The sequence below is a fragment of the Panthera leo genome, chromosome B2, assembly GCF_018350215.1.
Source record: "Panthera leo isolate Ple1 chromosome B2, P.leo_Ple1_pat1.1, whole genome shotgun sequence".
In the NCBI taxonomy this organism is placed as follows: Eukaryota; Metazoa; Chordata; class Mammalia; order Carnivora; family Felidae; genus Panthera; species Panthera leo.
The window spans coordinates 110,135,543-110,279,721 of record NC_056683.1 but is presented as its reverse complement, the minus strand read 5'-3'; the positions used below and the strand labels follow the sequence as shown (position 1 = coordinate 110,279,721).

The window sequence follows — 144,179 nt, the reverse complement described above, 5'->3', positions numbered from 1 at the left end:
CCTGCAAACATATTTATTTGTTCTGCGTAGTATTTGTCTGCAGAGTGTCTTTATTATTTGAGTTAATTAGTAATACTTATAAATCAGAAGATTTCATACTCAGGCAGACATACACATGCTGGAAGCCGAGCTATCCCAGCCTGAGTGGCAGGACCCGGGCTGTGGACGTATTGGTGACTGCAGGGCGGCCTGCCGACAGTGAAGCTTCTTGTACTCCAGCTTTTAGGTAATTTGGCCTTATTAAATTTGGTATCGCCTGTTGGGGAATTGCCCTCGGCAGGCCCCCTGAGAAAAGAACCATTAGAGAAGAAAATAAGGTTCCGCAAGAAATTGTGCAGCCTGGCCTTATGTTTAGCCCTTGCCATTCCCTAAGGAGACTCCTCTACTTACAGGAAGGATAGCCTCATACATTTGCCAGCAAAGAGGGCCTGTAAAGGAGAGACATATGGATTTGAAAGTCCCACTCTGGCAACTAAGGAGTGTATCTCTGGGCCCAGGTGACTTCAATCCCTAGACCCACCTGGCCCCTGGAGGCATTCCAGGTGATGACTGAACCTAGTTGGTTAAGGTACAGAATGGTTCATTGGTTCCTAGGTGCATTGTCTCTCTGAGAATGTGTGAGGCATGGGGGTTTCTAAGGCTTTTTCGGCCCCTTCCTGGCACCTCAGACCTAGGCAAACACATTGTTCTTCTGGCCTCACGTGGTTAGGAGGTCATGTCCCTGTAACTGTTCCACTTGAGGTGTTGAGAAACAGAGGGCCTTTCACGAGAACAGCAAAGCAAATGCTTTGTAGATTATGGATCTACAAACGCAGGTACATAATGGAATAATGTAAGGAATTAATCAATAATCAAAGGGTATGCGGGAACTTTACGAGAAAATAGCCATGTTATTTCTTAAAGGTTGATTACACATAAGAACATTTTCAAAATTAGGTAATGTTAGAAAAACATAGATGACGTACATTACAAGGAAATCACTAGCATATATAATGCCACGTTTACTACAATAAATTGGCCAGTTCAACACACTGCTGTGTCTGTGTCCTTTTTTATTTTAGTTTTAGTTTCTTATTTTAGTTTTGTTTTATTTTCACCGACGCCTTTCTTCCTTCGGGAACCCCTGGACCTGCTGGAGCTGGACTCGGGCATACACATACGAACACATAAATCTGGATTTCTGGCTGATCTGAAAAACTCAGATGTGACTCACTGGGCTGGAATTGCCTGCAAGGCAATGATTGGCTAAAGCTGAGGAGATATGTGTTTTTTAGATGGCAAGAGGCTCTCTAATACACCACACGCTCTATGGCTTCTTCTTATCACTTCATTCATTAACAAAACCTGCCAGCCATTGTAGGCATTTGAGCTTATAATCCTTGATTTGATTAGAATTTTGGTGAGTGTTCAGATAAGGAAAGAATGCCCAAATGAAATTACATATCCAAGTGAGGTAGGCAGAATTCTAAGATGACCTCCAAAAAGTTACGCCCTTGGAAACCCCTTCTCTTGAGTGTAAAGCCTGTGAAAGAATCGGATGTTAGGCTATATGGCAAAGGTAAAGAGATTTTGCAGATATAATTTAAGCCCTGAGTCAGTTGACCTTAAGTAAAAGGGAGTTTTGTCTGGGTGGGCCTGTACTAATCTGGTCAGCATTTTCAGAGAGGGACCAGGTTTCAGAGACTCCAAGCAACAGGGAAACTCTCCTGCTCACCTTGAACAAACTGTCATCCTGTGGGGTGAGCAATGCTGCAGGAAACAGCAGGCTACTTAAAGGAGCTGAGGGTCTCAGTCCTATGGCCACCAGGAACTGAATTTGGCCAGCAACCAGTGAGCTTGGAAGTGCATTTGACCTTAGATGAAATCGTATTCCAGGTTTAAACCTTCATTGCAACCTTGTGAGATCCTAAGCAGAGGACTCAGCTAAACGGTGCCCAGACTCTTGCCCCATGGAAACTGTGTCATAAGCTGCTCAATTTATGGCAATTTGCTGCACAGCAATAGAAAACTCATAGATATTTTCTAAGTACACAGGTTAAGAGAGCATTGAGAATGAGAGGAAGCAGTTTATGCAAAGGCTCTATGATAGAGATATGGGGGGGAGGGCTTGTAGTAAAGGTGTGTGTACATGTGGAGGAGAGTGGACGGGAGCTGCTGGTGTGCAGAACATGCAGGGACTCATGGCCAACATTTTATGTCTAATCCCAACATTTTAAGAAAACTTCTTTGGAAGGGTTTTAATTTACAGTATGATACACTCACTTTTGTACTTTAAAAGAATAAGTTAAATATAGGAAACCAAGTAAAAAATTATTGAAGCAGACTATGTAGCTAGGATTAAGAAAGAGGATATAGAAAGGTGAATGGATCTGAGAATTATTTAGGAGGCAAAACCATTATGACTTGGTGATTAGATGCAAGAGTGTTACAGAGTGGGGTCTAAGAGCTAAAATCTAGGTACCTCTGTTCCTAACTTAAATCCAAGTCAGTTTCTGTTTCTGAATGACTTGTCCCTTTGTCAGTTTAATTTACCTGAAAGCCTGTTCACTGTTAAAATTCCACCATTTTCTGTATGGAGTAACCATTGCTTAGTTAAGGTTTTGAAGACAAAGGAAGAATATGGAGTAACAGTGACATTTAGCTTAGGTTCTTAATACCTAAACTTTAAAGATTTTCCTTTCTTGGAGGCTTTAGGATGGTGGAACAGTAAGGGGACCTGGGCTGGTCTCATCCCTTGAACACAGCTGGATCAACATCAAACCATTTTGAACATCTAGGAAATTGTTCAGAGTATTAACAGAACAATCTGCATAATTTGAGGAAGAGAACACAGCAGCTTGTCTTAACAAACAGACCAAACACACTTAGGATCTAGCTTCCTTTATTTGATTTTTTTCAATTTTTCAATTTTTATTTCATTCTATTATTGTTGTTGTTGTTTTTCCTTCTTCCAAAATGACAAGAGGGAGGAATTCACCTCAAAAGAAAGAACAGGAAGGAATGATGGCCAGGGATTTACAATGCAGATATAAGTAAGATGTCTGAACTAGAATTTAAAACAATGCTTACAAGGATACTAACTGGTCTTGAAAACAGCATAGAAGACACCAGAGAATCCCTTTCTGTAGAGATAAAAGAACTAAAATCTAGTCGGGCCAAAATTAAAAATGCTATAACCAAGATACAAACCCAAATGGAGGTCATAAAAATAAGAATGAACAAGGCAGAGGAGCAAATTAGTAATACAGAAGATAAAATTATAGAAAATAATGAAGCTGAAAAGAAGAGAGAAACAAAGGTCAGGGATCACGAAGGCAGAATCAGGGAACTCAGCAATTCATTAAAATGTAATAACATTCATATCAAAGGAGTCCCAGAAGATGAAGAGAGAGAAAAAGGGGCAGAAGGTATATGTGAGCAAATTATAGCTGAAAACTTCCCTAATCAGGGGGAGGACACAGATATCAAAATCCAAGAAGCACAGAGAACTCCCATTAAATTCAACAAAAGCTGGTCATCACCAAGACATATCATAGTCAGTTTAACAAAATATACAGACAAGGAAAGAATTATGAAAGCCGCAAGGGGAAAAAAGTCCTTAACCTATAAACAAAGACAGATCAGGTTTGCAGCAGATCTGTCTACAGAAAGTTGGCAAGCCAGAAAGGAATGGTAAAATATATTCAATGTGCTGAATGGAAAAAATATGCAGCCAAGAGTACTCTATCCAGCAAGGCTGTCATTCAAAATAAAAGGAGAGATAAAGAGTTTCCCAAACAAAAGCTAAAGGAGTTTATGATCACTGAAACAGCCCTACAAGAACATTCTACTAAAGAATGAATGGGTTAACCAGGATTAAAGAAGAAATTTAAAAAAAAAAAACACATGGAAGCAAATAAAAATGAAAACATGACAGTCCAAAACCTTTGGGATGCAGGAAGGTCAGTCCTAAGAGGAAGTATATTGTAATTCAGGCCTTTCTCAAGAAGCAACAAAGGTTCCAAATGCACAGCCTAACTTCACACCTGAAGGAGCTAGAAAAGGAACAGCAAATAAAGCCTAAAGCCAGCAGAATAAGGGAAATAATAAATATTAGAGCACACACACAAAAAAAAAGATATAGAAACAAACAAAGAAAAACCAGTAGAACAGATCAATGAAACTAAGAGCTGGTTTTTTGAAATAATTAACAAAACTGATAAACCCTAGCTAGACTTCTCAAAAAGAAAAGAGAAAGGAGACAGATAAAATTATGAATGAAAGGGGAGAAATCAACCAACACCACAGAAATATAAACAATTATAAGAGAATCCTATGAAAAGTTATATGACAACAAACTGGGCAATCTGGAAGAAATGCACAAATTCCTAGAAACTTCAAACTACCAAAACTGAAACAGAATGAAATAAAAAAAATAAAAAAAAAAAAAACAAAAAACAATGACCAGCAAAGAAATTGAATCAGTTATCAAAAATCTCCCAACATACAAGAGTCCTGGGCCAGGTGACTTCCCAGAGGAATTCTATCAGAAATTTAAGGAAGAATTAATACCTATTTTTCTCAAACTGTACCAAAAAAAAATAGCAGTGGAAAGAAAAGTTCTACACTCATTCTACAAAGCCAGCATTACCTTAATTCCAAAACCAGACAAAGATCACACTAAAAAGGAGAATTACAGGCCAATATCCCTGATTAACATGGATGCAAAAATTCTCAACAAGATATTAGCAAATCAAATTCAACCATAGATTAAAAGAATTATTCACCACCATCAAGTGGAATGTTTTCCTGGGCTATAGGGCTGGTTCAATATTTACAAGTTGATCAACATGACACACCACAATTGAAAAGAAAAAGGGTAAGGACTATCTGATTGTGTCAATAGATGCAGAAAAAGCATTTGATAAAATACAGCATCCATTCTTGATAAAACCTTTCAACAAAGTAGGGATAGATGGAACATACCTCAACATCATAAAGGCTGTATACAAAAGACCCACAGCTAATATCATCCTCAGTGGGGGATAACTGAGTCTATCCCTTAAGGTCAGGAACAAGACAAGATGTCCACTCTCACCATTACTATTTAACATAGTATTGGAAATCTTACCTTCAGCAGACAACAGAAAGAAATAAAAGGCATCCAAATCAACAAGGAAGAAGTCAAACTTTCGCTCTTTGCAGACAACATAATACTCCATGTAGAAATCCTGAAACGTTCCACCAAAAAATTGCTAGAACTAATATATGAATTTAGCAAAGTCGCGGTATATAAAACTAACCTTACAGAAATATGTTGCATTTCTATACACCAATAACAAAGTAGCAGAAAAAGAAATCAAGAAATCATTTCATTTGCAATTGTACCAAAACCAATAAGATACCCAGGAATACATCTAATTAATGAGGTAAAAGATCTATACTCTGAAAACTATAGAATACTTATGAAAGAAACTGAAGAAGACCCAAAGAAATGGAAAAGCATTCCATGCTCAAGGATTGGAAAAACAAACATTGTCAAAATGTCTATACTATCCAAAGCAATCTACACATTTAATGCAATCCCTATCAAAATACCGCCAACATTTTTCACGGAACTAGAACAAAGAATCCTAAAATTTGTATGAAAAGACTCTGAATAGTCATAGCAATTCTGAAAAAAGAAAAGCAAAACTGGAGGCATCATGATTCTGGATCTGAAGATATATTACAAAGCTGTAGGCTTCAAGACAGTATGGTTTTGGCACAAAAATAGACACTTGGATCAACGGAACAGAATAGAAAACTCGGAAATGGACCCGCAACCATATGGTCAGCTCATCTTTGACAAAGCAGGAAAGAATATCTAATGGAAAGAAGCCTCTTCAACAAATGGTGTTAGGAAAACTGGATGGCAACATGCAGAAGAATGAAACTGGACCACTTTCTTACACCATACACAAAAATAAATTCAAAATTGATGAAAGAATGGGGCACCTGGGTGGCTCAGTCAATCAAGACATCTGACTCTTGATTTTGGCTCAGAATTATCTCATGGGTCTCATGTGGGTTTGAGCCCCAAGTCAGGCTCTGTGCTGACAGTACAGACAGTGCTTGGGATTCTCTCTCACCCTCTCTGTGCTCCTCTCTCACTCTTACTTGCTCTCTCTCTTTCATAAACTTAAAAAAAATGACAAGACAGGAAACCATCAAAATTCAGGAGGAGAACACAGGCAGAAACCTCTTTGACCTCAGCCAGAGCAACTTCTTACTAGACACATCGCCAAGGGCAAGGGAAACAAAAGCAAACATGAACTATTGGTACTTCATCGAGATAAAAACTTCTGCACAGCAAAGAACAATCAACAAAACCAAAAGGCAGCCTACAGAATGGGGGAAGATATTTGCAAATGACATATCTGATAAAGAGTTAGTATACAAAATCTGTAAAGAACTTATCAAACTCAACACCCAAAAAAACAAATAACCCAGTTAAGAAATGGGTAGAAGACAGCAATAGACACTTTTCCAAAGAAAACATCCACATGGCTAACAGACACATGAAAAGATACTCAACATCACTCATCATCAGGAAAATACAAATCAAAACCACAATGGGATACCACCCCACACCTGCCAGAATGGCTAAAATTAACAACACAAGAAACAACAGGTGCTGATGAAGATGCAGAGAAAGGAGAACCCTCTTGCACTATTGGTGGGAGTGCAAACTGGTACAACCACTCTGGAGAACAGAGTACGGAAATTCCTCAAGAAACTAAAAATAGAAATACTCTATGATCCAGCAATTGCACTGCTAGGTATTTACCCAAAGGATGCAAAAATACAGATTGGAAAGAATACCTGCACTCCAGTGTTTATAGCAGCACTATCAACAACAGCCAAACTATGGATACAGCCAACAGATGAATAGATAAAGAAGACTATATATATATACATGTGAATATTATATATATGAATATTATTCAGCCATAAAAAAGAATGAAATACTGCCATTTTCAATGACTTGGATAGAGCTAGAATATATTATGCTAAGCAAAATAAGTCAATCAGAGAAGGAAAAATACGATATGATTTCACTTATATGTGAAATTTAAGAGACAAAACAAATGAACATATGGGAAGGCGGGGGGAAGAGAAGAGAGGGAAACAAACCATACTAGACTATTAATGGTAGAGAACAAACTATGGGCTGATGGAGGGAGGTGGGTGGAAGATGGGCTAAATGGGTGACGGGTATTAAGGAGGACACTTGTTGTGATGAGCACTGGGTGTTGTATATAAGTGATGAATCACTGAATTCTACGACTGAAACCAATATCACACAGTAACTAAAATTTAAATTAAAAAAAAAAAAGGAAGAGCACCTGGGTGGCTCAGTTAGTTAAGCACCTGACTCTTGATTTCAGCTCAGGTCATAATTTCATACTTCGTGAGATTAAGCCTCACATGTGCTGTAAGCACAGAACCTGCTTGGGAGTCTCTCTCTTTCTCGCTCTCTCTCTGCCCCTCTCCCTCTCACACTTTCTCTCTCTCTCCCCTTCTCTCAAAATAAGTAAATAAACATTATTTAAAAAAATAAGTAAAATTTTAAAAAGGAAAAAATAATTTAAAAAAGGAAAAAAAAGTAAAAGAAAATAAAATAATATTCTCCCTCTTTCTTGGAAACAAAGAGTGGGTCACTGATAGGATTTATCCTTCCAACTGACCCCTTTTTCCAAGCACATATAAACTTCGTTATGTGTTATGGACATTTTCATTTACTCCTTCATATACTGGCCCCTCTCTTTATCTATTTAATTTATCTGCCATGATGAAAAAAGGAAAATGTCATTACCACAACAACAAAAGATAAGAGCAATACCCAGAATCTGGTTGTGTCAGTGGTGGATACTATCCTTCCCCACATCTCATAAAGTTAGCATTGCTCGTTCATGAAACAATGGGATGAAGTAATGAGGTGTTCTGCATTGAGATTTGATTTGGAGGTTGGAATCAAACATTCAAAAGCCTCAAAGGATAAACTCAATGACACTTTTAAGAAGAAGTTTATTCAAGAGAATATATGTGTAACAGGAAAAGAATTTGAAATTTCAGAGAGTGAAATTGCAAGCCCCAGGAATCATGGACTTGGCATGGCAGCAACTAAGATGGGAAATGTGGAGGCATACATCATAACCTGAGTGCTCAGTCCCTCAGAAAGTCGCAGGTACCCAAATTTGGCATGTGAACGTAGTCAGTAAGACTGCCAGTTTGAAGAAACCAATCAGAGAGAAGACAAATGGAGCCTTCCCAAATGCGTGGAAGAACTAAACATACCCAAACTTGCCAAGAACCTGACAACCTCCTCTCATATCCTTTCCTCTTCAGTTTGTTCCTCTTCAGCTAAGTACCAGTGTATAAACCTACTCTTTTATCTCAGCCCCAAATAGAACAATTCTTGCCCAGTAACTCCTGTCTTAACTAGAAAGAAAAATAGCATCCTCTTATGTCTTCCATCTATACTCCCTCTCTGGAAGATTTCATCTAAGCTCCATAGCATGAAAAATCTATGTCCCACCATTTCCGAATCTTTATTTTCATACCTTGGTTTCTCTTGTGAGCTCACTTCTACCTATCTGCTTATTTCTGCTTACATGTCTAATAACTATCATAAACTCAACATGTCAAAAGAAAACTACTGATTCCATATCACTGCCAAAGTCATTTTCTTCCATTCTTTCCATCTTAATTGACGGCAATGCCATCTCCGTGGGTCCCAACCTAGACCTCAACTGTGATGATTTTCACCTCATTCTCAATTGAACAGTAAAAGTTCTATTGATTATTCATCTGAAATATATTCCAAACACTACCTACCATTCCACCGTCTCTACTGCTACTTGCTAATGTAAGATAAGATTATCCCACCTAGACCTCATTAGTGGCCTCTAGGAGGTCTCTAATTCTATGCTAATGCCTTATAGTCCATTCTCCTTATGTTTTTAAACATAATCTTAAAACCCTTCAATGGTATCTGATTGCAAAAGACCAAAATCCAAATCCTGTCATTTCCTGATTTTATCATTTACTATTCTCCCCCCCCCCCCCCCCCCCCCCCCCGCCTCACTAATTCCTCTCCAGAAATACTGGACTTCTTTCTGATCTCTTAATAGACCAGAATCTTCTCCTGGATCATGACCTTAGCACTCACTATTCCATGTGCCTAGAACTCTCTCCCCACTCCTCTCTTTTCCCAGATTGTTACGTTTTTCCCTCCGAGGATTAGCTCAGTTGTCACCTCTTCAGAAAGCTCTTCCCTAACCATCCTCACTGAAGTGACCCTTCCTTCCACCAAGTCATTCTCTTTGCTATTGCCACCCTTATTCTATTTTCTCTACAGCACTTAGAAGTTATCACACTTACTTGTTTACATGATTATAGACTATTTTCACATTAAAATGTAAACCTCATAAAAACAGAAATGTTGTTTATTCCCTGAACCTAGAACATTGCCCAGGGTGGATAAATCTTTGTTGAATGGCATAGACAGAGTCTGACCTCAAAATCATTCATCAAAGCTTCATGTGATTTGACATATACATCCTGAGAAAAACTTTGAGGAACTTTGTTGCTTCTGGATTATGATGAGATGTTACTTAGTCCCCTGGATTATTTAACCAGATAATAACATCTACCTCAAATTTAATAGGACATCAGAGTAATGGTAAAAGTCAATATGAATTAATAAGGAAAACTGTTTCAAATATAATTCCCTGAAGAGTTATTATCTCTTAGAGTTCCAAGAAAAAAAATTCTTACCCTACTTCAAAAATAAGACCTAAAGTTACTATATTTATTTATAAATTGGCTCAAAATTAAGTACTGAATTATAATTTTTATCTTGTGATCCAGGATAATGAGTAATAATTTTTATATGAGAATATTTGATGAAGCATAGTAAATATACATTTAAGTGTTTATTTTTCCTAAAAGGATATTATTAAGTTATACATCCCCAAAATAACTAAGCTTCTATTTATTTCATAAAATGGTGCTAATTGCTTTTGGATTGAGATTCAGTTTCCCTATGTCCCTAAACTGATTAATAAAAGAGAAAGAAAAATCAACTTTTTGATGTACCTTACCTAGATAAACTCCAAATAATGTATTAGCTAGATGCATATCGATCTGAATTGTCATAAAGCTGAGATCCAGTCTCTGGTTTAAAAGCCTTTACTTGGGCACCTGGGTGGCTCAGTCTGTTAAGCAACTGGATTTTGGTTCAGGTCATGATCTCACAGTTCAAGGGATGGAGCCTTATGTCCAGCTCTGTGCTGACAGTTTGGAGGCTGCTTGGGATTTCCTCTCTCCCTCTCTCTCTCTCTTTTTCCCCATCCGCCCATCCCCCACTTGCACACATACATACTCTCTCTCTCTCTCTCAAAATAAATAAATAAACTTAAAAAAAAAAAAAAAGCTTCTGCTTGCTTTACACCTTCCATAGCAGGAAGGGCAACACCACACTCCTTACTTGCCAGCCCCATCCACTACCTGCCCCACTTACCCCATGACCTGGTCACAGTTTGCCTTTTCAGTCTTGCTTCTACACTGTCCCCACAAAACCTCATTTTATAGCCATTGCTGGTGGGTCATTTTCACTAAAATATTTCACACACAGGCCTCCTGTTCAGACATTGACCATGGTTTTCCCTAGAGCTAGAATGTCTTTCTCCACTAGTTAACCTGAAAAATGGTTTTCTCAGGCCTGAAGAACAAGCACAAACATTACCTCAGCTTTTGGTAATTCTGTTTTTACTCCCAACTATCTAATCTTATTCAGAAAAAAAATTGTTTCCTCATCAGGAAACATTTTATGTTATAGCTCTACCACTTTTCTGCATAGCACTGGTGCTTAACACATACTTGTGCTTATACGTTTATCTCACGTACTGGGCCTTACGACCCTCAAGACACAAACTATTTCTTACTCATATTCCTATCATGGCAACTAGATGAAGCCCACCAAATATTAGATGTCCATGACATATTTGCTAAGTTGAATGGGAATAAAAGTTTGTCATAGAGGAAATGGAGCCCATAGGTTTTATTTATCTAGGTAACCTACAGAGCAATCAATCTTGCAACAATTTGTAAGAATCGTAAAGGAGTCTAAAGAAGTCCAGACTTCAGTAGTCTTGTCATTTGACAGAAGTGAGAGCAAGAGTTGATATGCAAGTTACCTAGATTGGTTTCATTGTACATATTTACTATTGTAAATTTCCCCATAATTTGGATAAAATAATTTTTAAAGGGTATTCACTTAATAAATATTTGTTGAGTACAGATTTACAAGAGCTGAGGCATACACAGCCTTGCTCTCTTTAATTTCTCATGGACTAAATAATTTAAATCACAGCAATAAATTATTTTAAGTAACCTGACAGATATCAGCAAAGAATCAATTTTATTATAATGCCTTATGCAAAATTTTTTAGAATTATCATTTCAAATAAAAATGATTTCAATCAAAATTTAAAGTGGCATTCTAGATGCCAGAAAAAAAAAACTTTCTTAGACTGGGAGGTGGAAACAAAAATTTCCTATATTACAAGGTCAAGGATCATGAACCCTAAAGATTCATATACAGAGGGATAAATCAACATATCTCCCTATGGCATTCCTGACAAATAGCTACCTGAACAATATAAATGAAAATTATGTTCTCATTAAATAATGCCCTGGATAAATCTTAACAAATTTTTAACAAAGTCTGGCTTGAAACTCTTTCAAAGCCTTCTAATATCTCCAGGGATGATACATGTTGTTTTCATACCTCAAACTTCTATGGAGAATCAATTATTTACCTAAGTCTAAATCTTACCTTTGAATTAAATTATCTTTTAAAAAAAATTTTTTTTTTAAATCTTTATTTATTTTTGAGAGAGTGAGAGAGAGACAGAGTGAGAGCAGGGGAGGAACAGAGAGAGAAGGAGACACAGAATCTGAAGCAGGCTCCAGGCTCTGAGCTATTAGCACAGAGCCCGATGCAGGGCTCGAACCCACGAACCATGAGATCATGACCTGAGCCTAAGTCAGACACTTAACTGACTGAGCCACCCTGACACCCCTGAATTAAATTTTCTATGCACTTTTCCATGGGTGAGATAGAGTTTGGGGCAAATGAAAGACCTAATTTTTCTTTTAATTTGTTAAATTCCTTATTTTAATATATAACAAATACAACATAACACAATAAAATTTGAATTTTTTTTTTTCAACGTTTTTTTTTTTTTTTTTTTTTTTTTTTTTTATTTATTTTTGGGACAGAGAGAGACAGAGCATGAACGGGGGAGGGGCAGAGAGAGAGAGGGAGACACAGAATCGGAAACAGGCTCCAGGCTCTGAGCCATCAGCCCAGAGCCTGACGCGGGGCTCGAACTCACGGACCGCGAGATCGTGACCTGGCTGAAGTCGGACGCTTAACCGACTGCGCCACCCAGGCGCCCCTAAAATTTGAATTTTGAGTAAGGACCATCTATCTGCTCACCTCATTTCTTCCCAGTTTAATAATATAGTAGTTTGACAGACCCAATATTCAAATACTGAGTAGCTCATCAAAAAAAAGTTAACTTGTTATAAACTGAAATAAGCATATTTAAAAAAAAAAAGATCTTAGGATATTAAATGTTATCACCTCCTCAAAATATTGACCTCTCCAAAGAAGACATCACAGAGCCGTTGCTTTTAATCATTTGTTTTAGGTAATTAATTCTAGCTTGTTAGTAGAAGGTGAAGTACTATTTCTTCACTTATAAAGACTAGTTTAAAAAGTACTCTTTAAATACTACTATAGCATGCATTTGAAATAATGGCCCTCATTTTGAGTAGAGGAAGCTGCCTCTTGCATTTTATGTCATTACTAATTCATAGTAATGAATGAGAACCCAGATCATTTTGAGTAAAGTCACAAGACCATGTGGCCATGAGAGAATACACTGCTGTCTGCTGCTCTTGCTATTTCAATGTACTTAGTGTCACAACCAATACTCATCATGATATGCTTCCACACCACAAACTGGCCAATATGCGTTCTTATTGGTCAGGAAGCCCCTTTCCCTCTGCCTCACTAATTATTAAATAATTTAGATATTACCTCTGAATAACATCCTATTAAAATAAGACTTATATTTGTCCCATTTATCACAAGCTGTGCAAGGCTATACATACCTATATGTGTGTAGGTACATTTATGTACACACACACAGAAATGTATATATTTCTTTTATCATCCTTATAGGTTAATTTTTTTTCTCATTTTAAGATAGCATGAACCTGAGAAAAGATAGTAACTTTCTCCATATCATTTTCTAAATAAGTGATGCCAGCTACATTAGTTTGATTTAAAATTCAAACAAAATATGACCCGGGTATTAAACAAAATTATCTCTCCAATTGCTCGCAGTATGTGACAAAAAATCATATTTTGCAGTATATAAAATTAAAGGTATATTTTGTCATAGTGCTAAGCCTGTGTTCATTGACACAAGCTGTTGGAAATGCCAGGAAACAATCACGACAACTAGATGAGGTGGGAACGAACCCTCAGGCTGTCGCAGGGAGTATTTCGCCCCTGTCATTTGAAAGCCATGGAAAATTCCGACCAATCCTTGAGGATGTCCACACAATGCAGAAATGTAGCTGGACCCACCTAGCACTGCTGCCAACATGTAACCCCGAGACTTTCCCCAGTGAGGTATCACTTGACTTCAGCATCATTGCTCGCTGTTGCCAGCATTGATATCCCACTGCACTGACAAAAGCCACCACTAGCAACCCTGATGCTAAATGGCAACTATAAGGCCTTGCTTCCAGACTGCAGCTAAGTCCCTCAGTTCATAAGATCACAATCAGGACCAAGCGTACGATATCTCTCTTCCCCGTTTATAGTAGCCATTGCCCAGAGTCCATACCTCTCAGATTAGTCAATCATTTCCTCCATTCTCATTGCCACAATGCTGGCAACATATTTTCTCCTAGCCCAATTTCTCATTCTAACATTGTTTCCTAAACCTTTCACAGGGACCACTGATATTCCCTAAATTATCTGTTATATAAACTACTTTAACCAAAACCTAGGTATTCCCAGAAAACGTAATTTCCTTTTTATCCTTCTCAGGCCAGGTATTTTTGTTTGGTTTTTGTTTGTTTCCCTCCCACACCCTCAATGCCTAAGTGTGGGGCTAAGAAGTGGCATTAGGGTCCTCAAGGTTTTTATCAGGAAACATCCAAATGCAAAGTTCCAGAACGTTATGACTTAATTCACCCAGCTTCACCACTCTCCCCGATTCCAAATTCCAGGTCCTTCTTAAAGACTTCAGCACCTGTGCACAATCTCCATCTTTACCTTGGTTGCTATAATCATCCAAATGAGTATATCAGCCTCACGGATGAACCAGCCAAAAGTCTTGAGTCTGTGTTCCCTGGGCTTCCGAAGGATTTCCTCTACTCTACCTAAGCCACGTACTCCTTCAATCACAACCTGAACTCTGTCGTCTCAAGAAACTCAAATTACTCCCTGGGGCACCTCGGTGACTCAGTCAGTTAAGCATCTGGCTCTTGGTTTCAGCTTATGTCATGATCTCGCAGTTCGTGAACTTGAGCCCCACCTCCAGCTCTGTGCTGACACAGAGCCTACTTGGGATTCTCTCTCTCCCTCTCTCTGGCCCTCCCCTGCTCTGTCTCTCTCTGTCTCAAAATAAATCAATGAACTTAAAAAAATTAAGAAAGTCAAATTACTCCCAAAGTACCCATTTCAGATATTCCACGCTGACCCAACTCCTGTTCTTCCAGTCACTTGCTAAGCACGCCCTGTACCCCCTGAAGAAGTTGTCCATAGAACTCTGAGATTGCCAACTCACCACTTGGTAGTGACCCTACCATTTTTTACCACATCTAGCAGCCTTTCTGTCTTACCGTCTTTGCCTACACATCTCCAGTTTGGAATCATCAGTTTGGAAGCTACTCACTCACACTGTTACAGATGCTGCGAATCCCGCTGTCCTGCCCTTGATCATCACACCCAGATGAGAAAACCACACCTCCAGACGAATCTAACTATAAATCTAACTATAAAACAACTCTAAAAAAAGCTTTCTGCAAATGTTTCTTTAGTTCTTCACTTTCACTGCACTCTTCAGTTTAGTCTGGCTTCTGGCCCTAGCGCTTGGGGAAAAAAAAATGCTCTTGTAAAGGAAACTAATACCACCAAATGGCTAAATCACAGGAAAACCTATTTGACTTTCCTAGGATTCAACAAGCCAAGCACCAACTTCTTTTGGCTTTGAAAAAAAAAAAAAAAAAAGATTTCTTTTCTTCTTTAACAAGACATTCTCCTAGTTTTCCTCTTATTTCTCTGACAGCCCCTTCTAGTGACACTCGTGCATGCCTTCTCTGCCTCCAGACTTTTAAATGTTGGAATTTTGTAGGCTCAGATCTAGGCTATGCACATATTTGAATTTACCCTCATTCTTTAAGTGTTTATATCCCTTGCTATTTTTAAAATCATCAATATAAAACACATTTATATCTTGACTTCTCTTCTAAGCCTTAGACCTATAGTCAAATGCCTAAATGATATACCACTTGGATATTTCACAATTAACTTGTTTATTTAATTAACAATTTCCCTCGATCTGCCTGTCACAGTGGCATAATGAAAAGGCAGTTAGTTTCTGTATAATTGACAGATTTTTATGTCACAAATTCAAAAGTTAAAAACTCCATTTAACAAAATAACCTTAATATTTGTTTTATTTTCCTGAATCACCATCAGGCCCCCTGTAGAGTTCTTCAAAGTATATTACACTTGGTTCTTCTGAAAAATACTGTTTTTCATTATTTTTCAAATGTAATTGATCTCCTTTCAAATGCATATTGTCAGCATTCCCTTTCAAAGAGACTTTGGAAGTTAGTTTACTTGTGAGCACAAAGTTCTTTCTTGCCTATGAATTACAAAGTAATTCTTGAAAGCCTGGGGTGGTAGTGGTTGCCCTACACATAAATGAGAACCTGTGATCTTGATGTGTTAATGACTGAGGGGTGGTAGCTTCCCTATGTCTACCTGGTGGCTGTGTGCCTAATTTTTTGTGTATCTGTAGATCATGAGTAAACAATGCCAGCCATATTTTCAAATTCTGGGTCTGTGGTCCTTTTTTTTTTCTGAGAATTAGGAATATATTGATGGCCATGTCAGTGAGCCAATGAATATTTCCTGCATGCCTACTATCGGTGTAAGCCCCAAATATGACACCGGAGCTGGGTCACTATATGAACTACAGGAAAAGTGAGTCTGAGGATCCAATTCAAACTATGCTTTGATAAATAACCTGCTAGAGTTCCTCGTGTGTGTGTTTCATTGAAAAGAAAAACTGTGCCCCTAGCACCGATCCATCTCCAACCCGGTGGAGGCCTGGCAGAGTGGCTTCTCTCTGCAAACCTCTCCGTAATGAAGGCCTTCTAGCAGGAAACTGCATCCTGTCTGTCTGCCTCTCACTTTGGAAAACATGTTTATCAACTCAGAGATGAATCATTGCAGCATTTATGCTAAATGGACAATTCAGGGCCACATAGTGATTTTCCACTGCTTCAGCAGACTTTCTCTTCTATTTACATCTGACTCTCAGCCTACTCCTATTGAATAGAGAGCCTGGCCTCCTTCCAGACTTCCCAAATCTGATTCTGGAGTTCCCTGAGGATAGGTCTGATTGGTGTATACTACCTTGAGGGGCTGCTTCAGCTGGCGAGAGGCGTGCTGCTCTGCTCTAATTTGTGTGTTATGGAGATGTCAGCCACTCTGAGTCATCAGCAAACATAAGTTGGAGTACAAAGTGTCCTGAAATGATGTAGAGCAAAACAGAGTCAGTCTTCAGCTTCGTTCTCCCCTGACTGCTGACAATGCACAAGACACTTAGGATAGAGAGTTTCACATTGACTTTTATAATTCCTTAAACGTAATATCTGTCCTTTGTAAAGCAGTGTTTCGTGGTGATTAAACACCTAGGTTTATGAATGAGACAGAACTGGATTCAGATCCTGACACTTACCAGCTAAGTGTCCTTGGGCACATTAATTGATGTCACTAAATGAGTTTCCTTCTGAGAATTTTGTCTAAGTATCCACACTATAGAGTGGTTTTAAGGATTAAGGTTTTAAGGATTTAAATGGAATACAGTATATAAAAGGCAGAACATAGAACCAGGTACAAGAGGAGAGTTCAAAAACTAGTAATACTATTAAGGGCATTCTATTCATTGTCTGTTTCCATAATAATCCAATGTTCTTCCAGCTGCTACTAACATCATTTATTTCTTTTTATTTAGTCATTCCTTTGGCTTAACTCACCACAGCACAACTCTTTAAATCTTACCTTCCCTTTCACCTCAGAACAATCCATTCATCTAAAGGAATAAAGACAGAAAACTATTCACGTCTAAGAAGAGACAGGAAATGAAAAATACTGATATTACTTTAAAACTCAAACACTAACTTTTTGACATTAACTGGACCCAGGGCCTACCAAAAACCTGGGTGTGGTGTTTGCTTTATTTGTTTGTCTTTTGCTCTTGTTTGTGATTTCTAAAATATGAATGGGCTTCAGAATAGGCCATTGAGCACTAAACCATAGAATATTTATTAATATGCCAACATTCATGGGATGTTACATTAGAAATAATATAAATATAGGGCAAAACTCAAAGAAAGCCCCCATTCATACAATAGCTGAAACAAAATCTATTTCTACCTGTAGATGGGATTTACACTTGGGTTTTCAGCCACATTGGCAATCACTTGATATTTGAATAAGGCAATGGCCCACTTTGATGCCACTGTGGATCTCTCTCTTAGCCAATCCCATACTGCTAAAGACTTTGCTGAGGTAGCTACTTGATGTTCTCTTGGCCTTTTCAGTTTCTTAGATTAACTGACGTTCCTACCTCTGGTCTTCAATCAGTTTCTGGGTTTACAATCTCATATATCCCCAAGTTTGAACAGTTGTATTAGTTTGCTAAAGCTACCATAACAAAATACCACAGACTGGATGACTTAAGCAACAGAAATTAATGACCTCACAGTCCTGGAGGCTGGATGTCCAAGATAAAGGTGTTGGTACATTTAGTTGCCCCTAAAGCCTCTCTTCTTGGTTTGCAAACAGGCTCCTTCTTGCTATGTCTTCACATGGCCTCTTCTTTGGCATTCTTTCCTCTTCTTTTAAGGACACCAGTCCTAAAAAGGCCCATACTTACAACCTTATTTATTAACCTTAATTACCTATTTAAAGACATATTTAAAGACCCCCTTAATTACCTATCCAAATACAGTTATATTAGTGGTTAGGGCTTCAACATAAGAAATTTGGAAGAATACATTCCAGTCCTTAACACCCTTGCAGATTATTCATTTGATAAAGATCAACCTCCTTGACCTTGTCTAGTGGTACCTGACATAGCTGGACATTATTCTATAGGTAGCTTCCAAGAAGCATGGAAGCATGACATTCGCCCCAAGGGTAGATCTGGAACTAATGCAATCAAATTACACAGGGCCTGGAAAAGGCTGAGACACGTCAGTTAATTAGGAGACCAATATTTATTTAGTGAGTTGGATTTAAAAATTTTTTTCTTCTTTATACTGAAATATTTCAAACATATAGGAAAATGTAAAGAATAATAAAATGAAACTTAGGCACTCATCCAACTTAATCAAAACTTAAGAGAAAATATTTTTTTTAATTTTTTTAACGTTTATTTATTTTTGAGACAGAGAGAGACAGAGCATGAATGGGGGAGGGCCAGAGAGAGAGGGAGACACAGAATCTGAAACAGGCTCCAGGTTCTGAGCTGTCAGCACAGAGCCCGATACGGGGCTCGAACTCAGGGACCGCGAGATCATGACCTGAGCCGAAGTCGGCCGCTTAACCAACTGAGCCACCCAGGCGCCCCAACTTAAGAGAAAATTTAAGACAATTATTTTAAAAGAAATATAATTATTTTCAAAGAATGTATTTGAAGTCCCTGTGATTTTTACTTTATCATACTTCCTTCTTTTCTTCTTACAGGCAATCATTGTTTTGAATTTGGTGATTTTTACCATCAGGTATGATATTCTTATACTTTTGCTTCATTGAATAGACCGTTGTTTTTGCCATTATTAAATTTCATATAAATGGCATCAGAAGATACATGTAGCTAGAGCTATTTTGTTGTATGTCCTTCCAGGGTAGAATATATCACAATGTAACTATTTATTCTTCTCCGGATGGACATTTACATTGTTTCCAATTTGCTGGTTGTTACAAATAACACTTGAAGAATTTTTGAATCCAGCCTCCTTTCCCAGCGTGTTCAAAAGATCCTCTAGAAACTGGAGGAGAGGAAAAAGTGTTCCCAGGTTTCCAGGTTCCCAGGTTTCTTCTTTTTCTCTTCAATCTTTTGCTCAATTTTCTATGGTATTGACTGCCTTTTCTTATTGATTTTCAGGGGTTTATATATTCTAGATTCAAATCCTTTGTTGGATATATTCATTGCAAATAGGTTTTGCTGGCCTCTAGCTCATCAGAAATAAATTTGTTTATGGTTTATAATTAAGTTTATCTTTTTTATGGAGAGAATTTTAATTTTAATATAATCAAATATATGTTTTCCTTTAAAAGTTTGGGGGGAGGGAGTTGAGAAATCCTTCCCTACCCTAGCTTCAAGATATTCATCTATATTTTTCTTCTAAAATTGTAAAGTTTTATTTTCACATTTAAAATCTTAATCCATTGAATAAATAAAGGTGTGTGAATCTATTAAGAATACTCAATAATTAAATTGGTAGGCATGCATACTTATAATTCTAATAGTTGAAAATTTAAGGATGGTGATATCCTTGCTGCTGTTTGTTATATCTCATTGATTCTTGTTCATAGTAAATTTGTTCCTCGTGGATTTTAAATTTTGTACTATGAACTTATTTTCAAGATTCCTTTGTATGTGGAAGTCCTGTGAAACAGGTTTAGTGTCTTCCTCCAGAGTGGTTCTGCTTTTGGTTTTCTGGACCACTCATGTAGTGTAAATTGGAACCCTAATTCCATATGGTTACCAATTTTCAGTGGAGACACTTATTTTCCACCTGGGCCCAGAGTAATGCTTGTAAGTTTCCTCATGGGGATAAATTTACCTGCTAAAGTAACTATGTTACTCCTTTAAGGAGGGTATATCACTTTGCAGGGTTTAGCTAACTGTAGGATCTCATTTCTGATTTACTATCTCTTTCTTGGACCCAAAACCTCATTCTACTTTTATAACCAGAGCAAAATAGAGTAGAAACCTCTTCCACCTATTTCTAATGGCACCCTCCCCTATTCCACAAACCCACCACCCAATGTGATTCTAGAGCTTCAATACTTTTACTTTATGATCTTGGATATCTCCCTTATTTTCTTGCTTGCTCAGCTATGCATTTAAAAGGACTAAAAAAACATTGTGATCATTCTAGTTATCTTGTTGCTATTAAGTGTTGCTGTAAGTTGATGTTCTGCTTTTCTATTTATAAATGTTGTATATCACATAGATTCACTTAGTGATTCACTTTAATTGGGCAAAGCAGGATTTATATCCTAAAATAAATAAATAAATAAATAAATAAATGTTCTATAGTTTCTATTTTCTGCATTTTTATACATTTTTTTTCCTATTCAGAAGTCACTTGGGAGGTATAGCAAAGGGTTTAAAATTCAGGTTAATTTCCCATAAACAGTACGATATCATGAATTATTTATTTTCAGAATTTCAGCTGACTGCCTAGCTGCCAAATTTCTGCTGTCATGCAAATTGTAAAATAAATACAGTAAGTAAAGCCCAATATTGCATAACAAGAAATGTTTCTCAACTCTACCACTTGAAACTGAGAGCAGGGGCAATTCAAATTTTTCCAATTTATGTCAATAATGTTTTGGTGTCCCACACAGAACATCTCAAGGCACTTTCCCAGCTGATCTGTTCCCAATAGCACTTACCTAGCTATACCCAGAATCAAAGGATTCAGTCTATGTAACTTTTCATATCTCATTCTAGAGAGACCATCCAGGAAAAAAAGTAAAAATCAACCAAAAGTTATTTTATGTATCTCATCTATCTTTGCTGCTTTTTTTCTTCAAACCCCCAATTCTTGTTTGCCCTTGGGAGACTAGTAAATGCCATATGAATAATATAATTAACCAAGTAAAGATCTGCTTCAATTGTTAGTATTCCCAGAAATCTGTTAAACACCTTTTTTTTTTTTTTTACTATGTCATCTCAAGGATTGGATGAGTAGAGACAATATAACAGATTTTCCAAAATTAAAAAAAGATAAAAGTAAGCATTTAAGTGCTTGTCATTTATGCCTTTCTTTTAACTCCACAAACCTGTCCTGTGAAGGAAGAGAGCAAGAGACCCTTCCAGTGTCTCCAGTCCCCACTCAGTGGAGTTCGTAATGTATCTTAAGCAAATGCACTTGTTCATGAAGGTAAGTCATCAGAAAGTAGGTTTTTCACATTTTTCTTCTCTTATAAAATGCTTTTGATTAAAAATAAGTCTGTAAAAAGCTCCAACACATACCTGTCACATTTTTTCTCAGTTGTCAGGAACATTAGAAATCATTTCTGATGGTCATCCAAGTAGCTTCAGATAATATATGTTTCCAGCATAAATCTCTTTTCTGAGAACGTCCATTCTTATTTTCAACTCATATTTTTATTTTAGTTTTGCCTTGACATAAAAATAGTGACATTTGCCCTCCAGAACATTCACACCATCAGTCACTACACAGAACTGAAAGCACTTCAATACATGTAGATACATTGTTGTTTTAGGAGATCTTCTGTGTCTTAAATCTGTTTATTGACACATTTTGCAAATGTGCCAATAGTGAAAACTACATTGTGCTAAATAAATATGAAATTGTTTTATTACTATAAAATGACAAAAATCAATTTCAATAGCAATTAAACAATTTAATTGTTTGGATTATATAATACGTGCTATATATAATATGCCTGATATGCTGCATTTTATAACACATGTTATGATACAAAATTTCCATTAATTAGAACTCTTCAAAAAACAGAATATCCTGATCTGATATCTTTAAGTAGCAGAAAATTGTAGTAGAAATAACTTCAGCATTAGATAAGCAGGTTTTAGAATCCTGCTCCTTCTACTTACTACTCTGAACTTGTCTTCACAAAATCTTTACTTCCATCAAAGTGAAGCATGAGTTAAAAATACCTTCTTTCCACAAAAACAAAACAAAACAAAACAAAACAAAACTACTTGGCACATGTGTTCTCTCTTTTTCCATGTTTATTAAGAACATTTAAAAAATAGAATAAGCTATGTATTAAGTAATAATTAAGGTAAAGTAATATAATTCTCTCTCTTCAGTCTAATTTCATTTTCTGTACTGGTTATAATATTGAAAATAAAAATAAGCTATTGGGACTAAATCAAAATAAAAAGCTTCTGCACAGTGAAGGAAACAACAAAACTAAAAGGCAACCCTTGGAATAGGAGAAGATATTTGCAAATGACATATCTGATAAAGGGTTAGTATCCAAAATATATAAAGAACTTATAAAACTCAACACCCAAAAAATGAGTATTTCAATTAAAAATTAGCAGAAGTCATGAATAGACATTTTTTTTTCCAAAGAAGACTTGCAGATGGCCAACAGACACATGAAAAGATGTTCAACATCACTTATCATCAGGGAATACAAATCAAAACTGCAATGCGATATCACCTCACACCTGTCAGAATGGCTAACATTGACAACTCAGGCAACAACAGGATAAGGAGAAAGGGGATCCCTCTTGCAGTGCTGGTGGGAATGCAAACTGGTGCAGCCATTCTGGAAAACTGTGTGGAGGTTCCTCAAAATTTAAAAATAGAAATACCCTATGATCCAGCAATTTTACTTCTAGGAATTTACTCCACCCCCCCCCCCAAAAAAATACTAATTCAAAGGAATACATACATTCCCATATTTATAGCAGTATTATCTACAATAGTCAAATTATGGAAACAACCCAGTATCCATCTATTGATGAATAGATAAAGATAAATAGATATATACAATAGAATATTACACAGCCATAAGAAAGAGTGAAATCTTGCCATTTGCAACAACATAGATGGAGTTACAGAGTATTATAGGAAATGAAATAAGTCAGTCAGAGAAAGACAAATATACCATATGATTTTACTGATATATGGAATTTAAGAAACAAAACCAAAGAGCAAAGGGGAAAGAGAGAGAGAGAGAGAGAGAGAGGCAAACCAAAAAACAGACTCTTAACTACAGAGAACAAAGTGATAGTTACCAGAAGGGAGATGGATCGGGGATGGGTTAAATAGGTGATGGGGATTAAGGAGTACACTTGTGATCAGCACCAGGGGATATAGATGTATGGAAGTGTTGAATCACTGTATTATACGCCTGAAACTAATATCACACTGCATGCTAATGAACTGGAATTTAAATACAAACTTAAAAAATGATATTGATAGTGAACATAATAACCAATATTATTTAACATTCATCAGTATTTTAAGACTTTGTCAGAATTTTCAATGTTGCTTATAATACTCATCTCAACAAGGAAAGCCTTGGTCCTCTCTGGCTTCTAGTGTCATGACACTGTTGCTATTTCCCAAGTCCCCGTTTGCCCTCAGTAAGTTGCATTCTCCATTGATGGGGCATGAGTTGTTTAGTGGTAAGAACACATAAGGATAGTTGGTCTATGAGGCAGAAGACATTGGTCAAAAGCACTGTAGCAGTTTCCTCTTTCTTCAGATGGGCTTCTGAGGCTTGGAAAAGGATTAACACACATGAAAATATAAAAGATAAAAGAAAATATCTGGAGCAAAAGAGACCTCCTCTTATAGATGTTCTCCTTTATACTAAGATCAGTTTACAATGACAAAAGGGTCAATCCTTCAAGAAGACATACCAGTTATAAGTCTTTAAGTACATAAGAGTAGAGTCCCAAAATACATGAAGTAAAAAACTGACAGAATTGAAGGAAGAAATAAACAATTCAACAATAATAGTTGGAGTCTCCAATATTGAATTTTCAAAATAGATACAACCTCTAAGATCAATAAGGGAAGAGAATACATGAACACTACAAGCCCACTATCTTCAGAACATTTCATATTTTATGTTTTGTTTATGTAAATGTAAAAACAGAGAGCTTCCATTATAGAATAATTAACACTAATAGTTAACATTTGCTAGGTACCAGGTGCTATCCTAAGTGTTTTGCATGTTTCTTATTTTTTTAATAGTCACAACAATCTTAAGAAGTACAAGGATTTATCTCACAGCTGGGAAATGATAAGCAAGGATGTTATAGTATGCATTATGTCCCCCCACTCCCAAATTCTTGTATTGAAATCCTAATCCCCAGTACCTAAGAATGGGACTACATTTGGACATAGTGCCTTTAAAGTGGTAACTAAATGAAAAATGAGACTCTTAGAGTGGATTCTAATCCAGTCCCACTCCTGTCTTATTAGAAGAAGCTCTTTGAACATGGAGAAATGTCAGGGGAGTTCCTGCACAAGAGGATAGACCATGAGAGGACACAGCAAGAAGGCAGCCAGCCATCTGCAAGTCAAAGAGAAAGGCTTCAAAACAAACAAAATACACCAACATCTTGATCTTGGACTTCTGCCTCCAGAATGGCAAGAAAATAAATTGGTTGTTCAAGCTACCCAAGCTCTGCTTTTTCGTAAGGCAGCCTTAGAAAACTAATACAAAGGACTTAAACTCAAGAGTCTGATCTGAGAGACCACAGTTCTAAATACTACTCTAGAATGACATGGCTTACATGATTATTTTTCTTTGTTCTCAATTTCTAAATATGTATGTGTTATTCTAATCCATCTATATTACTAATTCTTACTTTGAACCTTTTTATCCAAACAACTGTAGAGAGTTATTTAAGAATAAAAGTTACCTTAGGTTCTGAGTAAACTTAGCAACCTCAGGTTTTGTGATGGTTCAAAAATGTTGAATCCTATAAGAGACCACCCCTGATTCTGGACCACCCATTCTGAAAGGCATAAAATGATTTTGTTAAAAATTGTTTTAAAGGCAACCTGGAGGTTTCTGAACACTAAAGAATTTAGAGATAGAAAGAATCCCACTTGAATATTTTGGTTACTATAACATTTCCTCCTATAATCCTGCAATGATTTTATCTTTGTTATATGATTATTTGAAGAGAAGAAATCAGGGGCACCTGGGTGGCTCAGTCAATGAAGCCACCAGCTCTTGATTTCGGCTCCAGTCATGATCTCACCATCATGGGATCAAGCCCCATGTCAGGCTCTGTGCTGAGCATGGACTCTGCTTAGGATTCTCTCTCTCTCTCCCTCCCTCTCTCTCTCTCTCTCTGCCCCATGCCCCCATCTCAAAATAAATAAATAAACTTTAAAAAAAAAATAAAGAGAAGAAATCCAAGGGAAATTACTGCCAGTTGAATACTTCCTGTGTATCCATGACCTCAGAAAATCCTGACTAACATTATGAAAGAGTGCATAGAGTGCAAATAAAATCTGAGAGCTTTTTGCCTAGGCTAATACATAAATTATCTGCAAGGGAAAAATAAGTGACAAGGCAATTGTTATTCCAAGAAAACTTACTGTCCATCCCAACAGATGTGGACTGCCTCGCTTAATGTGCACCAACAATGTCTATGACATTTATTATTAAATCAGTAGGTATTTAGCTTGCTACACCCATAATATCTTTTTTTTTTTTAATTTGCAATATTGGAACACATTACATTGAGGTACATGTCAAAAATGTTAGTAATAAAAAACACATCACAAAGGGAACTCCCAAACCATGAGATCATGACCTGAGCCAAAAATCAGAGGCTTAACCGATTGAGCCACCCAGGAGTCCCAAATTTCAAAGTTCTTAAAATGGCAATTAATTTAAAAGACTTTTGCACTATTGATATATAAATACTCTGGCAATACCTTCCTCTACAGAACAAGTAGAAATGCTATATTTAAAAAAAACTATTTAAATGCTGCTAAACTGTCAATAAAATAAGGGAAATCCTCAGAGGATAAATATAAGGCAGGTGTGAGAATCCAAAGAAGGATACCAAAGACTGATGATAGCCATTGACTTGGGATTTTTTACAAATACTGTTTCACCAGAAGTTTTGGTTTGAATAGTTACTGAAGGTATAGGAGATAAAGGAGGAGGCCCTTACAAGCCTGGAGCATTGGAAACACAGAACAATGAATGAATTCAGGACTGCCTAAGACTGTTAGACACTTGATGGGGGGAAAACAATATTTGATTTCCATCATTCACTACATAGAAACATCAATTCCACTGAGGTTGTCAAAGGCAGAGGTAAAATATTATGAAAAAAAAGAGAAAAAAATCATTTCCTACAAGAAAATCCATAGCTTTAACGATGTTTATTAAAAATAAGAAAGACTAATAGTTCAAAACCCAAATTAGAAATTTATATTAAAAAGACAAGATTCACAAAATTTAACATTAAGAGGCAAATTAAAAAAAGAATATAGTGAAATTAATGAAATAGGAAGCAAAGCTGTAATAGAGTTTCAACTAAGCTACATAAATTTATAAAGCTATATAAAGAAGGTCTAAGACAATACTAATAAAGACACATGTGAATAATCTGAGGAGTAGGAAAAGGAGATGAATACAAACAAGGCATATCTATGTTAAAAGGTAGAGATTATTATAAAATTTCTGCAAATCAATTTGAAAACCTCATTGAAAATGGTCACATTCCTAGAAAAAGAAAACAGTAACTGAAACTAACTTAACTACAAACTGGAAATTTCAATTGTCCTAAAATCATTGAGGATATAGGATTAAGAGTTTAAATATTTACATAAGGAAAATGCCAGTCCCAGATCATCTTAACTGAGTTCTGCCAGACATTCAAAGAAGAGATAACCCAATTTTACATGAACTAGCTGCAAAACTATGTTTTCTAGCGATATATACATAAGTAGTAAACTAGAAAGTAAAATTAAAAGTCAACATAATTTGAGATAGTTACCTTTAAACAGGAATCAGAGGGCATTATGTAGAGACATAAAGGAGGATTTAAACTATTGGTAATGTTCTGTATTTTAGGCTGAGTGGTGGATACATGGTGCTCCTTCTGTTTTCTATATGTATACTGTACTACAAACTTTTTAAATATTAGCAATGTCAAAATGCTTTAAGACAGTAAAAAATTCTTAAGCTTTTTAAATTTGATTTTCAATAAATAATACATTCACAAAGTTCAACAATAAAAAAATGTGGAAAGGTGAAAAATGAAAATTTCCTTCTCACCCTTACCTTAATCCATCCAATTTCCAACTCCCCCAACAAACAACAAATGTTATTAATCCTTTATATTTTTCTGCATTTCCTTAATATACAAGCAAATATGAATTTTTTATTTCCCACCCCAGTTTTTTACATTAAGCATAATATATTCTCTACAATACTCTGTCCCTTGCTGCTTTTCTCAGCAACATATTTAGAGAGCTATTTCAGCACACACAAAAAATGTTTCCTCATTTTTTAAGATTTGTATGGTATTCTCATTTATTTAAACAGATTATATCAGATCTACATAGTATCCTTTCCATGGATATATCATATATTTTTGTTTTTTCTTCCAAATTTTTGGTTCTTGGAAACCATTATCCTATAAATATCTTTGGAAATATTTATTCTTGGAAACACATTTGAATATATCTTATGAAATATTTCTCATGTGTGCAAGTATGCCTGAAGGATAAATTCCCCAAAGAGTAGGTGGATCGAAGTACAGTCTCATTTGTAATTTTGATAGATTATGCCAAATTGTCATCCTTCTTAAAAGCAATATAAGGAGAGCTTATGTCCTCATAGCTTCCTTGAAAAAGAGTAGGTTATTAAACTAGTCCATAGTTTCAATTTCTATTTCTCTCATTTTGAGTATGGCATAGCAGTTTTTCATATTTTTAAAGACACTATATTTTCTGGGAACCATCTGTTCATATCAACTGCCTATTTTTCTACTAGGGTTTTCCTTTTCTTATCAATTTCTAGAAACCTTTTAATATATTAGAAAACTTGACTCTATGTCTGTGATATAAGTTGAAAATTTTCCCCAGCTTTTCATTTGCCTTTTGTTTTGATTTTGCTTATGTTTATTCCATGCAAAAATTGTTGAATTTCATTTTTTAATTTAGTCAAATGTACCCTTTTTTAAAACTTTTTGGAATTTAAATCATAGTATAAGGCCTCTATTCTAAGATTATAAAGGCATTCTTTCATGCTTTCTACCAATACTTCTGTGGTTCCCTTTTTTTAATTTGAAATTTTTAATATATTTGAAATTTATCATAATATATGATGTGATGTATGGAGCTATGCAGTTCCTTTCCTGAAGAGAAATCATATCTAAGGTAGATCACTGTCCATTTAGAATATAATAGTATCATAAGTGCATTTTTAAAAATGCATTATTTTAAGAGAGCACGACTCTGTGTATTATTTATATTTTCAGTATCCGTCTAATACAAGGTCTTCACACAGTATTTTAAAAGCCATAAAAAAGCAGTTAAAAAGTCGCATAAATTGATTGTGCCAAGTGATTCCAAAGCCACTGTCTTCCAAAGTCAGCAATAGCAATGCTAAAACAATCTCAAGTAAAATCTGATGCAGAGCCTTTTTTACTCCCTTTTAGTGAACTGAACTAAAGATTTTTTATGTTTAGATTAGCCAATTTATTAAGACCCGCATTTCTCTCCATTTTTTTTAAGATTTCAGAAAATCTAATCTGTTCAAAAGTCTATTCCACAAAATTCCTGTAGGATATCCTATGAGAACTGCCCATCATAAATCAATACAGTAGGGAAAACACCTGAATAAACTTATGGGAAGCTCCCAAACAGTACCTCAGCTCTCCTATACATCTGCATGGTTGCTTGACAGGCATCATGGTAGTAACATCCTGTCCCACCTGCCCTAACTTACCAACAAAATATAGAGAAGGTGCTCAAGAGCTAAGTGGAGCACCTGTGTTGAGATGTTCCCGATCCCATTTTCTTCTTGAAATCAAGGAACACATGCTTCTAAACACAGTAGTTGGCTTTGTTGAATGACTATTTCTTTTAGAGATAAGCCGGATAAAGTTTCATCTTCCTTTAGGACTGGGCTCATCCTGAAGCTATTGATTGCTAAGATCCTGAATGGTTGGGAATAATGGATATGTCCAATCATCCGCCTCTGATTTGAAAATCCCTGAGTCCTGCCCTCTTTGCATGAGTAGATGTTTACCAAATGTAATGCCGGTGGAGAATTCCAAGCACAGTAAACAGTATGGAGAAAATGAAACAGGTTCATTATGCAGGCAGAACAGAGTTACATAGAAAAAGGGTTAGGGGAACAAGGGAAAGTTATTAAAAGGAACAACAATATCACTGGAATGGTTGAGTCTTGGTTCTACCCTTAATTTGTCGTATGACTTCCAGCAAGACAGAGTATTTATAGGCCTCCGTTAATATGCTAATAAAATTGGCAGCTTGGATTAATCTCTAAAGGATCTTCCAGTAGTGGCATCTATTATTTTCAGAGAATGCAAGAACAGAGGTAGTTTTTGGTTGAGGTGAGGGTGCCATAGCTGAGGGATAATAATAAACTTCTTTTCCTTTTTTACTGAAGTGTTCATAATAATCTGTCAGTCTCCATTAATCAAATATATTTGTAATTGGTAAATATTCTCATAATTATTCCAATTAAAATTATGTATACTTACATATCTTTAGTTTTTTTTAAGTCTTGAATTATACATAGTTTCTTTTACTACTCTCGAGAATAGATTGTTAAAACATGTTTACAATGCCCATTAAATGACATAAGAGCAGTTGTGGCAAAATAAGATTTGAAATTCTTTTCTATAGAAAAATGTTTTCAATCACCCTTTAGTAATAAAGTTGTGTAAAAATCACTATTTTTTTCTGGGACTGGCTAAAATCCCCAGTATATATAATCAATGAGGGAAATAAATTTATAGAGATTTCATAAACAAATAAGTTCACAAAAGTAGGCAATCTGAATGGTGTCCATAACTTCCTGCTTCTAGAAACAAGATGCTTTATTATGACCATACTAAATTATGTTTTTTTCCTTCATAAATGTAATGAGTCAATTGTTGATGTTCTTAAATATCTCTTTATAAAAGTCAGTATGTGAAATAACTCAATTTTTCTGTTTATTGATTAACATAGAATCAGCCTGCCCTAACACAAGCGCTCACCTTTAGTGATTTTCTATATGAATGAAAATAGAGAAGCTCCGTTTCCTTAAGACGAAAGTCAATTTTTGGGTTTTTTTTTCTTATATTTCAAAAAGGGAAACTTTTATTTATTCACAGCTCCTTCTAGCTAAGTTATAATCAATATTCCTGATACCCTTATTTTGAGACTTGCACATGGTGAGTTTTTAAGGTATTTTATAATACGACCACTTTATAAAGGCAAAGATTCTCGTTTCACATACCAAGCAGGAAATAATCCTTTTAATGCTACCTACATTAGCGCCTCTGGAGCTACAATGGTCAGAGTTTCCCCTAACAGTGGGACATAGAATACATCCAAACATGTCCAGGAAAATAGTGGCTTTGTGGTTCAGATTAAATGGAAAGATTAAATTGAACAGTCTATCGGAATTTGTTTATCTTTGGTTCCTCTTTGTCTTCTTTTCTGATGAAAATCAGTGTTCATTTTTCAGTTATAATGAGTTAAAGCAGTAGGAAATTGCCCGAAAAGGGGCAAAACTGGGCAAGAGCTGACACCTCTGGGTCACCCCGAGAGGCAGATTGTGAGATGTTATACCCCTGAGTGTCGATGGCCTTGAACTACTACCAGTGCAGAGCAGAAAGGAAGGAACCAAAAACCGTAATAGTCTTCCCCAAAACAGCATGGATATGAGAAGATGATACTGCATTTTTCCATGAAAAGGAAGGGGCCAGGTTATCAAAAATTAGCTCCTGATTCTGTGCTGACAGCTCAGAGCCTGGAGCCTGCTTCAGATTCTCTGTCTCCCTCTCTTTCTCTGCCCCTCCCCCATTCGTTCTCCCTCTCGCATGAGCTCTCTCTCGCTCTCTCTCAGAAATAAATAAACATCAAAATTTTGTTTAAAAAATTAGCTCATATTGTTGAAACAATAATTGCCCCATTTCACAGATGAGGAAATAGGGCCAGAGGTCACACAAATTAAATTAGGTGTGTTCATCACGCTTAACACACTATCTGAACACACTTTCCAGAAGGGCAGGAGCTTTGTTTCACTGCCATGTCCCTGGAACTTAGAACAGTGTCTGGGGCAGAGCAAACACTCAATAAACATCTGTTAATGTTAAAATTAAATAAACTGAAATCATTCAACCCACTCCACTGCTTCGGGGCTGGACTTTATAACTCATGCTGGTTTGTATCTCCATTCCATCATTCTAGAAATCAAGATGTGACTTTACAGTGATTTGGAGTTTATATCAAATTTTATCAAAGATATTGGATCGAGTCAACAATAAATTCAAAATAACATTAAAATATGCCCATACATGTTTAAAATCCATTTGAAAGCATTATATATTCCCATATGCTAACATCAATGCCATATCTCCATATTTTAATAACAAATTTATTCATAGCTATTTAATATGATAGGTTTTCTAAATTTACAGGAGTTTAGTTTATGATAAAAAGATTGAAAGAAATATATACACATTCACATTTCTGAATCTGAAATTTCATTTAGTGACATTTTATTTAGCAGAACTTCATTCATCTTCAGAGATCCAAAGGGACATGAAATAACCTTGACATGAAGTGAAACATTAATACTATGGTTTTAAGAATATAATAGAGGAACTGTAAAATTTCTAAATCCATTTGAAAGCAGATAGAATTAATAAAATTTACCAATCAATATATTCCCAGGATTCAATCATAAAAATGACACATTAAAAAAACAACAAAATTCAGTATAAGATGATATGAACAACAGCATCTTCCATGCACTGTGTATACTTGAACTTGAACCCTTTATTTCTGATGTAATGCTAAACACATTCTTGGAAACTGGCAAAAAAGGATGTCACAGAGGCAAATACCTCCCACTGTCCAGAGAATTCACACAAGAGAATTCTGCCTTTTCCCAAGCACAGGCCATTTAGTCTCTTCTCTATAGAAGGTTTTCCACATTCCTCATTAACCCTGTCATATATTTGGGTAATCGGCAAGAAATATGATCTACACTGATTACCTATATGCTACATCATGCCTATTACAAAGCAACTGAAAGACTGGTTGTCTTCCGAAACATTTTCAAACATCTATTCTCATTTTTCACATTATAGTTCCTTCTTCAATTTCACATTCAACGCCATACTTATTCTCAGTGTCTTGTTAAGAGAAGACCTGGTAGCAGATTGTAAAACTGGAGGCTTGAATTATTACAATGTAGAGAAAGGCACACAGTGCAGTGGAGTAAAGGGAATAACATAGGTTTGGCGAGAAAGAGAAGATAAACTGCAAAGGATAAAAATCAGAAACCTATCACACCAAGAACCAGTATTGAAGATATTTAGTTACTAGATTATGCCGAAGTCAGTCCAAATTGTAGGGATACAAAGTTTGGGGATAGTTAGGGGTAACAAATGTGATTATGAATTTCAGAAAATGATAGCTGCAATTGTACAGAGGAGAAGGGAGTAAACCAGTTAGAATATATGAACAATTCCTGTCATGTGGTGTTAGAACTAAAATTTCCAAATTAAAAAATATACAAAGGTATCAAATATAAAACCCGACTGATATGACTTCTGTTAAAGTGTTGCCAGACTAAATAGTTATAATACCTATTTCTAAGATCATGAAAAGATTATTTAGAAACACCATACAACTTCATTTATCTTGTAATTGTTTCAGAGAAGGAGTGATCATAATTTCTTTTCCCCCTTCTCTTCTCCTCTTTCTCCTTTCCAGTTAAACTAACTATCTTGGTGTTTTCTCTTAATCTAGTTTCCAATATTGGAAGAGTTATGATCCTTTAACTTGCAAATTTTAAATTGGAACTAAGATAATCAACAAAGAACAATTTACTATGGTTTTGACCTCAAAATGACTTTTCATCTGAGCTATCTTATAGTCTTTCCAAAACTGAGTGTAAGCTATGCATATTATAGGTCAAGAATCAAATGATCTTAGAGTAACTTCCAAAGACAAAGCTCAAACAGTCATGTAAAACTGAAGTTCTGGGGTAGAGACCAGATCTGAGGGAGAGGGGAATTTAATTATTGGTTCATGTTTCCATCATCATCAGAGAGGGAAAAATTCCCCTTTTGAAGATGAATAACAAAAAGAGGTTTCTTATTAAGAAAAAAAAAAACTTTTCCTTGGGGTGCGTGGATGGCTCAGTTGGTTAAGTGCCCAACTCATGATTTCAGCTCAGGTCATGATCTCATGGTTTGTGAGTTCGAGCCCTGAATTGGCATGGAACCTGCTTGAAATTCTCTCTCTGTCTCTCTCTGTCTCTCTCAAAAATAAATAAATAAATAAATAAATAAATAAATAAATAAATAGAAAAAAACTCTCCTTAAAAGCATAACATAGCATGCTGAAACAAATTAAGATCTTCATGCAGTCTTTTTGGATTTGCTGCTAAGTCCAGGCACTATTCAAGGTACCAGTAATGAAAGGACAGGCAAAAACCCCTGCTTGTGTGGAGTTCATATTCTGTTAGAAAAAGATGTAAAATAAACAAAATAAATAAGCTATTTGGTGTATTAGAAGGTGATAAAAGTTATGGGGAAGCAATAGACCAGAAAAAGGAAGTATGAAGAACCATAGGGCCATATAATCTTAAATAGGGAAATTTAGAGAGTTCTAAGAAGGTGACTTTTGAGCAAAGATGAAGGAAATGAGGGAATAAGCCACATGGATTTTGGGGAGTTGGGGGAGAGGCAGAAAGAACAGAAGGGCAAAGGTTCTGAGCTGGAGGAATGTTTAGCAAAGTCTTGGCACTTTGCTTAGCAAGGATGACACTTAGCAAGGATGACAATTTGGCCAGAGTATAAAGAGTAGAAGAAATATTCTTAAGAAATCTCTAGAAAAGCCAAAGTCATGGGTGAGAGGGTATATTGCGTAGAACTTTAGAAGCAAGAAATTAAAGTATTTAACAATTACTTTTGCATTACACAGGTGACAAGATGCAACCCAACCAGAAAATCTGCTATTCTGCTCTTCTGGTGCTTACAAACTTCTTACCAACTCTCCTCATTCTCCATCATAAGGACATTGGTTTTTAGTCTTGCGGGTTTTGAGAAAGTGAAATGATCTGAGCTCACTCTCGCTAATGTGTTATAAATCCACTCTAGGCGCCAAGGGCAGAAGCAAAGAGACCAGTTTTCAGATTATTAAAATATTCCAGGTGGAAAATGTTGAAGTCTTGGGACAGGGTAGTGATGTCCTGGTTAGAGAAGTGGTCAGCATGGATATTACATTTTGAAGGAGAGCCCACAGTGTTAGTGAGCTGATTGGATGTGATTTCGAGACAGAGACAGGGAAGAGAGGATGATTGGAAAGTTTTGAGTCCTGGAACCCAGAAGGTTGAGTTGACACTTGGGGAGATGGGAAGGCCAAAGGGGAAGCAGGCTCAGAGTGAGAGAAGAGAAGTTTGTTTTTTTGTAAATGTTAAACGTGACATGTTCATTAGACATCCAAATAAAAACGTTTAGATAAATTAATTCAAAAGAAAGAATATTACTGGTCTTCTCTGTGGATCGAAGATCCAAAAAACATTTCATAATTTTCTATCATGAAAATCTTATATATTTTTGAAAAACATTTACTTAAGCATTTACAAATCAGTAGGCAAATACCCAATCCTATACAACTGACTGATTTATGTTTTTATGTGTATAATGGCACATTTTTTCTTAAAACATAGCAAAGTGTTTATGGTTTCTGATACTTTTATGATTCCAGTTAGAAAAAAAAAGGGGCAGAAGAGAGCATACTCATTTTTATTTTTAGAGAGAAGTGATATTCAGAGACAAGGGTTTTTGATGTTGTTGCTGTGTAAAGACAGACTACACATCAGAGCCTTGACCATCATGTCCCCATGGACTCTTTTATTGGCCAAGTATTTAAGCCTTGATATCAGAAATCCTTGACATTTTGGAAACGTTTTCTGTATGTACACTTTAATACACTTTAATGTACTTTTTAGTGCGGAAAGAATTCCATATCTCTGGTTTTTCTTGCATTCTTTGGTTGTCCTGAATTCATTCCCACTTGTGATGCTTCTTCAGTTGCTGCTAGAAACATGGCCCCTTCCTGACATGGCTTTACAAAGAGGCAGCAATAATGATCCTTAATAATCTCAAAAGCTGTGTACAGGAAAATCATCTGCATCTGAGCCAGAGAAAGTCATAAAGATTATTACAGAGGGTTCTAGCTAAATGTCTCTTTCCCTCATTAGATAACTTTTCATCTATAGGTAAGTTAAATGAGGGAAACTCACATAAGACACAAATGTGTATTTATTAAGCATTTTTTCCAAGTCAGGCTGAATAGTTTTATTTTATAGTTTGAAATGGAGTTATGTTTAATAGAATTTATTTAAATCAATGCTTCTTTATAATTTTGAATGTATGTCTAATCTCATAACTTTACGTCAAAAGTGAAAATATCAGCTATTTAATGGTCATCCGCATTGCTATATGCAACTTAAAAGTTAATTCACTTCTTCATTCAAACTATCCTTTGAAATCTTGTCTAAAACTTACAGAATACTAAAAATGACGTTTTAATTAAATGAAATATGTTTTCTCCTTTAAGCTCCAATCATGTAAATGTCAGAAGATCTCAGATATCCTAACATAAATAGCTAACTAAAATTTCTCTAAAAAGAAAGTTATTGTCCATTTTTAGATGATATTTTAGAAATTTACATTTCACAGGTGCAACAGATCCAATACTACCAAATTCAACATTCACCATATGCAAAATTATTTTTTAAAGCAGAAATGTATTTATTCAAAAATTATATTATACCATTTATAATGTTGGATTGGAATAAATCACTCCCTCAAAAGGTCATAGGTATTTAAACCAAATAGTAAACAGTGTGCTTGTATTCTTATGTAGGACTTTTATAAATTACCTCTTAGACATCTTGTTTTGTTTTCTTTCTGGACAGTTTGGGAAAAAAAAGTATGTGGTTTTGAAATTTTATTTATCTTCTAAATAAGTCTGAAAGCTGAAAACTAGATTAGAAATAAGACAATGCTTGAAACTCTATTATACGTAAACCTTTATAGTCCATTGCAATTTTTCAAAATAGTTGGGGATTGATGAACTCTTGAAAGTTCTATTAACATTTATTTCAATTTTCACTGAGGTCTCTCTCATTCACCACAAAAATAATTTTGACAGAATAAATGAATTGATATCATTAAAGATACAAATATTTGCATTGAAACTTGAAACTAAGCCAAATACTGACCAACACCTTCTGAATTGTAACATGTCCACTATCTACTAGAAAAGTGCATTCATTGTATTTAAATCTATGCATATTTGGTTTTTTTCTTAATTTAAAAAGTATCATTTGCACCCTCCACCTTTGAAAAACAGTAAAATTTGGCTGTTTCAATCCACAGAATTGCTACTTTATATTTTTTCCCACAATGCAAAGGAATAAATTCCCACACTTATCACAGAATAGACTCCATAATAGTATCTCCATGTGTGGGGTTAACCTATGGATGTTTACAAAATAAAAACTTGAACTTGTGAAAACTTACATTCTTTAAGCCACTAAGATCAAGATACAATAATGTTTCAAAGTCAAGTCTCCTTTTGTAGTCTTACTTATTTGCCCCCTTTCAACTAGCAAATAGTGTTAAATAATTCCAATTGCACATTGCAATCAGTTTTCTTTCAACTAAAATGAACACAAAAAAACAAATCCTTTTTACTACTGAAGATAATTACACATCCTGGATATTTAGCCAATCTTGTACTTTTGTGCCAATACATTTTATGTAACTTGCTGATTCTTAAATGATCTAATGGTATCATAAATTTAAAATGCACCACTATTTTTTAGGCTATATATCTATATAGCATACTTAAAAAAGAATATATGCCTATGAGCTTATTGATGTAAAAATGTAAATACTATATCTGAAAGTTCAAATATCATGCCAGACCTTTGCTCCTTTTATTTTGTGTGTTGAAAATCACTCTAAAATGTCCTGATGGCTGATGGCAGCTTTTCAAGTAATCATTAATAAATACACACAAAATAAGAATCAAAAAAGTTATTAACTAACCAGATCAGTTAGACATTTAGATACAACCACAGAATACATAGCTTCTCAGCAGGTTGTCTTCATATAATTTCTCTAAGGGGTCACAGACACATCCATAAACCTTTAGGTTGTTTGTAGAAGGAAAGGAAATCTGTTTCTGAAGATACACTCTGCCATGGCTCTAAGGGTTTCTTTTTGTGAGTGATAAACATGTTCCCCGAGGTCTAAAACAATGCTCTATTTTCTTGATGCATTAGAGGGACCTCTGCTCCCTCGGGAATAGTACAGAAACTTCAAATGTTTACTTTAACAATGTGACCTAGTTAACAATATTAGAGAGAACCTAGCTGCTTGGCTTTCCTGCTTATGAATGTATGAATTTCAGTATGGTAAAATAAACAAGCATTTTTCTGTGAAAAGACTCAAGCAATGTCTGCCTACACTAAGCAAACTATTACCAAAATAAAAGAAATCATGCATGCCCACTTCAAAAACTTCCTTGAACAAATACTTGTATATTGTTTTAGCATAATGCCAGACTTGTCAATAACGTGTTCAAGTTACGGTATTGAACTTACACAATAAAGACTTATACTCTATGGGAATGTTCAAAGCAAGGCCTCGATATCTTTCTTCAAATGACATTTATATTTCACCCTTATGACATAGATGCATGTATTTACTTTTCCAAAGAGAATATAAATAGAATCCATATTCTAGTATCACTGCTTTATCTCATTTTTAAAGAGGCACTTCTTCATATTTCTTAGAGTGTATTTTCACGATAATCTCTTCCTTTAAAAATATCAGGCAAAAATGTGTATAAATATCACTGACAATAAAAGGAAAGTTATTTATTTTTAAACTAGCTTTGGAAGCAGCCGCCCCTGAAACAATGGGAGGAAGAAAGGATATAAGAACTAGCTGGCAGAACAGGCAGGGTGAGAGAAGTATGAACAACTGGCCTATTCCAAATGAAATGTGGTAATTCTTTGAGGTCTACTATTTTCAATAACGACGGCTACAAAAGTAAAGCATAGATCTCAAAATAGGCAAATCCATGAGGGCAAACAGCTGTGTGTGTGTGTGTGTGTGTGTGTGTGTGTGTGTGTTGTGTGTATGTATGTGGGTGTGTGTGAGACAGAGAGAGAGAGCGAGACAGAGAGAGAGAGAGAGGACTATCACAATTAAATTGAAAGAATATGGGGGTGCTTATTTACGAAGTTATGTGACAATAGATATAACACAGAATATCGCATCAGGGAAAAGCATCCCTAAACGGTGCAAGTTAGCTGGTGCTGAAGGGAAAATTTATAGAGTTGACCAAATATCCCTTGACCAAGCAGCTCCAAAAACATTCCTGGAAAACGAGTCTACTCACAGATTGAACTAGATAAAGCAATTTCAAAAGGCATCATTGTTGTAATTTTTTCATTCATTTAAAAATATTTTACACAATGCAGCCAACTCTGAATTGCTCATTTGAAGAAGAACAGACACACAGCAATGGGAAATGAAGTTTCCAGATGTTGGGCAAGGGAGATAGTGGGAATCATACTTAGATAGGTATGTATACACATAAAATATGCCTTTCTGGTTATTTTTATATATGACACTAGCCTTATGAGAGGGGAAAGAAGCTGGCTATACTGGTTGACATCTGAAGCCGGTAGAATCCTAAAAAATGCCAATAAATAGTGTATTTCAAGAGAAACACATGAGACTGAAAAGTTGACAATCCTTCTGTACTTTGTTTCTCTTTTATCCTAATGCATCCTATTGCCTAACACTTGCTTCTGTAGTATATGAAGTCCAAGACTATAAAATGTACATCAGGTAGGCAAAAACGTAAGAATCTCATGGGTAGGGTTCTAACAAAGATAAGAGTTGCTGTGGCTTTTTATCCCCAGGTCATTCTAATCTCTATCATATTTATGGGCAGGGCAGAGTACCTGACAGTTGTTATTCTTCTGCACTTCCTTGAGGTTGGCATTTCTAAGATGTATTTCAATCATATTATTTATGTATAGATTATGTATTTTTACAAATTTTAGATAGGCCATCAGTGAGACTGCAGATTGGTGTCCTGATCTTGATTTTAAGCCTTTTGGCTATAGAATTGTCACTGCAATTTTTGAAGCTTTTGGCCAAAAATATATAAAAGCAGCTACATGCCTTTATTTCTGTTGGTTTCCAAGAGCTCCTTGAGATATGTTTCTTTCAAAAGAATATTTTAGTGGTAAATTTTCGATCTCAAAAATTGTCACTCTGAGAGGTGGTAAAAATCTTGCTTTTTCACACTGGGATTTGAAATTTAAAGTAAGATTTTAAAAATGTGCTATAATTGTACAATTTCTATGAAATAAAAACTAAATAACATAAGGATTCCACATCTAGATTTGAATTATAATATGCTATCTCAGATGCCCTCAGAAGCTTTCATTATGTCTTATGGATGCAATATGTTCCTTCAGTCTTTTCTGAAAAGAAAATCTGTACTTACAGAGTCATTAAGATAATTACTTGGATTTTTGAGAAAAATTGTATTACTCTTGGTCACCTAAAACCTATGTTACGTTGAGACCTGTTGTTTTTTAAAGGAAAATTTTTTTTCACTAAAATGGCACAGATTCAAGATTGCATTACAAATTAAACTGGAATTCCCTTAAACAGGTTCACTGAAAGTCTATTTCACTAAACATCATTTTCATTAACTTTAGCAGAAGTAGTTTTCCAGAGTTAGTATCTCACATAATCATTTATAACATCTCTAAGACCATTGAATATTTATGATTTATTTTATAAGCCTGTCACATCAAGAATTTATTAGAGCTCAATAAAAATATATATGTGCATGTGAATATATATGTTTATGTTTCCAACCAGTGCACAAGAATTAGAAATTAGCCCCTTATCCGTACATGGCAACTTTTATGCCCAAAATTAGCTGTCAAAACACTATTCACATATGAGTTCTCTTTCTCTTGGTCAAAGAGTTTTGTGGGGGGAAATGTTCTTAAAGTACATTAGACAGGGATACAATGGGGTCTTAAATACTACATTTGACCTTAGCCAAAAGGCCGAGAAACGATACAATGGGGTCTTAAATAAAAGACACATTGTGAAGACAGCAGTTTAAAAAAAATCCACTCTCTTTCAGAATTCGACATCTTAATATGGGGAACATATCTTTTCACAAGACTCCAGGAATTAAACAACATGGAAGAGTTCAAGTGTTTAGTTTACCAGCTCCTCTGCCATTCCTTGTCTCCAAAATTCAAGGCCAGTGATAGTCACTAAGACACATTTTGTGTGAAATGAAAATCACTAGACAGGAAATACACTTATCATACTAATTTCCTAGAATCATCTAGTTACCTGTGTCCATTAAAAGTACATTGGAATATGACAATTTCAGAGAAAAACAATGAAACAATCACTATGATAGCTGAAATATGGCTTCATAGGAAACAGGGCTACATTTAATTAGCTTCCATTGCGTATGTGTCTTTTCTGGTTTTTGTTATAATTCATATCACTGGTATGGTCTCATGAGCCAATCTTTTCCAATTTAAGTTACTACCAAAGTTTACAAACTTGACATGAAGATTACATTATATTTACAAAGAACTTGGCACTTACAGAATAAATTATTGACTTTTTTCTTTAACTCCAGACCAGGGCACCCATGGTTCAGGCAAATGGGAAAGCCCAATGCCTTATTATATATTATGCTACATTAACATGAATAAATAAGTTTCCAGCTGGTCATTCTTCCACAGTGCTGTCCCTGTTGCTGAAAACAAGTACCTTCCATTTCTAATCCATGGAGAGTGTAGAGAATTTATCAGTCCAGAGAGAGCAAAGGTTGCATGTTTTCTTCTTCATTTTTATCCATGCGTTTTAGTACTGTAGGATCCACTACTGACTGGGATCTGGAAATGATAAGGCCAATGTCAGAGAGTTATTACCAAATAATCATGTTCCCTTCTCTGTCTTTTCTCCATTATTACTGCTCTCATGGATGCGGATTATCTTCCCTACATCAAAGGCTTTATGAACTGAGAATGCTGCACGTTTACAGAAAGACATGCTTACCATGGGTTTTGCATCAGAGGGAGAAAAAAATCCCCTCTGAGCTCTAAATAAAATAATGAGCAGCAAAGAATTCTAAATGTACCATAATAGGCTTAAGTTCTACTCTTCCCAATCGATCAAGAGTCTTTTCTTTGAGAGTGAGAATTTATAGCGTAGGACAGATGGATGATAATAGCACATCCCCAAGTGGAAAATTATTACAGTGAAACTATTGTTATGAGAAATGATGTAGAAGTGATAGGAGCCTTGGTTCCTGTTTTAAAGAGCTCTTGGAAACAAATTCAACACTAATGTGCATTTTAACCACCTTTCTAAATGTTTATTTATTTATTTATTTTGAAAGAGAGAGTGAGAGCAGTGGAGGGACAGAGAGAGAGTCCCAAGACAGACTTTGCGGTGTCAGCGTGGAGCCCCATGCAGCACTAGACCTCACCAATCGTAAGATCAGAACCTGAGTGGAAATAGAGTCCATTGCTCAAACATTCAAGCCACCCAAGCATCCCTAACCATCATTTTCTATTTTGGATGACCACAATAGGGAAAGAAAAGGAATCAAAATTTCAATGTGAGCTTTTGTTAAATTTCCCACTAGAGCATCTGAATAAAATCAGTCTTACTCTGGAAAGTTTCATGAAACGATTTAAGGCTTTAAAAGAGTAAAAATCCCTCTTGTTGAGGCAGCAGCACTTTGTGATTACAAGAGCAATCATTCGAACTCCTTATACATGCCTTTGACAGTAGGTAGGGATTATATCTCAATTCATCATTAGGAAACAACTTGAAACTGGGCAGGGGGAAAGTCAATGAAACATACTACTGTTATGGCAGGAAACTGCATTCTTAATAGCTATGGCATTAAAGAAGCAGCTGCCCTTTTAAAATTCTCCTCAGTAATGAAGTTCCCCCCCCCCCCCCCCCCCCGCTGCATTCCAGCCAATTGGCTATTGCTGTGGCAATATGCCTCTTAGCAGACCTCATTAACTCTCAAAAAAAAAAAAAAAGACTGTAAGCTAAAATACAACTGCACATGCTAATGAAAAAGAACAGCAATGGAACTAATTATCAAAGCAAAAATAATTATAGGATTAACTGATTAATTGACTCTTTTATTTAAATAAACCTAAATTCATCTCTAAAGAGGGAGTGCAAAGAAAGGGGAGGACATTAAAATAGGAATGTTTTATTTCCTAAGTCATTTTCACTATTTTATCTCAGTAATAGGTTATACATGTGTATATCAGAAAGGAGACCAACTAAAGTTGAATGAGCAGATGGGTGAGAGAGAGAGAGTGGAGGGAAAAGAGGGAGAGGGACAGGGAGGAGAAGGGGAAATAAAGGAGGAGGAAGGAGAGAAGAAGGAGGAAGAAAAGAAGGAATAAGGGATTGTGTATCATTTTTAAAGGCAATAATAATTTATCTTCAGAAAAATAATTTTTAATGTTTATTATTTTGGAGAGAAAGAGAGACAGAGCATGAGCTGGGAGGGGCGGAGAGAGAGAGGGAGACACAGAATCCGAGCCAGGTTCCAGGCTCTGACCTGTCAGCACACAGTCCAATGCAGGGCTCGAACTCAGGAACCAAGAGATCATGACCTGAGCCAAAGTCAGACCTTTAACCGACTGAGCAACCCAAGCGCCCCATATCTTAGGAAAAATAATTTATTTGATGAATAAAATAACATTTTAACACAGTGGAAAATGGCACAAAACACTTAGGAATTAGACCTTTAACACTGTTTTACTTGGACTCAACTAAAAACAAACAAAAAAATGGTCTCCTAAGAAAAATCCATGTTAAAACAAAAAAAATTCATTTGATGCCCTGCACTAAAGTATTAACGTGACTACTAGTAAATTCCATAAGCAGGGACATGATCAGTTTCTCTCCTTACAGTAAACACAATGTGTATCACAGTCTGTTACACAACAGGATCTTAATATCTTGAATTCTACCCAATAAATAGTTTCCATAACTGAAAGAAGTTTGGTATTAAGCATTTAAAAGCAAGAGTAATAAAGATAAAGCCATTTATCCTATAAAAAAAGAAATTCTTAACAGAAAATCCATTTTAAAATTCTCACAAAGTTAGATTTATTCTATAAATGTTGAAGCATAACCTAATAATATTGAATAAGTACATGCCAAAGCTCTTCAGGCAGCACAAAGTGCACAATTTAAGCATTTGCCAAAAGGTTCTATGAAAACATATATCATACACACACATGTGCACACACACACATACAGTCTTTTAAATCCTTAAGTTCCTTGACTATTTTTAAAGAGTGATTAGAGAATATGGTTATTTTAATATTTTAAATTACAGTGCACTATTCAACCTGGGATTAAATTCTTAGTTTGCTTTTATCATGAACTACCAGTATCAGAATTGTTGGATGATGAACGCTGGCTCCATATGTAGAACAATTCCTCAACAAAACAAGCCAGGCAGAAACGATTTCTGATTAAGATTTTTTGGTATTTAATTGTCCCAAGTGTACCATTATTTTAGTCCAGATTTTTTTTTTTTGCTGTGTTATACAAAAACAGCAGGGCATTTTTTTTTTCAGTTCATTTATTTTTGACAGAGAGAAAGAGCATGAACAGGGGTGGGGCAGAGAAAGAGGGAGACACAGGATCTGAAGTGGGCTCTGCACTGAGAGCAGAGAGCCAGATGTGGGGCTGGAACTCACAAACCGTGAGATCATGACCTGAGCTGAAGTTGGATGCTTAACCAACTGAGCCACTCAGGTACCTCACAACAGGGCTATTTGTGCAGGATCATAATTGTGCGGGATCATAAGTGAATGTGTCTGTTTCAGCTACAATAGAAGGAGTTGTTTATCATTAACTCATAGTATATGGGAACCTTCTCCACATAGCCTCTACTATCTTTGCAATGAATAACCTCTATTTTTTTTTTGCATGAAACCCAATAACTTAAATTTAATCACTCAGTTGTCATTTATTCATTTATTATGCACCCACAATGTTGCGTTATACCTTTGTGTTTAAGAGGACAGATTTTGGACAGAAGTGGATTCCAATTCCAGGTCTGCTATTTGCTAGCTCTGTGACCATGAGAAGGCTATTTAAACTTCCTAGATTTTGTTCTCTTAACTGTAAGAGGGAGAATACAACACCTACATCATACAGATGTACTAAGGATCAAACTCAATAATGCATGCATAAAGTCCAGCACAAACTTTGGCAGGTCACAAATGGTAGCAGTTAAGGAAACGACTGATGGAATTGGATTGTTGGTTTTCCAATATTAGCAGTGCTACTTTGTGTCTATGTGGCATGTGGGAGTTACTTATCTTCTCTTTATCTGGATCTCCTCACCAATGAGAGAGGAATAGTTCTAACCTATTAGTTGTTTATAGAAGCAAACAAGTCAACGTATACAAAGCATTAGATGGAGTTTGACATGTAGTAACAACAGATGTGGAATATTATTCAATAAAATCAGAGCTCATATTACCATGGCAATATTAATATTGCTACTCGCTCAACTGTTACGTGCCTACCCTGGGCACTATCCTAGGTACTAGAGATATAAGGCAAAAGACATTCCTCCACTTTGAAACACCCACAATCTTTTGAACTTTGTATCTTTTCATGGACTATGGTATTCCTCCACAAATTGACACAGAGGCAGAAAGTCTTCTTCCTACACCTCTAGCTAAATGCCCCCAAAGGAGGAAATATCTACAAGTCTTTGGCAAAGGAATGATTTTTTTCCCTCTCAATCTAATGATAATATAAAACTGGGGGGGGGGGGGGGGGGATAGAGAAGAGGAGACAATTTTCTCCCATTCTTAACAGGGAACTGCCATTCCCTGACTTAGAGAAGATGAGACTCAAGTGAAATAACTTTCTTAGGCTCATTCTTCACAAGTTTTCAGATAGCACCCTAAGAACTTCACATAATACAAAACCTACCCCAAACAAAGGATGTCTGAAATTCTAATCAATCCATGTCAGAAGCAAGAAACTCAGGGTTGGGAGGTCAATGTGCTGTGAGCCAAGTCGTCAGAGGACAGAACGGCCTAATTAATTGGAGAAGAAAATCAAGATCCAAAAAGACTTCAAAAGGTGGACAGACTGAGCCAAATCTAACAAGATGGTGTTAATCAATTAAAATTGTCTGCTTGGAGGAAAAAGCTAAACACAGAAAGAGAGAATTATGAGGATATGGATCTGTAAGTAAAGAGCCTTCTAGTGTTAGGGAGCTCAATATGAGTCAGCAATGTGCTTTCGCTGCCTGAACCACAGCAATAGAGTCAAAAACAGAAATCAAAGGAAGCCACTGAGGGCAAAGCTAGGGTTCTGGAACCTAAATGCAAGTAGCGATAGCATCAGATGTCACCTATTCAATTCTGGACATGGCATCTAAAAGGGGCCACTGACAGCAGAGCACTCCTTCATTCACTCCACTGGTACCCAGTGAATACCCTCTCTTTGTGCCAGGCCCTACTTCAGGCACTGGCAATTCAGAGAACAGGACAGACAAAGCCACTGAAGTCTTCATGAAGCTTAAATTTGGGGAGAGGAAATAGAATTAAATAAAATCAGTGATTTGACAGACAAAAAAATAAAGGAAGTGACTGATAAGGAGTGACCAGAATGAGGAGGATGTAGAGTTGATTAAGACCAAGTGGTTGAGGGGCACCTGGGTGGCTCATTCAGTTAAGAGCCTTGTTAGAGTCTCTGTGAATATGGAACAAAACTGTGCTGACATTACCTTGTATGACTTTATCTTTGACTTAACTTTCTTAGACATATACTGATGGAGGCATAAAAGGATTTAAAATCCCACCAAATATCTATTCCCCAAAAGTATAAAACCTGGAGTTAACTGGGGGCACCCTCACACTGGCTCCAGCCCACTGCCCAGCCACCTCCAGCATACCTCTTCATGGACTTGGGAGAGAGTTCCTTTTCCACCTCTTTTACAGGCATACTGTAGGAGTCCACATTGTATTCACTGTCATCATCGTACTCGTGATCTAGCAGTGTTCTTGCCCATGTTCCCATATCATAAGGGGGCAGCATTCCTCCAAACTCAGAAGGCAGGATCTCAGGATGAATTAGTTGGTGTAGACTGTTCAGGTTGTTACCATGCAAAAATATCTACAAATGCAACAAGGGTGAGGGGAAACACACACAGGAGAATAAATACAATCCAAAGGCTAGGAGCAGGGATTGAGGCTAGGAAAAGCAAAAATAAGAGTTTTCCATGTCTGTTAAAATATCTAAGTCCTTCATCCACTCTGTAAAACAGACAGGGATGGTATAGTTATACTAATATTTCATATAAAAATCCTGAGGCATAGGAATTTTAAGTAGTTTCTAGAAAGTCAGAGGGTGGTTGGGTTAAAGAGCTGGAACCCAAAATTTATAGTTTGAGGTCATGAGTAGAATCCAATGTGCATATTGATCTGTACATCATCCTGATGTTAGTTGTGCAGAGCTAATGGTGTGCATAATGAATGCTGTTAAAATAGACCATTCTCATAAGGGACTCATCAACTGTAGAGCCCATCCAAGTTATTAAGCCCAAAAGCTGTTACTACTTTGGCTTTTTCTTTATCATCAATAAAAATAAGAACACTGTAACCACTAAATTACTGCTTTGTAATGCAAAGTGTGTAATGTAAATAAAAGTAGATTAGCATTATCATAATGAAAGGTTGAGTGAAGGTTCACATCCCAAAGGACTTAAGTTCTATAATGTTGCCAGCATCTTCTCTACTAGTGGTTTCTATATTTATTGTTCAAATAAAAATAAAATAATGGAGTGAAAATGTAAAGATGTATGTATACATTAATTGTTGGTATTACTGTCTACATCTAGCTTTTTTTTTAACTGGAAAATTATTCAAGCTACAGATGCAAGATTTATTCCTCCATGAATTGCTACCTCTTTCCTCTTCTTTCATTTCAATCTCAAAACTATAGATTGGTCTCTGAAAAAGCATTGTTGTCATCTCAAATAATTTATAGAACATTTGTTTAAGGATTATAGTTTATAAGTAACTTAGAAATAGTCACTTATAGTTTAAAAGTGACTCATATTTCAGGTTCATGATGAACAAACAGGCTAATATATTTATCTTTGCTGTCTGTATTTTTAAAGTCCGCTAAAGTAAATATATGGGAAAACAAAGAAAAACTAGTCTACAGTATTCAAACAAAATGATAGGGATGGGAATGATCAATCAACAAGTAATTTCAACAGATTATGGACCAGTAAAAGCAGGTGAGAGAGGGTCACTGGCCAAAATAGGCAGAGGAAATGGCTGCCTGAAATACTTGATGTGGGGCCAACGGAGGGAGAAGATGCCATCTGCTGCCAAGTACATCAGGCCAATTGCAAACTTCACACACTTCCACTCCTCTTTGCAGAGCACAACAGTCCCCCTACCTACCCCCACCACACACATACACACACACACACTCTTAGGTTCTTCTTAGGAGAAATTAAAATAATTGAGGCCGGTGGTAAGTTAAGTTCTGGCACCTGAAACTCTTATTTTATTAGTTATACAATCTTATTTCATTAGATGTGTTTCTTCACGTAACAAACCTCCTTTCAAGTCACGCATGAGTTATCATCATAAATCCTTAGGGAGGTAAATGGAATCCTAGCACACTACTTCCTCTCTCTTTGCTAACATTCTGCTACCTCCTCCCTCAACATCATTTTCAGCTTTGGCCTTGCTTCCTCTTTCACTGAAAAAATAGGGCAACCAGATGAGACCCACCCACCAGCATCTGTGTCCATATGCTGTGCCTCCGCTTCTAGTACAATGGAAAGATAAACTCTACAAAGGCCAACCTCTCCACCTGTGCACTAGAATCCATCTTCTCTCCTCTACTCAGTTATACTGCTCAAGCAGTTCTTTCCAGTCTCTCTCACATCATCGCACTTCCTCCGTCTGGTGGATCTTTCCCATTAGAGAACAAACCTGCCAACTCTTCTCTTTCCATTCCCTCTCGAAAAGACACACAAAACCTCTCACGGCCAGATTTCTACTTCCAGTTATTCTTCTATTTCTCTCCTTCTCTTTATAACAAAACTCATCAAAGAAGTTGTTTATATTCACTGTCCAAATACTCTAGTCCCATTTTTCCTGAATTCGGTCCAAACAGGCTTTGCCTCCCACGATAACATGGAGATAGTTCTTGTCAGGCTCTTTCTCATTGCTAAATTCAGTGTCCGATTCTCAGCCTTTATTTTTCTTGAACTCTCAACAGCACTGGATATAAATGACTCTCCTCATTGAAACATTCCCAGCATCTCACGATTTTCTCCTACTTTGACAGATGCTTCTTTTCGGTCTCTTTTGCTGATTATTCCTCATCATCCCAACATCTTAATGTCACAGACTTCCAGGCTTCAGTTCTTGGATTTGTTCTCTTCTCTAAGTGTACTTACTTCTTGGTGACCTCATTCAGTCCAGTGGACCTAAATATTGTCCATACACTGAAACATTTATATATCAAATCCAGACCTCTCCTTTGAACTTTATATCACTATTTCTACTCTCTACTTAACATTTCCACTTAAAAGTTCGATGGGCACCTCAAACTTAATATGTCCAAAACTGACTCACAACTTTCTTCTCAAAATCAGCTCCTCCCTGTTTTCAATGTCAGTTAGTGGTATGACTGCTTCTAATTTCTCAGGCTAACACCTTCAACCCATCCTTAATTCCTCTCTAAGTTGTCAGTAAATCCTTTTGGTTCTTTCTTCAAAATATATCATGAATCTGAACATCTGACCAACTCCACCTCTACAACCCTAAATGAAGCTATCATCATCCTTCAAACTGTATTACTGCACTAACCTTCTAATTGTTCTCCCCACTGCAACTCTGGCCACCTGTGCTCTATTCTTAACACAGCGGCCAGAATGACCATGTCAGATGATGTTATTCCACTCACAATTCCCCATTGGCTTCTCCTTTCTCAAGGAGTAAATCCTGTAAGGTCCTCCATAAACCTCTTCTTTGAACACACCTACCCCTTTACTTCCTGGTAAAGCATACCATGCATGCATTTGTCCCAGGACATTTGCAATGGATGTTCTGTCTGAGGATTTTTGCCTTTAGATATTCCTATGGCTTATTCTCCCATCTCCTGCAAGCCTTTTCTTGAAAGTCTCCTTTCAGGAAGACCTCCTCTGGTGAGCCTTTTTAATATCATAACCCTGCCCAACCTGGAAAGTTCTGTCCACTTTCCCCACATCATGTTTCTTTATATCATTTCTCACCATCTAGCATATTATATAGTTTACTTAGTTTTACTGTGCATTTACTGTTTTGACAATTCATAAAATACTGTCATGTCTCCAAACCCAAGGTTTCTTGAAAAATATATACTATATGAAGATTCCAGAACTCTTAAATGTGAATGCACCTCTGGGATGGGCAAAAGGATGCATTGCAATAATCCAACTATTTAATTTTTGCTTTAGATTTTTCTTTGTTTTAACTAGTTGTTGATAGCGGCATGATTTATTAAAGTTTTGCTATTTTTTTTCTCCTTATATTTTTCTCTTCCACCATTTCATTCAGGAAGTCTTGTCTTTGTGGGCTCCCTAGCCTCAGTGTACCTTACAATTCTATGAATTAGCCTAAATAATGCTTCTATTTTATTTCCCTAAACCATGCCATTAAAGAGATTATGGCAAGTGACCTGAGTGGAAGGGAGGAAAGTGAAATACATTTGGGAATTAGCAAGGAATAGCAGAGTCCACCATATGGAGGAACAGGTGGAAATCTGCACCCATCAGTAGGGAAAGCTATATCCTGTCATCTCTTGGTGAGTGGCAAGACCACAGCCCTAGAATAGCTGAAGGGTGCATGAGAGTTGAAGCCTAGCCATTGGTTTCTAGCTTAATTACAGATAACTTGGGAGCAGAAGGAAACCTTTATTCAAGGAACTAGTACTGGCTTCAACAATGAAGATGTCAAGTGGCCATGATGGATGGGAAGTTTGGTTCTGCATGAAAGACTCCAGATATCAATGAGATTTGGGGAAGAAGGGACCCTTCTACCACTTCGGGTTCATATGCCTATCCGTCCAGCATGTTGGAGACTCAAAGTCAGATTTCATTTAATGAAAATAAATAAATAAATAAATAAATAAATAAATAAACAAACAGAAAATCAGGTGTTTCCTTTTTGTGACAAAAGATTCACAATTATTCCTTAAGTTTTCTTTTACCAGTTTTTCACAGCATAGATTTATAACATCTGAGGAAGTGTTTGAGTAATGTGGTGATGCTGAATGCATCACTTGGAATACCTGTAAAGAAATATAATTGCTTTGTACATTACATTAATTATTTAAGTAAAAATTAAAAGTGTTTTAACCTATAACTATTTATAAGTCATATAGTTTTAATTAAAATGGTAAAGCTCAGATACCTCACTTCCATCTGGAATAATGCTACCAAAGAATTTTTCTAGGAATTGTCAAAACTGTTCAGTTCACTCAAATAACCGCAAACCTGGAACTTTCCTCATTTTTCAGACTTGATCCTCTTTAGTCTTTTTACAGAGCAGAACATTGTGCTCAGAACAAGTCACCCCTGTACTCATAGTCTTTCAAAGTATTTCTCATTTCACTCTGACTGAAAGCCCAGACCCTTGCAATGGAATACAAAGCCCCATGTGATCTGCCACGCCATACCCCCTTCTATCCCATCCTCTACTACCCTCCTCAGCGGCTCATTCTGCTCCAGCTTTCTGAGCCTCCTTGCTTTTGCTAAGTGTATATACCAGGCATGTTTCTACCTAAGGGCCTTTGTCTTTGCTATGCCCTCTGTCTGGCACTGTCTTTCCCATAAATCCACATATTCAGCTCTACTACCTCCTAGCTGTGATTTAGAGCAATTTGCTTAACCTTCTGTAACTCATTTTCCCATCTATAGAGGGAGAAAAATAACAATGCTTCCCCTTGAGCCATTGTTGTAAGGATTAAATGAGTTAACATATGTAAAGTACTTAGAACAGCATGTGGCATAGAGTGAATACTACAGAAGCATTCACTAGTATAATACGTACTAAAAGCCCCAGCAGGTGTTTTGGATCACCTGATCATCTCTTCATAAAACAAAGTTTGAAAGTGTTACTTGTGAAGCACATCAATACATTTTTCTGAATTCTAACATGTAAATTAATTTGACTCTCACTGGTAGAAACTATTCCTGATATAAATTATAATTGTTTACAGAATTCTTCCTCCTAAACTACTGAAACATTTTCAACAAATTCATATCCAGAAGACCTTCTGCTCACTAATGCTTGATACAAACACATACTTAACAATTACTTCTCTTTTATGCTCACAAGGAGGCTTCTACAACATGGCATGGAAATACCTGAAGTGCCTTCTCATTCATTGGGAAACATGGAAAATTGCCTTCAATAAAGATTTAGAAGTAAAGCATACTTTACTTTGGAACTAATCGTTTGAAAATTGGTCACAGCACGGTGATAAAAATAGCTCTAAATCTGGAGATGTCTGGATTCCTATACGAGCTTTATAGCTGTGGAACTGAGTAAGCAAGTTACTCCATCTTAAGACTTACTTTCCTTAGCTCCGAGATAGGAGATACTGCTTACTAAATTTACACTTCAGAAACTTTTGGAGGCTAAAATGAAATAATGTGCGTTAAAACACATTTTAAAGTCTGTATTATTAATAATAATGAGAAATGCGTTCAGCATTTATCACGTACCATGCACTGTGCTAAACGCTTTATATAAATCATCTTATTTGCAGAAAAAATGATTATTTTGTTGCATGTACTTTGAATATCCTCATTGTTAAATGAAACCGAGCCTTAGAACTCAAGTAACTTGCAATCTAAACAAATATTAATATTTTTAAACATCAGCATTCTTTCTGAAATGTGTGATCGATCATGATGATCACCACAAAATTATATTAGATTTCACAAAATTCACTATATTCAATATGATACACATTGTGAAATAACTAGCATTCATATATCCACTAATAAAATGATAACTTTTCTCTAGATCTTACTTGAAATTAGGTGTACTAATAACAATCTAGTAACATGGCATAATTTTTTTTTTTTTACTTTAAACTGGGGCTTTATCATGAATGTACTGACATGTTCTCCCAATTTGTGGGAAAATAGACAAGCAGGCTTGCGGGCTTTTGAATATTTCTTTTATATGGTCTTTAAGAATTTTTAAATATCTTGTATGTTGAATATTTACATGCAATATAGAGGTACATTTACCACACCTGATATTATATACACATTATGCATCATAATTCATTGAATGTGGGAGGAGAAAAAAGTATAAAAACAAAGAAACAAACAAATACCCTTTTCCGAGTCTTCTCCTTTAGGAAAGGCCGGATCACGGTATACAGGGCATGGATATACCATGGCTGATTGACAAAATGAATTCCTCCAAATCGTGCTGGGAAACTATCCTAGAGTAACACGAAGCGGGGAGAAAAATCAAAACATGCTTTAATATATTGAGAAGGCTTAAGGAAATCATATGGTATATAAATTTGTTATTCCACACACTTAAATGAGATTATTTGTATAGTTAAGATGAATAAGAAAGACCCTTACCATATTAAACATTATAATGTTCATACCGAAAGTGAAGCAATATGTAATAAAGCAAATCCTTCTCAAGAACAGTTAATTACTAACTTCAGCGCTTTTAAGAGTGCCATATTTTAAGCCTACAAATTGTTAACAGTCATTATAGGCCAAGAAGAAGAAATAAATACTTTTATTTATTTGTCAAATACTGAATCTAGTTAGATAAGTGTTGTATTTAAATCATTTATATTTATATTAAAGTGTACCTAATTTAAAATATTTTATTAAGTTCACTGTAGTCAACAACAATGTGAGCACCATTATATTTCAAAACTCACTTTATCTTATTTTGTCAACTTCATTATAAACATTCTCCTTCCCTTATCTCAGCCATAAAAAAGGGGAAACAGACTTACGCAAAATAAAACCTTAGCGCTGTAGTGTAAGAAATTTGGGGTTGTATTTTGCTAGGTTAAATTAAGTCAAAACCCTTTGAGCTCACCCCACAGGATGAAAACGGGCCTGTCAGAAAGCCACCCTCCTCTTCAACAAGAACTCACCTGTGTAAGGTTCGAATCTGAAGTGACGTAGAGAGGTAGAGAGGGCTTTTCTTCCTATCTGTAACTAAATAGGTGCATCCCATTCACTCTATAATATGAAGGGAATCCTTCAGCTGAATGAATTACAACATCTCACAGTGCACTTGAGGAAGCCACATAAATGGACTGATTCTTGCTACTAGTTGAAAAATTCCACACTGAACTGACTACAAAAGTCTTCTTTAAAAAAAAAAAGGGCTATACCACTAGAAGTCTCTCTCAAGGCGTATCATGATAATTAGCATTCTTCTGGATTCTATTTAGAGCATGAATGGGAACAAATGAAAAGTAAAGGAACTGAAATAATCAGATGCATTTTTTTAATTTAATATTTTCTTAAACAAGATTGTCTAGTCAAAAACACACATGGCATAACCCCATTAAAATATTTTAGTTTTGGGGGGACACTGGAACATTAATAATTAATTCGTGGTTTTGCATATTGATTTTCAGAGCGAATAAGCATTTTTTTTTTTTGCCAAGCGATATCTATCTCTGAGACTAACACATTATAAAAAGACAACGGTACTGGCTGCCTAGGTGGCTCAGTCAGCTAAGCATCCAACTCTTTATCTCGGCTCAGATCATGATCTCATAGTTTGTGAGTCTGAGCCCCACATCGGGCTCTGCACTGACCGTGTGGAGCCTGCTTGGAATTCTCTTTCTCTCTCTCTCTCTCTCTCTCTCTCTTTCTGCCCCTCCTCTACTTCCTTTCTATCTCTCAAAATAAATAAAAATAAACTTAAAAAATAAAAAGAGAACAGTACTAGATAAATAAATAAGAATAACTAAAGATAAAATTTGTCTCCTTTAATGCCAGTGTCTTACTTCTTTTATAAATACATAGTTTTCATTTATCAAGAAATTATTACAATAATAGAAATGAATCAGATAGAAATACAGACATAGTATGTTTTTAAGTTATCACATTTTTATACATAAAAAGAAAATAATGTATATACAATAAAGAGAATGCTAAGATAAACACCCATGTGCCCTCCACTCACCTTAAGAAATAGAACATGGTTAATAACCTTAAAGTTTATTGTATTCCTATTCTTTGATCTTCTACATTTTAAAATTTATATTGTAATTCTTTTGCTTATATTTTATTTTATAAACATTATAAATATATAAATATAATATTTTACTTGCTCTATAGTTTATATCTTATATATTTTCTTTATTTTTATATATTATAGTTTTTGCTGGCATGTATATATAGATTTTAGGGATATATGTGTTTATATATATGTATGTATATATATATGTGTGTGTATATATATATATAGAGAGAGAGAGAGAGGGTTAAGTTTTCTAACTACTTAAACTTTATCAAAATGTTAGTGAATGTATTTTTCTGTTGTCACATAACATTGTTTTTAAGGTTTCCTGTATTTGAGTTTTCTACATGCACAGGTATAGTTCATGGTCACTATTGTATAGTATACCATTGTATGATACCTCACAATTTATTTTGTATTGTCAATGCATGGTGTTTTCCAAATATTTTGTCTGTTTTGCCATTACCAGTACAGCTGCTCTGCAGACTTCATTCTTGGACATGTCTCTTGGGCATGTTCAAGTGTATATGTGGGGTATATATCTGAACTGTTAACACTGAGTCAGAGTGTAGAGACTTCAGCTTTACACAACTGGTAACAGCAAGTATATCAATTTATACCCCTCCTTCCCCCAGCAATGAGGAAAGTTCCAGCTCTTACCCATACCACACTTGGTACTGTCAATCTGTTGAATTTTGCCAATTTATTGGGTATAAAATAGATTTTCATGTAACTTTAATTCCCTAGTTACTTGGTCTTTGCTTATTTTAATTCCATCATTAATAACATTATTTAGTAACATAACCATTTAATTAATACATACTTATTTTGTTTTATAGTCCTTGAGCGTGTGAATTTGCTTACTGTCTCTACTGATCTTGCTTACAGTATCTTGTTTATGGTGAACTTATATTTGGCTAATATTATCCATTGGGAATCCTGAAGGAGCTGGCTTGAGGATGCTTTTCCCCAGATGAGATCTGTATCAGCTCCTACTCAGTGCCATCAGCTTAGTTTGGCTTTAATTTAATTTCCCATCTTGGGGTTTCTGATTGTACAGTGTATATTCAAACCTCAGCCTCATGAGATAATTATGGCCTCAGACTATCACAGAAGATAATTACCATTATTATTAATACCAATATTATCATTATTATTATTTTCCCACCTGCTTATGGGAAAGGCAGAGAGGTTTACTTAAAGGTTTCCTAGCCAGCAGTGATTTTCCTAGCACAAACCTTCCCTAAGGGTGCCACACCTGGAGGAATGCAAAATCTCCCATCTAGTCCCCCATTTACCCTCAACTAGTGCAAATCTAGTCTCTGCTTCTGCCCACCCCACACCTTAGGCAATCATTACACTCTAAATCTGTAGGCTCCTGCAGCCAACATTTGCCTCCAGAACCACCCAGGCTTCACTTAATCCCTGGGTTTTTTTGTTTGTTTTGCTTTGTTTTTTCAGTAGACTTTGTGTTCTTGTCTCAGGGTCCAGAGGCAGGTGAGGGGTAGGTGTGATTCTTTTGCTGTGATTTACCTAACACCTTTGTGCTTCCTGGCAGGAAGATCTTCGAGAAATTTTAACCTATTGCATTACCTGAAGCAGAACTACTTGGAATGCTTTTAAAATACACTCTTGAATGAGCATTTAATCTCTAGAACAAAACTGAATAAACACCAGCTATCAAGTTTTATGCCAAGTGTTTAAGACAGTGATTTTTAAACAAAATCACACAGAGGCCATGCTTCTTCTATTGAAAAATGAATATGCACACATATACACAAAACTTAAGCATGAGTTCATGGGCATTCTTGACTGTATCTTTACATAAAGAATGACTTAATCAGTACCAAATCACATTTAAGACAGGGTGAAAGTGGAGAACACTGACTTTGCAATCAAATTAATCCAGGTTAAAATTCTGATTCAATGCCATCTCTCAGGCATCAAAGTCCAAAACAAGGATGACATAATCCCTGATTCCTTCCTTCTCTTTACTGTGATGCCCTTGTTTCCTTCCTCTCTCTCTTCTACTTGTGGTATTACAATTACACATACGTTATACCTTCTATAGCTGTCCTCCAGTCCCTGGATACTCTATTCCATTTTTCTTTTCAGTGTTCTTTCTCTTTGCTTTTCAGTTTTGGAGGTTTCTATTGATATATTCCCAAACTCAGAGATCCTTTCTTTAGCCATGTCCAGTCTAATAGTAACTCCATCAAAGGCATTCTTCATTTGTTACAACATTTTTTATCTCTAGATTTTTTTTTCTTTTTTAGACTTTCCATTTCTCTGCTTATACTATCCATCTGTTTTTGTGTGTTGTCTACTTTATCCATTAGAGCAGTTTGCTCTGACTCTTCAAGTTGTGTTTTTAGACTTTTTTTAGTATACTTTATAATTTTTTTCTTGATAGCCAGACATTATGTACCAGATAAAAGGAACTGCTGTAAATTGGCCTTCTGTAATGTGGTGGTGAGGTGTCATGGGAGGGAAATGTTCCATAGTCCTATGATTAGGCTTCAGTCTTTTAGTGAGTCTGTGCCTCTGGACTGTGAACTCCCAAGTGTTTCTCAGTTGTTTTTTTTTCTCTTCCCTTAGGTGGGACAGGTAGCCTAGAGTTGTGTATTTCCCTTCTGCCACCGGAAGGCTGGAGTGTGGTATCTCCCCACCCCTAGGTCAGTTAGGTTCTATTAATACCCTTGCAAATTATGCTCTGGTTAACTAGCTTCTCCTGAGGGCAAGCCCTGTTAGGAACAGAGGATGGCAATTGTGATGAGCACCAGGTGTTTTATGTAAGTGCTGAATCACTAAATTCCACACCTGAAACTAATAATACACTAAATGTTAACTAAATGGAATTTAAATAAAAACTTGGAGAAAAAGGCAGTAAAAATAACAGAGTGCTCTGGCATATTTCAAAGGTTTTCTTCTCCTTTCCCCTTGACACAAACACAAGGGGATTTTTACCTAATATTTACTGTGAGAACCTGGTCCAGCTCCTAGAAGTAAATCTCACAAAAGCGTGGATGGCCCCCCAAGACTGGGCCCCCTGGAATTTTTAACTCTCAAGTTCATTCCCAATGAGACTCCAGCAATTTGTCATTCAAATTTCATGATGTCCTGCCTGGACACTGATTCTCACCATGGTTTGTTTCCTGTTAAGAGTCTGCTCCAGTAAGCCAAGACTCCCTGTGTTCACCTGTCTGCCCGTCCAGTCTTGTTGATAGTGGTGTTCCCTGATACCTTACCTCTCTTGTGAATCTAAGAAGAGTTGTTGATTTCTCAGTCTGTTCAGTTGTTTACTTGTTAAGACAAAGTGGCGACTTCCAAGCTTCTCACAAACAGAACTGGAAACCAGAAGTCTGATTCTCTCACTTCCAATCATGCCCGAAGCCCTGCAGTATTTATAGCTTCAGCTCTGTGTAGCTTCATATTTTCATATTCACCCTCATGACCACAATAAAAACCCAAACTCCACTGTGTCCACTCCCCTGTTTGGCACCATGTCACTTCCCTGCAGCCTCTTCATGTCTGTTTACGTTCAAGTGTAGTTTTATAGCATGTTGACTTTGTTCTCTCCCTCATGCCTGACATGGCCTTCCTCCCTCTTTGAACTGTCTTCTTGTGCTGATCTTTTAAGGCCTAGCTCATGCAACACTATCTCAAGGAAGCTCTTTTTGATCTTTTCTCATTTTTCCATGCCCTACTCTCTCCGTGAAAAGTCCATTCTCTGTCATCACGAGCACAGTGTCTAAGTATCTTAGCGTACTTGCCACAAGACCCTTAAATTTTCTCTTTATTTGTCTGCCTCCACTACTAAACTGTGAGCTCTGAGTGTGCGATTGTGTGTTGTATATGGTCTGTTGGTGCTTGGCCTGGCATCCATTTCCACCCACTTCATGCCCCACCCCATAGGGCAGGAGATGGAAGGCTAAAACAAAACAACTTTAGAACTGGGATTCTAAATAACAACGTTCTGTCATTCTGTCGATGAGAAGCCCTTCAGCAAGATTTGAAGAACCAGTCATTACATTTACATACAGAGGCCACCATTACATTGTTGCTGCAGTGGCAGCTGCTAGGCAAGCTCTAGAGGGGCAATTCTTTATCGCAGTGTCTGAACACTACCTTCCACATCCTAGGTGGCACTTTGGAGAGTGAGAGACCCCTGGGATGGGAGTAGTGAGAGGGTGGAGACAGCAGTTTCTTGACCTCTAGATCACATCTGCACGGCTGTGACCTCAAAACCAAGAAAGCGGACATAGTCTGCTAATGACATTGTCATCCCTCCCGTTCTTCCAATGAGGTTTTAAAGCGTGAACTCCCTGTATTTAAATCCATTTGTCTTTGAACTATCCAGAGAGATTTCTGTTTTGTGCATCGAACTCAGTTCCAGACTGTGTGTAATTCATCTTCACATTCCCAACATTTTGAAAACGTGTGTGTATGTGTGCGTGGGTCTGTGTGTTTGTGTATATGTCCTATAGCAAAGCTAGGTGGATGTTTCTTGAAAAGAATAGATTCTGATATTTATTATTTAAGTAAACTATTTAAGTAAACTGAGCCACAATTTCCTTATCTGCAAAATGAAACATTTAATAGGACTGCTAACAGCCAACCATAGCTGTTAGCCATTAAACACACCTCCTAAGTACTGGGTTACCATATTAATAATCTATTTTTTTACTCTACACATATAGAAATGACTATGGAGGCAATTTTATAATGTGGTTTAATGGGTAGTTATTTGGTCCTAAAACACTGCATAGTACAAAATAATAATCAAAATAACAATATACAGCGTGCTGATCATTGACTCTGCTGGCCACAGTGTTATTCACGGGAGACAATGAAATAAGAAGTACATTGCAATTAGTGAGAGTGCAGTCAAGATAGGTGGAAGAAAGTTAACAGAATTTCTACCTTCTGAAAGCTTTTGGCAATTCACCTGCTCCCATTCATTTTCCTCTTGAGTGGTAAACTTTGTTGTGCTGGTTGCACAGATTATCTTGCCTGAATGCTTGAGTTAATGGAAACTTGGCCCACCAAAGCTCCAGTGGAATTCAACATTTCTCCAAGCCTCTGTTGACCATATGCTCAAGTAAATATCTTTCTTTGGGAGAAGATAGATTTGGAAGTACTCCCTTCATGCAATATGTGAGTTTCCTTAAAAGTTGATTGCTATTGCAAACAATTACAAAATGATATCAATCAAAGCAAAACCTCTACCTTCTCCTCATTGGCATATAAACAATATACACATTATAGATATTAGCAGTATGGGCACTATATAGAGAGGTAAATATATGTATATGTATCAAATATACATAAGTAAGTTATTCATATATTTCTAGCAAAAATATGTATGCCTTACATGTCTAGCTATTCAAGAAGAAAAATTAGAAAATGAACCATTAATATATTATTCAATTTTTTAATTGATTCTGATGAAATAAAAAATTACATGTTAGGATAATACTATTACAAGTAAATTGTTAGATCTGAAAACACATAAATCAAAATAATGTCTGGTGTAATCGCAGTACAGTTTGTAGTCATAAACATGAACAAAATGAACTCTTCCGTGAGAATTAAATCCACAACTTTGGTCTTGTTTCACAAGATTGTCTAAGGTTCATAAAACGATCAAGTGTGTTAAGAAGTATCCTCAGTGTGAACATAGGCAAAAATTGTATGTGTAACTCACTCATTCAAAACCAAGTTCATTAGCCTTTTTTAAAAAATATAACTTATTATCAAATTGGCTAACATACAGTGTGTGCAGTGTGCTCTTGGTTTTGGGGGTAGATTCCCATAGTTCATCACTTACATACAACACCCAGTGCTCATCCCAACAAGTTCCCTCCTCAAGGTCCATCACCCATTTTCTCTTCTCCTCCACTCTCCCATCAACCCTTGTTAGCCTTTTTTCAATGCTTGTTTTTCTTTTCTACCTTTACGGTACTTTTCTGAAGCACATAATTTCAACTATTATGTGCACTATGGCAAAGTGCATACAGTGATAAGTCAATACCTAGAAATTACTCTTCTAATTCCATAACTCTCTCTCTAAAATTATACTGAGATTAAAAATATTGCACTATTCTGTTAATGTTTTTAGTACAATTAGAGAACATGATTATTGTAGAAATTCTGAACATCAAATAATGTATAATTTTTTTAAAAAGCTACTCATAACCTTACCAACCAGAGACAAAAGCAATATTTAGGCATCTTGGTGTGTGCTTCTAATTTTTTTTAGTTAAGCTTTATATAGATGACATGAAATTCTATCTAAAAGCCTGGAATTATGAGAATAATTATGAGAATAATTTTTACAATGCCTCATAGGAATACTATATATATATATATATATTATACATATATGTATATATATGTATAATATATATATATATGTATATATATGTATACTCTTTAAAAATATATATATATATATACAATATACATACAGTATATATACAATATATATATATACTCTCTAAAAGTGTGCCCAGGTATAGAAAGAAGAAGGTGGCTATTATAGCAGATGGTACTACTAGTTCCTTAGATCTTATCAATATTTCCTTCAGATATATTTAAACTTATTAAGATTGGTCTGCTTTACAAAGAAGTGTTAGGAAGAGGAGAAATTGGGGAAGGCATCCCTCAGGCAGAAAGATCTAAACGGCAGCCCAGAACATTGAAGAGAATGGAATGAAACTACAAGAGTGACTAGTGAAAGGTTGCCATTGTGAGAATACAGATCTAACATTCTGGATGGTTTTAGGAAAGGCTCAATTAAGAGTTCTGTTAATAGAGAATTCAGAAAATTTTATTAAAAAGTTTTCTTGGCCAATCTAGTAAAGAAAATCAAGACATTGCCAAAAAAAAAAAAAAAAGAAGGAGAAGGAGAAAACTTTGATGTGTCTTGATGTGCTAACCACACCATATTTTCCCAAATATGTCTTTTGAGGGTATTCTTTCTAGCTGGTATAATAGCATTTGTATACTTATATCTACCTTTTTGAATGAATGTTGTGTAAGCTATTTGTATACACACTCTACCTATCTTGTAAAAGGTTAAGATTCCTGAAGAAAGTCACGTTTGCCCTACTTCCAAAGCCTTGCTTCCATTCCCCACCTCTAGTATTCTGTGCAGTGTCTGAAACTAAAGAGAATAGAGCTACCTCTATAATCTTATATTTTTAGTCTCATCAATACTAGACAGGCAAACCTAGGCAAGTCATTCCATTGCTTTCATGAGGTAAATAAGGATTGTTACCAAAATATGCTAACTAGCATATTTTGCCAAATTGAAGGAAAATAATCAGGAAACTATTTAATGACCAGCTAATTGGAATGTCTTTTTCTATGCATGCTTCATAACTGGTAATGAGCCATGTGTAAATGGATGCAAATAACAGATGGAAAACAAAGGCTCTTGACCTGGTACAGAGAGATAGCAGTTTAAACTGGGGAGTACAAATACAGAAGGATGCTTCTCCTCCAATCTCTTAACTTCTAAATGCCCATTAAAACCTCATGCTGCCCAGGTAGCCAGACAATAAAGGAGATGGGTTAGATACAAAGTATTGTGTAAGAAACAAAATTTCACCCAGATAGGTATTGCTCTGACATGTAGGGAAACAATAATTATTAACATTTTCTATAGTTTACTTAACACTTAAAAGGGAAAAATAAATAAATGGTTAAAAAATGAATAGTCAATTCTTGATAGAGGAAACAATCAGCCTTCAAAGATATATCACATTGTATTTCAAAACAAGCACTTAGAAAGCTTTTCTATTTGATGAGCAATCTCTGAAACAAAATGCACACAAATTACATGCTTAAATTCTAATGATTTCTCAGCAAATAGTGTCTTAATTTTAATAAGTGTTTTAAGAAACATGGATTAACTGTGATGGATCATTTAAAAAAGTAATTAATAGTATACATTAACTTTTCATTAATGGTATTTTTATAATTAAATTTTTTTAAGATATGAGGGGCACCTGGGTGGCTCAGTCACTTGAGCATCTGACTTCAGCAGGGGTCATGATCTCACAGTTCATGGGTTCAAGCCCTATGTCAGGCTCTCTGACTGTCAGTGCAGAGCCCGCTTCAGATGCTCTCTCCCCTCTTTCTGCCCCTCCCCCCCAAATAAATAAGTTTTTAAAAAGATTTAAAATTTTATGGGGCGCCTGTGTGGCTCAGTTGGTTAAGCGTCTGACTTTGGCTCAGGTCATGATCTCACAGTTTGTGAGTTTGAGCTCCCCATCAGGCTCTGTGCTGACAGCTCAGAGCCTGGAGCCTGCTTCTGCTTCTATGTCTCCCTCTCTCTCTGCCCCTAACCCACTCGCATTCTGTCTCTGTCTCTCTCAAAAATAAACAAACATTAAAAAAAATAAAAAAATAAAAAAAAATAAATAAAGTAAAATTTTTAAGATATGAGTATATTTTGAAATGATTTTGCCCCCCCAAATGGTAAAATACTAATCTAAATATGCATTAAAACAAAGATACCTTCTTAGATTAAATTTTTTAATTTAAAAATAATGTCCCTATTTGCATTTGCACACTTTACATACATAATATCTGTTTGTTTTAAGACCTTTGGCAAAATGTCAGCTATTGTTTAAATTGTCTATCATGAATACAGATGTGTCAACATGTATATCTCTTAAGGGTGGTCAACAGAATATGCTCTCCCCAAAGGCAAATACATATCATTTATAACATTTTTAATTAAAAAATAGCCATCTCCCCCTATATAAGTAAATATTTAGCTAATGAATATTAGCTTCATGACACTGTGACTCCTAGTAATTCTCTTTTGCTCTGTCATTCTCCTTTTATAAAATCCAATTCCTATTATAGAGATGTGTTAGATTTTCTCTTTTTCAGTTTTGTCTGAGGGTGTCCTCTGGTTTAATTTTTAAGTTAATTAGAAGGGCGCCTGGGTGGCTCAGTTGGTTGAGCGTCCGACTTTGCTCAGGTCATGATCTCACGGTCTGTGAGTTCGAGTCCCACGTCAGGCTCTGTGCTGACAGCTCAGAGCCTGGAGCCTGTTTCAGATTCTGTGTCTCCCTCTCTCTCTGATCTTCCCCGTTCATGCTCTGTCTCTCTCTCTGTCAAAAATAAGTAAACATTAAAAAAATTTAATTTTTTTTTTGGGGGGCGCCTGAGTGGCTCAGTCGGTTAAGCGGCCGACTTCGGCTCAGGTCATGATCTCGCGGTCCGTGAGTTCGAGCCCCGCGTCAGGCTCTGTGCTGACAGCTCAGAGCCTGGAGCCTGCTTCGGATTCTGTGTCTCCCTCTCTCTGACCCTCCCCTGTTCATGCTCTGTCTCTCTCTGTCTCAAAAATAAATAAACGTTAAAAAAAATTAAAAAAAATAATTTTTAAGTTAATTAGAAGTGGTGCCCATGTACAATGATGCTGCCGGATATTCTCCTTTATAGGGTGCATAAAAGAAAGCATGAAGGGACTTACTGAAGGGCTATGTCTTCTCAACGCAAATCACTAGGAAACCTGCCATAGGATTCTAAGGTGTTAAATAATCATGGCTTTTAATTGTGAGTGGACATATGCTGTAGGAAGCTCAGGTCTCACGCGAACATTTTGAATGCAGAGGGATTGGATTGCATTGCTTTCATGATGCTACAATCAGCATCTATTGTTTGGACTGAGAGAGTCTTTTCACTTCGATTCAAGAGGACTAGGAGGAATCTGCTTGGGTCACTCAGAACACAGTGGTGGTCAAGGGCTACTCCAGTTTATAAAACTGAAAGTCTAGAGAAAAGCAAGGAGTTACACTTTCCTCATCCAAGATAGCACATGATTATCATCTGCTCAAAGTGAAAACAATGTAATCTTAATATAGACCATCATTTCTAAATTTTTACTTTTGTTTTAAAAATCTTAAATAATGGTAAATTTGGCTTGTTTAAATCTATAAGCAACCCCAATTCCTCTTCAACCAGTAAATTACCATTTATAAATAACAAATACAACAATCGCTTATAAATAACATTTAAATATATTGTAAATAACAATATAATAACTTGTTTTATCCTGATGCCACAGACAAAACACAATGTTATTCCTTTTTTTTCCTTTTCCTGCTAGTTATGAACACATGTATTGAAGGAATCCATACACTCTTGGCTTCTAGGTTCCAATGATAAATCTACTTACCCACAAGATAAATGAGTCTCTGTCAGCAAAATATCCCTGCCACATATACAGAATTACTAAATAGAACAAAGAGACTATAATGGAGAGAAAGCCTCTTAGAGTACACTATGACTATATGGTCAGGACCTCTGAAATTCGTGGACTAGAACTGACCAATCTATCTCAAAATCTCAAGTATATTCTAATTCTAGACAAATCATTATTTTGTTATTTTTTCCTGTGCCCACCATTAATCAGTTAATGCTGGCTAACAGGGCTTCAAACACAACCCTCCTTACCCTACAGGGGTCCCCGGGACACAAATTCTGGTGTATTCATTTAGATAAATCCCTACACCTAGATAAAATTCTTAAATTACACTGATGACTCACTTTGCATGTGGAGAGGAACATCTGAGTCTTTTGGGTTTTCTTTTTTTCAGTAGGCTCCAAGTGGAGCCCAATGCAGGGCTTGAACTCAAGACCCTGAGATTAAGAACTGAGCTGAGATCAAGAATCACATGCTTAACCAACTGAGCCACCCAGGTGCCCCGATCTGAGTCCTGACTAGGGTAAAATATAGGCAATTTAGTGGGATACTAGATAAAATATTCCTCCTTAAAAGAGTTCTTTCTAGCCAAAACTATTTCTTAAAGTAAAACCAACAAGGAAAACTAATTGCAATACATTTAGCCATCATGTAACTGAATGGGCAGGAAGATCTTTCTTTTGTGAAAAAATTAAGTGTGGTGTTCTGCCCAGCCACTTTTTCTGTCAGAGAAAGTTGATAACAGATTGAAGCAAATCACAGCTATTGAGCCTTAACATGGAGACACAAGCTTATTTAAGTTTGTCGCTGCGGGTGTGTGCCTGGTACAGGCAGAAGTCAAGACAACCTGGAGAACATGACACCAGCCATTGTCACAACTCTTCACAATCCATGAAATACAAGTTTCAATCAAGTATAATAGCAGGAGAGAAACCAAAGTAAAAACTACCAACTTATAAAATTGTCACATCATCATGTTTCTAAGTCAGGTTCTTCTATTAAAAGTGAATGCATAGCAAGAGTAACAAATAATGGTGACATTTCTAATCAAAATAAAATATGTAGTCATTTTCTATGACCTGTATCTTGAGGCCTGTAGCTCCAATCTCTAAGTCAGCTGCAACAGGCCTTACTATCAATAATGGATTAGGTCTCTCACTTGACTTTTAAACTACTTTAGTAACACACATTCAGAAGTGCTGACATTCTCATATTCAAAATTGCCAAAGGGGAGTTAAGCTGCAGAACTTCAGCTAGAGGAATTGAGAAGAGCAAATTATAAAAAGAATTAGGCAGAAGTCCTTAAGTGGATATTTCAAGACACTCCTGCCTACATCAGGCATGTGCAACTAGACCAGATTGTTTTTAATGATGAAACTCAATCCTGCAAGGGTTTGGCAAGATGGGAGCCATCAGATTCTTTTGAGGGGATATAAATTGGTAAAACATTCCTGAAAGAAACCTCAAAATATACTTCTTTTGTTTCCTAATACCAGTATGAGAAACCAATTATAAGGAAATCATCATAAATTGGGGTAAAATTTTATGTACACCAATGTTTCATACATATTTTGTGGTGAGGAAATCACTGGAATCAATTTAAATTTATTTAAAAAGAAATATAAAAGAAAATATTTAGGAAAATATATCAAAATATTAACCTGGTTAATTCTGTGTAATTGAATAATAGATGACTTTTATTTTATGCTTTGTGTATTTTATACTTTTCAAATGTTCTAACATGACCATGTACCGTACACAAACACACACGCTTGTAAATATGTATAATAGTAAAAACATTATCTACTTTAAAAATATCAACACAAGGACAACAACATAGCCCTCTAAGCATCTATTAAATTTAGCAAATATGTACTGCACACTACTCAAGCTTGGGAAATGTAAGGGGAATGTGAATGAAGCAAAGTCCTAACTGAAGAAACTTATATAATACTGGTAAAGAGAGTAAGTAACATAAAGCAAGAAAAAATAATTTCCACAAAATGTGACTGGGTTTGAAGGAGAGAAACAATTCCATACTGAAGAGAAAATTTGGAATGATGATGAAAATACTCTCCAAAGAGGTAGTACATGGAATAGATCATGGGGCACCAATGAGAATCTGGTACTTGTGGATGAGGCAATGGAGTGAGTGTAAGAGTGTCCCAGGGAGAAGGAGCAGTAAAACCAGAGATGGGAAGACTGGGCCACTTTTACAATATAGTTTTCAGGAATGTTTGTCAGGAGTTGAGGGTGAATGTGAGGAAATGGTGGCAGCGTGGCTAAGAAGACAGTTATGGGGTCTACTTGGACCGCCATCCAGGTTGTCTTGCCAAAGGGCTTGTAGTGGGCATTCTTGAGAAAAGAGTGGTATGTTACAGTTGTGCTGTAGGAACATTAGTTGAGTAGGGGTGTGTAGTCTGTTATGGAATTCTGACATTTTAATGTTTATGTTTTAGTGCAACCACTTTGATGTGGAGACATTCTTTCTCAGGTTAAAAATAAAAACCAGGTAGACGTTTAGTTTAATTATTTTTTAAAATGACCAAGTAATGTGTGACCCACCATCTACCAGGTCTTCCATCATGGCCACCTACCACAGGGCAGCAGGGATGAGGTGGTGAGGGTTAGGGATGGATAGGGGTGGAGTTGGACTAGGGAACTGTTAGAGTTAAGGATGAAATAAGGGTTATGGGTGTCTCGGGTGCATATTTCTTGAAATAGAAAACGGTGATTTGATGCTTTGACCTGCCCAGTTTGTTTGATGAAGTCTTGTGAAATGTCCTACTTTATTTGATTTCAAGAAGATGGAGACATGCAGTCAAATCTATTATCACTATACAGATAACTAGAGCTGAATCTGAGTCCTATCATGGTGGTAAACCATAAAAGGAAAACACGTGACATATGTTAAGAAATGACTGGATATGGAGAAGACCTGCCATCGAATGGCTGAAAACAGGTTGATACTTTTTAATCTTGCTTAGTTCACCACTAATTGTACTAGAAACATATAACAAAAGGATCATAGTTAAGAGGAGGTCTGAAATGTTGAGCTCTCAGTGTTAGCAGGCCATATGTGTGAGATATCCCCAAGCTTGGATAGCTCACACTGAAATAAAGACATAGAGAAGCAGAAACAGAGAAAGAAATTGAGATTCACGAATACATTGAAAGGCTCCAGTAATCTGTGTACTATTAAAATAGTAAAAATACACATTTTTCCCCTAATTGAAGTCCCTGACCAATATCATGGAGCTGGCTTGAGTAAGGGGTTGGAGAGAGGAGGTCACTGAAGCCAGAATGATGTTTTCCAATCATTTGCCAGAACGCTTTTAGCTCTACTACCGCCTTCCAAGACTGTGTGGTGTCCATATGGGTTGTGAGGCAGTGGATTATAAAGACAGCTTGAGAGAGTCTAAAGATGTTTCAGGCACGTGTCCTTCAGAGAAGCACACATGAAAAACAGCACGACTAGGGCTCATGATGTAGGCAATCCCCCATCCACCTGTCTGCTAATGAGGAATTCCCATTCAGTCTCTGAACATCTCCTGCAGGGCTGGGGATAATGAAGACGATGTCACAGTTTAGCTAATCTTGGAATATTTGCTTGTTCTTACTTGTTAGTTTTATAATGGGAAGGAAGCAAGGGTTCAGATTGGGATCATCATCCCCTCTCCAAAATTCAGAAACACTTAATAAGTGTACCTCTCACTACAAAAAGAACTTTTAAGTTAATGCTTCAAAGATTTCACTGTGCTCTTCTTGTGTTTATCACACAATTTTATAGACACTTAAAAGTTTTCGCTAATTTGAGAATATTCTAATTAAACACCAGGAAATTCATGTGGCCTCAGAAAGATCCTTTTTCCTTTTGCTTTACTCCCTGTTACTTTGTTGGCAAATAATAATCATCCAAAGCTATTCTTTGTAAGTTTTCCTTTCCATTGCTGCAAAGTCTTTCTACAAATAAAGTTCCTTAGGAAGTAATACTCAACAAGTTGTTTACCCATGGTACACTTCACTGGATTAGCAATGTCAGTGATTAGCCTTTACTGTCTCCCCATTGTGGTACAATGCACTCAAGGTCTCCATTCATTCTGGAATCTTGCAGTGTAATTGGAGAGTTCATATTAGTCTTTGGTCTGCCAATTTGTATAAACAAGATATGCAAGCATCTATATCTGATCAAGCATTGACATCAGGGCAACCATACACATTTGCAATCTGTCTTTCCATAATCTCAGTAATGGCATGTAAATAAAAAAACAAAATTTCCAGCCCAGCCACATAAAGTTGCATAAGATCTCAAGGAAACACAGATTTTTCTGAATTAAGAAATGTTCCTGACTATTGCTGTGTGTATGGATATGTGTTCGTGTGGTTAAGAGAGTTCCGTGGCTTTGACTTCTTCCTTGCAACTCATGAGTAGAAGCAAGAGATTACATGCCTCGCCTTCACTCAACCTTGAAACCTAAGCAAACACAACAATTCTGAATTAGTGACAAAGCTGATAGAGATCTGTTTTATGTAACATATGAATCTGACTTAGGGTCATGCATGTCATTTTAGACATTGAAGTATGTGACATATTTAGGCTGCTTTTGATCTATATAATGTTTTAATTCACTCTACTTTTTAGAATAGATTGCAGTTCATCTGTGAGTTACAACTTAAGTGGATTCTAAAAATTTTGTAGACAAAACAGTTACACCTTTTCTCCAACAACTTTATCTTCAATACTCTCCCAACCCCGTCCATGTAGTTTGCCATTAGATCAGACTTGATGATATTCCTTTTCTCCTACCATCGAATTCCCATTCCTTCAATATGGATCTTATTTGTTTTGAAGTTCATGTGTGTGTGTGTGTGTGTGTGTGTGTGTGTGTGTGTGTGTATCCAAAAGAAAGCTGCATTTGAAGGTTTATGTATTAACTCTGAAAAGATAGTCCCCATGCTTAGGTAAAGTCATCAAAACATTCCTTTACATATAAATGTTAACAAAGAGGTGGATTTTTCTTTGAAGAGTTTTGCTTTTATCTTTCTAATATTCTTTCTGTCATATAATCAAAACCAAAATGAAACAGCAAAAAAGCCCCAACTTCTTTTAATAATTCAAATAAAAATGCTTTTTAAATATTATCCCATGGTGTTCTTCAAAAGAGATAATAGACAGTATCTCTTCATTCTCATTCAACAATTATTTATGGTTCCTACTATATATTTGCACAATGCTGGTGGTGGGACCCAGATTCTGTTACTTTGTCACTTTTTTCACCATTAAGAAGGTATCTGTGTCTATCTATTGACTAATTTTTTAAATTTTGAAATAACTATAGACACACAGGAAGTTGCAAAACTGAACAGGAAAATCCTATGCACCCCTCACCTAGTCTCCCCAAGTAGGATACCTTACTAGAAAAAAAAAATCAAAACCAGGAATTTGATATTGATATAGCCATAGAGCCTATTTAGATGACATCAGTTTTGTAAGTACTCCTTCGTGAGTGTGTAGTTATGTACTTCTATGCAATTTTATCACCCATGTAGCTTTCTGTAACCATCACTACATTTCATATTATTGCTGCTATATAGATATGATATTTGTAAAAAGAACAAAATCTATGTCTTTTAAGGATGTAAATTTAAAATACTTTCTGAATATAACCCCATGTTCTCTGAACGTTAAATAAAATGGATTTTTAAGGAAACAATACCTTACCCAGAAAGAGCTAAAAAATTACCTTGTTTTAATTTCATGAGCCAAATAGTATTGGTTTGAAATGTTTCCTTTAAAACAAAAAAAGATTAATATGCCAACATGGAAAAGATAAAACACAATATTGAGTCAAAATTACACATCTAAAGATTGAGAAAATTTACTAGGAAAGCATACCACCCTAAGGAATAATTCATTTTTAAATATCTCACATAAAATAAAAACTAAAAAAATCTCCCATAGGTAAAGAAACAACAGACAGCAAATAGACTTTTGGTGTTTATGATTTACAGAATGCCCACAGCCTCTTGGACTGGCCTGTGATTGCACCATCTTAATTTTATAACTGAGAAAAATGAGGCACAGAAAGCTTACAGATTTGAAAAATTAAAGTTCCAGTCAAGCTGTTACTGCTCAAGGTGATCATGGACTTTACCATGGTTTCAAATCTACTTCTTAGTCCACTCTGCTGTAAGTTTATATTCATTAGTAAGTGCAAAAGAGATCAAAATTTGCCTATTAAGCTAGCTCTATCATCCTATGAAAACACAGCACACACTCCTACAGCAGTGGCATTGTTCGGTCACTCTACAACCAACATTACCTTTATCATTTTCGTAGAATAGGCAAAGAAGAAGAGCAAATTTTATTGATGATATATTCATTTAAGAAACATGTGTTAAGTCCCATTTTTTGCCATCCCTTAGTGATATTAAGACACCATCCCTGCCAGCTATAGATTTTACCACTTAGTTGAAATAAAATGTTTACACTCTATTTTACCAGGGAGCATTTCCATGGCTCACAATGATACATAAAATTATTTAAAAGTAGATGAGTACTGGGGGCGTCTGGCTGGCTCAGTCAGTGGAGCACACGACTCTTGATTTCGAGGTTGTGGGTTCCAGGCCATGTTGGGTATAGAGATTGCTTAAAAATAAAATCTTTAAAAGAAAAGTAGATGAGAATTTTCTAATTTAAAATGACTGAACACATATACTTGTTTCCCTTACTCCTGAGACACCATTGAAAATGATGGAAGATGAATATTTTTTAAAGGAAATGAAAACTGTAAATAGTGAGTGAAGAAAAAACCAACATCACATAAATTATTTCAAAGCATTTTTAAAATAAAAGAATGAGATAAAACTCTTATTAGTAAAACAGAAGCAATGTAGATGTGAAAACCAGGGTAGGGGAGAGAGAGAGAGATTCAACAAGAAATGATAGATTTAAACCAGTTCAGTGACAAAAACGATCCAGAGTGACAGCCATCCAGCAAGATTAGAAAGCAATTAGACAAGTTAGAAGAGAAGGCCACTGGGCTAAAAGAAGAATGGTTTTTAAAAGAATAGAAGAAATTTCATGAGTAAATACTATCAAAAGATAATAATATATTGGCAGGAAATAGTAGAAAAGGGCCTTTTACTTTTTATTATAAGCTCTTCTATTGTATTTTTATGAAGAGGTAAATATCTTGTATGATATAATATTTTTGAATGGAATTAAGTATAAAAGAAGGAAAAATAGGACCGAGAGGCTGAATCATGAGACTAAGGCAATAAAAAATATCCAAATATATATCCATGTGTGTTTTAGCAGCAGAATTTACAGGTGTACTCCCTGACAATCTTCTTAAAATGACCGCTTGAAAGCTTATCAGATTCTTTAGCAGATATGTGAGCCAGAGTTAGAACTGGCATTTGCTTGAGAAAACAGAGGTGACCTGTTAGAGACACCTAACACAACAGAAATTTATCCTTCCTCTGCTCTCTGATGAACTAAATGATAACCTTTCAGGCAGGAATAAGATGGCCTTTACTGAATTATTTCAACCTCATCCTAATGCATTGCAAATAAAAGTACCATGTGAAGCCCTAGGATTTACTCCATGTAGTTTGTCAGAGGTAGTTTGAGTTTCAGATACTAACACGAAGAAGAAAGTATGTGTTGTCATTTGGGTCTGCACAGCTTGGTTCCACTCCATTACCTGGACAGCAAAGTTCACTTTGGAGCTATGGAAAGAGACAAAGGGAAGCACATCTAGAAAAAATGTTACTGAAGACTGGGGTGACCTTTATGCTTAGCCAGAAAGGAATGAGCAATTCTCCAAGCATTCATATATGAGTCTGAACAACATATACTTTCAGGTGACATAAAGCTTGACTTCAAAGTGACTCATTCCTACTGCTCACTGCTAGAGCTTTGAGAACATTAAAACAGAATATGAGATAAGGTTCTTGGATAACTGGGACTCCACTGAAGATTAAATATTACACAATGGATTCAAGAATCCTCTTACCTGTCTCTTATAATAGCTCCGTAGGACCAGAAATGAGATCAAAGATCAGGCACAGGTAGAGTCGAACAAGAAAAGAACTAAATTTACACACTTTTATTAACAGCCTATTTAAAAACGTGCTTCAAAGAAATAAGAAAAAAATCATAAAAGGAGACACTGGGATATTATAAGACAGCACTGTGATGGTGATAAACTGTAACTTCCTGCCGTTTTTGACAGTCGGCATTTGCAGTGCTTTGACAGAGCTTTGCTCTCTTTGTATGGCTTGCTAAATGTCCAGTGTGCAGAGGTTACGAGCATCTCACTAAGTGAGGGTGATACATCTTCAGGTCTAACAGCATTCTCCATGTAAGATGATTCATGAGAACTATTCTCCCAGTGCATTTGACAAAAACTGCCTCATCAATCTGTGTTTTAATACACTGCTGCTTTGCTATCTATGAATTCATCATCAGGAAGTATTTATTAGAAATATGGTTGATGGCATGCTTACAGTGAACCACCAGCATGTTCCAACTGTTACAATGCTTCCCTCTGCTTAATCCATCCTTTATCACAGGACCACTAGATTTAGTTATCTATTGAAATATACTATCCTGTCAGGTTGAAACTTAACTGATCACCTACAAATAAAAAAACCTTAAAACACTTAAGAGCGGCATTCATGACCTTCTACTATTAAGTATCACCTAGCTTTTGCAGAATACACCCTATTTTACTTCTTCATGAATGTTAAGATACACTAAATTAACATACTTGATAATACCCAAATGTACTGTGTACATATTCATCTCTGTTTCTCCCCCAAACTGTTCTCAGCCTATAATGTTGCTCACAATACATTTTCCTTCATTCAAAATCCTTCTAGGGCCTTCTATGGATATCTCTTTTCTTAATCCTTTCCCTAAGTAAGACCTATTCGCCCTGTCCTTGCTTTCCCTTTGGTATATCATTTTCACTTTTACAGAGCCTTGTCTGTTTAATAATATACTAAATAATATAATAACATATATTAAAATAATATAAAATGATATAATACATGTACATAATATATTAAAATATAATATTTTCTAATAGTGAGAAGTATTTGCCAAACTGATCAAAATATATTGGAGCAATTATACTTTTACTTGGGGATAAATTGACAAAATATTTTGGGTTTAGTAGTCAACCAGAATGATACAATATTTAGAAACTATGTCATGAGAGAAAGGTTGGAAGAATAGGTGATATGTATTTGGAGAAGGATATTGTAAAATGAAAAATATCAGATCACTTCTAATGTTCAAAGGACAGACATTCTATGTTTTTGAAATATTATTACATAAAGGACAGTGTATTCGGTGGTCTGGCATTAATCTTGTTTTCAAGAGCTGGCATAAAGTGCAAAATTCAGAGGCCAGTTTTAGCTGAATTTAAGGAAGAGCTTTGTTGCCAAACTCTTAAAGATGAAAAGGTCTGCCTTGCAAGGAGCTGCACTAGCAGCTGAGTGTGTATAAACAGAACTTGCATAATCATCTCTTAAGACTACCACAGAAGTAATTCTTATGTAAGACGGCCTGTGTGATTTCTAAGTTTCCTTTAAATGCTAAGATTCTAAGATTCTAGACATGTCTATACTAAGCTTTTCATTACAGGATTTGACAGTACATGCTCCTGTGTCGTGCACCTATTAAAACTGATTTAGATCTGTACTGAATAGCCAACAGCCCAATAAAGAATCACACAACATGACACGAAATAGCATCCCTATTAGATGAGGAAGATCACATTAGGATGCTCTCTGATATTTTAAGACTCAGTTTCCCATTCACCTGGTCTTAATTACTAGTCTAGAAAGTCTCCAGGAAAAAGAAAAATCCAATCATGTATCTGTAACCCTTAAATATTTAAAAGTATACAAATAATACAACAGGCTGTATGAGATCATGTTTTAGGAAAAAAAGTTCTGATCGCCATGTCGAAAGGGGACTGGACAGGGGCAAGTGGGACTCAGGGCCAATCACTTGTCTTTTGAGATTACCAAGGTGAGAGGTTAAGGAAGATTTAAATGATGACAGGAGAAAAAGGTGAATAGGAAAGGACATAGACAAAAAGTACCCTCCCCTTCTTTTCCATTATTACTTGGCCTGCACTACTGTGGACTTGCAGCATCTCTGGGCTGAATTGCTACAAAAGTCTCCTGACTTCCCGCTTTTCCAAATTCTTCCTTTAAAATTATTCCACACAATAGATATTTATAGAATGAAATCATGAGCAGATGATGTCAATCATTAATTTTTCTGTTGTTCATTTCTCATGAGTTATTCTCCTCAAAATACTCATTGATTCTCCATTCTTCATAAAATACAGTTTAAATGCAAAGTCGCTCCTATTTTGACCCCAACCTGTCAGATTCCTCAAGCTTATCTTTCTTGCCTATGTTGTATCAACCCTTTACATCAGACTGCCTAGACTCGCTACATATTCAAAATGCAATATATGCATTTTCACCTCTAAACCTTAGCTCTGTTGTTTCCTTCCTTATGTCTCTCTACAGACCAATACCGTGTCATCCTTGAAGATCTAGCTCAATTTTCAACTCTTCCATAAAAACTTTTTAGCGTTTTTAGTCATACACTATAATCCCCTCCTCTGAACTACAAATAATTTCTGTCTGTAAAATTTATTTAGTCACTTATTTAATTGATTTTAATAACAGGAAATCACTGACAGAAATAGCATGTATTCTCTAAAAATCATGATTGTCTTTCTCAGGTGTAATTTATGTTCACTTTTTTGTCTTTTACTTAGTTCCTCTCTGGCTATCTTATTCAGATTTGCATAAAAGTATTTTTTTAAATAAGGCTTACTGGTGGTTGCTTGAATTCAACTTCCTTCCTTCCTCCCACCAAAAAGTAGTTAATACATGCCAAGTATAGTAGTATAATATTTCGAATTATATGCCAGCCTGGTAGCTTCATAAAACATGTTTTTTTAATCATGTTTGACTTTTTACTCCAAAGCATATTTATATTTCCATTGACTCTGCTTCCCTGAGTCTTCCTGTAAATTTCTTTTGTGGTCCCCAAATGTGACCCATCACAGCCATGTATGTTAGCACTGCATAATTTTCTTAAGATTAGCAGCTGCAGCTGCCTGATTCTATTAATTTACTCATCAACCTATGTTAATATTATTTTAAAATAGAAACTAGCCTTTTTAACATGGCATATTGTATGCTTGTTAAATAATTTGCTTTGTTTTCTACTGTATATCATGGCTATTTGAAATAAATATTTTATATTTAAAATACCATGTCTCCAATGGTAAAATGTATAAAATGCAGGAAGTAGAAAAAAGAAAATGTTACCATAGTCCTACAACTCTCGCATAATTGTTCACATTCCAATGCATTTCTTCTCTTTTTTAATACATTATTAACATAAATGTGATCATATTTTACATTCATTTATATCATACATATTTCACTTAACATTATATATAGCCATTGCCTATATTATTACAAACTCTTTGCAAACATCACTCCTAAGAGTTGAAAGAACACTCATCAGAGAAACAAGTTGGTGTTGCAAGGTCCTTCTTTATGGGGCTCTGTAGTCTTTCTCTTGTCATGAATTCTGAGTCTGAGAACCAGCTCAGCACCTAGAAAACTAGGCATGGTATTGTAATTTTACACTGGGATAGCCGTCTTCATTCCTTTTCATTTGTTTTGACTGAATATTTTAAGCATCACTTATCGTCTTCTCATCTCTCTTTCCCATAGGAGCACCGTTGCCCTGTAAAGGCCAGGCCCTTAACTGCCACTTCAGCCTTGCCCCTCATTGTAATAATTGCTCCCAACACACTTCTGATGTTTAAATGCCATCACCTGGCCAATATTGTTTCCGAATCCTACCACCCCCATTGGTCAAGAGGTCCTTTTACTGAGTTACTCAAATGTATGAGCTCTCTTTTCCCCATAGTTCTTTCGATTTCTACTTCCTCTGAATCTTTCAAATGCCTGAGATATTGCATCCTCTAGCATATGCTCTTGCAAAAGTCTCCCATCCTACTTCACCATAAGTGAAAGTTTTAAGAACTGCACTTCTACTATATGCCTTTAGTCCACCCAGAACGAGTGATATGATCCTCCTTGCCAGCCAGCCTGTGAGTCATTTAGCTGAACTAAATGTCATTCTTGCCATGGAGGAGCTTATACAGCTGAGAACAGTGAGGAGAAATATGTATACTAATCACATCTATACCAGTCTCTTCATGTGGTTTTAGTAGAAAATATTTGTGATATTCCCAAGAGTGAAAATCTCAAGAGTCTTACACCACAGGAGTAAACTGATGAGTTCCACATGCCATAAAGCACCCATACTTATTATAATCATATTTGACCACTATCTTACAGTCTGGAAGGACAATGGTAGGGGCTATAAACTTCTAAGAGAAAATTGCCTACAGTTTGTCTTAGAAACTGGGAGGGGGGGGGTCTTTCTTCTCACATAATTTTAGTTGGTGAGTTTTGTATGATCTGCCAAGTTAAGCTGATTAATTACATTACATAAAAATAATATTACAGTTTAAAGGAATAACCTTCTTGTTACATCAGTTTGCATAGATTCTCTTCTGGAGTACAGGGCAAGAAGTACATGGCCAGAACCTATTTAACCAAGTGCCTTTTCTGACTAGGTATCATGCCAATCTCTCTCATATTATATCTTGTTTAATTCTCATAATAATACCAGGTAGAAGGTATTAATCCCATTTTTAAATATGTAATAACAAAGACTGGGATCAGTTAAGTCGTCTATCTAAAATTGAAATCTGGATGTGGCAGAGGCAAGATTTAAGTCCAGGAATACCTGATTCTAAAATCTGACCTATTCTGGCAATTGTCAGGAGACGATTTTGCTTTCAACCATATACCTTATCATTGTTCTCCAAACAAACAGTGCCTTCTAGAGAAAGCAGATAATCAGAACATGAGTTTTCCAGCAGTTTGCTTGAGTGAAAGAAACTGATCTCTTTCTTCCTTATATGGTCTCATGATGAAACACAAATTATAGCATCACTTCTCCTACCCTAAATCCAACTTAAGAATGGTTCATGTTCTTTTTTTATTATTATTATTTTTAGAGAAAGAGAGGAAGAGAGAATGTGTATGTGCATGTGTGGATAAGGGGCAGAAAGAGAGGGAGAGACAGAATCCCAAGCAGGCTCTGTGCTATCAGTACAGAGCCCCATGTGGGGCTCGATCTCATGAAATGTGAGATCATGATCTGAGCTGAAATCAAGAGTTGTTCAATTAACTGACTGAGCAACCACCCAGGTGCCTAAGAATGGCTCATATTCTTAAAATTAGGTTATAAATAACATGTGGGAAGACTCCAAGAAGAAAGGAAAGGGAAGGCATAGTTCTAATTCCAATGCCAATACATGAGCTTCCAATAAACAATGCCAAAAATAGGAGTTAAATAATAAAGGAAAAGTCTTAAAAGGAGAACCTTGAGCCACATAAAAAATGAAGCCTTAATTCAAACACATAAACCATAAGACTCAGAATAATGAAAGAAATATTTACTTCTGCTGGGATTGTGACCTATTCTAGAGGTAGATGGGCTTACTTTAGAGGCAGTGATAACTAGAGAAAATCAAAACTGGAAAGCATAAAATTACAAACCACAACAATGGAATTTCTAGGAGCTCTCCATGGTGCTACTCAATTCAGCCTCAGCCTCTTTTGATGATTTTTATGCAGTACTGACGTCACCTTAGCTCATCTTTGGGTTAAGGTCTTTCCCAGATCTAAAGATTTATAAAACTAGAAAACAGCCTTATATTTACAAAACTATGATTTACAGCAGAGTGATTTGACTCTTCTTTCACTAACTTAATCACATCTCTAAGTTTAGCACATAGCAGTAACCCATTATGATGCTGACCATCTACCTTGGTTGAGATAGCAGACCTCAGTTACCACTAAATGTAGTTTGTTTGCCAATTCTGTAGCAATACATTATTGTCCTGTGTGGAGTAGAATATGCTTTCCTTATCCATATTAGCAGAGATAATGGGCTGACCAGAGGCATCTCTTTGAAATCTTTTGATGGGGCACCTGAGTGGCTCAGTCGATTAAGCATCTGACTCTTGATCTCGGCTCAGGTCATGATCGCACAGTTGGTGAGTCCGAGCCCTGTGTCAGGCTCTGCAATGACAGTGTGGAGCCTACTTGGAGTTCTCTCTCCCACTCTCTATACCCCTACGCCCTTGTGCTCTCTCTCTATCAAAATAAATTAAACTTAAAAAATAAAAAAAAAGGTTCTGAAATCTTCTTTTGAAACCAGGTGATAAAGCTGCCTATCTGTCTGAATCACTACCCAGTTGCAAATAAACCCAGCTTTCTGCGCTTCAAAGTTTTAGTTTAAGTAGGCCTATACTTATTTATAAAAAACTGTAAGTAAGTATATTCTTTAGAATTTTGATTTTGGAAATAAATTTACTCTATATTTCACCTCAGAAAAAATATCTCTGGGAATTTAGATTGGAAAACATAATAATAACAACAAAACTACTACCTCATGAAAGAATAATTTCTCTCTAGACCTATATGTAAAAGTAAAAATATTATGCCTCCTGAACTTTATTTCTATCATTCTGTGATCATAAACCTGATAATGACTGGCTTTAAGGCATTACTTACAGGCATTTAAAAAGACTTTAAGGCATTATGGAGCTTCCAAGTCAATATAGCAAACTGAATGAGCTTAATGTCCTCACCTCCCTCTATAAATTTAAATGATAGTAAACAGTTCGAACAATAACAAATTTATAGAAAATTTATACAAACGCTGTAAAAGAGGCAAAGTAACATTATTAAATCAAGCATTTGATAAAATTTTAAAAGATGAAAAATACATGGGGGTCTGACTTCTACTTCCAAGAAGATGGGATAGTCATACTTTTCCTTATTCTTCCCATTAAATATAACTTTAAAAACTGGGCATTATATGCAAACCAAACATAAGAAGACTATGAAAGTAGTTTCTAACCAGCTAGAAACTGTAGGACCCAAAGAATGACCTAGGTCAATTCCCTGGTTTGATTTTTGCCTTATACATTTCAGACTTAGAGCTCAGGAAACTGGCACCTGGAAATTCCAATAGGCACAGACAAAAAAAAGCCCTAACAAAAGCTTGCCCTCACTGGGCAAAGGACCAGGAAAGGTATACTCACAACATACAAAGCTTTTAGGCAACAGCTACTTTACTCCAGCTGTACACCACAGGGAAAAGAAAACAGAAGAAAAAGAAAAGAGAAGAGAAGAAAAGAAAAGAAAAGAAAAGAAGAGGCAAGGAAACGCAAGGAAATGCAAGGCAAGGAAAAGAGAAAAGAAAAGAAAAGAAGAGAAAAGAAAAGAGAAAAGAAAAGAAAAGAAAAGAAAAGAAAAGAAAAGAAAATCATGTGACCTCACCACCATCCATACCAACAAAGGGGGAGAAGGAAGCCTGGAAGTGGCACATTTCCAGGCTGTTATGAGGCACCCCATCCCCCACAGAGTAATATCAGAGCAGGTTGAGTGAGCAGTCAGGACTTTCATTCTCTATTCTATCAACATTAACACCCTAGTTGTGAGATGCTATAGTATTTTTACAAGATGTTATCACTGAGGGAAACATGAGATTTCTCTGTACTGCTTCTTACAACTGCACATGAATCTACAATGATCTCAAAACAAAATTTAAAAGTTTAATAAGAAAAAATACATGTGATCATGAAACATTATGATATGCAGAGGATTAAGACCACAGACATAAAGTCCATGCTATAGAAATACAAGAAAAAGGATCAGAGAAAAATTCAGAGGAAAGAATAATAAAAATGTTTCTTTTTCTAACTAAAAGGAATAATAAAAAGTTTCATTATGATCTGGTACACACATAAAAGATCTGCTCCCAAGAGCATGCTTGCAAATGCCAAAGGTGAAGAAAATCCTAAAATCTTTTACAAAGTGTAGATACCTACAGAGCAACAAAGGTTTATCTGAAGCCAGCCTTCTTATAAAAAATAATGGATGTCTAACAACTATGAAATAATGATTTCAAAGTTCTAAGGGAAAATTATTTTGAATTCACATTTCTATATCTAGCAAAACTATCAACAAGTGTGAAAAACAGAAGAAACACATTTAAGAGAATGCAAATACTCTGCCATTTTACCTCCTCTGTACTCTTTCAGGTAAAACAAACCAAGAAACAAACGAGGCATATAAATTGCTAGCCCTTTACCTAGGCAGAACTAGTCTGGTACAGAGTCATATAATGAATTGTAGGAAAGATGCATTTATTCCATTGTGCTTGAATGTAGCAATTAAACTTCCTTGAAACACTGTCTAATTATCACCTCTTACTTTCAGAGAGCATAAGCAAACACTTAAAAAAAAAGTTATTTTAGAGACTCAGTTTTCTAAAAGAGAATACAAGATGTCCACCATTCCTCTTCTTCGTATGATCACAGCTAACCTACATTTCTTCACCTCCTTTATAGCTATGGGTGTCTACTTGGCTGTTTTTTCTAGCCAATAAAATTTGAAAGAAAGCAATGTGCACTGTTTTCAGGTCTGTCCCAAAGAAATATATAATGTGTGATTCTCCATGCTTTTTCAACCTTTAGGGAAATAGAATGGAATTGAACAAAGTGACCCTGAAGACTATACCTAGAAAATGGCAGGACAGTACGGTGGAAGGAACGTGGGTCATTGATTCACTAGGAGAAGCACCTTATTGGACTGCGTGGCAAGATGTTTGAACCAATGTACACATTTTGATCTGTTTGTTATAGCAGCTATTAGTACCTTATGTAACTACCTCATATTGGTTCACATCTTAAAATTCCAACTAATTGGGGCTTTGCAAAATGCAGTCAACTTTAAGCTATAGAAACACACTGTTATTAACTGTGCATCAAATAGTATTCTAGGAGGCATTCTTCTTATGAATTTATTGTGGTTTCTCTAACTGCAGCTCTTTTCAGAATAGTTATGATGAAGGATAAAGAGTATTTTATTTCCAGATAAATCTTAAGAAAATATAGCAAATGGGAATGCAAGCTGGTGCAGCCACTCTGGAAAACAGTATGGAGGTTCCTCAAAAAACTAAAATAGAACTACCCTACAACCCAGCAATTGCACTACTAGGCATTTATCCACGGGATACAGGTGTGCTGTTTCGAAGGGACACATGTGCCCCCATGTTTATAGCAGCACTATCAACAATAACAAAAGTATGGAAAGAGCCCAAATGTCCATCGATGGATGAATGGATAAAGAAGATATGGTGTGTGTATATATATATATATATATATATATATATATATACACATATATACATATATATGTATATGTGTGTACATATATACAATGTGTGTATATATATATATATATATATACAATGTGTGTGTGTATATATATATACACACATTGTATATATATATATATATATATATATATATATATATATATACAATGTGTGTGTGTATATATATATATATATATATATATATATATATACAATGTGTGTATATATATATATACACACACAATGGAGTATTAGTCGGCAATCAAAAAGAATGAAATCTTGCCATTTGCAATTATGTGGATGGAACTGGAGGGTATTATGATAAGTGAAATTAGTCAGAGAAAGACAAAAATCATATGACTTCACTCATATGAGATGAACATAAGGGAAGGGAAACAAAAATAATATAAAAACAGGGAGGGGGACAAAACAGAAGAGACTCATAAATATGGAGAACAAACTGAGGGTTACTGGAGGGGTTATGGGAGTGGGGGATGGGCTAAATGGGTAAGGGGCACTAAGGAATCTACTCCTGAAATCATTGTTGCACTATATGCTAACTAATTTGGATGTAAATTTTAAAAAAAGAAAAAAGAAAAAAAAAAAAAGAAAAGAAAATATAGCAAGAGTGCTACCCATGGAAGAGACAGAAGAATCACGTACCTCCATGATTTGGGCAATATGGTACCAGAATTTTAAAATTTACAAAAACAAAAATGACACCTCAATTTGATATTCCAAAAAATTTTGATTTAGATGTCCATGAAGTTATATTTATGAAGGTAAAATGGCTAAACATTTGAAAAATAAGCATGTCAATTTTATCAACATCTGTAGGAGAATCTGATGACACTAGGGTCCTAATATTTCCCCAGAATTATTTAGTAATGACTGACAAATAAAAATTGCATATATTTAAGGTACACAGCAGATTATGTTACATACACACATTGTAAACTCATTGCCACAATCAAGCTAATTAACATATGTTTCACCTAACATAATTACCGTGTGTGTGTGTGTGTGTGTGTGTGTGTGTGTGTGTTAAAAACACTTAATGTCTACTCTCTTAGCAAATTTCAAGTATACAGTATACCACTACTAACTATAGTCACCATGCTGTACATTAGGTTTCCAGACTTATTCATCTTATAACTGAGACTCTGTATCCTTTGGCCAGCATCTCCCCATTTCCCTCATCTCTCCGCCCCTGATAACCACCATTCTATTCCTGTTACTATGAATAATTTTTTTTAGATTCCACGTATAAGTGAGATCATGTACTCATTCGTCTTTCTGTGCATGGTTTATTTCACTTAGCATAACGTCCTCCAGGTTCGTGCATACTGTTGCAAATGGCAGAATTTCCTTCTTTTTTAAGGTTGAAGAGTATTCAAAACTAATTTTTTGAAAGGATAAGTGAATGTTCATTTTGCAGTTTAGAATTGAAGAGAGTAAAAAAATAAAGTGCCATTGGGGAAGAGGGATATATCAAGATGCATTTGCATTGACACTAAAAAGAATAAAAGAGAACTTGCACTTACTCATCTTTTTGTTCTCTAGTTAAGGACATGTCTAAACATAGCAAATAAAATGAAATGCAGAGCAGCTCATACGGTTCGTTCAGTTTTTCATTACAGATAATTACTTTCTATCCATTTATCATTATCTCACTGACTCAGACCAAAAGATTGCTATTTGCTTCTTTCCATTTTGTCACTGCAATTATTTGGCCATTTGAAGCAAAATGATAAGTAGTCTCTTCCTCAGTAGTTGAAAGTGTACACGTAGTAAATTTTATTGATAATACTCTCTACTTTAAGTCAGTAAATACGTGTTGAATAACTCAAGAGCACCAATCTCTTCATTTTTGTCAAAGTTGACACCTACTTCCTACAATGACATTTTAAACAGATTTAGCTGCTAATCAAAAAATAAACAGCAATTTTGGGGCACCTGGGTGGCTCAGTCGGTAAGCATCTGACTTCAGCTCAGGTCATGATCTCATGGTTTGTGAGTTCAAGCCCCACGTCCGGCTCTGTGCTGACAGCTCGGAGCCTGGAGCCTGCTTCAGATTCTGTGTCTCCCTCTCTCTCTGCCCCTCCCCCGCTTGTGCTCTGTCTCTCTCTGCCTCTCAAAATTGAATAAATGTGAAAAAAAATTTTAAATAAAAAATAAACAGCAATTTTAATACAAGATAATGATATATACATTTATATATACATGTATGTGCTGTGTGTGTGTATATGCATAGAATTAACCTAGCCCATTATCAAAGATTGTATAATCCTTAGCTTGCTTGCTGAACTAAATATTATATATAGCTTTTACATGCCTATTGTCAGCTTTTAAAAAGACTTCCAACGTCCTACTTCTGGGGACTAAACCTCTCAGCCAAACCACCACATTATCACACCATGAAATAAAGCAACTTCAAGGGTTTCACTCATTTGTTTTAGGTTAAGTAACAACTGAAAGGAAGCACACTTAGCTCAGACAGCTATGCATGTGATGAAGAAAATGTCACTTTTTTTACACACTGCCCTTGTCACTGTTTCTCAATATGGTTCTGCCTGTGCATACACAATGTGGAAATAAACTCTCCCACCTTCAGGCTGTCTGAATGAATGCAGTTCATGAATCTGTGTTCATTTTTAAAAAGACAGGCATTGTTTCAGCCCTCTCCTATCAATGCACCATAATGCTGCCTTAAGTTTACAAGGTAGCTTGAATGCAAGAAGTTTCTGCTGCTGTCCAAAGCACTATAAGCTTGCAAACTATTGGCAGGTTAACAATCATTGCAAAGAACACTGTTGCAAAGCACAGAGCCCTTTTGTTTTATTAGGAATTCCTAATTAACTCAATATCTCACTGAGTTCTTTTTGGATATTCTCTTAACCATTCTACACACACACACACACGCACACACACACACACACACACACACACAAACACGTGCAATTTGGAAGCTGCCAGAAATTGTAGGTAGGATTTGGAGGACTGCACAAACTAATGCTGGACTGAAGTTAATGGGGCTCGTCACCCGCTAGCCTTGGACAGTGATGTTCCAAGTCATTAGCATGTCTTCTGTTTTTGGCAAGCTCCCCCTGGTAGGACTGGGCTTCCAAACAGTCAGAGCCAGAATTTGTAGCAGCAGCACTTTCTGCCTTCCACATGAATGACTAGAGCTCTCAAAGCTAGCAGATTGGTGACCGCTTCTAACACTAGACCCTTTAGACAGAAGAAAGGGCTGCCATTAGGTACTGTGAATTGATTACATATTCTTTATTCTTTCACAAGTCCTACTTATTAAGGGCTCTTAAAATATCTGGCACTGATTTAGGCATTTTGCGATGGCCCTTACATCTGAGTCTTAAGTAGAAACTCAAAGAGCTATTCAGTTCCTTGTTACAGCCAACCCCCCTGACAGCAAGCTGCGCCTTGACTACATTATGTACTTTTCAGCAGATGGAGTTTGGGGATTCCTGTGAAATTGTGAAACAAAAGCACTGAGACACAGGAGAACAGAGCTGGGAGGGAATAACAGATAGATATATCCAAAGAACAACAAACAACACAGGTAGGGTTAGGATAAGTTAAAAAAAATGACAAGAGATTCTGGATTCATAAGAGTTTGATTTTTTCATTACTAAAGAGTTTTAAGAATGCTAGTATTTTAGAAAAATAGGGCAACAATGACAAAAAAATATTAAAAAGGACATTGCTTCACTGTAAATTCAAGCAGTCTAAGCTGTGCCAGGTATCTCCAAACATTTCATGTTTTAATTGGCTTCCCAGGGCTACAAGTCACATCCACTTAATCGTGTATTGATTTTCTAAGATGCTTCCTGTTACTATGACTACCCCAATCAATGAACTTCTTATAAGTAGCGAGATAATTTTCTTTCTTGTTTCTTTCCAATGAAGTCTGAATAATTTATTTCCACAAAAATATCTGATGTTGCTTCTCATCTATCAAGGAGCTACATTATATTGGTAAAATTGTTTGATGCCTCTCATTTATTTGTTTATTTATTTATTTAATATTTATTTTTGAAAGAGAGAGAGAGAGACCGCACACATGCGAGCAAGGATGGGGCAGAGAGAGAGGGGGACAGAGGATCCAAAGCAAGCTCTGTGCTGACAGCAGAGAGCCCTATGAGGGGCTCAGACTCACAAGCTGTGAGATAATGACCTGAGTCAAAGTCAGACACTAAACTGACCGAGCCACCCAGGTGCCTCTGATGCCTTTCATTTAAAAAAAAAATTAACAACTCAGGCAACAACAGATGTTGGCAAGGATGTGGAGAAAGAGGAACCCTTTTGCACTGGGAATGCAAACTGGTACAGTCACTCTGGAAAACAGTATGGAGGTTCCTCAAAAAATTAAAAATAGAACTATCCTATGACCCAGCAATTGCACTACTGGGTATTTATCCAAAAGATACAAAAATGCTGACTTGAAGGAGCACATGCTCCCCAATGTTTATAGCAGCACTATCAACAATAGCCAAATTATGGAAAAAGCCCAAATATCCCTAGACTGACAAATGCATAAAGAAGATCTGCTATATATACACAATGGAATATTACTTGGTGATCAAAAAGAATTAAATGTTGACATTGGCAACAACGTGGATGGAACTGGAGGGTATTATGCTAAGTGAAATAAGTCAATCAGAGAAATACAAATACCGTATGATTTCACTCATATGTGGAACTTAAGAAACAAAACAGATGAACGTAGGGGAAGGGAAGCTAAAATAAGATAAAAACAGAGAGGGAGACAAACCATGAGAGACTCTTAAATACAGAGAACAAACTGAGGGTTGTTGGCAGAGTCTTGGGTGGGGGATGGGCTAAATGGGTGATGGACATTAAGGAGGGTACTTGCTGGGATGAGCACTGGGTGTTACATGTAAGTGATGAATCACTAAATTCTACTCCTGAAATCATTATTACACTATATGTTAACTAACTTGGATTTAAATAAAATTTTTAAATTTTTAAAAAAATTAAAAATAATTTACAGATTCTGCACAGAGAAAGCATACAGAATTATCTTGGACCATGATCATGAGTGGTTTATCAATCTGTGGTTGTGTTGATAAAAGTTTTTTTTGGCTATGAGAAAAGTGCCTTTCACGTGGGCCTTCATCACAGGGACTGAGAGGCTGACAATCACTCAAAGTGGATGCTCACTGGGAAAGAAGAAAGTGGTTCTGCCACTAGGAGTCAAAGAAAGTGCAAGGCCACGGGCCAGCCATTTGCGACTTCGTTAGTTAGAATTGTTCTCTCTACCCCAAAAAACAAATTGTATATTGTGAGGATTTTGGCATGGGGGAGGGAAGTCACTCTAATCTGAGCCTACCCACTTTTTCTGAAGCACAGCCCTAGAAACAATAAAACAAGATTCAGGAAACACATTGGTCTTTGGAGTCAGACAACCTGGACTCAACCCTTCATGTCAGGTGAGAAAAATTGGTTAAGTCTCTTAAACTTCTTGAAGTTTCATTTCCTGTCCTATAAAATGATATCAACATAGTTACCACCACGGTAGTATGGAAGCTCTCTAAAATTTTTTTTTATGTTTATTTTATTTTTGAGAGAGACAGACAGGGCACAAGAAGGGGCGAGGGGGAGAGGGAGACACAGAATCTGAAGCAGGCTCCAGGCTCTAAGCCGTCAGTGCAGAGCCTGACGTGGGGCTCGAACTCACCAACCATGAGATCATGACCTGAGCTGAAGTTGGTGCTCAACTGACTCAGCCACCCTGAATCTTGTTTTATTGTTTCTCTACTTGAGACATCTTTCCAAAGCAGAAGAGTGACCAGGTCACTTTCCTGTCCCAAACCTCCCCAAGTCTGGAGAAACACAGGCCAAACCACATAGGGTGCCATCCGCTACCCCACTGAAACAGTTCTCAGCCAGTCTTTCTTTGCTCATCTCTGATCATTTGCCTCAATTCACTTCTTGGTCTAGTTTCCTCAAAACAGATTTGTCATGTACTTTTGACCCCTTACAGCTGTGTGTTTGCTCAAAACACCTCCCCAAAGTTTTCCTGTCTGACAGGTTCTTCCTGTCCTCATCCACTTAGTAAACTCTTGTTCATCCATCCAGGCCAAGGATATCCACATATTTGCTATCTTTCCCACTGTGCCTGGAGTTTCTCCCCCAAAAAATAAAGATTAATTTTCACCAGGTGAAACAATTTCGTTTTTCATTTGGTTTCCAACATGAACAAATATTTTATTTGGCGTCTAACGTGAAAATATCTAGATGTTACTTAACCACACAGTGAAGTGATAAAAAAAAAAAAAATGCAACCTGTGTATTGAAAACCTGAACACTAAAAGCAAAATGTGATGTTATTCAGATTCCCAAAGTCAATCAACTTTAAGTCTTCACAGTCTAAGTAGTCACTGAATTGTAAGAAAAACAGCACACTTGCAGAAAAACATGCCGCCTGACAAATTAGCTTATCCACACCAATTACTTTGAGCATTGCTATCACCTCCTAAGCAAAAGATGTATCATTTCTAATTTAATACTCTAAAATTGGTATAAGTGAATGGACTGAGATTCAAACAAGGTGCGTCATTTGCCCAAGTATTTAATATGTAGCATTGTTGTCATCCAAACCCAGGTCTATCTGCCTCTAAAGACCATTCTATTTCCACCCCTGTGCATTATCTTTCTATTGACATTGCACTTTGATCATAGGTGGATCTTAAAAGCAATGGTCTATGTGTCTTTTTCCCAGGTGTCAGGTGCTATCTCTAGCCAGATCATTCAAAATCCTCTTTTGCTTGAGAAAAGGGGGGGTTGGTGTGTGAATTTAGAAAGGTTATACAATCACTTGAAAAGGAAAAGAGATGGGGCCTCTTCAAAACACAATTACATCATCCTATTAACAACACACATAATTAAAGTAAGTTTTCTTCCTGGCACTAGACCCATTGGTAGCCTTTCTTATTTTTGGTTCAAGTACCTTGAATATTTGTTGTGTTCGCCTAAATAAAAGTAACATATTATAGCAAGATTATAGCATGGTATAAATTCTCACTGAGTTGTTACAAAATATCCTATCTCTTCATTTCCCTGACTAGGTTCATTGGAAGGGGTTTACTATTGTGGTAGTGGTGGTGGTCTTGATGAGGGTAGTAGTTGTATTTAGCAACCTGATATTGTGTATATATCTTACTTCAAACTTTTTTTGGACTTACATTAATCTCAAAAAAAAAAACCAGTTTAAATTGATGCTTAGAGTGAAACATGTATCAATACGCAATAATATGTCATACATAATATATGCAAAGTAAAACAGAGTCATGATTACGAAAGCCGTAAAAAAATGTTACTTCAGTAGAAGACTATGAAATGTCCCATGCCCCAATGAATGGAATGTTTTTAGCACATCTTATATTCTTATTCAGAATTACTATTGTTTTTAGATCTAGATATAGAAGTAGTCATAGATACAGACAGAGACAGAGATACAGAGCATTTAAAAATCAATCTGAACTTGAGAAACATCTAGTTTAAAGATTAGTAACATGTCAAATTTATTCCCAGAAAGAGTTCCTTTAGATGGCTTCCCAGTTGGCAATTAGAGGAAATCAACTCTCTTACTCAGTCTGGGTCCTGGGAGAAAGGTAAGGGGACTGAAACATTTATGGGAAATAGAAACAAGGCGGGTCCCTACGTGCAGCCAGCACAAGGGATCCTTCCCTCTCCAACACAAACACAAAGATTTAAATTGACGGTAGCTCCTGTTGTGCTGACACCTAGCACTTAAAGAAATTCTGATAGTAGCCATGCTTATAGGGAAGTTCCCAAACATGTCCAAGTTGTCAGTTTTCTCTCCTGGAATGGCTTACAATGTTACTATTAAATGACTCCAAAAACCATGTAAGTTGGTAAATAGCAAGATACTGAGTCTATCCTGAGATGCTTTTTTTATTTTCAATTTCTTACAAATAATATGAGTTCTCCAGTCCTTCATGTAGCTGAAGGCCTGCCTATCCCTAGTGCAGAAAGAAGACGACGGCAGGTAGGGGCACCTGGGTGGCTCAGTCAGTTGAGTGTCAAACTTCGGCTCAGGTCATGATCTCACAGTTCGTGAGTTTAAGCCCTACATCGGGCTCGCTGTTGTCAGCACAGAGCCTACTTCAAATCCTCTGTCTTCCTCTCTCTCTTTCCCTCCCTTGCTTGTGCTCTCTCAAAAATAAATAAAACATTTTTAAAAAGCTGAAAAAAAAGAAGATGGCAGGTTAAAAAAATTATAAAAGGCTAGATTACCATTATGTGTTAAGTAGCATGGTTGTAGAAGCCAATTTTCTTTACAAAGTGACACTTTATTTATTTTTTTTAAATGTTTATTTTTGAGGGAGAGCAAGTGGAAGAGAGAGAGAGAGAAAGAGAGAGAGAGAGAATCTCAAGCAGGCTCCTCAATTCAGTGCAGAGCCCAACATGGGACTTGAACTCACCAACCGTGAGATCATGACCTGAGCTGAAATCAAGAGTTGGATGCTTATCGGACTGGGTCACCCAAGCACCCCACAAAGCAAAGGACACTTTACACACTGCTGACAACAGGGTAGAATCAGGAGTGATTCTACATGATATACACATTTCCAAACATGCTTATCCTATGTCCTCTCCCAACACCTATTATCTATCTCTATGGAGTTTTAAAAAAGGTGTTGTTGAAGAAAAGGCAGCAGCAAGTCTGACTCACCAAGAGCAAGTCAGGAAACCTGCATCAGGAAAAACCTATATAGAGAAAAAGGATCAGTGTGTCTCATTCACTTCAGAGGCAACATCCAAACTGTGAATTCAATTTGGTTATGATGTCCTGCTGCCTGGAGAAGAGGACCATTTTTATTGAGTCATCAGCCATCAGTTTAGGTGCCTACAGACACAGTCAGAAATTCCTATGGAGCAGAGGTCTGCATGATTTTGGCTCTTCAACATAAAAAAATAAAGTCTGACCTTCCAGCCTAATGAATGACAAAGATATAATTAGTTATTTTAAAACGAGTGGTATTTTCAGTGGTAAAAGTTACAAAAATTGACTGTTGACTTGCAAACCTCTAAAATGCATGTTGAATACACGGAAAGTAAACAGTAAATAATATCACTGAAGAGTTACTTCTCAAATCTTTTTTAGGAATTTAAAATTTATCCCATAAATATCGTATACAAAGTACCATAAAGCAAACTACAGAGAGCAGAAGGACATCCTAAAAGTTAAAAAGAAATTATCACTAGTAGGTTTATGACATGTCACTAATTAATAATTGATTTTCCATTTTATAATTCCTAACCAGGTAAGTGTCATTCCCTGGAAGAAGCAGCATTCCTATATAAATTCAATGTGATAGGCTTTCCACCAAAAATAGCAACAACAACAACAGCAGTAGCAGCAGCAGCAGCAAAAAAATCCCCAATTAAGTCTAGAGAAGTAATTCAAAACAGTTATTCCAAATCTTAGATATCAAAATACATACTGACCGATTGCCTTTCTAACAGCTTTATGGGCAACACAAAGATATTAATAATCATATCCTCAATTCATCAGGTTAAATTGAGTAGTAAAGCAAATAGTTACCTAATTAATTAATACACACAGAAAAAGAAAGAGAAACAAAACAAGAAAGCTAAATAGCTAATAATTAAAATCGAAAACGTGCTCTTTGTTCTGCTTCTCAAGATAAAAATCTCCAATTGGCACCCACATTTATGTTTAGATGTAGTAAGATTTGCACTCAGTATTACAAACTCCCATCTACGAAAAGGCCACATCTTTCAACTTTCCTTCTATAATCCTTTGTCCAGTTATGGTTTTAGTGCTTGTGCTTAAAAACTATTTTTAAAAAAATGTTTTTATTATTCTTTTTTAAATTTTTTTATTTTTAATTTTTTTTTAAGTTTATTCATTTTTGAGAGAGACAGAGACAGAGTGTGAGCAGGGGAGGGGTGGAGAGAGATGGAGACACAGAATCCAAAGGAGACTCCAGGCTCTGAGCTGTCAGCATAGACCTTGACGCAGGGCTCGAACTCACTAACTGCAAGATCATGACCTGAGCTGAAGTCGGACACTCAACCAACTGAGCCACCCAGGCTCCCCCTTTTATTATTCTGTAAGACATTTCGTCATTCTAACACATCAGATGAGAGAAATCAAACGTGAAAGACTGAGAAACTGGGTAATTTATAAATCTTTACCTGAAGGCCTTCAATAGCCAGTCGCAGCATGCTTGGTGTAAGTTTGGAGGCTTGCTTGAAGGTGAAGTTACTCCAGTCTATGATCAAAACAAATCCATTCACTTGAAGCTCAGGATCTTCAATCATAGCTTCTAAAGAAAGTAAGATGGCACGCAAAATATCCACCAGTGTGTACCTATCAGCAATAGAAATGTACTGCATTAAATTTGACAACCACTTTCACCAAAACTATAGATAGTGTTTACCACACTGTAAATTTCCTTTAAGATACCTCAGGAGTCTTAAGATTATTTTATTTAAAAATCTTCTCCTAAGAGGACATTTATTTACTGCACTCAGGGGACATATTAGAATTTAACATGTATTCTACCAAACCAAACTAAAATGCTTTTGAAAACATACACTGTTTCATATTTTACAACCATTTCTTTACTTCCAGGCCTTCCTATGATTTTCTAAAATCTCATTTCGACTATCCTGAAAACTAGGCATGGTAGTTTTTTAAGCAGCTCAGGAACACTCTCAGTAATTCTAACACTTTGTACCTTCATATTTCCAAAATTTAAAAAAAATGAGATTTGAAGAAATTTCACCAATAAACAAGAACACTAGGGTTAAATAACACTAGGGTCTAAAACTGTCAACAGATTTTAATTACTTGTACTGAGTTTATGTCATAAAGCTGCAAGAAAAGAAAGGTGATTGAGTCTTGATCTTTTTCAGCCTTGCACTTAGCACAGTGCCTGGCACATTGGAAGAACCCAATGAATGCTCTTTATGTTGCTGTAAAATGGGAGTAGACTAGAGCACAAGAACACTAATTGTGGAGTAAGACACAGCCTCAGTGAAGGCAGCAGAAAGAAGAGCAAAAAAAAAAAGGCAAATTTGAGAAGTATTTTAGAGATGAACTTGTTAAAATTTGATACTTGATTAGATGCTGAGACTAAGATTAAAGGAAGAGTAAAAGATGACACACACAAAGATTTTCTAGCCTCAGAGCCTGAGTAAATGGTAAAATCTTTAATCAAAATCAATAATGCAAGAAGAGGATACCTTTGGGGATAGTTGGAAATGTAGAGTTTAGAATAAAACCCATTGTATGAGAAATATGTGGTACACTCAGAAAGATATATCAAGTAAATATCTGAAAAAGTAGATCCTAAACTCAGGAGAAAGCTCAAGGGTGCAAATTCCAGAGTCAAAAACATACAGATCTTAAGTTCAAGTAAGTGAAAGGGTAATGTAATCAGAGCTGAGAAGAAAATGAGATAATTATTCAAGAAGGAAATCCCAGCATTTCAAGAGGAATCACTGAATTTATGAAAATGTTAACAATTTCAATTTTTGAGCAGCCTGCATTTTAAGTTTTCTCCCCTCATATATTCAGGTGGACATGTCTAGGAAAAGCTAGAGAAATAAATCTTGACCTCAGGAAACAAGTGAGATGAAGAGGATTGCTGGATTAGGTGAGTGGAAGTAATGGGCTCACCAGGAAGACAGTATGAGACAGTGAGTACATATGAGGGAGTAGTTCTATTTTTACTTCTAAAAACATTTGGAGGCAAATGGAGAAAGCATAGTAATTCAGAAGGAACTTCAGGTGATTTTTCACTTGCTTTGGGTATCATTTCCTCATCTGTAAAATCAGTAGTTTGGAATAGAATCCCTTTGGGATCCCAACATTAATCAAGCATGGTGTCAGAAGACTTCAAGATGGAATTCCTTCCCTGTCCCTCATTAGCTGTGTGGTCCAGGACATGTCATTGATCTGTAATTCTGAGCCTCAGTTCCCTAATATGAAAAATGGAAGTACCTATTATTATCTTACTATATCTCACTGGCAAAGGTGGGGTGGGGGGTGGGGGGAGGAGAGGAAAGTCAAAGACATGATGCAGGTGAAAGCACTTCCATAGCGCTAGGTGTACAGAAAGTGCTCAGTAAATGTTGGTTGGAATACATACAGAGCATGCTTTTTATTGTAATGGTAACCATAGACATAGTGTACTAGGCAGGATATAATCAGAACTGAAGGCTGTTTATACTTAAAAATTATTGATGATCTTTAGATAACTTATTCTTATAAAAGGCGAGGATCAAAAAATTATTTTTAAATCTTTGGAAAGTATACAGGCTTTTTATAGGCCTAAGGATATAACATCTCAAAATACTTCCTGAATACATAAGACAATAAAACTTTGTGTAGAGCTCTGTTACCTATTTGTCTTTAAATCTATGAAATATGTATGGCTGAATACCTTTATTTGTCACGCCATGGCTGGCCTATCTCCTTTATAAATATAATAGCCTAACTTAGTGTTATGACAAAAAGTCTATAGACCTACACAGACTGGAAAGATGAAGGAAAAAGGTTATATTTCTGGTTTAGGCTTAGAGCCCCATTTAAAATATATGTTCATTTTAATTCCTGAAATTCATCATAATATCATGCTAAAGTATTTTTAATTAGAAAAGCCCAATTTAGAATCTATCTCCGTTATGATCATCCTTATGTTACCTATAGAAATACCAAATAGCATTAATACCAAAATAGCATTAAGTAACACTTGAATCTGAAATCAGCTTTGGAAGGATGATGTATTATTTGCAGTGAGAATAAACCATAGCACCAGTGAAGGCAGAATTCAAGAGGCATTTTGTTTCAAATAACACACTTTGAGTATGGTTTTCCAAAACTGAGGCCAAGTCAAGAGAAAAATTTACACATATATTGTTATTCCAAAGGAAATAAAACAAGGCAAATCCTATTATCAGCAATGAAGAAAAGCATGTTTGCAAAGTTTTCAAGAGTAAATTTCATCAAGTTTTTAAATTTAATATCTTGCTTCAAAAAGAGAATCAAATGATCTTTATCTAAATCATTATATGTCTAAATCAAAGAAAAGAAACATTAAAACATCTTAGCTAACTGTATTCAAAGGGCAGGTCAAAACCACCCTTGACACGCCAGTCCTCTGTTGTCAAACATGTCACATTACTACCATTAACAGCTCAGCAGGCTATTCATAAGCAGAATCTTATTACATGAGATCTTGCCAAAGTCTGTAAAATATCTTCCAAAGAAATGAGGGATTTTATATCTTCAGGAATCCTACCTTCATCCTTCTCTTTGAAATTATGTTTAGCTGTTGTACTCTACAAATCTGAGGTCACTGCAATAAATATGTTCATGTGTGAGGTTTACATCCCAACAACAGGAGCTCCACCATTTTTCTTCTTCCCTCGTATGTTGGAAGAAAGCCATAAATAACAAACTAGCACATTAATGCAGCTCTTGACTCTGGATTGTGCTTTCCAAAACAGCATTAAGTAAATCCTGAATCTGAAATCAACTTGGAGAGGATGATGCATAGCATGTAGTAAGAAGAAATAATAACACCAGAAAGGGATTTTACAACTGGGACACCAAGCTATACAGACCATGGCTCTTGAAAGACAGCAGAGCTGCTAGAATATGTAAAAACTGTATGGAGAAGACTGACACCTATATCTCCTATTTACTACCTGTACAATCAAGACCAAGGAAGCGTGTTCTCCTGCCTCAGACCACGCAAGGATTTGGGGGGCTGACTGGCCTGTGCTCTCCTGGGGCATCCTCTACAACTTACAATCGGTGCAAAGAGCAAACTAAATCACAAACAAGTCATTACCTTCCTACTTCCCAATCTTTTCTTCCAGCCTGACAAGGAAAAACTGGCATCTTGGCATCACACTGAACAGCACAACAGCAAGCAATTTCCCTTTGTCACTAAATCAATCAGCCATTATTAAATTCTTCATTAAGGCTGCCCCTCCCCTCAGTTTTCATTAAGCCATGTTTCTAATGTCTGAAGCACTTCCTATTAGAAAGGTGCTAAGGGGAAAGACAAAGGCGAAGAATTGCCTGTATTAACGCCTCAGGGTATCATCAGTACTAAAGTTGATGAACCTATCTAGGTGTTTTATATTACTCAGTGGCAATAATAACACCTCTATCTGTGTAATCATTTAAGAGTTCCAAGGCGATTTCAAATGCATTATCTTAATCTCAAAACAAGCCCAGAGTCTCTGTGCTGGCTTCGTTCCTATTATTTTGGAGATGAGGACACAGGGTCTCAGGGAATTTGAACAGTTTGCCCACAATCACCATGGGAGTAAAGCGGGGAGCCTAGATGAGAAGCCGGGTCCTTCTGAATCCTCAGTTCTCTCCACACCCCATGGTGCCTCGTACCTAGAATGCAGTCTAATGAATAGCTGATCTGCTTTTTCAGGTCTCGGCAGTATGTATGTCAGAAGACAGATCAAGAAGTCAATACCAACGTGGCACCATGCCAGGTTCCAGGGCATGTTCCAACCTGGCCCCAGCAGCAGGCTTTGGTGAAGGAAAGGCAAGAAGACATTCATAAGAGTCTGAATAGAAAGAGGAGAAGTCTACAAACCCTAGAGAAAATATGAACTCTGAAATATTCATCTGTCTGGCTTGTGTCACTGAGTGCAGAAGATTAGCTGTCTGAGCCTTGCTTTAGTTTTACTGCTGTGGGAGTGTAGGTGAGTGAGAACAAGTGAATCACTGAAAATGAAACATCTACAGGAATAATGTCTTTCTTTGGGGGAAAAAAGTTTTAAAAAATGTGCACCTAAAAAAAAAAAAAAAAATGTGCACCTACTGCCACCAAAATAAAATAAAGTAAAACAAAACAAAATAGAATTGTAATGGAAAAAATGCAAATGTCAGAAAGGCAACTCTTCAGGGTAGAATACTCTAAGCAAATGTCTGCTAAGTCTTTGTCTTCAGAAGATTATTCTAGCAATTTAACTTTCTCATTGTCTATTCTGACGTTCAATCAAGATTTTGTAAATGACAGATGGAATTTTTCCGCTAGGTTTATGTTTGTCCTTAGACTTACGTTGATAGCTGTCTACACACACAAAAAAAGTTTGACCAATTCACCTACTAGTTGTATGATCATGGGTGAAATATTTCACCGCCCAGTGCCTCAGTTTCCTAATCTGCAAAATGTGGATGTTAATAACACTGGCCTTGTAGGATTGTGATAAAGATTTACTACGTTAATGTTTGCAAAGGACTTAGAAGAGTGCCTGGCACATCACACATGCTATAAAAGTGTTTTAAATCAATGAATAAATAAAGTAATTAATTAAAGCATTAAAATGAGACAATAAAAGGTTGAATTCAGTTAACAGAGAAGGCGATGTTCTCTCGGCACAACACTGTGTAGTCCACAGCTGCCCCTTTGCCCTGAACTTCGAGCGCAGGCAAATGGTACTCTCATTAAGCACTTACAATCTTTCTAGTAGTTATTTAATGTTTCATGTTTTTTCCTCCCAGAGGTCATATATCTCTTGATGGTACAAAGAATATGTCATATGTCTTTATTTGCCCTGTCACCTACTAAATTTCTTTTATATAACAAATGCTCAACTCAGGTGTATTTCAGCATTTATTTATTTATTTATTTATTTATTTATTTATTTAAAATATTTATTTTAGAGAGAGAGGGAGAGGCAGAGCATGAACAAGGGAGTGGCAGAGAGAGAGGGCGACAGGGGATCTAAATCTTGACACAGGGCTCAAACTCACGAACAGTGAGATCAGGACCTGAGTCAAAGTCAGACGCTCAACCACCTGAGGCACTTTTTGTTTTTAATGATTTGAATGGAGTACTGTTTGTTCAGTTATTTGATGTTATAAGGACCTGACGTACAGGGACATCCTTTCCCTCATGTCAGTAGTACTGTTTATTATGTTAGTAAAATATATGTACTTGCCCTCAGTCATGTAAAAGAGCTCAACCTTTCTAAGAATGGAAGAAATGTATTCATTGACTAAGGATAACAGTAATTTACTAACTATTGGCTTATGTTTTAAAATATCTTTAAACATTTCTTTAGAGGTATCCTGTCAGTGCAGTGTAGTAAACGTCAAATCCTTTGCTTCTCTTCAACTTTGTTTAAAGTTGTATATCTAAAATATGAAAATAGCCCAGTTCAAGTCAGACCCAATCAACATCCTACTTTAAGGTTGGCACTCTTGGTCTTTGCTGTTATTTCAAGATTATTTCACTAATTACTGTATAATTGCCCCAGTTTCTAGAGACCGTCCTATTTTTTTCCAGAGATTCGTTCCAATATTCCACTAACATTTCGCAGGACAATTTTTTTTTTCTTTCCCATTTTCCATGGTATGAACCAAGGGCATAGTCTGGAATAAGATGCAGTTTCCAGAATCTTTGTTAAAAGAGCCTCCTTATAAGGAAGCAATACAGAGAGGTTCTGCTGGAACAGAAGTGCCATGGAATCCACACATGCTTTTCCAGTTTTGACTGAATCTCAAAACCCACCCATAACATAGCACAATGATGTCTCCAGGGTTTGAAAGGTAAGGATTCCTGACCTTGACACGATATATAACACCGTAAAACAAAACGTTGAAACACAAATAAATATAAACTTTAATAAACTGAGTCTTCAAAAATCAGGCCTCAAGATGAAGCCTATTTTCTTTTGTTTGTTTTTTTTGTTTTGTTTTCAAGATCACTGAGTGTGAGTGTTTCTCCCTAATTATCTAGTTAATTGTGCTTGACTGTTCCTAGCAATTTTTACTTCATTTTGTTTTATTTCATAGCACACTTCCAGAGAAGAATAAAACTTCATGGTGGGATTAAAACAAATCTGTGTAATCTATGTCTATCTTAAAATTTTAATCTATTATCAACTTAACTGTCTTTCAGTTTGGAGACTGACAACATTATTTTAATAAATGTGAGCAGAATCATAATTCAATCTGAACTTGCAAACATTATCATTGTCTTTTTTGTGAAAAAGCCACACAATAGGAACAAACAAACTACAATGATATGTTTTTTAGGCAAATTCCAGGATAAGTTAGAGAATCGTAGCATGATGTTTGACCTGCTAGTCTTCTATCCCTTCCAGAGCTTCAATACTGTAAGTGATAATCAATGTTTATCATGACAAGCCAAACATAATGCAAGACGGTCAGTGCTTCTGAATTGCCACTATATTAGGAGTCGTTTATTTTAGCTGTATGTAATTGTTTTCTAAAGGTTATTAACCAGCTTCCAGATAAATGCTTGTTTGCTGTACAAAAGTGTAGAGGACTACCCTGAATTCTAATGAGGTAAAATGCTACTTGCATGCTGACAGCCTACGGGCCAACTATCAGAATGGGTGTCATCAGGACGTTTCAGGTGACATAATTTCCTCACAAGTGTTTGCAAGAACTACGGTCCAGTGAATTTCAACTTCTCAGATACCTGCTCTCATGCTCTAGGGTCTAAACTGTGATCTACTTTCATTCCAAACGTCCTTTTCTTAAAGTAGTATGATCCCTTCTAGCTTCAGTGTTACATTATCCTCATGTTCTGTTGTTGCAATCAAATGGACAGTTTGAAGGTACCTGTAGAGTCCTAATCAGGGCACTATCATCCAGGAAAGAAATACAGCACATGATATGTGGAAGATTATTTCATCCTAGTGATGTGGTGTAACGATTCAATTGTTTGTAATTTTGTGGAATTTACTTTTGTTTTCAGAAATTATGTCAGACAAACTGAAAGAAATGATATGAAATTGTATGAATCTTTACCAAGGTAGAGCCTACTCAATAAATGTAATAAGTAATCTGAGCCTGTTCTATCCTTTTGAGAAAAACCACAAATCACATTGAAAGTCATTTTGACATTTCAGTATTTTAATTATTTTTTAGATGTATTAGAATGTGATAATGCTGTGAATATTATTATTTTACCTTAGTCTTCCTGAAGATTCCATGTCTCTTATAAAAGCTTTGGAAATGGTCCAATTCTTTGCAATAACCTGAAACTGACCTGCACTACATTGCAGTGGAAAGAGCCACTATTTTATTTATAGTCACAGCTCACACACATTTACTTTTGCTAGTCTCCCGAGGAGCACAGAAAACTGTCCTACAAATTTAACATAGGAGAAAGTATATATAAGATAACTTCCTACTTAGAATTCTTTCTTTTTAATGCGTAACTCACTTCAACTCAATATAGATTTGCATTAACTCTAGGTCACATGCTATTGTAAATATAATAACATAAGACTTCATCTTTGTTGTTATACAGATCAGTTATTTCAGAGATCTTTACAAATTTTTTCAAAATTCATTAAAAAAAAAATCTTGCTTTTCCCTTGGGAGGTTGGAAATAACCTTATTTCCAAATAAAGGAGACACTTTCTTCTACCTCGTTTCTGGAATTTCCCTGTGTAATCTTGGACATTCCCACCTATTGTCTCTTTAAAACAATGCTATTTTATTTTCTTTAAAACAATGCTACTTTTCAAAAAAGTTGTTGAAAGCCAGGCAATTCACTGAACAACACAAGGAAGGTGGTCCAAATCATGATCAGATGTGCAGTCTTCTCAAGAGACCCAGGTTGTTTGGTCTGGAAGGATGAGAGCAGGATCTGACTCCCAGAACAGGGAAGGCATGGGAACGAAGAGAATTTGGCAGGTAGCATGTTCACCTAACAGAACAGCAGCAAGGTAAACATCAAGGGAAGGTGACACAGACTTCTGTAGAAGTCGAGTCAGTTAAAAATTGAGGCTGTGCAGTGTGGGAAGGAAAAGGATTCAGACCAAAGGTAGGAGAAGGGCTGGTGAGACCCTGATACTGCCAGAAAGGTATTGCCAGAAACTGTGCTGCAGGCTCCAGGGCAGTTCTTAGACACATATCTCAATGATAAAAGTTTACAGAGAATGTTAAGACGATAGAACTGATGATCCACTAGTCCTTGTTATTGGATACATGTAGATCTGAGATAGGGGGCAGGTAGGAAGAAGGAGGGAATGATTTTTTTAAGAATATAGGAGGAATTTTAGACAAGCTCAAAATAACTTGTGTACCTTCTGTTCTTGACATTCTATAACTTCTTGATTATACCTGTTTATTTCCAACCATAGAAACAGAATTTACAAATTTTAGCCTAAGGATCCTGATAGAGTATTTTTATAAGAAATAGCTTCTCATTTTTAATTTCACACATATGAGATTTTAATGTTTAAATTATAAAAATAATTTTATATACCAATTAATAAATCATCACCCATTATGGATTTCCAAGGAGATAGATTCTGATTACTAGTAACCTATCCTTTCTATGAAAGAATGAGATAGAGAACTAAAACATATTCTTTAAATCTGGAATATTAACTTCCCATATAGAGGAGAACTCTTTCATCTTAATTAGATTTATGTCAGTGTGAATATTAGTTCACTTATAAAGATAAGTGAATAAAGGTCTGATGTATATGCAAGTTTCACTGAATGCAATCTGCCTCTCTAATATCTTTAACAGAGAGATTTTGAGATATATTTAAATATAAAATTTCCTCAGCTCCCATTTTACTGTAGCTCACAATAAACAAAATGCCACTCTGATATATGGATTAGGTTCTTTCTTGAAGAAATTTTTCAATTTTGATATACACAATAATTGATTTGCATAACCCTACAATGTCCATCTCAGACGGGAAACAAAAATTTCTTAAAGATAAATTGTGGCCAAATAGTGGCTTTTCTTGGTCCTTTAAACTTTGCCACCTCATAAAAAGTAGAGTGAGATCTTTATAAATAACCAAAATAAGAAACAGAACTCTATTCCCCCTCAATAGCTAACTCTAAGTTTCTTAGCTTTATGATTCTTCAGGTAGTAATTTGTCTTTATATTTATCTAAAAGAAATCAGAGTAGTTCTCAACTTAGAATTACAGGGAATAGGTGACTATATAAAGAGTAAAAAAAAAAAAAAAACCTGTTAGGGGCATCTGGGTGGTTCAGTTGGTTAAGGGTGGCTCACTCAGTTAAGCATCTGACTTGGCCCCAGGTCATGATCTCATGATTTGTGAGTTTGAGCTCTGTATCTGGCTCTCTGCTGTCAGCACAGAGCCCACTTTGGATCTTCTGTCTCCCTCTCTCTCTGCCTCTCCCCTTCTCTCTCTCTCTCTCTCTCTCTCTGTCTCTCTCAAAAATAAATAGAAATATTTTTTAAAAACTTAAAAAAAGTAAAACCCTGTTTAAAATATTAGCTCACATTCTAAGGTTTCAATAATCCAAGAAGCCTATCTAGAAAGCTGTAAGATCAATAAACTTTCTCAGTAACTGTAAAAGTCTTTTACAATTGTTCCTGAGATGTTTTCAACTAACCAGATGCATCAAAAGTCACCATTCACAGAACTAAAAATACACCAATGTTATAACAACCAGCTTCTTATGATTCATAGTTCTGCTAACATTTTTAAGTCCCATGAAATATATTTAGCTTTGAACTTAATTGAAACTACCTTACACAAGAGTCTTTCATAATTTTTTATATCTTTCAGTCTGAGAAAATAATTTTGACTGAGCAAGTGGAAGAGTCCCTCTCTGCATCTTGCTATTATAATGTAGATGAAATAAAAATATTATTTCCCCTCCGTTAAAAAGCAATAGAGCTCAAAAGTCTACCAACTGACATTATCTGAACATTTTCCACTCCCTTACAAAAGATGAGAAATCACATCAGACAGGAAACACATTCTTTAGATTAGTGGCAGGTGTAGAACACACACACCAGTCAGCCTTTATTTTCAGTGTCAGCAGGCATGCTCAGCGAGAGGGCACAACTCTTCCTTTTCATTGAAGTGACACACATCGTATTATTCCTTCATCTACACATCACCAAGCAGAAAAGTTCCCAAGCCACAAAACTACTTGATCTTGCTTGAACACCACGCTATTCTTTAAAAATAAAACTTCAGTGCTAAGAAGAGGGATGATGGTGATGGTGATGGTGATGAGGAGGATGATGGTGATGGTGATGACAGTGATGATGATGATGAATTTAGTTTAAGAATTTCTTTAGGAACAAGGAGGAAAAGTGGTCTCCACTCTCAGACTCATTTTTCCATAGAACAGTAAACTTATTCAAGAGGTGAAAAATATAGCAGCTGTATTTAGAAGGCGAATGATTCAGATTGCAGCACAATAACACAGTTCTGGAAAACACTGAAAGCTGCAGTAGAAACTAGGTGCTCACGAAGCAAGAGTTTCAAAGGTAAAAAGAAAAGCCTTTCTTCCACTGCCCAGGATGGCCACCAAAACCTCATTTTGTAGTTTCAGTTTCTTTTCCCCTCCCCATGAGCCAAATAAACAAAAACACCAAGGCTGTAAAACTATGACATGACTCAGGGTAAAATCCGGAAAATGGGGGAGTAAAAGAATCCCTAGTACAAGTTTGAATTTAGGATTTACCTGCTCTGATCCCAGTTGGCTGCAAAAAGGACTAGAATCTTCCTGCCATAGTGGTCCAGATTGGCCAGGCCCCCAGGGAAGCCATCTTTCAGTGCCTGCTTGATTCCAGGGTCAGTGGCCTTGAAGCTTTTGAACATGTCCAGGTTCTGCTGCCGGTACTCAAAGTACTGGGCCAGAAGGCGGAAAGCTTCAAAGTGATGAAACTTCCTGGCCCGCAAGAAGCGTAAGATGAAGGCATCATCTGTGCGCAGAAAGCCAATGTCCGGCCTGGTGATGACCATATCCCTCACCTCCTGGATGTCCTGGTGCAATGTGTCTGGGTTCTCGTTCAGCTCCAGGCGAGCTTTCTCCAGGGTCTCAGGAGAGAGACCAGCTTGTAAATGAGTCATCGTCCCGCTTGTTCCTGAACCTTCCCTTCCTCCTGCTGACTGTCCCACAACAGACCTGGCCCTTGCCACCACCACACTCTGGCCTCCAGACCTCCCTGCTGCCTGCTTCCTCTTCTGTACAGGAAATTGTTTGTCTTGGCGTCCAGACCAGTACCCTGTTGCTCCTGCCTCTCGGCAGCTCTTTTGTGGGAGTACGAACTTCTTTTCCCACCACCTAAAAACAACACCTCACTTTGGTTCCCTCTTCCCTTTCCTTTAAGGAGCTGTGGACCTCTGGCGGGCCCAACACTCCTTGTCCTTCCTCAACCCTAACAAAACACCCCTAAGCCCACCCAGCACGGTTGGCACTGATCTTGATGCTGTCCTCTTCTCTTCCAAGATGCAACAAAAACAACCCCCACGCACATCTCAGCCCCAGCTCTGTGATGCTTCTGCGGTCCCTACTGAAGGATGCGCCTGCCAGGGATAACGATGGGAATTCTGATTAATAATAAGGTGGCTCTTCAGCGCTGAGCTCCAGGGCGGGGAGAGAGCGTCTTTGCCAGAAAGAAAAAGAGAGAAAGGGGGGGGGGGAGGAAATTATTTTTCCTTATGCTTATTTAAAGATGTTATTCTTAAAAGGCATTTGTGGGATTTTGTTTAAAATGATTATGATCCAATTAGGCGGAGACTCTGCAGATAGCGCACCTTCCCTCCTCCCTTCCTAGATACACCGTGATCTCAGAAGGCACCAGAAGGGTTTCGGTGGCGTTGGCACCAGCGTGGGCTACCCACCCCCCAGCCCCACCCGCAACTTCTGCCTTCCTCTAACCCTTTATTTCGACGGAATTATCCCGGGGGTGGAGGGGGGAGGTGGAGGGAGGAGGGGGATCTTTCCCAGAACACACATTTCAAATGCGAGGTTGGGGGCGGGGGACGGGGGGAGAGAAGGCAGAGAAGAGGAGTGGAGGATAAAATTAAAATGTCTCTACCTTTTCTACAAAACCCCAAAGCAAGAGAGAAGAGCGGCGGGCTCCTACCAGCAAACCCGGAGGCGGGGACGCTAAGCAATGCGGCACTCCCTGGCATCCATCAGCCCCGGCTTCGGCGGCGGCGGCGGCGGCGGCGACAGCAGCATCAACTCCTCTCCGCGGGATGGAGCGAGCAGCGAAGAGGGGCGGCAGCTGGGACCCGGGCCGGAGACGCACTGGGGAGCAGCCGCGACCACATCGTCAGCCAGCAGCCCGCTGCCTCTCCCAGCGGGAGGGTGGGGGTGCGGAGCTAGGGCCACCGGCGTCCCAGGTCCTCGCCCGGCCCGGCCATTCGCGTCCCTGGGAGAGGAGAACGGAGGGAGCGGGGTTCGAACGCCTGGATGGACAAGGCCACGCCGGCTGCCGCCGCCTTTGTGCGCCGGAGCCGCGGGGCGGTGGGCGCGGCGGGGCGGCAGCTGCGGGGCGCGGGCCTCTCCACGGGGGCCCCGGGCGGCGGGAGTCAGGCGCGCCCCTCCGGGCTCTTGCTGCCGCTGCTGCTGCCGCTGCTGCTGCTGCTGCGGCCCCGGCTGCCGCTGCTAAAAGAGGACTCGGCTCAGCCCAACTCCTCTCTAATTATCCCAGCACAGATCTGGCTGCGACGTAAGCGCTCACTCAGCTCGCGCACGCACCCCGCTCCTCTCACCCTGACTCCGCTGGGGAGGACTGCGATTTCCGCCGCATGCAAATATCCTGAGTCCCAAGTTTAGCCTTCCCCTTGTCCCCACTCCTCGGCAGGCTACTCGAGCGGGCATCACCTGGCCAGGCGGGCCATCGACGCCTCGCGGCCTCCCCACGCCCCTCTCTCACCCTTTGTGTGCAAGACCCCGGAGCGGCCGGCGAGTAGCTGTTGTAGATGGCAATGCACACGAACACACATTTTCTAAGTCCCTTAGGAGATAATTTCGATGTGGGAAGTACACAGAAATATTTTGTACTTTTTGCATTTGTTGTTGACAGATATGTTTAATTTAGAAAAGGAGACCAGAGTGGTCCCAAAGCTTTGTGTTGATGATTACACCTCTGGAGGAACTTACATGAATAGTATTTCAACGATGAATTCTGGCTGCTGACTTACTATTGAACAGAATGGAAATGAGCACCGGGGCAAAAAACAAAAACAGTCCCAGAGGAAGGAAAAATAGACACTTCTCATCTCGTAATAAAGCATATATTTCTGGAGACACGTGCAATCATTCTCTTTAGTGTTACACACCTGTATACTGGAATTATCATTAAATGAACAGTCTTTCAGCCTCAGATGACTGTCTAAGGGTTTGAGGAAAAGGATTGTTTTCTCTTTTCAAAGCACAGCATGTTTTACTGCGCATGTCCCTAAGAGCAACTTTTGGCTTACAAACTAGAATAGGGTCCTAAATTCAAGTCAACTCAATGCAACAATTATTTCCTGAGCTCCACTGTGTGGGACGTTCTTGTAGATTCTATGGATTGGCGGTCTTGAAGACAAGTAAACATTGTCATCCTTGATGACTATTAGAACCCTCAGATTACAGGCACACACTTCTTATTGTTCTTTAGCAATGATGTTTACCAAAAGAAAAAGGAGAAGGATGACAGACCTCTGGCATTTTATTCATTAATTTAATGCAAAGTTTAGTAAGAACCAGAATAAAAGAATACATTACATACACACACACAGTCATTACCCCCAAGGAATTTACACTTTAAATGGGAAGGCAGAAAATTACACACACACTCACACACACTATATTTTTTAATATAATATATATATTTATTTATTTAATGTCCTTCTAGGACTTTATGTAATTATGACTCTTCAAAGGCATTCTGAATATAATGTGAACTATCAACATAATTTAATTCACAGTTCAAAAGATTTCGAAAAGTTTCTTTTTGGCCAATATTCTAGAACTTGAAGAAAATTTGTCTCCTGTGGATTCTATAAAGAGATTTTCTGAAGAGGTTTCACCAATATTGAGAGACAGTTCTTCATGGCTCTCTTGTGTTTCTGAATGTCATAGGAGCAGGGCACAAACTGCCCTTTTTCTCCTATCTTTTCAAGGCTGTGTATACAGTGTTAGTACACAGACTTGGAAGAGATTGGAAGCTAGAGATAGTACCTCCATCTGAATGAAAGGTTTGCTTAGAGTTTGGGAAGATAGAGGTAGTATCTCCCTTCTTAGCACAGGGCAGGCAGGTTTATTTTGGTCCCCTGTTCTCAAAGCTACTGTCCTGTAACACCACCTACTATGTGGGCCAATAACATCCGACCCTCTTCTCTTAGGCTTGTGAGAATCAGGGCTTAGAAAACAAGCCTAAAATATGTTGGTGCTTAGACTACTTGCTGTTCTTGAGTAATAAAGTTGTTTATCTCTAACTCAGAGGTTTTGCAACTTCCACAGCACACATGAAACTCTGGCCAGCTAACCTGTTAGCATGCAAGTAGGCTTAAATCTTAGAACCTAAAGGTACTTAAAAACCAATTACTTAATTTTGCTCTCTGAGATGGAAACAGTAGACCATATTTTTAGAAAGGAATTATAAGATAAAATTTACTTTGTTACTCCAAAGTATGGTGTGACCTATATTTAGTGATTATATTTTTATTATTTATAAATGATAGACTTCTTCAAATAGGTTCATTTTACTATATCAATATATGGTGTAAATTGCCTCTATCATGCAGTAGGTTTGTTGGAATAGGTCAGACAGGTATATATAAAAATTTTCTTCATTATATTTACAAACTATTAAGTCCTCACTCTGATAATTTTACTATTATTCTCCCTCTACTCTTACATTTGAAATCAGTTCTGAAACCAAAATAAATATGCAAAGTAACCTAAGAATTAAACAAGGTGTTTATCCAGATGACTTCAGAGTGTTTGATTCTTATTCAATATTAATTTACCTTGCCAAATTAATGCAAAGTAATGTAAGAACTAGAATAGAAGAATAAATTAACTAAAGGATTAATTAAAGTATTATTGGAAAAATAATTAAATTAAGGACTTCTGGTGTTTTCAAGCAACCTTAAACCACAATTTGGTTTGCTATTATATTTAAAGTGGACATAGTAAGTAATTTACATTTTAAAATACTTTATCCCATTTGCTGTTAAATAAAATACACATACAGAAAGGGGCACAAAACAAGATGCACAGCTCAGTGGTATATTACAAAGCACGGACTTGTGTAAATGCCCACCCCAGTTAAGGAATAGAGCATTGTCAGTACCCACATATAGCCCTTCTCTCCTCACCTCCTAACTACTTGCCTTGCCTTCCAACAAAGGAAGCTACACCATCTTCATTTTGAAGGTCATCACCTCCTTGTTTTTCTTTAAAATTGTATAAACTAGGTGGCTGTGCACTACAATTTAGTTTTTCCTGTTTTTTTTTTTAACTTAAATGAATGCAATCATTCATTTTAACTTTGTGATTGGCTGTTTTCATTCAGTGTTACGTCTGTGAAAGAGGGCTCTTTTCTCCATGGTGTTGCATGTAGTTAGTTCATATTTGGTGATGGTGCATGGAATTCCATTTTATAAACAATATTCTTGTCTATTCTACTGTTGGTGGAGATTTGAGTTGTTTTTCTATTTTGGGGTATTATGAATCATGATGTATAAACATTCTAATATATGTCTGTTGGTGCACATGGGTTTATGTTGGAATGAAACTGCTGGGTCATGTGGGATGAGTATCTTCAAATTTACTAAATGACACCAAACTCTTTTCCAAATGGTTGTGCTATTTCACCCTCCCCCCAGAAGTATATGAGATTTCTCACTGTGCTCCATTCTCACATATCTTATTATTATCCATCATTTTAACTTATCCCATCTGATTTTGAACAGGCATGTTTGCATGGTAGTTTGAGTATAATTTCCATGATTTTTAATGAGGTTGAGCAAATTTTCATGTTTTTTGGCCATTTGTATAAACTTTGTGTGTGAAGTGTCATTGCACTTTTAATATGGTCTCTGATTAGTATAATTTTAAATTTTAAAATAGTTCAATTTTTCTTCAATGAATAGTATTTGGGGGGTTTTGTTTAAGAATATCTCAAGGTCACTCACATATTCTCTGATAGTACCCTTTAGAAGTTTTATTATTTTTGCCTTTCATTTTAACCTACAATCTCCCTGAGACTGATTTTAGTGCATGGTGTGAGAAAGGGATAGAGTATTGTTTTTTTTTTTTTTTAATATGAATATCCAGTTGACTCAGCACCATTTATTGAGACTGTTTATTGAAAAGACATCTTTTTCCTATTGAACAGAAGAGCTACCATTGTCACAAAATAATTGTGCATATATGCATAGACTGAATTCAATATAAATTTTAAATTTCACAAGGCATCATTGTTTTATAAACCAACGTTCCTCAATGGTTTGCAAAATGTGAGCTTCAGACCAGCAGCATTCGCATTACCTGGGACCTTATGAGACATGTAAATGCCCACCTCTGACATCTTGAATCAAAATCTTGGGATGGGATCTCACAGTGTTGTCTGGCCAGCCTTTAAAGTGACTCTAAATTACATTAATATTTGAGAGTCATTGCTCTATATTTACATACATGTGTATCCTTTTCCGTGTTCTTTATTCCTTCTACACAAGGAGTTTCCAGAAATTCTGAGTTTCCTGAAAGAATTGTTCTTCTTTTACCAGACGCACACCCTTTAATATGTCCCTCAGTACAGATCTGAGGGTTATAAATGACTTGTTTCATCTGCTTGAAAGTCACTATCTTACTTTCCTTCTTGAATATTTTTGCTAGGTATGAGATTCTGGATTTGCAGCTATTTTCCTTCAGCACATTAAATATTTTAATTCATTTTTTTCTGGCCTATAGTATTTCTGTTGTAAAGTTAGATCTCTTTTCATTTCTCTTTTGAAAGTGTTTTTCTAGCTGAATTTATTTTTTCTTCCTGTCTTTCATAATCAGCAGTGTCCTGTACTCTTTTTATTACTTTGCTGTTTCACCACTTTTTATACTTCTATTCCTTTATACATTTTTTAAAAATCCTTCTTGAGTTTTATCAAGCTTCTTGATGCTATCGTGATGTCTTTCATGTGTTTTGGAATGATTTAAGTCATACTATCTCCATATGTTGCCTCTATTCCATTTTCTTTCTCCTCTGTTTCTGGAATTCTGATTATACAGATATATATCCTCACTGTTTCCTCCATGTCTCCTTAATGTATCTTCTGCATTTTCCTTCAATTTTCTCGGCATCTTTCCTTTTGGATATTTTCTGTCTGAACTGGTTTCAATTTATTAAATAATTTTTCAAATCTCATTAGCCTGCTAGTCTGCCTCATAACTGTCTCTTTATTCAATCCTTAATTTTAGTTCCAGGATTGCTGCTTAATGCAAAGAGAGATACACATATGTCAATTATGTAGGAATTGTCAAGCTCAGTTTTTATCTCTATAAGCATAATAAACATAGTTATTTTAAATTCTTTGATAACTCCACTATCTGGGTTCTTGGTGGATCTGCTCTATTATTAATTATTGTTTCCATTGTTTCTGCTGGTTTTCATTTGTTATTGTATTATCTATCCCCTTGAGTTTCCACCTATTTTAAAAATTGTATCTGTTCTTACTTCCCTCTGATCCTGTTTTTGTCTCTCTAATATCTTTAGGCAGGGTTTCCTTTTGTTGATTGTCACTTCTAGATGTTCTCACTCAGCACTCTGATCAATCTCCAAAATGCCCAAACTGCATCTTTTTTCTTAAGAAACTATCAGATAATTTAAACCAGTTTCCGAATTTTCTTATTACTGATATACTTTTTTAGATGTTGAAGACCATAATTTTATATCTACATCTATAATGTATAATTAAGAGATATATGAAGACGTTTTACCTGCACAAACAATGCCTGCATAAGTAAATCACTCCTAGGAGCTCATATGTTCATGAAAAGAACAAAATTTTACTTAAACATTAGAACACATTTCTAAATTTTTCCCTTAGTATTTATTTCCCAAGTGTTTTTTTATTTCATCATCTGTGAGTCTCATTTGCAGACAAGTGACAGCTGAACTCTAAAATATAAGAAAACATTTGTATGTTTAAAATTTTAACTAAATTAAAATTTTAAGTTGGGAACTTTTATTTAATTTTTATTTTGAGATAATTTCATATTAATATGCAGTTTTATGGACTAATACAAAGAGATTTCACTCACCCTTAACTCAGTTTATCCCAATGGTAACACATCACAATCACGATATTGATATTGATAATCAAGAGACAGACATTTCAATCACCACAAGGATCCCTCTTGTTACCTTTTTATAGCCACACCCACTTTTATAAGCTCTACTTAACTCTCAGACCCCAAACTCCAGTGCCCCAATATATCTAAATACACCAAAATTTTAGAATCTTCTTCCTTCCACAATTAGAGGATTCATAACCAGTAGTCTCTCTAACATAAGAGAGCATTAGAGAACTTTGAAATAATACCTTGACAATCCATTGTCACTTGTACACAGTCTCCATTATGGTAGTTAATAGGCAAAATTCTTTTTTCCAGAGGTTTATTTTAATTTTTTTACTTCTTTTTGTCATATCTATGTAGTACTACAGATAAGTTAAAAATTAAAACAAAGGTATTGCCTTTAAAAACATCACATTGACTGGTGTTGCAGACGGAGTTGAAAAATTCTCATTTCATCTTAGTGTTGTGTTACCAATGATATCACACCTTTACAGAAACTAGTAATAGGAAATTGATCCACCTATTCCCCTCATGATACAAATGCTTCCCAGAAACCCTATTAGATGCAGTGGAGGCGATTGTATTGCTCTTCTTCCTTTCAGAGGAGTAAATGTGATCGAGGAGATGATTATATTAAGTCTTATTAGTCTGATAAGTTTTATTTAAAACCATAATAAATAATATATATGACAATTTTAATACTATTTCATATTACAGATCTATATTAATTAAGTTTTGCAATTTTGTTTTATTTTATTTTGCCAAGGTTCTCCCTACTTTTAATAAAGGCTTTTCTAAATGGATACACCTTGCCCAGGTACATTGCCCAGGTAGTTCCAAGTGTCAACAGTTTCCATGTAGTTGTACAGGTGAAACTAGATTAAAATAATCACTAAGGACCACCTCGAGGAAAAACACTCCATTAAAGATTGAGAGGTGTGTGTGCACATGTTTGTATGTATGTGTATAGGTAAAAGAACCGGTGAAGTTCTGGATGGATGTATATAAGCCTCAGCTATTTTTAAGACAGCGTGCAATCATGTGTCACTCCCTGGGCAGCAGTTTGGGATCAACAATGCTAACCTCCCTAAAATGTGTTTCCCTATTTACAATACTAAAGAGTCTGTCAGGGTGAAGGTCCTTCGACAGATAAACATGGTAAAAACTACTATTTTGCTGGATTTCCCAGAGTTGTCATTTCTTAAATGAATGCACTTGTATTCAGACTTGCCGATGTAGTGCACATGCCAGTGAGTAAATGTCACCCTGTTGGTGATGCCGTGTCAGTAGATAAGAACAAATTCAGTTCTGCCTCATTGCTCTTGTTTTGAGGCATATAATTTCAGTTGTAACATATTTTCAGACCAACTGCTCAAACTTAAATCTCTTTCATTTTCTCAGGAATGATTTTGTCCTTCAAAATATTGACATTCCTGTTATTGTATCATATCTACTAATAATCATGGGATAGGACCTGAGTTTCTTTTAATGGAATATAATTAGCTAAACTTCACGAGAGTTAGAAGTAAATTTTCTACAACAAGCACATAGCAACGATAGGTGTTTGCCCTTCCTTACAGTCCCAATGCTAAGTACACATTAAACACTCAAAGGCCACCAGTGAAAACAAGTGGAAGAAAAGTAAAATTTGTAAAGTTAAAAAAAAATCCCTATGTGTTTCATCTGTATGTTTTTTTAAGTGGAAATAGTCCTCAAAATATACAAGTAACATATTTTAGATTCTTGAAAGAAATTGTCTTTGACATTTGATTCAATGTGTAATAAATTGGTTTTCTATGATTTTTTTTTTTGTAGTTCACTTAAATCATCTTTTGAAAACGTTTCCCTTAGATTTCCAGTGGTTCACTTCCTCTCAAGCTGCAGTTACAGACATTCACGTGTCTTTCCCAAAGTATTTATCTTCTGGCTTACTAAAGAGGATTATATTATAGAAGAAAGCCTTGAAAATGTCTAGCCGACTATGTCTTAATGGATTATTAAGATGAAATTCTTAGTGATACGAAGAATGATTTAGGAAGTCATGGATTAATCCTCCCATGAAGTTTGAAAAAAAATGTTGTTTAAAGATGCAAATGCAGTTTCAATCCTTTACTAATTCATTTGTTCTTTCACCAAATATTTATTGAGAACCAATTATGATGTGCTCCCTGTGTTAGGCAACTCTGCTTCATTTTCAGCTCACCACTGTAGGATATACTATAGATAAATTATCTGAACTATTAGAGGTTTATTTTGCCAAAGCCTCATCTTCAGAGTTGCTAAGGTGATGTTTTCTAGTTTAAGATAGGCATAGTTCCGTAAATTTAAACAGAATCCTTCAGGATAATGACCACTACTGGTGATAGTATAGCTTTTCACATTGATGCTATGACCAAAACGTTCTCCTTTTAGCATCTTACACACTGATTGGCTGTCTGGTATTCTGGCTTTGCTTAGTCTGGTTGCTCTCCTTGTTGGCTAGAACACTGCCTTTTATCTGATACCAGGCACCAGTCATCAATAGACACTTTCTCCAGAAGATGACTGTGAACTCTCTGCCTTCCAAATGTTCTCCCACCAGTCGAAGGACTGCAGGCTGTTCCTTGACTACGTGAGCATGAGGCCAGGTCCCAGAGCCTCCTGCTTCCAGAATCATGGTCAAGAGCACATCCCTCCTCCAAAACTGTGTGAGAAAGAGATAGGCCCCTCCAAAAAAGCACCAGGGGCCCAGCAACATCTCAGAGAGTAGATTTTTTGGCTCCATCTTTCTTCCCTTATCTAGCCAACATTGTTCCTCAATCTACCAAAATTGCAACTCAAGGGAGAATATAACTTGAATAGCCCAGAATAGGTCGTAATGTGGCAGTCAGCTCAAACTGTTAACCGTCCATTTTCACAGTACTTGATTATAAAAGTTTAGAGACAGGTTTATGATAAAAGTTTCCCATACCTCAGCAACTCTGCAGTATATGCCTGGGTACTATGAAAAGTAACTATGGAAAAAGATTTGAACAACGTTCACAATGAGATAAAACATAATAAGACAATATCATAATAAGAAAAAAACTGTGAGTAGTAATTTATACAGCTAGGGTTTCCAAATTGTATATTTCCAGAACACTAATCACTGAAAATCATATCCTACTTCTATCTTCTGATCTTATAATCCTTTGGAAGTTACAAAACAAGACTCTAAAGACAGTTGCAAGTTTTCTAGGATCCAAGTTACAAGGGAATACCAGAAGAGTTTGATGAATATCCACTCTAGAGCAGAAAAAATAAAATATTGATGTCATGATTTCAAAATTAATCAAAGAGTAAGTAACTTTATAAGGTTATGAAAATTCCTAAAATATAAAACAACTGAGGAAAAATAAAATTTGCAGCTCAACTCTTCAAAATGCCCCTTGCTTCATGCGCATGGATTTACTCATGACTCCCGATAAGCATACTTTCTCCAAAGGCTACGCATTACTTCTGCTCACAGCCTTGGAGTGGAGCTCCAGCCAGATGGGGGCAGGCTTCCCAGCAGAGGGAGCCACAAACTTGCTAGAGCTTGACTAACATCCTGGGGCCAAAGGGGCAATGGTCACCTGGGGTCTGGGCTGTGTAATGCCATCTAAAAGTAGGGTTGCCTGTTTTAGGGGGGAAAAAGGTTCTTAGATAAATTTAAATTTCAGATCAACAACAAATAAATCTTTTTTTAGCATAAATATGTCCCACGAAATACTTGAGGCATACTTACACAATTTTTTTTAATTAAATTCAAATCTAACTGAATATACTGTATTTTATCTGGCAGCCCTATTTGAAAAGTCTGTTGCCTACGGAGGGGATGAAAGAAACTTTAAGAGTAAATACAGGACCTATTTTACCAACATGAGAAATTTAATGGAAACAGGAAAGAAATAGGGGAAGAAGATGGAAAGCAAGACCAGCCTCATGGTGATGGCTCTGCACCCATTGGTAAGGTAAGCAAATGCCTGGATGAGGTTGGGGTGATGGGGAGTATGAGCAGTAGATTGGAGAAGCAGTGGATATAGGAAGTCAACAAGGTGCCCACAACCTGGAAAGCTGCTCATTTGATTTATCTGGTCCATCTTACTTGTCTGCCTGGACTCTTAGCGGGAGGGTAGACTCCAAAACATGCCTCTGTCTCCTGCAAAGAGAACTGGGAGCTGGAGAGTAGGAAGTTCAGAGAAACTCAGTGAACGAGTGAAATGTGTCTTTGAGTGTAATCTCAGCCTTTGAAATGTGCTGTGGCTTAAAGGACCTGGAATCATCAGGCATGACTGTGTCTGCTTGTCTCCACAAGGAGATCCTTGGACTTCCTGAAGAAAAGGACCAAGTCATATTGATACTGACTTCTCAATACCTGATGTGAGCCAGTCTCAAAGGAGCTTGCTGTGGATGTTTATGCTGATTTGATATTTTGTGATTATGAGACTAAAAATTGTTTTTCTCCAAAGAAAAGAAATAGGCCTTTCAGAGCATCAAAACTATATATTTATTTCAAAAATGATCAAGAAATCAAAATATAACTCAGACTTTTAAAGGGGGGAAACAAGTAATCTGGTAAAAATGATTGCAACTCTTTATTAATATAAAATTTAACTATTTCACTTTCTTTGAACATTAAAAACTATTGAAGCTGTCTCTGAGAAAGACAAAACACTCCTGTGTTACAGGAAATAGTTAGCTACACTCTGGCATAATGTGACCAGGATTTAAATTATTGGATGGATGAGGAGTACCATGCAGAGAAGCAATGAGCTTGATTAATTTCTGCTGATGTGCCTCTAGAATAATGTCCCATCTTATCTCCCTTCATGTCACGCCACCAACCAGGTGCCTTGACTGCCATGAGACTCACTTTTATAAACAGCACATCCTTTCCACTAAATGAACAGCATAATGCACAAGGCAGACGGGTGCTTCAGCCTAAGAAGCTTAACCTGGAAAAAAATCATTCTGAGCATAGAATTTTATATTAGACACTTTGACAATAAGGAAACGGCATGCAATTAAGAACATCAGTCAGAGCGAAAGCTCTGGTTTATCTCATAAGTTTTATCTTTTGCTATAATGCCCGGACTGCCTGGTTTACATAAAAATTAACTTAGCTGGTGTGGGTTAAATCACCCTCTAAAGTTCATTTTACCACGTGTATAAAAATATCTTCTGAACTTTTTCAAAATTGAGCATTTCTCACAGTGTCAAATAATCGATCAATATTTTATACTAATGCCTATTAGCCGTCATAGTGCTTCCATGAAAATGTATTCCTACAAAAAATTTTACCTTCTAAAGAGAAGTCACCAAGTTCATAATACTGGCAGCTGTTCAGGTGAAGACAGAGAGGCAGGGTCAAAGAGGGATACCATAGGGCTTTAAGTAATTTAGTACCATTTTATTTTTTAGTATGTTAGTGGGTATAAGGGTTTCCTCATAGTATTTCCATTTCTATGTCTTCTTGAATGTTTTATACTAAGCTTTCAAGAAAGAAGACATCAGAATTGCTTTAATCATACGCATACTTTGGTGATGCTTATATACAGGTCATGGTATATGAGGCACATTTATTCAGTATGTAGTATTTTGTATAGTATTTAGTATTTTATTTAGAATTTTGTCTTGTTTTTTCACCCATCCTTTCTGATGTTTACATATTCATTCAATTACAAATCAAAGGAAAGCATTCTGATGAACTATAAAAATGGCTTGGATTTTAACAAATGGTATCGCTTATAGAGTTCTTCAACCTCAGAAACCCCTCCAACTACCACCCTATCTTTTTCCTCTCCTCTCCTTTAAAAGGTTTGAAAAAGCTGGTTAAGTCCCCATCTCCTCTGCATCACCTTCTAGTCACCTTCGACCACGCCCTCTGACTTGCTCCATTAAAATGTATTCACCAGGCATTAGTGGTTGTCACTAACAGGTTCTTGCTAAAGATCACTTCATCTCTGCAGCATTTGCACTGCTAATACCCCCGTCTTTCCTAGCACGTTGTCTTTAGGCCTCCGACGTCTGATATGTATTCAGCTTCTCTCTCTTGAGTCCTATTTCCACCATTTATTACCATTTTCCCTGACAATTTTACCCTAAGCCTCTTATAAGCCTCATTTTCTTCACTGTGAAGATTACTCATTGTAGCATTACTTGAACTGTGTTTTGCATCCTTACAATGGAATACGAGGCCGCTATTTTAAAATATAAATCAAATCTGTTGCAATCATCTGGAAAAATTAAGCTGCACAAAGGTAACACAATGCTTTAAAAGAATTATCAATAGCAATATAAATATGCAAAATGTAGGAAAAGTTAGAGGGATTTGCACTAAACTTCACCAAAAGTTTTTTATAAAATGGAATAGATAGTAGAGTTACATCCTAAATTATGTATTTGTATCATTGTAAATTTCGTGAAAGCATACATTACTTTAGCAGCTATAAAATATGAAAGTGAAAAATATGGATATAGTAGACATCATTTTTGTCTGATTAAATGATGTAGCACTTGGCACTATGGTATATGGAAAGCCCACAACACACATTTACTATTATTGTTATCTCACTGCACCTTTGTAACAGTTCATTATGACTTCCTCCAGTCCTAAAATGTTTGTGTTTCTTAAGCTTGCATTTTCAGCTCCTTCCTCTTACTCTATTCATGTGTCCTGCCACTCTTATGTCAAAGACTCACACCTCTCTAGCCAAATTACCCTAAGAAGCTCCGGACCCTCATACTGGCGTTTTGAGCATATTTTTGCTTGTAGATCCTTCAGGTCTAAAGATGCATCATGCAGGGGCCCTGGGTGGCTCAGTCAGTTGAACCTCCAACTCTTGGTTTCAGCTTAGGTCATGATCTCATCATTGTGGGATCTAACCCCATGTCAGGGCTTGCAGTGACAGTGTGGAGCCTGTGTGGGATTCTCTCTCTCTCTCTCTCTCTCTCTCTCTCTCTGCCCCTCCCTATATGTGTGTACACGCTTGCGCATGAGTGCACTTGTGTGCACGTGTGTGTGCACGCGCTTTTGCACTTATTCGTGCTCTCCCTCTCAATTTAAAAAAAATTAAAAATACAACATGCATAACACTGAAGTCTTGAATTTAACCTTCTATAAGGACTCTGGCTTTGAGCTCCCTGTTTTAGTGACTAGTACCAAGACATTGCACAAGCTAGAAACCTAAAGATCAGCCACTATTCTGCCATCATCCTTCACAGCTGATCTCTGGTCCAGTCAGGTCTTCCCCTTTTTATCCTTTACAGCCCTAGAGATTATCCCCTTCTGTCCAACTCCATTGCCATTCTCTTGGTCAGGCCCTACACCACATCTGTAACCACCTTCTATTGGTTTCATTGTCCCAGCTTTATACCAATTCATTTATTCAACAAGCATTTACAGAGTCAAGTTTATAGCCAGTGGGGAGAAAAATAAGTAAATCTGTAGTTACAACTTATGTTTTCATCAGTGTCAGCTCTATTACTCTTATTTCATAGAATACCACATACACATTATTCAGGTTCAATTTTCTTAAGAACACAAGAATCTTAATGCAATCATATGATAGGATGACAATGATATTACAATGATAATACAATTGGCCTTGAAGATATAGAGTAGACAAAAACTGGCTTAAGGATTGGGAGATTTCAGAGAAAGCTTCCTGGAGGAAGTGATACTTGAGTTGAAGCCTAAAGTATGAGCAGGTGCTGCCTGGACAAACAGAAAGATGAAAAATGTCCCAGGTAAGAAGCACCATCTTCAATGTCCCAGAAGCCAGTTTTCTTAGCATGAAGCATTCCGTTCTAGTATAGCTGAAATTTGGCATCAAGATGGAAGAAACAGACAGATCCCTGTAAATTCTGTAATAAGATTAGTTATACTCTGTCCTATGGAGGCTGGCAGCCATTGCATGATTAAAAGTAGGAAAGTCACATAGTAAGATGATCACCCTGGCTACAGGGGTGTCAGTTCCAGCCCTTGAATGAGAGTGAACTTTGCATCTCCTCTTTAAGACCTTTCAACAGATCTCTATTTCCCTCAGCTTAATGTCCAGGTATTATCTGACCCTGGCTTACTTCTCTAACTCATTTCTCTTGTCATTCACTCAGCGTCAGCAAAATCAATCTCCTAGCACATCCTTGCAAGAGTACTGCACAGTCTTGCTTCTGAGCCTTTTCACACTCTGTTCCACAGTCTGTTCCCCAATCCTGAAATATGCTTCTTGCACCCTTCGTCACTGGTTATTTCTGGTTATTCAGGACTCAACTTGAAATCAACCTCATTATAAGACCTACCCACCTCTGCCCAAGATTGATCTGTGCTCCTATTCTGTACTCATAACTTTGTATGATAACCTCATATCATATCACATATCATGTTCTAGTGCAATTGCCCACATTCTCTTTTTTTAATCTCATTCTCTAGTGTGCATAAGTTCTGAAAAGTTAGAGCTTTGTCTTTTAGGGATGTGATAAATATATGTTGAATTAATGAATAGCATCATTTGGTTTTCTGGTTCAGAGTCAATGCCAAGTTTTTCAAAGAATTCAAAAGCTCAAATAAATATAGCAAATAAAATATAATAACAATGATTTAAAACAGATAAGAAGTAGCTTTATAAATTATATGGTAGAAATTACATTAGTAGGAGTCAAGATACCCGATATTAGTTATGTCTTTCTCACTTGCTGTGCTGCTAAGCTTGATTATTTAAGATCACTTAACCACTTTTTCTCCACTTGTAAAGTAAGAGTGTTCAGTTAAATGATTTCTAACATTTCCTTCAAATTTAAAACCCTTTGTTCAGATAATAACATTAAATGTAAGTAGAATATATGTAAAAGTACTAATGTTTACCAGACTGCTTAACTAACAACATGCTTTATTTACTTCTATTCAGTTGTGTAAAATGGGAGTAATGGAAAAAAATATTTATCTCTATAAGCCATCATGGTTTGACTAAATATGTTTCACACTCTCCTTAAAAATCAGTTTGTCTCTTGTGATTTTGCTACTGAATGGAAAATCTAATTTTTAAATAAAATTGAAGTGGAATACAGTTTATCTCAACTATAAATGGTGACTTGAAACCTACTTTTAAATCTATTCTCAGTAATTCAATTCTAATCACTATGATTCAACTTTAGATAGAAATTCACTTATCAATTGAATGATCCTTTTCTCTGTGTTTTATTAATATATTTTCATGCATCACCTTCTTTGATTAGAGCAATACAGAAACTGGCATGGAGAATTCAAAGCCTTCGGATTATACTTCTTCAAATGAGTATGATTTAATGTCAGAGCGTTGCCATATGGCTTATAGATGTAAAACTTTCAGTTTTGGATGAACAAGGTAATATCACCTTTGAGAATCTATCCACAAACTGTCAGAGCAAAATTAAAAGCAATTCATCAAAAGAGCATGCTGACTGTCTTAGTAGAATGGACATTGATTATGTACCAATTAAAGCAAACATGACTCACACTGAATGGAAATCAATTGACTCCATCCATATAATAAGCTTGATCCTCCCCCTCACTGTCTAGGAGAAGGGGACTACGAAGGTGGCTGGGGGAAGGAGAGGTGTCTGCATGTTACACAGCGCTGTCCTGAAGTTCAGGTAAGCTGAATATAGTCCCAGAGAATGTGTGGCCAAGTTGAAAACAGACAGGCCAGCATACAGGCTCCACTCCACTTAGCGGCTCGCTGATCTGAAGAGGGAACTGTTCAGGGACCCCTGTGCAGTGCTGGCCCCCAGGGAGAGATCCAGTGCTTCCCCATGGAGGAAGACTGCACTAATGGGAGATCTGGGTGAGGGGCAGAAGAGGCCCCTTTCCCCATTAGAGCCAGTGGTGTGCATTCCTCAGGGCAAAAGCATAAAGCGCGTGCTTTCTAAAGCGTTGGGTGTTGGGGCCCCTGGGTGGCTGAGTCCATTAAGCGTCCGACTCAGTCTCAGGTCATGATCTCACAGTTCCTGAGTTCAAGCTCCGTGCCCCCCCCCCCCCCCCCCCCCCGATCAGGCTCTGTGCTGACAGCTCAGAGCCTGGAGCCTGCTTCGGTTCTGTGTCCCCCTCTCTCTCTGCCCTTCCCCCACTCTCACTCTGTGTCTCTCTCAAAAATAAATAAACACAAAAAAAATTTATATAGTGTCAGATGTTGACATATCCCTCACAGCAATGGGAATTTCACGGCGCATTCTCCCAGTGCTGCTATCACACAAAGATTCCCAAATGCATTTTTTAAATGGAAAAAAAAAAAAAATCTGTTTCTATATAGTTTGTTACATAGTGCTAGAATGGTGAGAGCAAAAGACTTAAATCTCATCAACTCCATTTATCAGAAGTTGTAAACCTTTTCTGGTTTATACAGACAATTGAGGATTGCAGTGGGAGAAAACAAAAGCAACCACTGTGGTGCCTGAGAAGCTCTCTGAGTAGCGTGAATTCAGTAAACCTTACAGAAAATCATGACTACATGATTGACTAAAAAAGCTTACTATAATTCTATGCCCTTTTTCCCACAGAAACTGTTTAATTACATGATGTGATATAGCACATTTAGAAAAAATTGCAGATTATAATCGTCTGTTCTCTTATTTTTATTTTAAAAGGTGTTCTCTAATATCAATTACAAATACAACTCTATTTTCAACCTTCCTTTGAGCTTGTGGATAAAAAGAAGAAAGGAAAAATCTGCATATATTTCTTTAGACTTCACACTTGTTTCATGCAATTTTTTTTAAATGGTCTCTCAGGGCAAGAAAATATATTACCTTATATTTTATTTTTTCAGGCTCTGATTACAATTGCAACCCATTAGTCCAACATTTTGTTTCTTTACCATTCAACTTTTCCTCTGGATTTAATTGCATCTTACTTTGTCCTAACTTATTTGCACCTCCTTCAAGTACATGTTTTATTCTGTCTAGCAGCTGACGCTTTTTTTTTTTTTTTTTTGCATGTTTTTCTCTATGACAGGATTGCAAATTCTTAAAGGGCAGTACCCATGGGTCTTTCATCCCTTACAGCAACAAAAAAATGATACTCTCTGAAGAGAAAAAATACTCAATATTTTTGTGTCTAATTGAAAGGACTTTAACCATTCCAAAATAATCTTTTTTTTTTTAATCATTTAGGAAAAAAACTAGTTTCTTGTAAACAGTCGATCATGTTCACCATGAACAACCAATGATCTGGAAGAGTCTTTGTGAGAAGATCCATTTAATCACCATGTGAGGCAGCAACACACCGTAAACTGAATGCAAAGATAGGATGCTTTAGTGTAAGCAGCAATGCACGAAACATAGCACTTTTTTCTTGCTATTCCTACATAACAATAAACATCTAAATGAAAAATAGAAATGTCTGTCAATTATATGGTGTTTTATCGACAAAAGACCAAAACTTCAAATGGTCTAAAGGTATACTTTATATACACTATATATTCAATTACTATTTCTAAATAGCTACCTGCTTGACGTCAGTTGAAGTGACTCACTTTATACTTTTCATACAACCCTGTACAGACTATATCTTTAATTCATTTTTTACATACTGGTTCTGCCATTTAGCACATTTTTATTTGGTACTTACATACTCAAGCCTTGATAAAATGTGCCTTTGTATTTGAGGTTTATAAAGCCAATTTGCATTCTTTACATGTTGCATCCTTGTAACAATGCAATATTTGGCTCTGTGGTAAAAGACATTTTAAAATTCTCACCTTAGAAACAAGAACTGAGGGCCCAGAGGTTAAGGTGCATGACTGAAGCCCCATTGTCAATACTGAGTTAGGACCAGTAACTCAAGGGAACTAAAAGTTTTCAAAGGCTCCTTTCCACCCTCTAGGACATGACTGAAGCCCCATTGTCAATACTGAGTTAGGACCAGTAACTCAAGGGAACTAAAAGTTTTCAAAGGCTCCTTTCCACCCTCTAGGACATGAGCATCTATAGAGGAATAACTGTGATTGTCACATTCATTTGAATATTTTCTTGCATAATTCTTACCCTTTAGCAAGAGCTCTAAGCGCATGAAATTATTGACAGGTGAAATGACGTGATGTTATGCTAGGAAATGGGGTGCCTGGGGGGCTCACTGGGTTCTTGATTTTGGCTCAGGTCATGATCGCAAAGTCACGATCTCATGGTGATAAGATCCAGCCCAGCTTCAGATTCAGCACTGGGCATACAGTCTGCTTAAGATTTCCCCGTCTTCCTCTCTCTCTGCCCCTCCCCCACATGTGCACATGCTCTCTTTCCTCTCTCTCTCTCTCTCTCTCTCTCTCTCTCTCTCTGTGAAAAAAAATTGCTAAGGAAAAAAATTGAGAGTAGTAGAAAGTTTAAAAGCAATGGAGAAAATGTTGATAATTGTTGAAGCTGGGTTATGGATATTTGGGACTTTGTTATGGTCTTCTCTCTAGTGTTGTGTATGTTTGAAAATTTCCATAATGAAAAGTTAAAGAAAATAAAGAGGATTTTGAAACACCCACTTGGGAGCATAGATGGTAAATTATTCAAGTGAATGGTTCCTTCTGATGCTTACAGGAAAGTAAGTTTGGAGAAAGTCCAAGGTTACAACTCAGAATTTTAGACCTGGATGTTCTGCTTAAATCCATTCCCTTTCAATAAATAAAACTTTCACTTTCCAAAGCATTCACTGACTGCTCAAATTATTCCATGGACTAACCAAACAAATAAACAGTCCAAGGTACAATTAGGCATAAAAAACAAAAATTAAAATTCCTTTTCAGAACAATGGTGAGAATTATACAGAAGCGGGAAATGATAAGAAAACACCATTTGAATATGTTATTTTCAAATTCTATCTACTATGACTTGGCAATCTTTAAGTTTAAGACATTTTTTTTTAAATTATTTTAGGGAGAGAGAGAGCACAAATGAGAAAGAGAGACAGAGAGAGACAGAGAATCTTAGGCTGTCTCCCCACTCAGCACAGAGCCCAAAATGGGCCTCGATTTCATGACTCTAGGATCATGACCTGAGCCAAAATCAAGAGTCTGTCTCTCAACTGACTGAGCCACCCAGGTAACCCTTAAGTTTAAGCTTCTTTAATGAGACTTGGAGAATATCATTTTAAATAATTCACAAATAAAACCAAGAACATATATAAATTTAACATATTATTAAGAAGAAAAATGAAGGGCATTTGACTGGCTCAGGTCAGCTGTGTTCACAGCTCAGAGCCTGGAGCTTGCTTCAAATTCTGTCTCCCTCTCTCTCTGCCCTTTGCTCACTCATGCGCTCGCTCTCTCTCTCTCAAAAATAAATTAACATAAAAAATGTTTAAAGAAGAAAAATTAAATTTGAACCTGAAAATCATGATATTGGACAAGTACTTTGAGATCCTTCTACAGCAACATGAAGAAAGGATGATACAGGAAAATGGCTACGGATTCTTTACTGCTGCACCACAGGGTAGGTGTGACAGCCCTCAGCATGCCACCTATGAAGGAAAAGGAATGTAAAGTAAGAATCCAAAAGTAAAAATGGAGATGTAAAACATCAGGCTTGCTCCCACCCGGAGTGACACAAGAGTAAGACTTGGCCCAAGAGATTAAATGTCCCCTGAGAAAAAGACAATTTTTCCCATTTCTTCTAAAGACACACAGACCTGAACTTTCTGTGGAGTGTAGCTAAACTACCTCAAATGATTTATGGCCACCACTTTGAGCATTTAATTGTAGTCTATGTCTATCAAAGTAGGCAGCAATTAAGAGAGAAAAATAGACATATTAATAGTTTCTAACTGTTTCTGCATTAACTAAGGCCAGTAGAATTCAGTTTTTTTCAGGAAGTCAGGAACATACCAAGCTTGAAAACTGAAGGAGAAGAGAATATAAGTTAGCAACACATCAAGTGAGACCAAACATAAATGGTAAGTAATGCTCCTAGCTCTTTCCTTTACCTTCACATCATCGCCCAAGATGCTGTGAATCAATGTCAATATTTCTGTTGCTTTTGAGCCGCCATAGTGACTTTGCCAATCATTTAAGGAAGGCTAACACTAATGTAGATTTTCTCCTACTAGAACCCTCGTTAGCTTTCTCTCTCATGTTTTAAGAGAATGGACTCTGCAGTTATGCTGCTTGGGCTTGAATTCTTCCACACATCACTTAGCTGGAGCAAGCTGCTTAAACTCTCTGATCTTAATATATGTACAGGTAAAATGGGCATAATTGTGTCTACCTCCATAGAATTTTTATGTGGGTTAAATTAGATAATACATGTACAGAGCTTACCAAAGAATTTGACATAAAAGTAGTACTTAGTAAATGGTAGTTAATAATATACTGCTCAATATAACATATATTCCTTTTTCCTAATTTTTTTTTTCTATTTAAGTGAAAACTGTTGGTCACAGGCCAGTACATCCCAATTTCTGATGCTAACATATAGTTTTGATTCCCCAGGAATCAAAGATCCTATCTTATTAGAATATAATCAACTTCATTGTTTACTTACCCAGAATCTATCCTAAGTCCCTTTTTTCTTCCTAATAGGACTTAATTGATTTTTATTTGTTTTTATAGTGGTAAAAAAGAAAAGAAGAAAACACAAACATACATGTGAAATCTACCTTCTTAAATGTTTAAGTGTGCAGCATAGTATTGCTAACTATATCCACATTGTTGTACAACAAATCTCTAAAACATTTTCATCCCATTGAAATGCAACTCCCCATTTCCCCATCTCTCCAACCCCAGGCAACTAACATTCTACTTTCCATTTCTATAACTTTGCCTACTTTAGATACCTTACATAAATGGGATAACACATTATTTATCCTTCTGTGACTGACTTATTTCACTTAGCGTAATGTCCTCAAGATTTTTCCATATTGACAGAATTTTTTCCTTTTTTTTTTTTAAGTTTATTCATTTATTTGGGAGAGAGAGCACTGGAGAGGCAGAGAGAGAGGGAGAGAGAGAAAATCCCAAGCAGGCTCCACACCGCTAGAGCAGAACCAGAATCCATGAACTGTGAGATCATGACTTGGGCCGAAATCAAGAGTTGCATGTGCAACCAACTGAGCCAGCCAGGTGCCCCAATTTTCTCCTTTTTTAAGGATCAGTAATATTCCATTTATGTACACACCACTTTTTAAAATCTTTTCATCTACTGATGGAAATTTAGGTTGTTTCTACATCTTGACCATTGTGAATAATGCTGCAATGAACATGGGAAAGCAAATACTTTTATTTCACATCCTGTTTTCATTTTTTTTTTTTTATATATATACCCAGAAATGGGATTTCTGGATAATATGGTAGTGTTTTTAATTTTTTTGAGGAACTTTTACATTGTTTTCCATAATTTACATTTTATGTTCCTACCAAACAGTGTACAAAAGTTCCAATTTCTTCACACAATGACTCATTATTTTATCTTTGTTTATAATGGCCATCCTCATAGATGTGAGGGTTTTGACTTGCATTTCCCTGATGATTAGTGTTAGTGAGCATCTTTTCATATACATTTTGATCATGTGTATGTATTCTGGATAAATGTCTATCCAGGTCCTTAGCACATTTTTTCATTGGTGTCTTTGTTTTTTTGATATTGAGTGTTAGGAGTTCCTTATTTTTTATTGGAAATAAAACCTTTTATCAGATACATAGTTTGCAAATATTTTCTCCAGGCTGTCTTGTCTTTTCACTCTGTTGATTGCTTCCATTGCCGTACAGAACTTTTGTCCGAAGTAGCCTTACTTGGGTTTTTTAAGATTTGTTTGTTTTGCTTTTGTTACCTATATTTTTGATGTAATGTCCAAGAAATCATTGCCAAGACTAATATTATGAAGCACAGCCTATATATTTTCTTCTAGGAGTTTTATAATGTCAGGCTGTGTCTTTAAGTTTTTAATTCATTTTGAGTTGACTTTTATATATGATATAAGGGTCCAATTTCATTCTTTTGCATGTGGATATCACGCAAAAGGTACGTGGATATCCCAACACCATTTGTTCAAGAGACTGCCTTTTCCCTGTTGTGTAGTCTTGGCACCCTTATGTGGACACTTTAACAATATTACTTCATCCAATCCTTGAAAACAGGATGTCTTTCCATTTGTTTGTCTAATTTCTGTTGCAATTTTTTGAGGTACAAGTATTTCCACCTCCTTGGTTAAGTTTATTTCTCAATTATTTTATTCTTTTAGATGATATTGTAAATGGAATTGTTTTCTTAATTTCCTTTGGGATTATTCATTTTATTGTATGGAAACAAATAACTTCTGTGTATTGATTTTGTATCTTTAAGTTTTCCTGAATTTATTTGTTAGGTTTAACAGGTATTTCTTTTTAATAAGTCTTTAGTGTTTCCTTTATGTAAGGTAATGTCATCTGTGAGAAGAAGAAATAATATTACTTCTCACTTTCTAACTTTGGTAACTTTTATTTATTTTTCTTGGCTAATTGTTCTAACTAGGATTTTTATTTGCTATGTTGAATAGAAGTGGTAACAGTGAGCCTCACTGCCTTATTCCTGATGCTAGAAGAGAACTTTCCAGGTTTTGTCATTGATAATGTCAGGTATGAGCTCTTCATATATTATAGCCTTTATTATATTGACATAAATCCTTCTATTCCTAGTTTTTTGAGGTTTTTTATCACAAAAAAATGTGTTGAATTTTGTCAAATGCTTTTCCTGTGTCTATTGATCATGTGATTTTTGTCCTTTGTTCTGTTAATATAGTGTACCACACTGATTCATTTTCATATGTTTATGCTTACTTCACAGGGATAAACATACTTCATATGTTTATCCTTACTTCAGCCACAGGGACCTTCAAAAGGTCATGGTTTATGATCCTTTTAATATGTAGTTGAATTTTATCTCCTACTATTTTGCTAAGGATTTTTGCATCTATACTCACTGGGGTTACTAGCTTGTAGTTTTATTTTCTTGAGGGTTTTTTGTCTGGCTTTGATATCAGGGTAATGCTGATCTCATAGAATGAGGAGTGTTGCCTCCTCTTTCATCTTTTGGCAGAGTTTGAGAAGACTTGGTGTTAACTTTTCCTTAAATTTTTGGTAGAATTTGCCAATGAAGCCATCTGGTCTTGGGCTTTTTTTTATTTAAAGTTTCTTCCTTCCTTCCTTCCTCCCTCCCTCCCTCTCTCTCTCTATTTCTTTCTTTTTCTTTCTTTCTTTCTCTCTCTCTCTCTCCCTCTCTCCCTCCCTCTTTCTTTCTTTCTTTCTTTCTTTCTTTCTTTCTTTGAAATTTTCTGATTACTGATTCAATCTCTTTAGTAGTTAAAGATCTGTCCAAGTTTTCTCTTTCTTCATGATTCAGCATTGATATGTCATATTTATCCATGTCTTCTTGGCTATCCAATATGTGGGCACATAATTGTTCATAGAAGTTTGTAGAATGCTTTTTATTTCTGTGACATCCACTGTAATGTCTCCTTTTTTATACCTGATTTCATTTATTTGGGTTTTCTCTCAGTCTCTCTCTCTCTTTCTGTCTCTTTTAGCCTAAAAGTTTGTCCATTTTGTTACTCTTTTCAAAATACAAGTCAGTGTCATTGATTTTTTCAATTGTTTTTCTATTCTCTATTTCATTTATTTGTTATGATCTTTATTATGTCTTCTGTTCTGCTAACTCCTGGTTTTGATTGTTTCTTGACACATAAATTTAGTTTATTTGAATTCTTTCCTCTTCTTGAACATAAGCATTTACTGCTATAAGCTTTCCGGTTAGTACTGCTTTTGCCACATCCCATAAGTTTTGCTATGTTTTCATTTTCATTTGTCTCAAAATATTTTTTTAATTTCCTTTTAGATTTCTTATTTCATCCATTTATTGTTCTAGGATATATTATCTAAATTCCACACATTTGTGTGTCTTCCATTTTTTCTTTGGCTATTAATTTCTGGTTACATTCCAGTGTAAGGCAGAAAGTTATTTGGTGTAAGTCTCATCTTCATAAATTTGTCAGGACTCATTTTGTGACCTAATATGTGATCTACCCTGGAGAATATCCATGTGTGCTTGAGAAAAATATATTTTCTTTTGCTCTTAGGTGGAACGTTTTGTATATATCTGATTCATTTAGTCTCTAGTGTTTTTCAAGTCCTTTGTTTCCTTATTGATCAGTCTGGATGTTCTATCCATTACTGAAAGTGGGGTATTAAAAATCTTCTATTTCTATGTTACTGCTTATTTCTCCCTGTAGTTCTGTCAATGACAGCTTCATATTTTGGTGCTCTGGGGTTGGGTGCGTATATGTTTATCACTGTTATATTTCCTGTTAAAGTGACCCATTTATCGTTACATAATATTTTACTTTGTTTCACGTTGTGATAGATTTTTACTTAATTTTTTTTTTCTAATGAAAATATGGCAGTCCTTACTCTCTTTTGGTGACTATTTACATGGAATGTTTTCCATCCCTTCACTTTCAGTCTAGGCATCTCCTTAAATCTAGAGTATTTTCTAGACAACAACATATGGTTAGATCTGTTTTTTAATCCATTCAGCCACTCTATGTCTTTTGATTGGAGAGTTTAATCCTTTTTTTTTCCAATATATGAAATTTATTGTCAAATTGGTTTCCATACAACACCCAGTGCTCATCCCAAAAGGTGCCCTCCTCAATACCCATCACCCACCCTCCCCTCCCTCCCACCCCCCATCAACCCTGTTTGTTCTCAGCTTTTAACAGTCTCTTATGCTTTGGCTCTCTCCCACTCTAACCTCTTTTTTTTTTCCTTCCCCTCCTCCATGGGTTTCTGTTAAGTTTCTCAGGATCCACATAAGAGTGAAATCATATGGTATTTGTCTTTCTCTGTATGGCTTATTTCACTTAGCATCACACTCTCCAGTTCCATCCACGTTGCTACAAAAGGCCATATTTCATTCTTTCTCATTGCCACATAGTATTCCATTGTGTATATAAACCACAATTTCTTTATCCATTCATCAGTTGATGGACATTTTGGCTCTTTCCATAATTTGGCTATTGTTGAGAGTGCTGCTATAAACATTGGGTACAAGTGCCCCTATGCATCAGTACTCCTGTATCCCTTGGGTAAATTCCTAGCAGTGCTATTGCTGGGACATAGGGTAGGTCTATTTTTAATTTTCTGAGGAACCTCCACACTGCTTTCCAGAGTGGCTGTACCAATTTGCATTCCCACCAACAGTGCAAGAGGGTTCCCGTTTCTCCACATCCTCTCCAGCATCTATAGTCTCCTGATTTGTTCATTTTGGCCACTCTGACTGGCGTGAGGTGGTATCTGAGTGTGGTTTTGATTTGTATTTCCCTGATAAGGAGCGCCGTTGAGCATCTTTTCATGTGCCTGTTGGCCATCCGGGTGTCTTCTTTAGAGAAGTGTCTATTCATGTTTTCTGCCCATTTCTTCACTGGATTATTTGTTTTTTGGGTGTGGAGTTTGGTGAGCTCTTTATAGATTTTGGATACTAGCCCTTTGTCTGATATGTCATTTGCAAATATCTTTTCCCATTCTGTTGGTTGCCTTTTAGTTTTGTTGGTTGTTTCCTTTGCTGTGCAGAAGCTTTTTATCTTCATAAGGTCCCAGTAGTTCATTTTTGTTTTTAATTCCCTTGCCTTTGGGGATGTGTCGAGTAAGAGATTGCTACGGCTGAGGTCAGAGAGGTCTTTTCCTGCTTTCTCCTCTAGGGTTTTGATGGTTTCCTGTCTCACATTCAGGTCCTTTATCCATTTTGAGTTTATTTTTGTGAATGGTGTGAGAAAGTGGTCTAGTTTCAACTTTCTGCATGTTGCTGTCCAGTTCTCCCAGCACCATTTGTTAAAGAGACTGTCTTTTTTCCATTGGATGTTCTTTCCTGCTTTGTCAAATATTAGTTGGCCATACGTTTGTGGGTCTAGTTCTGGGGTTTCTATTCTATTCCATTGGTCTATGTGTCTGTTTTTGTGCCAATACCATGCTGTCTTGATGATTATAGCTTTGTAGTAGAGGCTAAAGTCTGGGATTGTGATGTCTCCAGGTTTGGTCTTCTTCTTCAAAATTACTTTGGCTATTCGGGGCCTTTTGTGGTTCCATATGAATTTTAGGATTGCTTGTTCTAGTTTCGAGAAGAATGCTGGTGCAATTTTGATTGGGATTGCATTGAATGTGTAGATAGCTTTGGATAGTATTGACATTTTGACAATATTTATTCTTCCAATCCATGTCTTTCCATTTCTTTATATCTTCTTCAATTACCTTCATAAGCTTTCTATAGTTTTCAGCATACAGATCTTTTACATCTTTGGTTAGATTTATCCCTAGTTATTTTATGCTTCTTGGTGCAATTGTGAATGGGATCAGTTTCTTTATTTGTCTTTCTGTTGCTTCATTGTTAGTGTATAAGAATGCAACTGATTTCTGTACATTGATTTTGTATCCTGCAACTTTGCTGAATTCATGTATCAGTTCTAGCAGACTTTTGGTGGAGTCTATTGGATTTTCCATGTATAATATCATGTCATCTGCAAAAAGCGAAAGCTTGACTTCATCTTTGCCAATTTTGATGCCTTTGATTTCCTTTTGTTGTCTGATTGCTGATACTAGAACTTCCAGCACTATGTTAAACAACAGCGGTGAGAGTGGGCATCCCTGTCGTGTTCCTGATCTCAGGGAAAAAGCTCTCAGTTTTTCCCCGTTGAGGATGATGTTAGCTGTGGGCTTTTCATAAATGGCTTTTATGATCTTTAAGTATGTTCCTTCTATCCCGACTTTCTCAAGGGTTTTTATTAAGAAAGGGTGCTGGATTTTGTCAAAGGCCTTTTCTGCATCGATTGACAGGATCATATGGTTCTTATCTTTTCTTTTATTAATGTGATGTATCACTTTGATTGATTTGCGAATGTTGAACCAGCCCTGCATCCCAGGAATGAATCCCACTTGATCAAGGTGAATAATTCTTTTTATATGCTGTTGAATTCGATTTGCTAGTATCTTATTGAGAATTTTTGCATCCATATTCATCAGGGATATTGGCCTGTAGTTTTCTTTTTTTACTGGGTCTCTGTCTGGTTTAGGAATCAAAGTAATACTGGCTTCATAGAATGAGTCTGGAAGTTTTCCTTCCCTTTCTATTTCTTGGAATAGCTTGAGAAGGATAGGTATGATCTCTGCTTTAAACGTCTGGTAGAACTCCCCTGGGAAGCCATCTGGTCCCGGACTCTTATTTGTTGGGAGATTTTTGATAACCGATTCAATTTCTTCGCTGGTTATGGGTCTGTTCAAGCTTTCTATTTCCTCCTGATTGAGTAGTGGAAGAGTGTGGGTGTTTCGGAATTTGTCCATTTCTTCCAGGTTGTCCAATTTGTTGGCATATAGTTTTTCATAGTATTCCCTGATAATTGTTTGTATCTCTGAGGGATTGGTTGTAATAATTCCATTTTCATTCATGATTTTATCTATTTGGGTCATCTCCCTTTTCTTTTTGAGAAGCCTGGCTAGAGGTTTGTCAATTTTGTTTATTTTTTCAAAAAACCAACTCTTGGTTTCATTGATCTGCTCTACAGTTTTTTTAGATTCTATATTGTTTATTTCTGCTCTGATCTTTATAATTTCTCTTCTGCTGGGTTTAGGCTGCCTTTGCTGTTCTGCTTCTATTTCCTTTAGGTGTGCTGTTAGATTTTGTATTTGGGATTTTTCTTGTTTCTTGAGATAGGCCTGGATTGCGATGTATTTTCCTCTCAGGACTGCCTTAGCTGCGTCCCAAAGCATTTGGATTGTTGTATTTTCATTTTCATTTGTTTCCATATATTTTTTAATTTCTTCTCTAAATGCCTGGTTGACCCACTCATTCTTTAGTAGGGTGTTCTTTAACCTCCATGCTTTTGGAGGTTTTCCAGACTTTTTCCTGTGGTTGATTTCAAGCTTCATAGCATTGTGGTCTGAAAGTATGCATGGTATAATTTCAATTCTTGTAAACTTATGAAGGGCTGTTTTGTGACCCAGTATATGATCTATCTTGGAGAATGTTCCATGTGCACTCGAGAAGAAAGTATATTCTGTTGCTTTGGGATGCAGAGTTCTAAATATATCTGTCAAGTCCATCTGATCCAATGTATCATTCAGGGCCCTTGTTTCTTTATTGACCATGTGTCTAGATGATCTATCCATTTCTGTAAGTGGAGTGTTAAAGTCCCCTACAATTACCACATTCTTATCAATAAGGTTGCTTATGTTTATGAGTAATTGTTTTATATATTTGGGGGCTCTGGTATTCGGCGCATAGACATTTATAATTGTTAGCTCTTCCTGGTGGATAGACGCTGTAATTATTATATAATGCCCTTCTTCATCTCTTGTTACAGCCTTTAATTTAAAGTCTAGTTTGTCTGATATAAGTATGGCTACTCCAGCTTTCTTTTGGCTTCCAGTAGCATGATAAATAGTTCTCCATCCCCTCACTCTCAATCTAAAGGTGTCCTCAGATCTAAAATGAGTCTCTTGTAGACAGCAAATAGATGGGTCTTGTTTTTTTATCCATTCTGATACCCTATGTCTTTTAGTTGGCGCATTTAATCCATTTACATTCAGTGTTATTATAGAAAGATACGGGTTTAGAGTCATTGTGATGTCTGTATGATTTATGCTTGTAGTGATGTCTCTGGTACTTTGTCTCACAGGATCCCCCTTAGGATCTCTTGTAGGGCTGGTTTAGTGGTGACAAATTCCTTCAGTTTTTGTTTGTTTGGGAAGACCTTTATCTCTCCTTCTATTCTAAATGACAGACTTGCTGGATAAAGGCTTCTCGGCTGCATATTTTTTCTGTTCAGCACATTGTAGATCTCGTGCCAATCCTTTCTGGCCTGCCAAGTTTCAAAAGAGAGATCAGTCACGAGTCTTATAGATCTCCCTTTATATGTGAGGGCACGTTTATCCCTTGCTGCTTTCAGAATTTTCTCTTTATCCTTGTATTTTGCCAGTTTCACTATGATATGTCGTGCAGAAGATCGATTCAAGTTACGTCTGAAGGGAGTTCTCTGTGCCTCTTGGATTTCAATGCCTTTTTCCTTCCCCAGTTCAGGGAAGTTCTCAGCTATTATTTCTTCAAGTACCCCTTCAGCACCTTTCCCTCTCTCTTCCTCCTCTGGGATACCAATTATGCATATATTATTTCTTTTTAGTGTATCACTTAGTTCTCTAATTTTCCCCTCATACTCCTGGATTTGTTTATCTCTCTTTTTCTCAGCTTCCTCTTTTTCCATAACTTTATCTTCTAGTTCACCTATTCTCTCCTCTGCCTCTTCAATCCAAGCCGTCGTCGTTTCCATTTTGTTTTGCATTTCGTTTAAAGCGTTTTTCAGCTCCTCCTGACTGTTACTTAGTCCCTTGATCTCTGTAGCAAGAGATTCTCTGCTGTCCTCTATACTGTTTTCAAACCCAGCGATTAATTTTATGACTATTATTCTAAATTCACTTTCTGTTATATTATTTAAATCCTTTTTCATCAGTTCATTAGCTGTTGTTATTTCCTGGAGATTCTTCTGAGGGGAATTCTTCCCTTTGGTAATTTTGGATAGTCCCCGGAGTGGTGAGGACCTGCAGGGCACTTCCCCTGTGCTGTGGTGTATAACTGTAGTTGGTGGGTGGGACCTCAGTCCGACCTGATGTCTGCCCCCAGCCCACCACTGGGGCCACAGTCAGACTGGTGTGTGCCTTCTCTTCCCCTCTCCTAGGGGTGGGATTCACTGTGGGGTGGCGTGGCCCATCTGGGCTACTTGCACACTGCCAGGCTTGTGGTGCTGGGGATCTGCTGTATTAGCTGGGGTGGGTAGGCAAGGTGCATGGGGGCTGGAGGGGCAGGCTTAGCTCGCTTCTCCTTAGGTGATCCACTTCAGGAGGGGCCCTGTGGCAGCGGGAGGGAGTCAGACCTGCTGCCGGAGGGGTGGCTCCGCAGAAGCACAGCGTTGGGTGTTTGCTCGGAGCTAGCAAATTCCCTGGCAGGAACTGGTTCCCTTTGGGATTTTGGCTAGGGGATGGGCGAGGTAGATGGCGCTGGTGAGCGCCTATGTTCCCCACCAAACTGAGCTCTGTCGTCCCAGGGCTCAGCAACTCTCCCTCCCTTTGTCCTCCAGCCTTTCCCACTTTCCGAGCAGAGCTGTTAACTTATGACCTCCCAGATGCTAAGTCGCGCTTGCTGTCGGAACACACTCCGTCTGGCCCCTCCGCTTTTGCCAGCCAGACTCAGGGGCTCTGCTTGGCCAGCAGGCTGCCCCTCCGCCCCAGCTCCCTCCCGCCAGTCCGTGCAGCGGGCACCGCCTCTCCTCCCTTCCTACCTTCTTCCGTGGGCCTCTCGTCTGCGCTTGGCTCCGGAGACTCCATTCTGCTAGTCTTCTGGTGGTTTTCTGGGTTATTTAGGCAGGTGTAGGAGGAATCTAAGTGATCAGCAGGACGCGCGGTGAGCCCAGCGTCCTCCTACGCCGCCATCTTCCTATCGCCGAGTTTAATGTTTTTATATTCTAAATACTTACAGATAGGGAAGGATTTACTATTGACATTTTATTGTCTTTCGGTCCTATAGATTTGCTCCTCTTTTTTTCCTATCTATTTCCTTCTTTTGTGTTTTGTGATATTTTGTAGTGACATTCTCTGAATTCTTCCTCATTTTTTTTCATGCATCTTCTATAGTCATTTTTTTGCATTGTTATTGGCCTTACATAAAACATCTTATAGTTATAATAATCCATTTTAAGCTGAAAACAATTTGAATCACATTCAAAAACTACTCTTTTACTTCACACCCCCTAACACACATTTTATGTTATTGACATCACAAATTTTATTTTTTATATTTGTATCCATTGACATATTTTATTAATTTATCTATTTATTATTTATGTATTTATTTATTTTTGAGAGAGAGAGAGCACATGTATGTGCATGTGGGGAAGGGGCAGAGCGAGAGGGAGACAGATAATCTTAAGCAGACCCTATGCCCAGCAGAGTCTGATATGGGACATGATCTCATGACTGAGATCAGAACCTGAGCCCCAATCAAGAGTTGTCACTTAACCAACTGAGGCACCTAGGTGCCCCTAATATATTTTTTAGAGTTATAGTTATTTTTTATACATTTGTACTTTAAATTCCATACCATGTTTTTAACTCAATGATATAGCACTGTGTTTAATGTATCTTAATGAATCTGTCAAGTAGCAGCTTAGATACATTTTGTAAGAAGTGTTCTTCAAGAGTTATGTATAAGCTTTGGAGAATGGCCAGGTGTTGAGTCACATGCTTATACATAACTCTTGAAGAACACTTCTTACAAGATATATTAAGTGAAATGTGTCTTGAAAGACGCATTACTTGATTTATGTGCCACCAGCATAGTATTACTGTATTCTTTTTCTGTATATTTATATTTATCAGCAAGCTTTATACTTTTTTGTTTTTGTTTTTTGTTTTGCTTTCTAGAATCCTTTCATTTCAACTTGAAGGACTCTCCTTAGAATTTCTCATAAGGCAGGTCTAATGGTAATAAACCTCTCCTACTTTTGTGTATCTGGGAAAAACTTAATGTCTCCACTTTTGAAGGACAATTTTAGTGGGTATAATATTCTTAGTTGGCAGCTTTTTTCTCTCAGCACTTTCAATATATCATTCTATTCCTTTCTGGCCTATAAGGTTTCTTCTGAGAAATCTCCTGATAAGTCTTATGGGGGCTTACTTGCACTTGACAAATCCCTTTTATCTTTCTGCCTTTAAAATTACACCTTTGTTTTTGGCATTTGAAAACTTGATTATAAAATGCTTCATTGTAGACATCTTTGAATCGTTCTAATTAGAGTCTGTTCATCTTATTTAATCTAGATGTCCATTTCCTTCTGCAGATTTGGATTTTCAACATTATTTCCTCAAATAAGCTTTCTGCCCTTTCTCTCTCTCTCTTTCTGGGATGCCCATAAAGCATATATTGGTTCATTGGATGATATCTCATACACTCATAGTCTCATACACTGTCTTCACTCTTTTTTATTTTCTTTGCTTCTCTAACTTGATCATTTTAAATGTTGTCATCTAATGAATTTTTCAATGCAGTTATTGTATTCTTCAGCTGCAAAATTTCTGTTTTGGTCCTTTGTATATTTTCTTTCTCTTTGTTGATATTCTCATTTGGTGTGGACATCATTATCCTGAGCTTATTTAACAAATTTATGACAGTTATTTTGAATTCTCTGTCAGGTAACTCATATGCCTCCATGCCTTCAGCATGAGTTTTCTTTCTTTTTTTTTTTAATATGAAATTTATTGTCAAATTGGTTTCCATACAACACACAGTGCTCATCCCAAAAGGTACCCTCCTCAATACCCATCACCCACCCCCCCACCCCCCATCAACCCTCAGTTTGTTCTCAGTTTTTAAGAGTCCAGCATGAGTTTTCACATATTTTTTTTCCTTTGTATTGGGATCCATACATTTGAAAGAGCAGCCAGATCTTTTAGTCTTTACAAACTGACTTCATACAGGAAAAGACTTTCACCAGTCAGCCCAGCTGTAGATTATGGGAGCTTCTCAAACCTTTTCTGTTGATGCATTTTCTCTGGACTTGTGTATGTGCATTCCCAATTATAGGGATTTTCCATTTATTTTTTTCAGCAGTTTGTAAACTCTTGTTTCCTATGTTGTCTGTCTGTAGTGCTATAGGTCCTCTGGAGCTGTCACAAGCCATCGTCTTCTGTTCTCAGTGGCTTATAGGCTTCTAGAGTATGCCAGATCCTATCAGCACTCCCATTCAGGTGAGATAGAAACTAATGCCTTTAACAGCCCCCTGAAAATCTGGCAGTTTGGACGCATGCTCTATTCTTGTCTTCTTCCCCCACCCCAAAGGAGAGTCCACCAGGCTACATCTGCCCTTATTCTCTGGAGGAGCAACAAGCCATACAAATCTCTTTTATTCTCAGCAGCCCTCAGGCATTGAGTATGCTGGTCCTGTAAGCACTCCAAGACAAGCAAGACAGAAATCTGTCCCTTGGTCAGCCCCCTGAAACATCGGAACGTTGTATGTATGCTCTAACTCTTCTTCTCCTCAAGGAAAAGCCAAGAGGTGAGGATTTTCTCCTGCTTATTCACACTGACCTGGGAGTAGGGACTATGGCAAGTGTCTGTGTGCTAGTCCAAACTGTCATGTTTATTCTTAGAAGCCCCCAACCTGATGCCCTTTCCTATCAGTGCTTAGATTCAGGGAAGACAGAAACTAGTCCCTTGGGCAGGCCCCTGAAATATCTGAGTGTTGGAAATATGTCAGTCTTTTTCTTCCAAGATTTTATTTAAATTCAAAGTAATTAACATATAGTGTAGTATTAGTTTCAAGAGTAGAATTTAGCAATTCTTCACTTACATATGACACCCAGTGCTCATCTCAACAAGTGCCCTCCTTAATGCCCATCACCCATTTAGCCCATCCCCCAACCCCCTCACCTCCATCAACCCTCAGTTCGTTCTCTGTATTTAAGAATATCTTATGGTTTGCTTCTCTCTCTGTTTTTATCTTGTTTTGTTTTTCCTTCCCTTCCCCTATATTCATCTGTTTTGTTTCTTAAATTCCACATATGAGTGAAATCATATGGTATTTGTCTTTCTCTGACTTATTTTGCTTAGCAAAATATACTCAAGTTCCATACACGTCATTGCAAATATATCTTTCTCTCCTTAAGGAGAAGCCAGGAGCTTGCAGTTTTCTCCCAGTCATGCTGCACTGTGCCAGTGGGTTGGGACTATGGTGAGTGAGCACCACAACTTTTCCTCCCAGCTTCCAAGCAGTTGTTCCCACACTTGCTTGGGGCATAAAAGCTTCTTAGTTTCTGGATTTCTCACAAAGGCAATTGGTCCATGTATTGTTATTCAGTGTCTCTGTGGGAGAAGCAAGGTTTGGGCCCTCCTGTTCTACCATCTTGTTCTAACAGAACCCAATTTTATTCATTTATCAATTCTACCCATTCAGTCCCTGACTCTCAAGGGAACTGACTCCACTCCCCATCTTTAGGGGTGGACCTAAGTGCTCTAAGTATCATCTCGTCTCTTTTGCTAATGATAAGATTAGTTGGGTTTAAGCCAATGAAATTCAAAGAAAAGGCTGCTGCTGTTGGAAGGTTATAGGAAAATCTGCCTTTTTCTGGGAGAGCCTCCTGAAATGATGTTCTCTCTCACTCTCTCTGCATGTGAATGAGGAAGCATGAACCTCAGGCATATTTTAGGCATATCTTAGCAGGCATATCTTAGGACCATGAAAAAGTAGGTCTTAGGTTGAAACCCAAACCGTGTATAGCTGCACAGACAGACCAAAGAACCAGAGTCCTTGGCAACGTATTTTGTTCATTGAATCCATCAACTCTAAAGCCCATTCTTAGCTTTAGATTTCATGCTGTGTGGATCCTTATTATATAAGTTTGAACTATATACGCTGATAGTTGCAGAACAAAGCAAATGGGATGAATTAGAGAATGTCAATATCTCTAAAGTTCAGTTCTCTGATCTGTAAGGTTCTTGTCATGACTAAATATGATAATGTTTGTAAAGATTCTATCAGTGTAACACATTCAGTTCTCAGTAAGTATTAGTTCCGTCTGCTTCCTTGTAAAATGAAACCTAGGATTTCTTTCTCCACATACCTTTAGATTTTTCAAGGAAAGTGCTTTCTGTTTCTTGTTTACTAAGATAAAAATAAATCTCATATGGTTCCTAGAAGGAAAGAGTACAATTTCTCCCCCCAGAAAAAAAATGTTTTTTTTTCTCTTTTGTTCCCAGGAACAAGCTTAGTACAAATCCCTTGTCAATTCTCACCCTTATACCTCAGCCTTATTATTTTTTTTTTTACAAAATTTTAAATTTGCATGCCGAGAGAACTGTTGTTCATGATGTTATAGACATTGAGGCATAGGAACATAGGATCCAGGAGTGACAGTTTGTGTTCCAAGTCTAAGACAAGAAAGAATATTCCCCCAGCAAACCCTACAGACCAGTTAGGCAGCAGTGTTTACATAAAAGCAAAAGAGAAAATGTACTAACATGGTAGGCAATGGACTAGATTCCAGGTTTTAGCCAAATATACATAATATACAAAAATGCAAAAGTAAGGGGAGACTTGAGTCCCTGCAGAGTATCATTTGTAGTTTGAGGAATCCATTGGTTCAGTAACTTCCCCTCTGTAAGTTGTTATTGAAACTCCCACCTTTTTTCATAGAGACCTTGGAGCATCAATCAGATGGACATTATGCCAGATAATAAGCTAGAACAGATTTACACTGATACAATAAAAGTTTAATATTTCATGTCCCCTCGTGAAAGATTTGTGCATTTATGAACTATATTGTTTATATGGTTTCTGGAGTCATTGGATAAATGGCACTGATACAAACAGTGCCCGTTGTGTAACATAGAGAAGATTCTTAATTTTGTGTGTTGTCAGGCAGTGTTTATGATACTTTAAAACTTCCACACAGCTAGTGACAAATTGTAATGGAAGAGACAGCTAGTTCCAATATAACTCTACTATAGATTTTTGCTCTCAGAACACATTATCAAAGATATTTTTTTCCAACATCACTGCCCTGCACTTATGGATGTAGCTTCCTGCAAGTTGTTTTTATTTCTCCTACCTACATTTTCTTTTCGAACAAGAGCTGTGCTACTTTAAGCAGCTTCAATGTAGCACGCAGTTTGGGACTGCATGGTTTCAAATATTGGTCATATTACTTTTTAATCCATCTATGTCTATAGCTTTTAAAATGGACTAAAAGCTCTGTAGAAAAGAAGCATACAAATCTAACACAGAAAGTTCTGGTATAGCATATCAAACTGTATATTCCCTGTGTATAACTGTTGCTAATAAGGCGCTTTAAGAAGTTCATTAACTCTGAGACTACTTCATCACAACTCACAAAGGACCTTGTACTTATCATGTACACAAATAGCTGTTTATACCTTTCTTCTAGATCTCTGATATAAGCTTCCAATTTGGAAGCAAAAGATTATAATAAGCCAGTGGGTTACAAATTAATAGAGCTTAAACAATTTCATGTCAATTCAAGTATTTATTAAATACTGTAGCATCAGACTAACTTGGGAGTAACAAAGAAATTATAAGACATAGTTCTTACTTTAGAATTTAGTTGACAGGCACCTGGGTGACTTCGGCTCAGGTCATGATCTCATGGTTCCTGAGTTCGAGTCCTGTGTCAGGCTCTGTGCTAAGAGCTCAGAACCTAGAGCCTGCTTCAGATTTTGTGTCTCCCTCTCTCTCTGCCCCTCCCCTGCTCACACTCTGTCTCTCTCTCCCTCAAAAATAAATGTTAAAAAAAAAATTTGGTTGAGAAAGGACAATAAATGTGGATATATATGTGTATGTGTATATATTATATAGGGAGAGTTTCATACAACTATAGCTATATATCATCATATAATTATATATAATTATGTAGTATAGTTACATAATTATATATTGTTTATATATTATATAACATACTTTTAAATGTACCTAATATGTAATAAATATTATATTTACATATATGCTTACATGTATATATATACATTGCACATTTACATTTAATATATAATGTTTATTATGTCATATACATATATTGTCCATAATAATATAATTATAAGATAAAGCACCAAAATCTAGTTGTTTTATTCATTCACTCAACAACCATTTGTGGAGTAGAACAGAGATTGGCAAACTTTTTCTTTAGAGGGCCAGATAGTACATATTTTAAGCTTTGAAGGGGCCGTATAGTCTCTGCTGTGCAGTTCTACAATACACAAATGAATGGATGTGGCTGTGTTCCAATAAAACAGCTTTTCCTATAACCAGCAGGGCTCTATGAACTAGCCTTTTGCTTGCCCACTGTCATCATTGAATCCTTGTTTGCTCATAGGCACGAGGACTCCTTGTCTGTGGCCACCACCATGAGGCTTAGTATTTGTTTCTACCCAGAATTCTATTTCCCCAGATATCTGTATGACTTGTTTCCATGCCTCCTGCAAATCTCTGCTCATATATCACCTTCTGAATCAGGTGTTTTTTACCATGTTATTTACTACCACAGTATGTGATATTGAGACCTTCCCACAACCTTGTCCAAAACCCTGTATTTTCTCCACAGCACTGATTTAGCCCAGTGGTTAGTAAGAGCATAGATAGACTGCGGCAAAAATGTCTGGGTTGAATTCTGGTTCCTTTACTGCTGATGGTATGACTTTAGGCTAATCATTTAATCTCTTTAAAATTCAGTTTCCTTTATCCATAAAATGAGCATACTAACAGTATATGACTCATGGAGCTATTTGAAATAATTAGTAGGTATACAGTTAGTATAATATATATATAATGTCAAATGACTATTGAACTGAATTAAATTTCTAAAATAATAGAGGAAGAAAAAGAAATAACCAACAGAAGGCAGGAATGCAGGAAAAAAAAGAAAAAATATGAAAAGCGGAAAACACAAAATAAGTTGCAAAAATAAATCCACATAGTTAACCATTAATTATTATCATTAGCTCCAATATCTGTAAATGGTTTAAATTCACCTATTTTTTTCTTAAGACTGTTGGGTTAGATTTTTGAAAGAAATCCACCTCGGGGCACCCGCGTGGTTCAGTCAGTTAAGCGTCTGACCGGCTCAAGTCATGATCTTGCAGTCTGTGAGTCTGAACCCATCGCGCTCTGTGCTGACAGCTAAGAGCCTGGAGCCTGCTTCAGATTCTGTGTCTCCATCTCTCTCAGCCCCTCCCCCACTTGCACTTTGCCTCTATCTCTCAATAATAAATAAACGTTAAAAAAAACTTAAAAAATTAAAAAAAGAAAAAAATCCACCTCTGTGCTACTGACAAGAGAAACATCCATCATACACATACATACATGTGTATACATACATGTACACATACAGATTGAACATAAAATTATGGGAGAAGGTATATTTTGCACAAACGAACCAAAAGAAAGACAAAGTAGCATGCAAATTCTTGACAAAACATAAGTTAAGACAAAAATATCTTAAAAGAGGTAAAAAGATACATAAAAATAGAAGTACAACTCCATCAAAAAATATAACAATGACGAAATTGTATATACCTGTCTCAGTCTGTTCAGCCTGCTAAAACAAAATACTACAGACTAGGCCGCTTATAAACAACAAACATTTATTTCTTACGGTTCTGGAGGCTGGAAGGTTGAAATTAGGGGCCCAGCCTGGCTATATGAGGGCCCTCCTCCAGGCTGTGGGCTTCTTGCGTATTTTCAGATTGCAGATTGAGCTGGGAAGCTCTGTAGGATATTTTTTATATGAATACTCATCCTATTCATGCGGATCCATGACTAAGCACCTCTCAAAGGTGCCACCTCCTAGCACTCTCACATTGGATGTATTGGATTTCAACGTATAAATTGAGGAGAGGGACACAAACATTCAGACCACAGCAGCACCTAAGGTACATATGTAAGAATTTTTATTATAGCACTATTTATAAAAGGAAAAAAAGCATAGTAACTTATTTTAAAAATCACAAGATAAAAAAATTTTTAATTAAAAATATATTTTATATGCCACATTTGTGGCAAACATCTAATTCAAGTATTTACCAGTAGGGGCGCCTGGGTGGCTCAATCGGTTGAA

The 144,179-nt window shown here is 36.6% G+C and overlaps 1 protein-coding gene across 1 annotated transcript; it reads right to left on the bottom strand.

Annotated features, from left to right (window-relative positions):
* Nucleotides 1-41,280: 41,280 nt before the first annotated feature.
* CLVS2 (clavesin 2) lies at nucleotides 41,281-104,531 on the bottom strand. Its single transcript, XM_042937399.1, has 5 exons — nucleotides 103,924-104,531; nucleotides 92,626-92,800; nucleotides 52,908-53,018; nucleotides 46,444-46,664; nucleotides 41,281-41,368 (listed from the first exon to the last, which is right to left on the bottom strand). Exons 1-5 carry the CDS (start codon nucleotides 104,310-104,312, stop codon nucleotides 41,281-41,283), a joined length of 984 nt encoding a protein of 327 aa, XP_042793333.1. The 5' UTR covers nucleotides 104,313-104,531.
* Nucleotides 104,532-144,179: the final 39,648 nt, after the last annotated feature.

Bases quoted from the DNA above. Each gene is read 5' to 3' on its own strand.
- CLVS2 (XM_042937399.1), bottom strand. From the start codon at position 104,312: ATGACTCATTTACAAGCTGGTCTCTCTCCTGAGACCCTGGAGAAAGCT. The intron at 53,019-92,625 runs GTAAAGATTTAT...GTGTTACTCTAG, and splicing joins TGGCTATTGAAGGCCTTCAG to GATAGTTTCCCAGCACGATT. The intron at 41,369-46,443 runs GTATGCTGGAGG...TATCATTTCCAG, and splicing joins TCTCCCAAGTCCATGAAGAG to ATCCCAGTCAGTAGTGGATC.